Raw genomic sequence first — 123,469 nt, 5'->3', positions numbered from 1 at the left:
GGAGAGAGAGAGAGAAGAGAGGGGGGGGAGGAGAAGAGAGAGGGGGAGGGAGGGAGGAGAGAGAGAGAGGGAGGGAGGGAGAGAGAGGAGAGAGGGGGGGAGGGGGAGAGGAGTGAGAGAGAGAGAGAGAGAGAGGGGGGAGGAGAGAGAGAGAGGGGGGAGGGAGAGAGAGGGGAGGAGAGCGGGGGGAGGGAGCAGAGAGGGAGAGAGGGGGGGGGGAGGAGAGAGAGAGAGAGAGGGAGAAGAGAGAGAGGGGGGAGGAGAGAGAGAGAGGGGGGGAGGAGAGAGAGAGAGGGGGGGAGGAGAGAGAGAGAGGGGGGAGGGGAGAGAGAGAGAGAGGGTGGAGGAGAGAGAGATAGGGGGGAGGAGAGAGAGAGAGAGGGGGAGGAGTGAGAGGGAGGGGAGGAGAGAGAGAGAGGGGAGGGAGGAGAGAGAGAGAGAGGGGGGGAGGAGAGAGAGAGGAGGGGGGAGAGGAGAGAGAGAGAGGGGGGGAGGGGAGAGAGAGAGAGAGAGAGAGAGGAGAGAGAGAGAAGGAGAGGAGAGAGAGAGAGAGAGAGGGAGGGGGAGTGGGAGGAGAGGGGGAGGAGAGGGAGAGGAAGAGAGAGAGAGAGATGAGAGAGGAGAGAGAGAGAGAGGGGGGGGAGGAGAGAGAAGAGAGGGGGAGGAGAGAGAGAGAGGGGAGGAGAGAGTGAGTGGGGGAGGAGAGAGAGAGAGAGAGAGAGGGGGAGGAGAGAGAGAGAAGAGAGAGAGGGGAGGAGAGAGAGAGAGAGAGAGAGAGGGGGGAGAGGGGGGGGGAGGGGGAGAGAGAGAGAGAGGGGGGGAGAGAGAGAGAGAGAGAGAGGGGAGAGGGGAGATTTTTTTTTTGTACCTTAAAGTGCTGCAGCTGCACGGGCCGTTCACTTCTCCTATTCTCCTCGTGCAGATTAGTGGGCGGTGCTGGCGCCGCACGGGACCAGTCACAAAGAGAAAATCGAGCAGCACGGCGTTCGCTCCTCCCCTCAGGCACACAGAGGCATATAACTATTTAGTTCTGTGGCCGGAGGAGGCGGCACACGCAGCCATTGGGTAGTGCGGCGGCGGTGGCCGCCGCTGCTCAGTATTTTGCTGACACAGCAGCCAGCCAGCCAGCCAGCCAGCCAGCCAAGCTCAGAGCCAAAAGCGGCCCCAGGGGTACTAGGTGCAGACAGCCTACCGGGAATCTTCCCGGTATCCCGGTAGGCCAGTCCGGCCCTGTAACTGACCACTATACTACACTAACTGACTTTCTCTCCCCCCAGGGCCAGTAACACGACTGTCACAAGGGAGTCTCACTCACCTTCGTGTCTGGCTGGCCTGCATCAGTCTGGAGGAGGAGGAGAAGACAGTGGCGGCTCACATTTTTGCTTCTCTCCCCCGCGCTGTAGCTGCAATGTTCAGTGTCCGGCGCAGCGCCCTGTGATTGGGCGTATGGGGGTCATGTGCGGAGGCGGGACTTCAGGAGCAATCACGGAATAGCCAGCTCTACACCTCACGTGACCCCCATACGCCCAATCACAGGGCGCCGGACACTGAACATGGCGGGCCGGAGCCCGGGGACACAGGAAGTTAAAATTAGGAGGAGGCAGCCAGTGACACATACTGGCGCCCCCCTAAATGTCGCGCACAGGGCAATGGTACCTCCCATGCTACGCCATTGCTCAGGAGCTCACTCACCTGCCAACTCCCACTGACTGGCCCGCCCGCACACTTGTCCCTGGGCCTTGACTGGCCTGTCCATCACTAGTTTCTCGGAGGGGGCAATTGCCCCGTTGCCCCCCCCCTGGATCCACCCCTGCTTCACCATCCACATTGACCACTCAGAACAGCTCCTCCCCTTGGGAAACCCTTTATTAGATAAAAAGGGAGATGTGGCCCCATCTTCGTTTTAGGACCGGAGCACCTTTTGCGATTCGGCACTGCGTTGCTTTGACAATTGCATGGTCGTGCGAAGTGGCTCCCAAACAAAATTGACGTCCTTTTTCCCCACAAAATAGAACTTTCTTTTGGTGGTATTTGATCACCTCTGTGGTTTTTATTTTTTGCGCTGTAAACCAAAAAATAGCGACAATTTTGAAAAAAACGCATTATTTTTTACTTTTTGCTATAATAAGTATCCCTAAAAAATATATAAAAAAAACATTTATTTTCCTCAGTTTTGGCCGATACGTATTCTTCTACATATTTTTGGTAAAAAAATTCACAATAAGCGTATATTGATTGGTTTGCGCAAAAGTTATAGCGTCTACAAAATAGGGGATAGTTTTATGGCATTTTTATTAATAATTTTTCTTTTACTAGTAATGGCGGAGATCTGCTATTTTTTTATCGTGACTGCGACATTATGGCGGACACATCGGACACTTTTGGCACTATTTTTGGACCATTCACATTTATACATCGATCAGTGCGATTAAAAATGCATTGATTACTGTGTAAATTTGACTGCCAGTGAAGGGGTTAGCCACTAGGGGGCGCTGTAGGGGTTAAGTGTGTCCTAGGGAGTGATTCTAACTGTGAGGGGGAGGGGGCTATGTGTGACATGACACTGATCACCGCTCCCAATTACAGGGAGCTGTGATCAGTGTCCTGTCACTAGGCAGAATGGGGAGATGCTTGTTTACATCAGCATTTCCCCGTTCTTCCTCTCCGTGAGACGATCGCCGGTATCCAGAACCCGTGATCACACTCACGGAGCTTGCGGTAGCGCGCGCGTGCCCTCAAGCCGCTTCTTAAAGGGCAATGTACAGGTACACTAATATGCCTGTACGTGCCCTTCTGCTGACGTATATATGCGTGAGCCGGTCGGCAAGAGGTTAATTTATCTTAATATAGTATCTCATAAAAGTAAGTACACCCCTCAATCACATTTGTGTAAATCTTTTCTTCTATCTTTTCATGGGACAACACTGAAGAAATTACACTTTGCTACAATGTAAAGTAGTGAGTGTACAGCTTGTATAACAGTGTAAATTTGCTGTCCCCTCAAAATAACTCAACACACAGCCATTAATGTCTAAACCGCTGGCAACGAAAGTCAGTACACCCCTAAGTGAAAATCTCCAAATTGGGCCCAAAGTGTCAATATTTTGTGTTGCCACCATTATTTTCCAGCACTGCCTTAACCCTCTTGGGCATGGAGGTCACCAGAGCTTCACAGGTTGTCACTGGAGTCCTCTTTCCCTCCTCCATGATGACATCACAGAGCTGGTGGATGTTAGAGACCTTGCGCTCCTCCACCTTCCGTTTAAGGATGCCCCACAGATGATCAATAGGGTTTAGGTCTGGAGACATGCTTGGCCAGTCCATCACCTTTACCCTCAGCTTCTTTAGCAAGGCAGTGGTGGTCTTGGAGGTGTGTTTGGGGTGGCTATCATGTTGGAATACTGCCCTGCGGCCCAGTCTCTGAAGGGAGGGGATCATGCTCTGCTTCAGTATGTCACAGTACATGTTGGCATTCATGGTTCCCTCAATGATCTGTAGCTCCCCAGTGCCGGCAGCACTCATGCAGCCCCAGACCATGACACTCCCACCACCATGCTTGACTGTAGGCAAGACACACTTGTCTTTGTACTCCTCACCTGGTTTCCGCCACACACACTTGTCACTATCTGAACCAAATAAGTTTATCTTGGTCTCATCAGACCACAGGACATGGTTCCAGTAATCCATGTCCTTAGTCTGCTTGTCTTCAGCAAACTGTTTGCGGGGGTTTCTTGTGCATCATCTTTAGAAGAGGCTTCCTTCTGGGATGACAGCCATGCAGACCAATTTGATGCAGTGTGCAGTGTATGGTCTGAGCACCGACAGACTGACCCCCCACCCCTTCAACCTCTGCAGCAATGCTGGCAGCACTCATACGTCTATTTCCCAAAGACAACCTCTGGATATGACGCTGAGCACGTGACCTCAACTTCTTTGGTGGACCATGGTGAGGCCTGTTCTGAGTGGAACCTGTCTTGTTATACCTCTGTATGGTCTTGGCCACCGTGCTGCAGCTCAGTTTCAGGGTCTTGGCAATCTTCTTATAGCCTAGGCCATCTTTATGTAGAGCAACAATTTTTTTTTTCAGATCCTCAGAGTTCTTTGCCATGAGGTGCCATGTTGAACTTCCAGTGACCAGTATGAGAGAGTGAGAGCGATACAAATTTAACACACCTGCTCCCCATTCACACCTGAGACCTTGTGACACTAACGAGTCACATGACACCGTTGACGGAAAATGGCTAATTGGGCCCAATTTGGACATTTTTTACCTAGGGGTGTACTGACTTTTGTGAGATACTATATATTGTATCAGAAAACGGTTCAGCGTTTAAAATCAGGACATCCGGGACGCTGATACGTTCCATGGACCAAAACCGAAAGTGATGCACTGAAGCCAGCTGTCACTTTATTGACATTTATATTGTATTATCGCACATGTCACTTTTTTCACGGATGTCAATGAATTATCGCACAGCACAGTCACTTCATCGCACATTAAATGTTTATGGTACTTGTTTCATATTTAGAAGGTTTTATGATTTATACATTAGGAATTAATACCACACATTTATCAAAGGATTGTTTACATATTTTATTTTCATTTATTATTTTTTCTCTTTGCTCATTTGCACAATATAACGTTTGTTTTTAGAAAGCTAACATGCATTTAAAGGGATACACACCACTAAAAATAAGCAGCGCCACACCCATTTGCTTCTTATTATTCACTGCTGACTCCACCTCAGTGGTAATTTCATTGCTTAACAACACCATCTTGTAACATTGTCCGCAACGCACCATCTTCTTACATAGTTACATAGTAGGTGAGGTTGAAAAAAGACACAAGTCCATCAAGTCCAACCTATGTGTGTGATTATATGTCAGTATTACATTGTATATCCCTGTATGTTGCGGTCGTTCAGGTGCTTATCTAATAGTTTCTTGAAACTATCGATGCCCCCCGCTGAGACCACCGCCTGTGGAAGGGAATTCCACATCCTTGCCGCTCTTACAGTAAAGAACCCTCTACTTAGTTTAAGGTTAAACCTCTTTTCTTCTAATTTTAATGAGTGGCCACGAGTCTTGTTAAACTCCCTTCTGCGGAAAAGTTTTCTCCCTATTGTGGGGTCACCAGTCCGGTATTTATACATTGAAATCATATCCCCTCTCAAGCGTCTCTTCTCCAGAGAGAATAAGTTCAGTGTTCGCAACCTTTCCTCATAACTAAGATCCTCCAGACCCTTTATTAGCTTTGTTGCCCTTCTTTGTACTCGCTCCATTTCCAGTACATCCTTCCTGAGGACTGGTGCCCAGAACTGGACAGCATACTCCAGGTGCGGCCGGACCAGAGTCTTGTAGAGTGGGAGAATTATCGTTTTATCTCTGGAGTTGATCCCCTTTTTAATGCCAATATTCTGTTTGCTTTCTTAGCAGCAGCTTGGCATTGCATGCCATTGCTGAGCCTATCATCTACTAGGACCCCCAGGTCCTTTTCCATCCTAGATCCCCCCAAAGGTTCTCCCCCCAGTGTATAGATTGCATTCAGATTTTTGACACCCAAATGCATTATTTTACATTTTTCTACATTGAACCTCATTTGCCATGTAGTCGCCCACCCCATTCATTTGTTCAGATCTTTTTGCAAGGTTTCCACATCCTGTGGAGAAGTTATTGCCCTGCTTAGCTTAGTATCGTCCACAAATACAGAGATTGAACTGTTTATCCCATCCTCCAGGTCGTTTATGAACAAATTAAATAGTATTGGTCCCAGCACAGAACTCTGGGGGACCCCACTACCCACCCCTGACCATTCCGAGTACTCCCCATTTATCACCACCCTCTGAACACGCCCTTGTAGCCAGTTTTCAATCCATGTACTCACCCTATGGTCCATACCAAGGGGCCTTATTTTGTACAGTAAACGTTTATGGGGAACTGTGTCAAATGCTTTTTTAAATCCAGATACACCATGTCTACGGGCCTTCCTTTATCCAGATGGCAACTCACCTCCTCATAGAAGGTTAATAGATTGGTTTGTCAAGAACGATTCTTCATGAATCCATGCTGATTACTGCTAATGATACCGTTCTCATTACTAAAATCTTGTATATAGTCCCTTATCACCCCCTCTAAGGCTCCATTCACACTAGCGCGTTTTTTGATGCATTTTGCATTTTGCAGAAATGCACGGGAATTTTTTAACATGGGTTCCTATGGAACATGTTCACATCAATGCCTTTTTGTTTCTCTGCATTTTTGGAAAGGGTCAGGGACTTTTTTTCATGCAAAATGCAGCGTTTTGCATGTAATAGAATTCAATGGACAAGCATCAAAAATGCAAGTGCACCGTTTTTGCAGCGTTTTTGATGCGTTTTTGCCGTTTTTTTTTTTTTTTTAATTTTTTTTTTAGACTGTAAAAAAAAACTGTAAAAAAAAAAAAAAAAAACGCAAAACGCAAATCGCGGCAAAAACGCGGCAAAAACGCCGCAAAAACGCTGCTCAAAAACGTGGCAAGCATGAAAAAAAAAACTCCAAAAACGCCCAAAAGCAACATGCATAGGTGTGAATCGAGCCTTAGAGTTTACATACTATTGATGTTAGGCCAACTGGTCTGTAATTCCCAGGGATGTATTTTGGGCCCTTTTTAAATATTGGTGCTACTTTGGCTTTTCTCCAATCTGAGGGTACCATTCCATTCTGACGATACCGTTCTAACGTTGTCCATCTTCTAACATTGTCCATAGCGCACCATCTTCTATTGTTGTCCATAGTGCACCATCTTCTAACGTTGTCCATAGCGCACCATCTTCTAACGTTGTCCATAGCGCACCATCTTCTATTGTTGTCCATAGTGCACCATCTTCTAACGTTGTCCATAGCGCACCATCTTCTAACGTTGTCCATAGCGCACCATCTTCTTAAGTTGTCCACAGCGCACCATCTTCTTAAGTTGTCCACAGCGCACCATCTTATAACATTGTCCATAGTGCACCATCTTATAACGTTGTCCATAGCGCACCATCTTATAACGTTGTCCATAGCAAACCATCTTATAACGTTGTCCATAGCAAACCATCTCATAACGTTGGCCGTATCGCAGGCCGAAAGTTCCTCTTTTTGTCTGACCCTCAGCAGGACAAGTTGATTTTGTTGTCCTCTCTTATCTCCTCTCTCCAGTTGGAAATGAATTTGGAGGGACAGGCAAAGTCGTAGTTTGCAGAGGTCTATGTGTAAGGCTAGATTCATATCATAGAGGTGTGACCACACGCATGTTTCCGTGTGTCACGTGTAGTGCAGCCCGTTCATTTTCATGGGGCCATCCTCTGCACGAGGAACACGGAAAAAAAATCAACTGACCAGGGTTGTCGCTTTTTTTTCAAGCCAACCCCGAACACTTTAGCGGCGCACCACAAAAACATATTTTTTAATATCCACTGTAGGATTGTAACAGACCTGGGACACCTTTGGGCGCTCCAAAAAGAATAGTAACGCTGTGCACATAGTGCCCCCCCATCCTCCTATCAGGCCCTGTTCTGAGCCACATTCCTGTCTGAAACCCGGACACATGATTCAAAACCTGAACTGTCCGGGTGAATCCTGGACAGGTGGCAACCCTACAACTGACCCTTTTCTAAAAATTTTCCAGCTGTGCATGTTAGCAAATGCGTGAAGCCATTGGCCCCCACTGCTGTCAATCACAATCAGTGAGCCAATGAAGAGAAAGAGGGGGCGGGGCTGAGCCACGACTGTGTGTGTAAATGGACATGCAGAGCAGCGGCTCGGGAGCGAGCCTTCTTGAGTGCCCCTCATTGCAAGCTGCTTGTTCTGGGGGCGCTCGTCAGAAAGGGAGCCAGGAGCTCTGGTGGGGAATCTGAGAAGAGGAGGATCGAGGCTCTTCTGAGCAAAACTGCTGCACAGAGCAGGTAAGTATAACATCTTGTTTTTGTTTGTTTTTTTTTGTTTTTTATTGCTTTTTAATATCATTTTTAATAATGATGCTACCAAAATCTGTGTGTGCTGTAAATTGCCGTCAGCATTGCTCCTGTTGTTACTTGCTGGAGGCAGCCATTTTACTGAAACCCAGAGCCCCTGAGCAGCAGTAAATCTTTAGGCTGTCAGCAGATCGACCTCTACATTTTCAGCACAGTGCCGAAAAATAGAAAACAACTGAGCAATGTGCAGAGCAGAGCGAGAGAGTGTATCACTGGATTGTACACCGTATAGGCACTTATTTTTAATGTTTTACATACAGTAGCTACACCTGTAGATGGGGCCGGCCTGACATCATCTAGCAGGACTTAAAGTGGAACTACATACCTTTAGGGTTTCCCCTGAAAGAACAAGGTTAGGACTCAGGGATTGGAATAGGGACCACCCCCAAAGGTCAGCAGGCGTGTCCCCCAGAGGTCAAAGGTCAAGAGGTGTGGCTGACCCATCCCCACCAAAGTGTTCCGCCTACCCCAACTAAGTTGGGGCATCAGCAAGTTGGGGCATCAGCTAGATGAAAGATTGAAATGATAGTGTGCAGCGAAAAAAAAAAAGCAAAGTGAACACTCTAATGCCGCGTACACACGGTCGGACTTTGTTCGGACATTCCGACAACAAAATCCTAGGATTTTTTCAGACGGATGTTGGCTCAAACTTGTCTTGCATACACACGGTCACACAAAGTTGTCGGAAAATCCGATCATTCTGAATGCGGTGACGTAAAACACGTACGTCGGGACTGTAAACGGGGCAGTAGCCAATAGCTTTCATCTCTTTATTTATTCTGAGCATGCGTGGCACTTTGTCCATCGGATTTGTGTACACACGATCGGATTTTGTTGTCGGAAAATTTTATATCCTGCTCTCAAACTTTGTGTGTCGGAAAATCCGATGGAAATTGTGTGATGGAGCCTACACACGGTCGGAATTTCCGACAACAAGGTCCTATCACACATTTTCCGTCGGAAAATCCGATCGTGTGTAGGGGCATAAGTGTACACGTTTAATGGTCACAATATATAAGTATAAAATAGCAGCGCTAGCTAACGCAAATGGATAAAAACTTTACAATTAAAGCCGATCCACAGACCAGGGGTGACCCCTTGCTGACGAAGTCCAATCAGGACATAACGCCGCGTACGGGGGCGGAGCTTGTTCTGCGGACGTCACCCGCTGCCACCTCTATGCAGCTGGTCTGTGGATCGGCTTTTATTGCAAAGTTTTTATCCATTTGCGCTACCATTTTATAATTATATTTTGTGACCATTAAAATGAGTACACTTATGCCCCGTACACACGGTCGGACTTTGTTCGGACATTCCGACAACAAAATCCTAGGATTTTTTCCGACGGATGTTGGCTCAAACTTGTCTTGCATACACACGGTCACACAAAGTTGTCGGAAAATGCGATCGTTTTAAACGCGGTGACGTAAAACACGTACGTCGGGACTATAAACGGGGCAGTGGCCAATAGCTTTCATCTCTTTATTTATTCTGAGCATGCGTGGCACTTTGTCCGTCGGATTTGTGTACACGCGATCGGAATTTCCGACAACGGATTTTGTTGTCGGAAAATTTTATCTCCTGCTGTCCAACTTTGTGTGTCGGAAAATCCGATGGAAAATGTCCGATGGAGCCCACACACGGTCGGAATTTCCGACAACACGCTCCGATCGGACATTTTCCATTGGAAAATCCGACCCTGTGTACGGGGCATTAGAGTGTTCCCTTTGCCTTTTTTGGAGCGCTGCACACTATGATTTCATCTGCTTCTGGAGGCTATTTGGAGGTTCCCCCTGCTTGATTGGATTTCCTTCCTGGACAGGAGTTCCACTCACTGGGATTGAGGACCGCTCAAACCTGGGAGGTTTGCAACATCCCTGAGGGGGATACATGCGCTTTTGACCTTCTGTGGCAGGGAGGTCCACCATTTCTGGTAAGCGTATTTGGTGAAGGATACTGTCACTGCACATCAGAAGGACTTCTTTCCCCCTATTTTCACACAAGGGATCCTGCCATTCCTTTTGTCGGGTGATAGGAACTTCCATCTTGATTGGACTTTTCCTTTTTTTTTCTTTTATTTAGTTTTTTGCGCTGCACTTACCTTGATTTTATTGTATAGGTGACAATATTGTCCTGTGATTGAGGTGCCATTGAAAGTAACAGTATCACAAGCGTGTCCCGTGTTTTGCAGCAAATCGGGAATTGCAGTAATTCCACCCGCAAACCGGAATGCCTAGGTGTGATCGCAGCCTAAGCGTCTTCTATCAGTTGCTGGGTTCACCTTCTATAGATTCTGGGGGAACATTTTCTTCCTCAAACATTCCACACATTCGCTTCATTCTTTATTCCACCGCTAATATATTCTCCGCATTGACCTTGTATAGCGCTTTTCTCTCTGGGGACTCCAAGTATTGGAGATGGCGTTGGCAGGGAATTGAACCCGGGTCAGCTGCTGGGAAGGCAGCTATGCTCACCACTGCACCACCAACGCAAAGTAGCATGTCTTTGTAGTGTGGGAGGAAACTGGAGTACCCGGAGGAAACCCACGCAAGCACAGGGAGAACATGCAAACTCCATGCAGATAGTGTCCTGGTCAGAATCTCAAACAAGGACCCCAAGGCTAACCCCTAAGCCTCTGTGCTGCCCATATGCGGCCTCTGTTCTCTAAGGCCCGCCCCCGCTGAGCAGGGTACATCAGTTATGTCCATTTAAAGCGCCTCCAGAAGAATCCAAACTTATCTTAATCTACAATATATAACACTCCTATAATAAAACACACCCAAATAACAATAAAAGGGGTACAGTGGCCCCCAAATTAGCAACACAATGGAGCTAAGTATTCCATTCACACTTAGGTCTCATTCACACGGGGGTATAAATCCGTACCCCATGGGAGAGCTGTGTTTACCGGAATGGGGATGCACAGCATCCCGTGTAGGCATTCCCATTGCTGTCAACTGGGGTGCAGAGGCTGTACCCAATGTGACATCTGTGTGGGTGCCGGTGCACGGCCCCGAATGCACCCAGGGTGCGTCCGCGCAACATACACATAAGAAGGGCCTGAAGATCAAAACTACCAAGCGTATCCTTAAAACTCACCGTATCTGTCAGAACAAAGACATAGCGGCCACCTCCTGCTCCATGGCCGGCTCTGTGGCTTGCGCCACCAGTTCCGTCTGGCCTAGTGGCCGCTATGTCTTTTTTCTGACAGATACGGAGAGTTTTGAGGATACGCTTGGTAAGTTTGATCTTCAAGCCCTTCTTATGTGTATGTTGGTCTTGGTGATGGGTGCATGATCTCTATTTGTTATCAGATGGGACACTGTAGGTGGCCTGGGTACCACTTCTTACATCAGTTTTGGACCCTTTAGTAGTGTGAATTAGCTTAAATACATTCTATATACATGGTGAGTTTTATGTTCATGTTGTGTGCCCCTCTGAATAGTGCTGACCCTCATGGATATTCATTGAACATATTATTTATGTATCTTTTTGATACACATTTACTTTGATAACAGAAATGTTTATTTACGGTCATGCATACTTACTAAAAATTCTTTATGCAAATTTTTGGAATTATTGTTGTTGTTTGTTTTTTATTTTAAATGTATTTGTCTTTTTGTAACTACATATTGCTTTATAAGCTCCTGAAGAAGCTGAAAAGTGAAACATGTCGAGCAACAAGCATCACTCTGGTTACAGTAACTTCTTTATGTGTATATTGTACATGTGCACTGAATTGTCTTTATGAAATGTGGACAACATTTATTGTCCCCCCATTTCTTTTAAAACTTTGGACTCCAATAACGATGTTTTTATAACAAAATATATTTTTGTGTGTTTTGGCACCATTAAAGAAGATCCTGTTCCTTTAAAGCCTGTTATAGAGCACAGTGCTTGTGCTGTGTATGAAATAGCTGGCTGATCCTAGCAGTTTCTACCCTCCCCCCTCTGCGCTCACTCCCATGTATCAGGGCTGCAGAGTCCTGACACTGGAGTCCTGACAGAGGCTTCTTATCACGTGATCATCGCGTGAACCTGGAAGTGCCGGTAAACGGCATTCCTCAGTTCGTGCTGACAGGGAGAGCCAATCGGTAGCTCTCTCTGACAGAGGGGGGGGGGTCTGTGTGGGGGGTCCATCAATGCTGCCTATAAGTGCCCATCAGTACTGCATATCAGTGCCGCCTCATCAGTGCACATCAGTGAAGGAGAAAACAAAATTTTATGACAACCTAAGAAAAACGTTTTTTTTGGTCAAAAATTGGGTTCTTTTTTAGTTTGTTTAGGAAAACTAAAAAAAACCCCAGAGGTGATGAAATACCAGCAAAAGAAAGCTCTATTTGTGGGAAGAAAATGATAAAAATGTAGTTTGGGTACAGTGTTGTATGACCGCGTAATTGTCATTCAAAGTGCGACAGCGCTGAAAGCTGAACATTGTCCTGGGCAGGAAGGGGGGGGAAGTGCCGGTATTGAAGTGGTGAATCTTCAACTGCCATAATGCTGCACATGTGATCCGTTATGACACCAGCCATTGGATGGTTTGACAGTTTGGTTGAGAGCACAACCAATGTGACAGTTAGCATTCCCGACATGCCAGGAATAGAAATGTTTTTTGAAACTGTTAAATCGATGGGATTCCTTCCTTTTTAATACAAGTAGAAACCGTTTTATTTATAAATAACGCATAGGCACGAGGATGCAGATTTTTATCTGACAGAGGAGATGATATAAAGATCAGATTGTGGCTTATCAATCACTTTAATATCCCTTCTGTTCTATAATTCTATGAGAACAAATAATCAATAATTTGATTGATGAGTGTAGGCGACTTATCCAGAGTACTTTTTGTATCTATCACTATCCATAACACTTACCAATCTCAGTATCTCGGTGATGTCCATTGGCTTTACAGCCGAAACCGAAACATCCAACAACGGCTCTGAAACAGCCGCGCAGAAACCTCTTCATTTTGGGGGGCTTTTTGGTTGGGGTATCTGCAGGCTGGTCACTGATACCTTCTACCATTGCCCCTCCTCAAGTGTTGAGTCCCCACCATCCCCCGCATACCAGATAAAAGATAAAATAGAAATAAAGACAAACATTTCTTTTCATTTACAATAGAGTAAGGGGGACTATAACCCCTGTCAGGTTTTATTTGCCATCTGTGTCCCCATTGGGGGGAATTCCCTTCACTTCCTTTCCCATAGACAAAACAGGAGGTGAGAGAAATCCTCCCAAAGTGACATCATCCCTGGGTGTCACCAGAACTAGTGTCCCCATTGGAAGATTTCCCCTCTATTTCCTGTTCTGGTGACAACCCAAAATCTGGGATTTTCTTTCACTTTGTTGATAAATAAAAAAAATGTATCTCCCTAAAGGGGGCGCTGATAGCAATAAAAACCTGACAGGGGTTCTAATCCCTCTCCATGGGATTACTCATGGGGCCAGTGCTGTTTCTTGGCCTGAGCCAACACTTTGCGGGGGGCGGCAAAAAAGCCGCCCCTCCGCATGCAAAAAGCCCCCCCGTCCCGTTTTCCCAAGTTCCGGTTCCAGCGGCCGCCTCCCGCACAAATACAGCCCCGGTGGCCGCCTTTCTGTAGCACGGCACTTGTGCTCAGTATATGGAGCGTGCTTGGCCGGCGGGGAGGGGGTGGAGCAGCAGCGATGACAACTTGCACCCCCATTAGCAGCCGTGATTGGCCAGGCCGGCTGGCTGGCGGAGACGGAGCTCAATGCTCGGCCCACTCTCCTCCGCATGGCTTACTTCACTGAATCTTCTCCCCAGCCCGGGGTGATAGGAGGAGAGAAAGAGGACCATGAGGGGAATCCCCAGCCAGTGGCCAGGGTGCCGGAAAACCATCCAATCCCTGGCTTTTGTCTGAGTTTGTAGTCTTCAGTGCCGCCTCCCATTCCTCTAATGACAGTGGTGCTTCTAAGGCTTTCCAGTCATCTGTAGACAAGGCACAAAGACTACATTGGCCTAAAAAGTCTTGGATCAGTTTTCTCCATGTATTGTCTGCTAGGGGGTCTGGTTCACTAGATTTAAGGTTATAAAGTTTACTATAAAAGCATTGGAACTGCTGCGCAATATCTTCACTCTTGGAATGGGTCACACCTGACGCTTCAGTCACATGATGTACTGTGGAAGCAAGGGTGCGTTTTTGTGTAAATCAAATCAATAAAGAGCCTGCCCGGCTTATTGCCCTGTTCATAGAACAGTTTTCTAGATAAGACCTGGCGCCATCTTGCTTTTGCAAATAGTTCTTCCAACAAAAGTACTCGTGTATCTACTAATTCTTTCGCTACCTTAACAGCTAGTGAGCCTTTATGTTGTGCTTCCAACTTAGTTATCTTGTCAGAAAGTTCCTTCACAAACTTCTGGTGTTCCTTTTTCTTTCTAGCCGCTATAGCAAGTAGTTGGCCTCTCACAACATACTTATGAGCCTCCCATTGAGTCATGGGAGAAACATATGGCGTGTCATTGTTGCCGAAGTAATCACCTATCTCCCGTCTAATGGAAGCTACATCGCCCGGGTCGGTAGGAAGGGAAGCATCCTTTCTCCAAATCTTAGTAGACATTTCTCTCTGAGGGAATCGTAAAGTTAATGTAATCGGCTGATGGTCAGAGAGAACCATGTTCTCTATGGTAGCATCATGAATGTAAGACAGGTCAGATTGGTGTATGAAAAGATAATCTAACCTCAAGTAACGATTATGCGGATTGAGAGTTTGCCAAGTATCATGGAGCGTGAGAGAGGCCAATTGAAGCTTCACTTGACATAGAGCAGAGAAGGGGAGCGAGGAGGTACCTGTAGAAGTATCAAGAAGTGGACTCAAAGCCATGGCAATTTTTTTTTTTCTAGTAATGGCGGCGATCTGCGATTTTTAGCGGGACTGTGACAATGCGGTGGACAGATCGAACACTTTTGACACTTTTTTTGCTATAACATGCACTGATTACTGTGTAAATGTCACTGTCAGGAAAGGGGTTAACACTAGGGGGTGATCAAGGGGTTAAATGCGTTTCCTCATGTGTGTTTCTAACTGTGGGGGGATGGGATTGACTGAAGGAGGAAACTAATTACTAGGAACAGCAGATCTGTCTCTCCTCCCCTGCCCGAATGGGGATTTGTGTCCTTACATACACACATCCTCATTCTGGCTCTCGTGCCCGCGATCACAGATGGATAAAGGAGCCAACGTACAGGTACGGTGATTCACGGGAACGAGCCAACCTGCCGCCGTTTAATGATGGCGGGTGGTCGGCAAGTGGTTAAAGTAAAGTATTGAAAAAAAAAAGAAGGTTGAGAAAGGCTGCATCAAACTGTATCTAAAGACAGAGTGGGGAAAGAGAGGCTTCAAATCTCCATCATAAGTTTACTGCTGTCTGTGTCCCAACTTGGGAGATTCACCTTCTTTTCCAATTGTTTTTTATTAAAGTTATAAACCATACAGATATAAAACTGCACAATACAGTATAGAGTACCGATACATGTCAACTTTATTGACCTAGAGCGTTGGTCGTTAAGAAACTGGTATAACGCTATTTTGGGCTATGACTATAGTTCTGAAGAACAGGAGACGGGAAATGTTGGTGATCATTGTCACTGGGACAAAAAGGGAGAGAAATTTCACATTTTTGAGTTACCTGAACAGGAATAGAGAGGATAGTTTCCAATAAGGGCACTTTTTTCCAGTGACTGTCTAAAGCTGGTCATAGATGGATCAAAATTCGGATGGTTCAGCAGGGATCTTCCAATCAACTTCTGTTCAACTGCCCTGTCAAATAAAAGCTGCTGGATCAGCGCTGCAGGCAATAGGCTGCAGCACTGATCTATGTATTCTGACAGCGCGGGAGTCTCTCAGATTCCCATAAATACAGCAAGTGGAAAAACAAATTTCTGTTATATATGAGTGTTGAGTGCAGTGGTGACACTAGACATTCTTTCAACCGGGGCAAAGACTCAGTTCGCCCCCCCCCCCCAAAAAGGACGGTGTCAGTAGGGCATGTCATTGGCTCCCACTGCTGTCAATCAAAGCCAGTGACAAGGGAGCGGGGGGAAAGGGCACCTTTCGGGGGGGGACGCAGTGGCAGCTGGTACTCAAAATTTTTGGGTGGGCGCAAACAAAGTGAAAAATTCTGAAAAAACCCATGAAACGCAGCCACTGTGCCCATGAAACGCAGCCACTGTGCCCATCAAACACAGCCACTGTGCCCATCAATTACAGCCACTGTGCCCAACAAATAGTGCCACTGTGCCCCATCAAATAGTACCACTGTGCCCCATCAAATAGTGCCACTGTGCCCCATCAAATGCCACTGTGCCCATCAAATGCTGCCACTGTGACCCCCCCGCCTGCTCACCGCCGTCTGCCCGGCACTTACCCTTTCTTAGTGGTGGGTCAGGCATGCGGGTGATGGCGAGCGGTGGGACCTTACAGCGAGTTGGATAGCGGCTCCTGTGTCCTCCATGACTCTCCTCCCCTCTTCCTGATAGGTGTCCAATCGCAGCGCCTGTCCTTTCAGCCAGTCAGATGACGGGTAAAAAACCCACACACCTGATTAGCGGAGAGGTGGTTCAGTGTTAGGAAAGCCGCTGGGACATTCAAAAAGCGCAGCGTGCTTCAGGCATGCACAGTAGGGACACAGTAGAGAACTCCTCTTTAACTGAGTATAGTAGAATGTCATTGCACTGTACCAGTACTGTGTGTGCTTCAGCAGTATGACATCTGACTGGGTCAAGTCCTGGTATTTTCTGATGGCTCCTGTCCCCGTCCACTGTTCCGCCCACCCCGTTCCGCCCACAAGCTCCGAGTGCGCCCCTCTTTTGTCCCGACCCTGGCTGGAAGGAAGGAATCCTCAGCTGAGCTCCCTCCTCCTGTGTAGTGAAGTCGTATACCCAAACATCAGTATTTTTTCCTTGTTCTAGCTGCTTACAACTTATACATAGAACTGATGGGGGTTTTGGAGCACTTCCTGAGCACCATGCAACAAGTCTGATAGGCGGGTGGGTGGGAACAGAAGCCGGCTCTCTCTGGCTCTCTCCAGCTCTCTCCTACTCGGGGTGACAGGAGAAGTGATACCTCTGTCACTACTCCTGTCAGCAACGGCGCCCCCTCAATGCAGTGCCTGGGGCAGATTCCCCCCTGTCCCCCCCCAGTTTCAGCCCTGGTTGTATGCATGTATTATGTACATTAAATATAAATTAAAGGCTTTTTATAAGAAGTTGCCTTGTAGATTGATTCATACCAGGCTTGTCTAAAAAAAAATGCTGAAACCTGAAAGTCAGTTCCGCCTACTAAATATGTGAAAGAAGTTATAACAATAATCATGGTTTAAAGACCTCAAACTCTTGGGAATTTATCAAAGGGCCCATCTGTAACACATCACTTGTCTTTGTTTTGGAGGCCCCTCCTAGAGGGACTAGAAGGAGGATAACTGCCCTTTTCGTCTATTTATGTTGTCATAATTTTATAGACTTAAACAAGAACTCCATGTTCCAGAACATATACACAACCTCATTGTGTTGTCTGCAGACTATGATAGTGGTAGAAAAAGCTGTGTGATTTATTCTAGGTGAAGGTTTGCAATTTATGTTATTTATGAAGAAGTGATAAGAGTGATTACTTTCCCTCTCTAATTATTAACTGATGGATGACTTGCCTGTCTGTGTGCACATTGGACCCCCAGTCCCTCCCCTTGTTTATGGTGGCAGAGAGCCGAGTTTAGATCTTTCCGCTAATGAGATGAGATTGCAATTTTTCTAAAAACTCAGTGAATTGCTTAGTCATCCTGAGTGAACCCATCTAATGTATTTTCAGTTTTGTACAACTATTGTCCCAAATTGATTTTAAGAATATTAAAGCCCAATGGAACTTTCAGTTTAAATCAGCTAAATATGTTACAGACGCATTAAAACCAAAGGTGTGCAAAGTCTTATGCCGCGTACACACGGTCGGATTTTCCGACAGGAGATGTTGGATGTGAGCTTGTTGTCAGAAAGTCTGACCGTGTGTATGCTCCATCGAACATTTGCTGTCAGACTTTCCGCCAACAAATGTTTGCTAGCAGGTTCTCAAATTTCCCGCCAACAAAACTTTGTTGTCGGAAAGTCTGATCGCATGTACACAGGTCCGTCGCATGCTCGGAATCAAGCAGAAGGAGCCGCACTGGCTATTGAACTTCCTTTTTCTCAGCTCGTCGTACGTCTTGTACGTCACCGCGTTCTCACGTTCGTAATTGTTGGCCAACATTTGTGTGACCGCGTGTATGCAAGACAAGTTTGAGCCAACACCCTTTGGACAAAAATCCACGGTCTTGTTGGTGGAAAGTCTGATCGTGTGTACGGGGCATAACAGTTAATTTTTATTGGAGAACAGTCGGAGTAGAAAAGCCTATCCACTGCCACCATGCTGCAGAGCATGTGGAAACAGTATAAAACCATCAATAAAGTAGCTATAACCAGAAAACAACTTCGGTATCAGTCCCAAATTGACATAAGAGAATACCACAAGTGAGGAAATGGGGGAAACAGAGGGACTTTTTAAAACCCAGAAAACTGTTAGACCGTGGTGCCAATAAAATCAAGCATTTATTGAGATAACCATTAAAATGACTCCTGGACAAACATAATGGGAGGAAATTGAAAACATATGACATGATAGCATAAAAATACCACATATTATGAAACAGTAGATGGTAGTAAGTTGTCAAACAAAAAACGATTATGATCCTGATGGCATGCATCCAGAGTCCAACGCGTTTCGACTTATTGAGTCTTCCTCAGGGTAGTTATTAGCATATCAGAAGGATCTCTAAAAAACATACATAGTTGAGTATATACAAAAACAATGTATAATCAATGTGGCAAATCACATACTGATAAAGAACTGTTCTACTAACATGATCATATATAGTATACACATCTCACATTATGCTGGAGGTCCACATAGAAGGTGGGGATGTCATGCATCACGACACTGTGTCCCAGACACAAGGGACATATGGAAGCAGTGATCTCTCTGGAGAGGTCTGACTGCCCCCCTGCTAAATCAGAGTTTAGTGTTCTCCAATATACAATCTTACCTGCTGATTGAGCAGCACTAGCTCTGATTTTGAAGTAGTTGTGTGACAGACCTCTGCAGAAAGACCACTGCTTCCACAAAAAGCAAAGATTCATTATTTACAATGGAGTTGCATCCATTGGTGGTCTCTCCTATAGTAGACAGGAAAGTGAAGTAGAAGGTGACACCTAACCAATATAATGGGAGTGTTAAAGGAGAAGTTCAGCCTGAGCTTGCTTGGCTGGGCTTCTCCTGTGGGTCACAGGAGTGCAATTTGTTTTGCATTCCTGTTTTCAGCTGGTCTGAAGTCCGCTCTCTGCTGACATCACACAGAGCAGTCCAGGCACCACGTCATCCCGACTCTGGGAGTCTGGATCCACCAGGTGCCTGGACTGATTGCCATCTCGACCTCTTAGCGAGCCGCAGAGACGGCCGCTCCCTGCCCCTCCACAGCTCAGCGCTCCAGTGAGTGCGGAGGAGCAGAGAGGAGAGCTGCTGGTGGACAGTCAACAGCTCTTCGCTCGGGGAGCCGAGAGAACCGAGCGACCGGTGTTGTTCGATGGCTCGTTCTCAGTGCAGAGACGCCGGGGGACAGATGCAGCATTGTACCGATGCTGCATCCACCTAGGTAAGTATAAAACTGCAATAACCCCCAAGCCCATACTTCTCCTTTAACACCATTATAAAGAAAAATGGTGACTGGTTTAATACTTATTTTACCCTCTATATGTGTATATGTGTGTGTATATATATATATATATATATATATATATATATATATATATATATAGGCCTGGGGGTGTAATGCTCTCAGCGCTGGATAGCACCAGTTCTTGAACCTGAAGGCCTGAGGGTTCAGAGACCTCAGCGCTGGATGGTTCATTCACCAAATACATTTAAAGAATCTCCAGGAGTCATGGATCAGACATTACCGGCTGGGATGGTTCTGAACATGCGGAGCAGGAAACAGCTGCTAAAAGGATGCGGTAGATAGGGATGCGCCCGGACTTTTCCTGAGCCGACCAGGGAGGATTGCAGGAGTCAAGATAGGCAGGTGAGGCCTGGCACTTCTAAAATCTGAGTCCCAGGGTGTTTTTCAGAGAGGCACCTGTCGGTTCATTAAGGGAAAAGGATAGAACTACCATTACAGGAACCAAAGATTTAGAGGCAGCTCATACTTCCTGAAGATACAGACTGTACATATTGCACATTCTTTTCAGCCATGCATTAAAGGGAAAATAATAAAGTTTAATGTTCAACTGTTCTTGACTGTCTGCTGTGTCATTCGTGAAAGGGGGGGGGGGTAACGGGGCCACACTACAGAAAAGAATGAACTATTAGCAGCTCCTACAGGGGTAGTGCGCTACATATATATATATATATATATATACAGTATACTGTAAGTAGAATAATGTCCTTAAATTCATTGACCTGTCCATTCAATTTATATCCAACCAGGCCATCACACAAAGTTTTTGGTAAATCTAAACCTGCTTTACACGGTCGCACCATTCTTCTTGAAAGTATTATTAAAAACAATGATCAATCTGTCACTGAAGACAAAACATACCTGTATATCAGGATTCCTATGTGCTGCATTCAATGCCTTGTGAATTAAAAAAAAAATATGTATTATACAAAACAACATCTCTCCTTTTTGAAAAATAAAAATAGTATAGGATTAAACAACCTCAAAAAAAAGTACAGTAAAAAAAATCAGAATTTGAAAACAGTTTAGCGTAATACTGTAGTTACAAGCAATACCTAGAACGCTTTCAGATTTTTTTTTTCCATACCGAAGAGTTGTGCCTAATCTGCAATGAATAATTAAGAGGTATTTAAATTTTGAGCTTTGTAAATCATTTAATTATTGTTGCACAATCCTCTTTTTTTTCTGGTCTAAAATGTATTTTTTACAGTGTCATCATGAGACCTGAATACATCACTAGACTGAGCACTGTAGGATAGGAAGGGCTTGTGGGAACCCAGCAATGGACTTAATGAGCAATTAGTTAAATTATAAAAAAATAACAATCACTTCTGTGGACTGCAGAGTAGGGAAACTTATGCAAGAGCCGCCTACTCATACTCCAATCTAAACTGTGGGCTTCTAAACATCATAGTTAACTTTTAACTCAAGTCAAGTCCAATAGGACTGTTATGCACTGAAATGCCCTTTTCAGAGTAAAACATCCCAGGTTGGGTGGGGGGGTGACTTTTAACCTGCTGAATCACTGAGTGATATCACTGCTGCTTCCATAAGCCATGAAGAACTTATAATACGACGACACAAGGCATTCATATCAGGATACAGAGCCTAGGAGCCATCAGTCCAGCTCCAACCATGTCTCAGGCTCTAGATAAATATTGTGGGTCTGTCTTCTGGGTAAGTCTCTTCGTTGTCTGCTGTTTTATGGTTTTTATATTTTGGGTTCCTTTTTGTAATTAGTGATAATAATGATTTTTTTACTGTAAATTGTCCTTATAACATGGCCCCCACTTTGTTATTGGGATATATTATATAAGGCACCTTAATATATATGTAAAATATTCCAGAAATTGTCCAAATGTTATGGTGCTACCTTGTTATTGGAATATATTACACAAGGCACCTAAATATATTTGAAATATTCTGAAAATTGCCTTTATATTATGGTCCTACTTTGTTATTGGGACATATTACACAAGCCACCAAAAAATATATTTCAAATATTTTGCAAAATATCCTTATATTATGAAATAAAGATGTGATAAAAATGGAATTGCTTATACTTCTGGTATAATAATGACACATTTTTAAACAATATCTATATGGACAATTATGCAATGTTTCACTAATGAAGGAAATTAGGGCTTTATAGAAAGCAAAAGACCTCTATGGGGAGTGAACGTATCATGTTTCGTTCTCTTAACCAGAAACAATAAAAATGTATATTTCTGTTAATATTCACACTAACCATATAGATACAATATTTAGCAATTTTTCCTTATATTATGAAATAAAATTATGATTCCAAATTTGTTTAAAAATAACACTATACGGGCCTCCTTGGTCCCCATCAGAGCTGTTCGTACATTGCTGGGGCTATTATTGTTTTATGCTAGGAAAGCCACTGTTATTCAATGGAAGTCAGGATCTGCTCCTACCTTGGGCTTTTGGAAGGTATTGGTAAATTTTGCTATACCACTTTACAAGGAGACGTATATGTCCCGAGGCTGCCCAAAAAAATTTCACAAAGTGTGGGACATCTGGTTTGAATTAAACGCCACTATTGTAGACCAACATGACTCTGAGACTGCTACCAGTCTTCTTTAAAGACCGACCTGTGTGTGGTCCTGTATCTAAATAGCCCCCTTGCCTCTTATGGATCAATTGATCATTGTATGGTCCCATGACTCACAGTTTTTCGCTATCTCAGCCCATAGGGTAGTGGAAAGTGGATACATTCCACAGGATACATTTTTCTCTTGTTATACCGGCCCCAGAAGTCTGGGGATTCTCCTTGTGTTCTATGAGTAGCAAGGGTGAGGTTTTCTTTTTCTTTTTACTTTGGGTTTACCTGCTATTGTTTTGGTTCATGTGTGTTATTATACTACCTTGAGTCGGGGTATGCCCAGAGGCTCTGTTTTGTACCTTTACCTTATTTTCGTAAACAATAAAAAGAAGTTAAAAAATAGATAACTATATGAAAAATTATGTAATTTTTTGCATAAAAAGTAAATTGGGGATAGAAGGCAAAACGACCTGTATAGGGAGTGAATTTATCAGTCGTTACTTATTGGTAACCAGAAACAATGAAAATTTAATTTTTGGTCATATTCACAGTGTTTTCTGATTGGTGCCAGAGTCTCCTCTGCTACCTATGAATATTCTTTTGATCAGTTCAAGGAATACTTCTATTTATTACATTTACAGTGGGGACGGAAAATATTCAGACCCCCTTAAATTTTTCACTCTTTGTTATATTGCAGCCATTTGCTAAAATAATTTAAGTTAATTTTTTCCTCATTAATGTACACACAGCACCCCATAGTGACAGAAAAACACAAAATTGTTGACATTTTTGCAGATTTATTAAAAAAGAAAAACTGAAATATCACATGGACCTAGGTATTTAGACCATTTGCTGTGACACTCATATATTTAACTCAGGTGCTGTCCATTTCTTCTGATCATCCTTGAGATGGTTCTACACCTTCAATTGAGTCCAGCTGTGTTTGATTATACTGATTGGACTTGATTAGGAAAGCCACACACCTGTCTATATAAGACCTTACAGCTCACAGTGCATGTCAGAGCAAATGAGAATCATGAGGTCAAAGGAACTGCCTGAAGAGCTCAGAGACAGAATTGTGGCAAGGCACAGATCTGGCCAAGGTTACAAAAAAAATTTCTGCTGCACTTACAGTTCCTAAGAGTACAGTGGCCTCCATAACCCTTCCAAGATCTGGCCATCCGGCCAAACTGAGCTATCGGGGGAGAAGAGCCTTGGTGAGAGAGGTAAAGAAGAAACCAAAGATCACTGTGGCTGAGCTCCAGAGATTCAGTCGGGAGATGGGAGAAAGTTGTAGAAAGTCAACCATCACTGCAGCCCTCCACCAGTCGGGGCTTTATGGCAAAGTGGCCCGACGGAAGCCTCTCCTCAGTGCAAGACACATGAAAGCCCGCATGGAGTTTGCTAAAAAACACCTGAAGGACTCCAAGATGGTGAGAAATAAGATTCTCTGGTCTGATTAGACCAAGATAGAACTTTTTGGCCTTAATTCTAAGTGGTATGTGTGGAGAAAACCAGGCACTGCTCATCACCTGTCCAATACAGTCCCAACAGTGAAGCATGGTGGTGGCAGCATCATGCTGTGGGGGTGTTTTTTAGCTGCAGGGACAGGACGACTGGTTGCAATCGAGGGAAAGATGAATGCGGCCAAGTACAGGGATATCCTGGATGAAAACCTTCTCCAGAGTGCTCAGGACCTGAGACCGGGCCGAAGGTTTACCTTCCAACAAGACAATGACCCTAAGCACACAGCTAAAATAACGAAGGAGTGGCTTCACAACAACTCAGTGACTGTTCTTGAATGGCCCAGCCAGAGCCCTGACTTAAACCCAATTGAGCATCTCTGGAGAGACCTAAAAATGGCTGTCCACCAACGTTTACCATCCAACCTGACAGAACTGGAGAGGATCTGCAAGGAGGAATGGCAGAGGATCCCCAAATCCAGGTGTGAAAAACTTGTTGCATCTTTCCCCAAAAGACTCATGGCTGTATTAGATCAAAAGGGTGCTTCTACTAAATACTGAGGAAAGGGTCTGAATACTTAGGACCATGTGATATTTCAGTTTTTCTTTTTTAATAAATCTGCAAAAATGTCAACAATTCTGTGTTTTTCTGTCAATATGGGGTGCTGTGTGTACATTAATGAGGAAAAAAATGAACTTAAATGATTTTAGCAAATGGCTGCAATATAACAAAGAGTGAAAAATTTAAGGGGGTCTGAATACTAATTAGTATTAACAGGATAAAAGGCTGGGAAATAACAAATCAAACCCTTTAGACTCCTATAAAAAGTATAATTAGTGAATTGAAAATATTGGGGATTTTTGAGACAACATGTTTAAAAGTGAAAGAGGCACGTGGAAAATCTAAGCTTTTTACACTGTAGACTCAGAGGATTAGACAAAAAATTAACTTGTTACAGATGTGCTATAACATTAGAAATAAATAACTCTTTCTTCACTGAAGTCCATATAATGTTTTAATTTTTTCTTTGCATATTAACCCAATTCTCATTTTTTTGTATTAGGTCACTTTCACACTGAGGCACTTTACAGGTGCTATAGCACTAAAAATAGCGCCTGTGAAGCACCTCTCCTGTCACTCCAGTGTGAAAGCCCGAGTGTTTTCACACTGGAGCGGTGCACTTGCTGGACATTTAAAAAAATCCAGCAAGCAGCATCTTTGAGGCGCTTTAGGAGCAGTGTATACACCGCTCCTAAAACACCCCTGCCCGTTGAAATCAATGGGCAGCGCCGCCAAAACACCTGCAAAGGCCGCAGCAGCGGCACTTTTCAGGCGATTTTAAAAGCTCTCCGCTAGCGGCCGAAAAGCTCCGCTAAAACGGCGGTAAAGATAGCTAAAAAATAGTGGCGCTTTACCTCCGATGCCCCCAACGCCCCAGTGTGAAAGTGCCCTTAGTGAATGTGTGAGGATATTAACACACACAGATTTTATGTTTTTTGAAGTGCATCTGATTCAGCAAAGCATTTAAAGTGGTATTAAACTTAAAGGATATCTAAAGGCTCGTTTTAAAAGACAAAAAAAAAAAAAAAAAAAACATGTTATACTTGCCTCCTCTGTGTAGTTGGTTTTGCACAAAGTGGCCCCCATCTTCCTCTTCTGGGGTCCCTCAGCGGCGCTTCTGGCTCCTCCTCTTCTCAAATGCCCCGTTGGAGAGCCGCTCTCCCTCGGGGCACTCGTGCGGGTGCACTTCCGTGTACTGCTGCTGTGTCTTTTGACACAGACAGCAGGACTTGGCCCCGCCCCTGGCTCCCGCCTCATTGAATTTGATTGACAGCAGAGGGAGCCAATGGCTGTGCTGCTATCAATCTATCCAATCAGGACGGGAGACACCAGTAAGTAAAAGGGGGGCTCTAGGGGGGAGCTGCATCACAGGAGGTTTTTCAGGTGAAAATCCCTGAGGGTTTAAAACCTCTTTAAAAGCAAACATTTATTATATTGTAGCTTAACAAATCTTAGATGGCTTCATTAGTTTTCTTTTTATAGGCTTTCTTTCTTCTGTTTTCACCTTATGATCCAGCCAGTAAGTCTGTTGTTCTTTAACAGAACAAGCTGTTCTGACAAATCATTTACCACTGATGAGTGCTTACACTGATCAGCTTTTATTTATTTATGTAAGACTTGTATCTCAAAAGGGAAATAAATGTTGCTGGGACTGCTTTTTTCTGTCAAGACACCTGTTAAAATTATGGACGATCTCAAGGTACCCCATTCTAAAATCTAAATAACTATTCTAATAGTTTTACATAATTTAGCAACATGTAGGTCACCCAACATTATGCCCCGTACACACGGTCGGACTTTGTTCGAACATACCGACAACAAAATCCTAGGATTTTTTCCGACGGATGTTGGCTCAAACTTGTCTTGCATACACACGGTCACACAAAGTTGTCGGAAAATCCGATCATTCTGAACGCGATGACGTAAAACACGTACGTCGGGACTATAAACGAGGCAGTGGCCAATAGCTTTCATCTCTTTATTTATTCTGAGCATGCGTGGCACTTTGTGCGTCGGATTTGTGTACACACGATCGGAATTTCCGACAACGGATTTTGTTGTCGGAAAATTTTATATCCTGCTCTCAAACTTTGTGTGTCGGAAAATCCGATGGAAAATGTCCGATGGAGCCCACACACGGTCGGAATTTCCGACAACACGCTCCGATCGGACATTTTCCATCGCAAAATCCGACCGTGTGTACGGGGCATAAGAGGTGATTTTTTCTTCCAAAGCAAATACACTTTTGCACATTGGCACTGACTACTATGCCAATGTTTCTCTTCTCCCTCAATTTCTCTCCACCAGTCAGCTAATATGACCCCCCAGTGCTGAGGGAGAGAGGCAGAGGAGGGTCAAACGAGGATGCTGTGGAGGTGACAGACATCCTCCTTATCAAAGTCGTAATGGTGCATAATGAAAACCTGTGGCTTTGTACAACTAAAGACCCGTACACACAATCTGAAAATCGAAATTAAAATTTCGTCCGACGAGCGATCTGCCGATTTTCGGATCGTTAGTACGGTGCTTTCAACACCCGATTCTGGTTTTTCGTCAGACAAAAGCTAGATGTGCAGGCTATAAAATTTTTGTGGGATGTGAACGTCGGATTTTTGTTTCGTTAGTACGGTTTTCATACAAAAAAAATCGTAAGAGCAAGACTACACATGCTGAGAAACAAAAGAATACATACAAAACTTTTCAACACATTAGGTCACTTCTGACGTTGTATTCTGTCGTATGAAAATTTTCGTATGGTGAGTAACCTCTTCACTTTCGACATGAGACTAGCATCCCACAAAAAACGAACGAACGGTCATCCGAAAATCTGATCGTGTGTACGTGGCTTTAAAGACAGGCTTCATCCACCTGCTGGCTTTTATACAATTTTTTATACATTTTTAGGCATTTTGCCAAGGCAACCCTGAAGAAGCCTCAAGGCATCCTGGTTGACAAAGGCTGAGCTAGAGTTTGGCTACAATTTGTTTGTGTATTCAAGCATGCTGGTACATCTAACACTCCCCTTCCCCCAGACTGACAATGCTGCTGTCCAAAGGTGTCTCTGTTGCTCCTTCACCCAGAGTGGAGGCACTCTAATGCCCCGTACACACGTTCGGATTTTACGACAACAAATGTTGAATGTGAGCTTGTTGGCTGAAAGTCCGACCGTGTATATGCTCCATCGCACATTTGTTGTTGGACTTTCCGCCAACAAATGTTGGCTAGCAGGTTCTCAAATTTTCTGCCAACAAAACTTTGTTGTCGGAATTTCCGATCGTGTGTACACAAGTCCGAAGCATAAAAGTTCACGTATGCTCGGAATCAAGCATAAAGAGCCGCACTGGCTATTGAACTTCCCTTTTCTCGGCTCGTCGTACGTCTTGTACGTCACCGCGTTCCCAAGTTCGTAATTGTTGGCCAACATTTGTGTGACCGCGTGTATGCAAGACAAGCTTGAGCCAACAACCTTCAAACAAAATTCCACGGTTTTGTTTTCGGAAAGTCCGAACGTGTGTACGGGGCATAAGATAGGATGTGTGTTATCGGCCAGATCACCAGATTAAAAGAGAGGGGGAAAAAGCCTAAAAAAAGAAACCTAATGCAGCCACCACATCTAATGATTGGTAAGCTGCAATATATTATATTTTGGGTTTTGGGTTTAATTCCGCTTTAAAAAGGACTCTGAGCAGCTTTTTTTTTAAAGTCCTCAAAGCCCAGCTCTAGACTAAACTTTTTTCATTAAGGACGGAGGTAGGGATAGAACTCCTATCATGTATTTATTTCCATGAGTAAATCTAGAATTGAAGCGCCATGTTGTACTTATATGGTCTATATATAATTTTATTTCAATGTAAAAATCACATTAAAGGCTATACATAAAGCCATCTTGTTTTGAGGGCCAAAGCATTGCCCCCTATATCAGGGCTTGAAAGTTAGGGAATATCATTTTCGGAGGTAAAGAACGCCTTGACGACCCTCATGATCCATGAAAAAATGTCCAGTATCCTCCACGACTCCCATGCGAAATTCCACAAAGTATGGGCCCCGTGGTGGTCCTATGCATTTCCTACTCTGCACCTGACTAGTCTAGGCCTCTTATACTAACCCGACCCCATCCCCAGGCTGGGGGACCTTCCTTTTCCCACCTCCTCTTTGCCTCTCCTCTTATCCTTTCTATTTCTGGGCCTCTTGCTCGCTGCTCTGTTCTCTCCCATTGCCCCCCCCCCCCCGCCCCCCACCGTTGTGTGTGTTTATTTTTTTATTGTTTGTCCCGTGCTTATTCCCCATTATTGGGGACAGCTCCGCTCCCCTTGCCCACCTCAGTCTCTGAGTCTGCAGGCTCAGGCATTCCGCATTGACGTTTTATTTTGTGTTTTTGCGTTCTGTCTTATGTTTCATGCTTATATCCCCTGCCTGGGAATTTGTTATCTGGTTTCTCTTTATATGTCAATAAAAACATTGTACCAGAAAGTTAGGGAATAATGTATATCAACTGGGTCGGAGTGCAAGGCTTTATCTTTAGAAATGCGCTGGGTTTATTATTTCAATGTAAAATCACACGGAAGACCCTGTTGGAGAAATTTCCCATCATGTGGTGTCCTGATAGGAAGTGAAGGGAAATTTATACACTAGTATTTTTTCAAACAACATTTTTTTTTTTTAAAGCCGTGGTGTGTGAACACACTCAGACTCCATCCGGTGCAAAAAAAAGTGCACACCAAAAAAGTGAAACACAAAACGTGCACAAGGTGTACACATGGTCCTCCTTGGAAGAGAAAGGACCCTTGCCCTGATCCCCGGGGCATTATGCTCCAGACGGGGACTGGGGTACTTCACATGGTCCATCTGGCTGAAACCAGACAGACCCCGTTCTCTGGGAGGTCTGCCGAAACAGACCACCCCAAGTACTAGGTGGGGTTCCCCTGAAGGGAGACCCCATGAGAGAGAGCGAACTAAGCCAGAAGGCCATGTCCAACCCCACCCAAGGCTTTCAGGGCAGGCCCGAGTACCTACACCCTACTCATCAAGCGTGAAACAAAGTGTACATCCAACCAAAAAAAGAGAAAGTGACAGGACACGACAAACACACACATAAAAGTGGTGTGAAGGATAGTGGAGAAGTGCAATAGGTGCCTTTGTGTAAAACAATGGCTGGCCCTTTGGCCAGGAATAAAAAATTCCTCTGGTCCTAGCCAAAAGGCTTGGCCCTAGAGGAAAGCGTGGAGGAAAAGTGTGATGGTGCCATAACTCAAAGTGACCCTCACTCACAGTGAGATTACGGCACCCCTGGACTGCCACTCCAGGGGCACGTACACCACGGGCTTCTTTCAGGTCCTGGCATTCAGCCAGACCAGTGCGGCCCCATACCTACCAGGAAGGCATCAGAACTTAGAGAGCTTAGGGAGAGACCTACCTACAACTAGGGACAAGCCTTGTGCACAAGGCCAGATTCAACCCAGGAGGAAAAGGCTCCCCCACCTCTCCCAAAAAAATTGACGTCTTGACAAAGCTGGTTTATAATCTTACCAGCCTGTACTTTTGGTGAGTTTGATTTAGTGAGAGTGGTGTCGGATCACATAGGGTGTTGCACAGTGGCCTAAGAAGCACTTGGGTGAAGCCACTTCACTTTGGACAAACTATATTGGAAGATTTTGGTACTTTTATATTGGAAATCACATAGACTTTTTTGTGGTTTATTTTCAGGGTATTTCTTAAAGTGATGATACATTTGATTAATGCACTATAGCACTTTATACTCTGAGATTTTTTACGTATTATATTTTTATTGTACAGGTCTTATTTGCACTTTAGCACTTTACGAGGGGATATATTTTGCACATGAATTATTTATTTTGGTTATGAATTGTATTAACCTGTTATTTTGAACTGTAGAATATTACATTATGAAGTTTTAAGGGACACCAGTGGGTGATAGGTATAGGAAAAAGGGTGGGTCAGATCAGCGCTGCTCATATTTATTATAATTTCACTATCTTTTGATGCCTCATCAAATTTTAGGGCAGCAGTAGTCTGTTTTTAGAACTCTTCAAATGTTGTTCAAAATTTAATTTGCTTTTTACATTCAATTTTAAACTGATTGGACTTTACTGAATGAAAACCACATACACTATGTTCATTCAAGAAAAAAACTATTGCTGATTTGACCCCGCTAATGATTTGAAAATCGAGCAAAGGTTTGTGAAACAACTAAATTTGAACACTATTGTACTACTGTATAGCTAGCTTAAAGTAGAATTATAGGCAAAACTTTTTTTTTTTTAATTTTGAATAGAGTAAGGTAGGATTATAACTCCTGTCAGTTTATTTTTTGCCATCTGTGTCTTATTGGGGAGATTTACCTTCACTTCCCGTACAATAGCCAAACAGGAACTCAGAAAATATCTGCGAATTAAGGGAATTCCTTGAGACCCCCAGGTCACCAGAACAAGTGTCCCAATTGGAAGATGTTCCCTCTATTACTTTTCTGGGGACAACCCAAAATTTGGGATTTTCTTTTACTTTTACTTTTGATAATAATGATAAATAGGACAAATAGAGAGGGTGAATCTCCTTCACAAGGGCACAGACGTCAATGAAAATCTGACAGATGTTCTAATTTATCTCCACTCTTTCCAAAACTAAAAAAAATAAAAGTTTTGCCTTTAGTTATACTTTAAGTAGTCCCTATACTGTATAACAAGTGCACTGTGTTATGTATTTATCTATGTGTCCCGTGTTTCTTGTTCACAGAATTCCTCCTACTTGGAGCGGCCAGATCCAGACTTTCCATTGTGTTTTAGCCAGACTGTTTTAGTGTGGATTCCTCTGATCTTCTTCTGGCTCTTCGCTCCATGGCAGCTACTCAACTTCTGCAAACGGGGCAAAGTAAAATCCCCTAATTCTAAACTGTACCTGGCCAAGCAGGTGAGACCCAGAGGCTAAAAGTATTACTTTTTGGGTTTTAGATTTCTACTGTTCAGATTCCAATGTATGCTTCATATACAAGTGCCATCATTTTTTCAGTAAGAGAAAGTTCCTACACGAAAACTTGGAATATTCGGAAGTGCTGTGGCCAATTCAAACATTACTTGAGATGTCTGTGAAGGTTCTCATTTATCCAGGTCATGGTATAGTTAGTAGTAATTAGTTACATTTCACTGGACTTGTTCTGTAATGTTGAGGACGCTGGAGATAATTAGGCAGTTTCTTGGTTAACAAACAAAATTGCATTGAAAGGTCTTGTCCTGACTCCTGGAAATACCTGAGGGTCCACGCACACACTGGTCTTAAAAAACACTGCTTCCACAGTTTTGCAGGTTTTTTCTCCCCGTAGAAAACAGCTCAATGTTATCCAATGTTCCATGAACATTAAGAAGTTTAGAGTCATATTTCATTTAGAGAAGAGTTTTCACAAGTGCGCTTTTTGAGAGGTATTTTCAGGCAAAAAAAAAAGAATGAGCAGAGGGGAATGTTTTGGGAAAAAGAACTCTTATAAAAGCAAATGCCCATAAACTCTCCTAAACTCTTCTAAACTCTTGTGCAATACGAGCTACTATGGGTGGTTTTTATGCCGCTTTTTCTTTCAGAGGTTCTAGCATTTTGTTCTGCTCCTAGTGTGCACGGACCCTAAAGTCAGGTAGAGATGCATTGGAGATCATTCAAAATGCATTGACAAGTTTATTATGGTAGCCACCCATGCTTCGATTTTTATTCTCTCTTTGGTGCAGTGGCAACTGGTTTTTTTTTTGTTATTTTTTTTGGGGGGGGGCAAACAACCATCCCCAAAGGTTGATTGGTCGGCGACACCCCCCCTACCCCGGCATTTACCCTATTGGTTGCAGGTGGGTGGGCTCCAACAGGTGGCGGACAGCAGCCGGGTTGCGGGCTCCTATGGGTGGTGGACAGCGGCTCCTGTGTCCTCTCTGTATCACGGCGGCTTCCGCCATGCAGCTCCTCCTCCTAGGTGTCCAATAGGATTGCCTGTCCTTTCAGCCAAATGGGTGACCGGAGTCAAAACCAGCTACCTGATTGGCCGGGACGAGGATCAGTGTTACAACAGCGAATATTGATTTGCTGTTGTATCACACCTGGGTGGGCTCGGAACACACTCTCTGCAACCCAAGCCCACCCTATATTGAAGCCTATTAGAGCCTGTGGCTCTAATCGGTGCTTCAAAAAAACAGCCTCTCTGCATTGGATTCCATGCGCCGGTGTCCTGAAAGGGGCCAGACGCATGGATAGGAGAGGCGGCGATGGACAGGGGGGGGCGTCACCCGTGTGCCCTTAATGGACAGGCCGCCCCTGCTTTGGTGTGTGATTCAATCAAAGTAGCAGCCAGCTTGTGGCATTATGAACACAGGAGCAGCATAGGCACCATTCAGAGAATGCTTTGTATGTTCTTTGTGCTTTATCAACATTTGCCGGAAGAACTTTTTTGCAGCTATGACCTGGAGGTGACAAAATGTCCATTGTGCCTTAAACTAACTCAGCAGCCAGATAAGGGTAGTAGACATGTTTTAGCCACAGCAAAGAGTATACCCCGTGATTTAGGCATTGGTCAGACAATCACTACTAAATTGGGGATCAGTGTTCAGATTGGCCGATATTCAGGAAAGATCACATGACCAAATGCCTAGGCTCTTATTCACATGATTGCCATAAATAGAAAGCATGGAGTGGCGATATTCCAAAAATCAAAATATCAGAAGAAAACCTCTAACCCACCCAAGGACTATGTACAGTCTCCAGGGAACTGTGGACCTAAGTATTTGTATGTCACTCACTAGAAGATTATACCAACAAAGTCACATCATCAGATAATGTGATATTTTCAAAATATATTAAAACTTTCATTATTTGAAGGACCAGATGCCTTATCAATTTCATTAGTTTATTTCAAATGCCAGTGCTTTTTTAGGTAAATTATAGCCATTTGTAATGCTTTTAGATTTGTATGTAAGAAATCTACTAATGAATTAAAACCTTTTTTTCTATGCTTTTGTAATAATTTGCATACATGTGGCTTTTTTGAATCTCTTATCTTATTACTGGTTGACTTTCTCCAGGAATGATTGGTAGCCAGAGACCATGTAACCTGGGAAGCTAGTTTTGTAGGAGATTTATTATCTCTATAGATTAATGTAAAGTCACAATTTATAAAAACAGGTCCTCTTTTTAAGGCTTCCACCTGACCATGATTTTCTTCTTCCCTTTCTTGCAGTTCTTGACCTTGTTGCTGTTCTTCACATCCGTTGCTGAAATAGGGATCACAGTATCAGAGCACATAACGGAACAAGCTAGTGCTTACCCTGACAAAATCGTCCCCACTGTCCTATATATCAATCCTCCCCTCCACGCTGTGACATGGGTAAGGACATTCCCATAAGAAGATCCAGACCAGCCTTTCTCAACCAGGGTTCCTTCGGAGGTCACTTGAGGAGAAAGACATGGCAGACCGATCCCTGCCTGCACTGACTGGCAATTTAAGGATTCACTGCAATTTCTTTTGAAGACAGTATTATTAGTTTAATTTAACTACTTGACCTCCGGAGGTTTTTCCAAAAATTATGACTACTAAAGATCGTTTTGTCATATAGAGTGAGAGGGGTTAAGTAGACCCCATTCTTTAATTTAAAACTCTCTACAAACTACTGATCACACTTATTGCACCATGATCTTAGGTCAGTGTTCAGTGGCGGAACTACCAGGATCGCAAAGGTCACACTTGCGACCGGGCCCTGGCATTCTGCCACCTTGGGGAGTCCCCAATATGGTAGGAAGGGGGCCACTGCAGAACCATAAAAGGCCCTGGGATCAGAGGAAAGAGCCCCAGGATCGATGGAAATGACCTGAGCAGTCAGGGGGGCTCTTCATGCTTTCTTACACCGAAGCCCTGAAGGTTCTATTTATGGTTCTGGTATAATTTTTTTTAGTGGGGATTTCTTGAGACCTGAAAACTATTTCAAGGGTTCTTCCAAGGTCAAAAGGTTGAGAAAGACTGATCTAGATAGATCTTTCTGTTAAATATAATACATCTTATGTCATAAGCCAACTACCTGTCAAAACCTAAATTCTTCCTTGGAGGCCCTAAAGTCTTCTCCAGCGAGAATGATGATACTATATTACCCCAATAACAAGTTCTGGAACATCCCTGCTATTTAGGGTTCTTTCACACAAGCATCATCAGTTCCCTCATGAAAACTGAGTCTCCCACAGCTTTGTGCACATTTAATTAAAACCGGAGTGTGGTCAGTGTCTCCTCTATGTGTCCAATGTATGCTCTACGTGACACATAGAGGAGACACCAGCCACACTCCAGTTTTAAATAAATGTGCACAAAGCAGTCAGAGCCTCAAGAAATGGTGGTAGACTGGGTGTTGTGATGAAAGAGATTGGAAGGTGGAACAAGGTTCGTTAAGGAGAGGTTTGTGTAGGTTTATTGTATGAAGTGCATAGTGCTTGTCTGTGAAATTACAATCAGTATCATTTGGTGAGTGTTCTACCTTCATTGAGATAAGGAGCTAGCACTGTTGGTTTGGTGGAAGAAGTTATCTTGATTTTCATTTGAACTTTTAATGTTTATTGGACTCACAGATATACTGTACACTATGGTGTTTTGAGGACTTTAATATTGTTCGAAAAACACAAATATGTTTACATATATGGATTGATTTATATGAATTGATTTTCTTTAATTGTATATATAATTTTAGAGTGTAAGAACAGCGCTGCTAGTAACTTATCTTCATTTGTTACTTTCTTTTTTTTTTTTGTATTTGTACATTGTCTTTTCTCCTCAGATCATGGTGTTACTAATTCATCACAGTCGGCGGTACTGTGTCCGAAAGGATTCTGGAACCTTGTTCATCTTTTGGACTCTGTCCATTGTTTGTGGTGTTTTTCCCTTCCAGTCTTTAATCCGAATTGCACTTAAGGTAGGATATGATGTACATTCAACAAGTACACCCCGGGTACTAGGTGTTTTAGGATGTTATGGGGCCCCATGGAAAAAAACATTAGTGGGGCCCTCTGTCTCTCAAAGGCAACAGTTAAAGTAAAACAAAATACCAATTCATACCTCCCAACTTTTTGAGATGGGAACGAGGGACACCTATTAGCAAAAGTATGTAGGCATGTCCCCTTAAAGGAGATTTATATAAAAAAAAAGATTAGTGTTTTTTTTTTTTTGGGGGGGGGGGGGGGTTACCACTATTATTCCTTTAACACCGGGTTTTGATATTTACAAATGCAGCAATTTAGAAATTGGATGAATTGTTTAGCACAGGGAAACACTTTTTGAAAGATGAAAAAGTGCACTTTACATACAACTATAAAGATCAGACCAAAATGAGGGACAAATGAGGAGGAAAGAGGGACAGAGGGACTTTGTTTCAAATCAGGGACAGTCCCTCAAAATCAGGGACAGTTGGGATGTATGCCAATTTATTTTATAGCAATCGCATAGAGGTTCCCAAATCATATACAGATGTACTTGCCAAACAATATTATCCGTATAAATCACTGTGAGGCCAGAAAGAATTGAGCCCAACAGCAGTGTCATGGTGTGCTATGGCTTGAGTTACTGTAACAGTTCCACATTGACATGATGGCCCTTATTCATCATAGTGTCCAATAGAAGAGCCCATTCCATTGCCTAAAACAACTGACTAAATTCTCTGGGCTATATTCTACCAAGTTAATGCATCAGAGCCATCATTGTCTCTTTGTGTTTTGTTTCCAGGAGAAGATTCCTGACCTCCCTCGCTACTGCTTGTTTTTCATCTCATATAGCCTCCAAGTTATCATGATTATCATGTCATCCTTCTCAGAGGAAGATGAACTCACAAAGAAGGTATTGAACGCTTTGTGTAATTTTTATCCTTAATCTGATTTACAGTTATTCTCACAGGCTCTACTGATTAGTATGGTGTTTTCAGTCTCACAGAGGGAACATGCTCACAGGAGGAGAGAGCCAAATGACCTCATCACTGTGCTACTTCTCCCTGATTGTCCAGTGAGCAGTGCATTTTCTGCTCAGCCCTCCCGGCCCAGCCCAGTACAGCCCCTCCTCGCCCTGCAAAGTCGTGCACGTACACACTAGGTGGGGGCAAACAGGCCACACTCTGAGCTGCTGGTTGAAAGTGGTGGGCTTGTATGTAAAACCTGGAAGTCAGAGGGTCCGGCCGATAGTGGAAGGGGGTCCCATGTAAACTTTTTCATTTGACCCACAAGCTTCAAGCTACGCTCCTGCTAATAATGTTATATATTGCCCCAAACGTTCAGTACAGTCTATCTCTTGTGTAGGACAACAAAGTTTCTATGGACTTCATGTTCTCTCATTGTAGCTACATGTATCACATTTTGTGCAACAAAAATTCCATCAAAGATAATGTGGTAGAGTGTTACAGCACAATTAAAAAAGCTCCATCCTCCATTTGCCAATAGTGACATATATGCAGTATATATGGCATATGATATAGTACCATCCTTTTAGATTGCAGGCTCAGATCCAATAGTCAAACACAATATGCAAGATGGTTATTTGTATTCCATAATATTGATTCTTCTTACATTCAAAATTGGTAGAGTAGGAAACCATATGGCAGACCTTCCTTTCTTTCCTAAAAGGGAACCTACCACGTATTATTACTCAGGATTTTTATTGCAGGAACAATTTGTTTAGAGCTTTTCAAAATCAAGGGAGGCAGTACAGTCAGAATACAGTACAGGAGATTTCAGAGGACCCTGCTTGGGAGATCTTACAACCTAAAGTCAAGTTATATAAAAAGTAATGACTGTGGGGGATGAGTTGGTGGAAAAAGAAAAATTCAAGTTGATTGGTAGAAGCGAGATAAGTTTCCATAAAGAAAGTTTTCAAGGATCACCTAAAGCAGAATAGTAGGAGATAGCTGGACTGATTGGGGTAAGGACTTCAATGGGGAAGAGAGAGACTCCTGGAGACAAGCATGGGAGGTGGTGACGAAAGAGGTAGAGAGCTGGAGGTCTTGGGAGGAGCAAGAGGATGGTTTGGGTGATATTTTAGTTGAGGTTGGTGATGAAGCTGGGAGCAGATTTGCTTTTTATGTTGTTAGTATTTAGAATTTTATGCATTGGGAAAGTGGGACCCAGTGGAGGGATTGGCAGCGAGGGGTGGCGGACACTGAGCGGTTGCTCAGGTGGATGAGTCTGGCATTCTGTGTAAAGTGTGGTTTAGGCTGGGTTCACACTTGTGCGCTGTGCGACATTGCATGTGATTCGCACTGAACTGCTGTGCAAATCACATGCCCTGTCTGTGCAATGCAAATTCAGCCATACAGATTGTATGGCTGAATTTGCATCATATTCAGGCCTAAGTCATCCTTTTTTTGGTCACACCCATGCGATCCAATTCATGTCCAAATTAACAGTTCACACTGCGATATGTGAACTGATCTGGGGGTGTCATTAACTTTGTATTGACATTCCCAGCGGTTCCCATAGGGCAGTGTGAACTGTCTGCAATGAGGAAACCCACAATTGATTTGCAGGGTTCTGGCATCGCAACATTGTGAACCGAGCCTCAAACTGCCAATCTTCCATATACTGTAGATTCCAACAATAATTATAGTAGTACATTGAACAAACCAGGAAAGTGTGAATATCATATATTGGTTCTCTAGACAGAATGTTTAAGTAAGCAGTTCCAGATCTTATCAATCCACACAGTTGGGTGCAGTTGAAGTTATCTCAAGGTACAATAAACAAACATTGATGATGTTAGGGCAGTTATTGATTCTTTACAATCTACAAGCAAAGAACCCACACATGACCACATTGCAAAGTCTGCCTATGTATGGGATTACAATTAGTAGAATTTAGACTCAGAAACATGACTCCCTGCATTAGAACCTTTTCTTACCTTATCAGACAAATTGTGATAAACATGCATGCTGTATGATGAGGATAATCCCCCCCTCAATAAAGTATTCACTACAATTCCCAGCAATATCCTAGATTTCAGTTCAGGCAAAAGAAATGAACTTTTTGCGACAATTGAACAATTGCAAAAGCGTGTAAGATGTTGATTTTCAACTTCAACGAGGTGAAAAGTCAGGTGTACGGTACCCTGGTGAATGAAACAGCGATATTAACTGACATACACAATCCATTTTTACACACTTGGCAGCCCTAGCTAGCTTATTTCCGTCTAGCACAACTACCTACCTACGTGTTTTCCAGAACTGTAATCCAACACTACGAGTCAATATACCCATAGTGAACCTCTGGGACAGAGATGGCCTTCTCCTCTCTCCCCCCCTTTTTTTTTTCTTCCTCCCTCTTTTTCTTAATTTCCTCTTTTTTTTCCTTTTCCTTTTCCTTTTTTATTTTTCTTTCCTGTTCCTCTCTGCCTAAGAATTCCCTTTCTTTTTTTTTTGCCCTTGAGCAAGAGCGGTACCCTGTTTTTTAGTCCTGTGGGCGACTATACTGTTCTTGCTAGTTCAAGAACCCCTAGCGGAAAGGCCTTTTTATCAAAACAAATCACATCGCATTTACAGGCAGGGCAATGACAATTAATTATTTAATGGTATGATATTGCTTGGGACCAATGGTCCTTCATTTCTTTTTTTTTAAATCAGAGTAAAGTTTATTGAGCATAAAAAAAAAACAAGGTGTGTTTTTAAATTTGAAGTGCAACAAGCACCAAATAAAAGGATAAAGCATTTGACAGAACCACCATAAGTGTGAAATATAAAGGGTTATATTGTTTAAATAAGATCAGAATTCGATCTGGCAGGATCAAATGCGTCTAGATGTAGATTTAGTTACCGGTTGTGTGGGTGTGACGGGAGATATGACAGGGCACAGCGAGGAGAGACTTACATTCTCTTGAAGTGGGAAGGAAGTGGAGGGCAATGGCATGGGATATACCAAGGTCTGCTTATTGTGAGGTAGTTATTCCTCATCTGTACAAGTAGAGGAGTCTTCCAGCCATCGTTACCAGATTGTATTAAACTTGGCCGGGCAACCCCTATGTGAGTATAGCACTTTTTTATAAGGGAGTGTGGCATTCACTGCCCTAAGCCATTGTTGGATAGTGGGGGGTGGGATTTTGATCCACGACCGGGCTATCTGCATTCTAGCTGTGAACAAAGCTTCCTGTAGGAATATCGTTAGGTACTTTTCCTCTTCTGAGGTGGGGAAAAGGCCCAGTAGACACTGGTGGAGGCACAGCGTCAAGGGGGAGCCCATGCGGTCATGGAGAAATGTAATCACCTGCGATCTGGTCCTTCATTTCTATATCATTGTTTAATGTTACGTATCTGCAGAGAGAAACTGCTCCTGAACTTGTTCATATTTTCGCTTAGTATTTTTGGCTATGCAACCAGGGGTGGCCCGTCCATTAAGGGCGCATAGCATGAATCTATCCACGGCTGCCGCAGCCACCCCCTATTCAACCATCCGGCCCCTTTAAATGCTGCCGGGGGGCTTTAGGGTTGTGCTGGTTAAGTGCCGCAGGGGGGAGGGGGGACTGTGCCGCTGGGGGGTCAAAGTGGCTGCAATTGATGGATACAATGAGGTTGCAATTGATGTGTACAGTGGTTGCAATTGATGGACACAGTGAGGTTGCAATTGATGGGCACAGTGGTTGCAATTGATGGGCACAGTGGTTTCAATTGATGGACACAGTGAGGTTGCAATTCATGGACACAGTGAGTTTGCAATTGATGGACACAGTGAGGTTGCAATTCATGGACACAGTGAGGTTGCAATTCATGGACACAGTGAGGTTGCAATTCATGGACACAGTGAGTTTGCAATTGATGGACACAGTGAGGTTGCAATTGATGGACACAGTGGCTGCAATTGATGGGCACAGTGGTTTCAATTGATGGGCACAGTGGTTGCAATTGATGGACAGTGGCTGCAATTGATGGGCACAGTGAGGCTGCATATGATGGGCAGAGTGGCTGTAATTAATGGGCAGAGTGGCTGCAATTGATGGGCACAGTGGCTACAATTGATGGACACAGTGAGGTTGCAATTGATGGGCACAGTGGCTGCAATTGATGTTTTTTTTCAGTATTTTTCAGTTTGTTTGCGCCCCCAAAAAAATTTTGAGCACCAGCTGCCACTGTATGCAACTGTCTATTTTTTCTTGTCGTTTCTAAAAATAATAAACTTTAAGTGAAAGAAATGATGCCAGAGGAAAGGAGATCAGCAGTAGTGCCGAGATGGAAAAAAAGCTGAAAACAGTATTTTATTAAAAAAAAAATGTTTGATACACATTTTAGGAAAGTAAATGTTGAGTATTTTAATAATGAATACTGGAAGACCGTTTTTTGGGTTGTCCTTTTTATTAAGTATATCTGTACCTTGCCATATAAAAATTAATTATTTCTTCTTATATACAGAATCCAGAGGTTACAGCGTCCTTTCTAAGCAGGATCACCTTCAACTTTTATAACAGGCAAGTGCTTCTTCATTAGTGTTCGGTGTACAGTAATAGTATTTTTTGCTCGGCTTCTCTTGACAACATAACTCAGAAATAGTTGAAAGCAGTGCAAAGTGCAGCACGGCACAACACCCAATCAGATTGTACATTTTGCTATAGATTGGTGATGGCTGCTTATTGTTTGCTCGGGTTTATTGCACAGTGCTATATTAAAGTGTAGTACTGTATACACATGGGGTAATGATCTAGCAAGAGACTCAGCCTAGGTTCACACTGGTGTGCGCAAAACACTGCATGTGATTTACACAGGAATTGCACCGCATTCCTCTGCACATCACATGTGATGTCTGTGCGGTGTGATTTTGTGTGGCTCAAATCCAGTGGCATCACTAGGGGGTGGCCTTTGGGGCTATAGCCCCGAATCTGGGGCCCATAGCCCCAAGTCTCTGCAGGGGTCCCCAAGGGGAGGGGAGGCTCTCTGGGGACCCTGAACTAAGTGGGGGGCTCTCTGGGGACCCTGATGCAAGGGGAGGCTCTCAGGGGACCCTGATTTTAAGGGGGAGGCTCTCTGCGTACCCTGATTTTAAGGGGGAGGCTCTCTGGGAACCCTGATTTAAGGGGGAGGCTCTCTGGGGACCCTAATGTAAGGGGGGCTCTCTGGAAACCCTGATGTAAGAGGGGGGCTCTCTGGGGACCCTGAAGCAAGGGGGAGGCTCTCTGAAGACTCTGATGTAAGGAGGAGGCTCTCTGGGGACCCTGATGTAAGGGGGTGCTCTGTGGGGACCCTGATGTAAGGGGGGACTCCCTAGGGATCCTGATGTAAGTGGGGGGCTCTCCTGGGATATATACACACACACACACGCACATATATTACTGTATATACATGTGTATGCCCACCCAAGCATATGACTTTCTTTACCACGCTGCTATGGGCTCTAGCCCCAGATCTTTAGTTGACCTAGCAACGCCCCTGCTCAAATCGCATCCACACCAAGATTGTAAAGGACCCTTTTTCCACCGCATCTGAATCGCATCGCATAGATGTTCACACCCATGTGATGTGATTCTGGCAAACGCACTGTATTTTTGCGATCTGTTTTAGGGTGTCATTAATCTAACGTTGACACCCGCAGCAGATCGAATGGACGCTGTGGGATTGCCAAGCAGTGTGATGCAATACAGGTAAACCCAGCGAATCTTGTGCGTTTCCCGCATTGCATCAGTGTGAACCAGGGCTCAATCAAAAGAAAATACTTTTTGGACAAATCACTAGTACTAGGCTTGCCAGACATGAGACAGGAATCAGAAGATTTATCCAACTAAAACTTGTTCTGTAGAAAAATCAAAACATAAACAGGTATAATCCTTTTGGCTGAACAGACATGTTTATGCTCTGAGCATACAATCTGGTGCCAGCCTTATCGTAGGCCACATGCACACAAGGTGTTAAGCCCTAGTACATGAGGTTCCGACATTTCGGTGTGGGTGGGAGATACAGGTGCACCATCCAGCCCCTCAGCAGGCGGCCTGTAAAAGTCTATAAAAAGGCTGATGGCTGCTGCAGTTGGACATGGCTGGATGGTGCAATCTAGCAGTTCTTGCATATAGGGAAGTATGCACCCAGGGACTAATACACAGAACACAAGCAGTCTGCATTCCGGGCATTCGTCCCTGGGTGCATACTGCTCTAAATGTAAGTACCTTTCAGGTGTTTCCAGTGAAGGGTGCTGTTAATGCTACGGGATACAAAAACATTTTAGAGAATTGTGCATTTACATTTTGGAAGAAGTCTGCTTTTCTGGTTTAGCCTGCTCTAAAAAGTCATGGTCTGCTGAGTTTGGTGTGGAGGAACAGATCTCAACCCTTTTAAACACCTTTTGAATGAATTGGAACGCTAATTGTAAACAAGGTCTTCTCATTCAACATCAGTATCTGATCTCGCAAATGCTGTTTTGGTTGAATGAGCCCAAATGTCCTCAGGCACACACCAAAACCTTGTGGAAAAGCCTTACCAGAAAAGTGGTAGACTGTCAGAGCAATCAACAAAGGGGGGTTGTCAACTCAACATTAAAGGGTTTGTAAAGGCAGAAGGTTTTTTATCTTAAAAGATAAGTATGGTTTTTTTTTTTTTTTTGGCCCATTAATACTTACCTAGGTAGATGCAGCAATGGTCCGATGCTGCATCTGTCCCCGCCACCTCTGCACCAGTGGTGGTGCGTACATTAGGGGCACGCGGGTGCCGCCCCCTCTCTCCAGCCACCCCCTCTGTGTACAAAGGATAGATTCATGCATTGCGTGAGTCTATCCTCGGCCGCTGTAGCCACTCCCATTCAGGTGTCCGGCCCCTTGCCGGGCGTCTGAATTACAACGGGGGGGGGGGTGTTTTTGAAGCACCTTATTAGAGCCATAGGCGTGGTGTGTTAGGTGTGTTAGCAAAACAAATGAATATTTGCTTTGCTAACACAGAACCACCTCTCAGCCAGTCAGGAGGCCCGGATGTAATACTGGGCACCTGATTGGCTGAAGGTAGAGGCGATCCCATTGGCCGCCATGCAGAACAAGAAGAAGACATGCAGTCCTGCTACACATCCCACAACCCGCCGCCTGTCCCGCTGCCTGATCCACCATCACATAGGTGTAAGTGGGTGGGCAGCGGATGGGCGGGGGGGGGGCACAGTGGCTGCATATTATAGGCACAAAGACTGCAATTGATGGAGCACAGAGTACTTAATTTAAGGTTCTTAACTCAATCCTCCTTTTGATACATGAGCACAATTGAGGTACATTTCCATGGAGGAGCTTGACTTTTCCCCCTCCCCTCCCCCCCCCCCCCCCTTTTTTTTTTTTTTTTTTTTTGCCGTTTTGTTGTTTTGGTATAAAATGTTTTCTTTTGTATAAAATAGATTAAGACGAGTTCGAGACTACAGGATGGTTGGACAGGGGATTCTTGGTTGGAATATTTTGCTGATGAGTAGTGTCCGGGTAGCAAATTAATTTACTACATGATATGATTTTAATGTGATAATGGATGTAATATTTGCCTGATCTACTGTATATGTATATGTATTTGAACTTGTCTTATGATGGAATAAATAAAATAATTGAAAAAAAAGAACAAGAAGAAGACATGCAGTCCTGCTACACATACCACAGCCCGCCGCCTGTCCCGCTGCCTGATCCACCATCACATAGGTGTAAGTGGGTGGGCAGCGGATGGGCGGGGGGGGGGGGGCACAGTGGCTGCATATTATAGGCACAAAGACTGCAATTGATGGAGCACAGTTGGCTGCATTTGCGGGGCACAGTGGCTGCATATTATGGGCACAAAGGCTGCAATTGATGGGGCACAGTTGGCTGCATATGATGGGCACAGAGGCTGCATATGATGGGCACATTTGGCTGCATATGATGGGCACATTTGGCTGCATATGATGGGCACATTTGGCTGCATATGATGGGCACAGTTGGCTGCATATCATGGGCACAGTGGCTGAATTTGCTGGGCACAGTGGCTGCATATGATGGGCACAGTTAGCTGCATATGATGGGCACAGGTGGCTACTTTTGCTGGGCACAATGGCTGCATATGATGGGCACAGTGGCTGCATATGATGGGCAGAGTGGCTGCATATGATGGGCAGAGTGGCTGCATATGATTGGCAGAGTGGCTGCGTATGATGGGCACAGTGGCTGCAATTGATGTTTTTGTTTCAGTATTTGTCAGAATTTTTCAGTTCGTTTGTGCCCCCACCAAAAATTTTGAGCACCAGCTGCCACTGCTCTGTGAACCGAGCCATCCAACACCGCCGATGGCTCGGTTCTCACAGATCCCTGAGCGGAGAGCTGCCGACTGTCAATCAGCAGATCTCCTCTCTGCTCCTCCACTCTCACTGGAGAAAGGCATCAGTCCAGGCACCTGGCGGATCCAGACTTTATTGTCGTGATGATGTGGTGCCTGGACTGATTCCAGTGGCGTGTAAAATGGGTCACAGTGCAAAACGAATTGCACTCCTGTGACCCATACAAAGAAGCCCAGCCAAACGAGCTCAGGCTGGACTTCTGCTTTTAATGCATTCTATGCATTAGTATTAAAAACCTTCTGTGTTGAGCAGCCCCCCTCAGCCCCCCTAATACTTATCTGAGCCCATCTCGATCCAGCGATGTTGCACAAGAGGCTCGGGTGTCTGGTACTCCCTCTCCTCATTGGCTGAGACTATGGTTATGGAATGAGATGTCTAACAGACTTATAAAGGGGTGGTGGCGAGGTGTCCACAAGCCTTTGACCATATAGTGTTTTAAAAATTGATAATGCACTTTTCCATCATTTTGCATTTGTGCTTACTACTCTTTTTAATTAGAAAATGTCCTTCCATTGGGTGTAGGTTTCCTTGATGTAACATGTAAGAAGTGTACCTAGTCAATGAGAATTTGGGTGCCATGTCCACTTCTAGTCTTTTAAGGGAGAATATTCACTAATACCAGTGTTTTTTATGTTGGCTTTTTAGGATTGTTTTGACTGGATATAAGCGACCACTAGAGCTTGAAGATCTTTGGGAATTAAATAAACATGACCAGACTAAGGTCATTTATGATTCTTTTGACAAACATATGAAGAGAGAAGTCGCTAAAGCCAAGCAAGAGCTGGAGAAGCGTAGAAACAAGAGAAAGCAAAAGGGCAACAGCATTGAAATGAATGGCCTAAGCAAAGCACAAAGTCAGAATGTGCTTCTGGTGAGTTGCTCTTTTGTCACACCCTTTCTACAGGTATTGCTTAAAGGGGTCAGTCCACCCAAAAGTGTTTTTTTGGCTATCAGTGGAGCCTGCTTGACTGTGTTGCCTCCTAGATTCCTAAATGTCTTGGATACTCCAAAAAGTGAGAACAGCCTGCCATAATTTCAGACTCTGAACCTGTCCACCTGAGAGTTTTGGATGTTCCCATCTGCCTTTCCAGCATTTCCTGTTGTATTCAGTATTAAATAATTTACAAATCCAACAGCAGAATAATGGGCACAACAGGTGTGCAGATCTGAAAAGTCAGTGCAGGGAGCCCACCAGTGGAGTCCCTCAGAGATATAGGAGGTTAGGAGGTTTAACGCTAGAGAATTTATCACACTTTGAATTGCAATTTCGGGTGGACTGGCCTTCTAAATGATGCTCCTGTCTGTTTTTTCATGACTTTGGTTCATGTAGCAAAATAACTGCTTGATCAGCTCATCAATAACAGGTGTTTACTTGATCCAGAAGTAAAATCCTTGAATGATCTTCTAGTGCAGGCCAAGCTACAGAAAAGTACTCTAGAGTCAGAAGTCCATGTCAACTTTAAAATGTATCTAATGGCCAAACCCCTCTTTTTTTTAGTTTTGAATGGAGAAGTAAGAGCTTAGAACCTCTATCTGTTTCTCTGCTAAGGACATTGCCTCATTTGGGTTGAAAATGAGGTGCTCCAAGATTGGCAAATTATCAGCAATCAGAGACCAGCCTGGTGTACTTGTTCAGTGCCGGGATGAAAAGCAACAGCCTTGAGCAAGTATAACGGATGATAAATAATCAGGATTCACTGTTTTTTTGCAGGATGAAAAGAATAAAGGGAAAAAGAAGAAAGAATCTATAGATGGAACAGCTAAAGATTACCCTAAATCCTGGCTCTATAAGACCCTCATTAAGACTTTTTCCAGTGTCCTCCTTGAGTCGGCGTTCTTCAAACTTATTCACGACCTTCTCGTGTTTGTCAGCCCCCAGATCCTGAAGTAAGGCTTTGCTCTTGTTTGCATTTTCCTAAAATATGGTAAAATAAGTAGGATTCTACTGTAACCTTGATCTTGAAAGGGTTTAAAATGCTAGAGTACTGTCCTCACACTTTTTCACTCATTTTAATACCTAATGTAAAGTTAAAGAATAGGCAAACCCATCATTTTATATTCCTGATATGTGGCTGCTGTGCCATGTACTTGTATGAAAAAGTATCCTGTTCTCTTTGTATTGCTTCCTTTGTGTGAAATCCCTGGTGTTCCTGGCAGTCCCTGCTTTCCTATTAAAATTTACCACACTAAGCATGAGAACACCGCATGGTCAGTTATTTAGCTATGCTGGAAACTTACAAAGCAGAGAAGAAGGCGCTTCTAAGTGCAGTAATAAAACACTTTAGGTTGGGTTCACATTGGAGAATGCAGCGGCTCACAGCAGGTGTCCGGTGAGTCTCCATTCACCGTTTCAGGTCCGATTTCAGCCCGAATTTTGGGCTGAATTCGGACCTGAAATGGACCAAAAGACGCACAGGGCCCCTGTGCAATTCGCACTGGAGCCAATGCGGAGATATGAGAACCGTCTCCATAGAGAGCTGGTCACAATCTCCTGCTATGCGAATTGGATGCGGGGAATGTGTGTGTGTGTATGTGGGTGTGTGTGTGTGTATATATATATTTACACACATACTTACAGTTATAAACAAATCTAAAAAAATGTAAAAAAAAAAAATGTAAATTGTATTAAAACATGTACACGTGTCCGTAGAGCAGCGGACATTTCAGTAGGGCAGAGATTGGTGTAAGTAAAGCAGTGGACGGTGTCAGTAGTTTTTTATTTTGATTATTTTTTAGCATTTTATTTTTTAATTACGGTATTAAAAAAAAAAATGTAGGAGCCCCATGGGGGGCTTTGTTGAAATATTAGCAGGGGGAATAAAGGCACACCCGGCACACCCCCTGCGCACGCCTATGACTGACAGAACATGCTCATAGGAGGAGAAAGCAGAGACAGATGGACTAATCACTGTGCTGCTTCTCCTTTGCTGTTCATTTACATGCTGGAAAGGAAGGAAGGGGTTGGAGGGGTACATTAAAACCTAGGCCCAGAAGAAGTGGGTTGTATGATGCTGGCTGTCATTCAACCAAGACTGGGGATATCTAGAAATAAAGCAGGGGACAGCTCCAGACTGAAGGTGAGTATTTGGTAAAAGCATTTTTTTATCTTCTATTTTATTGGGCTATCTATTTTTTTAATATTTATGATTGTAGTTCTACTTTAAAGTAGAACTTTGCCCATAATAACTTGATAAAAAAAAAAGTTCTTTAGCAAGGAACATACATTCCACATTAATAATAATGCTACCAAAATTAGTGTGTGTAAATTGTCTCCAGCATTGCTACTGTTAATCCTTGCTGGAGGTTGCCATTTTTCTAAAGCCCAAAGCCCTAGCAGTAAATCATAAAGCGGAACTAAACCCATCAATTTACCAGTTTCAAAAAACAGTTACATTCCTGGAATGCTGGAAATGCAAACTGGCACATATGCTTGTGTCCAGTGGCAGCTGGTGGTATTTTTTTTTTTTTTTTGGGGGGGGGTGGGCTAGGACTCTAAGATGGCAGAATTATTCTAAATCTGAAAGAGAAAATGACCCACACAAGAGCAAAGGGAGATTGGCCAGCAGCAGTTGTAGTAGCAGATTAGACTGTAGCTCTGATAAAAAATGTGATTAAGTCAGGTAGGGAGAGAAATGTAGTAAGCTAACGGAGGAGATTTACTAAAACTGGTGCACACAGAATCTGGTGCAGCTGTGTATAGTAACCAATCAGTTTCTAACTTCAACTTTTTCAACTGAGCTTTGACAATAAAACCTAGACTCTCATTGGTTATTGTGTAGAGCTGCACCAGATTCTGTGTGCACTAGTTTTAGTTGATTTACTAAAATTAGAGTGTGCAAAATCTGCTGCAGCTGTACATGGTGGCCAATCAGCTTCTAACTTCAGCTTGTTCAATTAAGCTTTGACGAAAAAAAAATGCAAGCTGATTGGTTTCTATGTAGAGCTGCAACAGGTTTTGCACGCTCCAGTATTAGTAAATCAAACCCAGTGTGTCCTCATTATTATTATTAAAATTGGTTGTAGAAGAGAGCTCTTGAGATAAGAAGTGAGTAACACTCGAGGATAAAAAAACTTTTTGGGTGAAGTGCTTGTAGATGCCTGTATAACTGGAGAAAGAATGTACCAATTTTTGAAGCCCTTTATGAGTTTAAATCAAACATTAGACTATGGAGGCACCTGTGGCTATTAGCTCTGCCTATTGCATGGTAAACATGTGCATTGCTGAAAAATTTGTTCGTTTTCATTTCATTTGTTTTTTTTTTTCCGTTTTTCAGGTCATTCGTTATGATCGCAATTCGTAAATTCATAAATTCGTAAATTAGAAAATTAGAAAATAAGAAAGAAAATCTGAAAATTCAAAAGAATAATTAACTAATAATAACTAACTATTAAATTATAGGTATTGGAATTTCCGTTCAAATTTGGCTATTAGTGAACGTAACGAATACGAATTTATCCAAGATACTAATTATCCGAATTAATGAATGCCGCATCTAAACAAATAGAACAGAACAAATTAATAATTAATAATAATAATAAAAGTATTTATTATTACTATTTATTATTATTAATTCATTATGTTCCAGCATTCGTTATTTTGGAAAATGCGTAACTTGGATAAATTCGTATTTGTTACATTCACTAACAGCCAAATTTGAAAGGAAATTTCCAATATCTATAATTTAATAGTTAGTAATAGTTAAGTTATTATTTCAGATTTTTGAATTTTCGGGTTTTCAAATTTACGAATTTTCGACTTTACGAAATTTCGAATTTACAAATTTTTGAATATTATGAAAAAACTCCTTAAACAGGTTTTTGGTAATTCAGATATTTCAGAATTAACAAATTTGTTGAAATATGTTAAAAAATTTATTCGGAATGAATTGCACATATCTATTGCATGGTGCCCAGAATCTCACAGAAACCAATCACATATTAGGGTTACACCACTAAACTGATGAAAAATGAATTCTGATTGGTTGCCTTTTGCTACTGTATGTCATTGTTTGCCTTATTTTTTTCTTTAAAGGAACCCTGTGTCTCATTAAAGCCATGGAGTCAAATGTGTCTTTTGATTGTTGTCTTTTAGGGTGATGATCTCGTTCACCTCCAACCCAGCGGAATACCAGTGGAAGGGGTTTTTCTACGCCACTTTGCTCTTGGTTACCGCATTAGTTCAGTCCCTTTGTCTCCAGCAGTACTTCCAAGGCTGTTTTGTTTTGGGGATGCGGGTGCGGACAGCACTGATGGCTGCTGTATACAAGAAAGTGAGTACCATCTCAGCTCATTAAACGTGTACAAGCTCATAATTATATTTAGACTTCCACTACTTTAAATAGGTACTTCAGGAAAAAAAAAAAGAACTCTTTCCATTGACTCCCAAAGGCAAGGTCTTCAGTAACTTGCAGCCTGAAGCTCATTGGCTTTAACCAAAGGGCTGCATAAAGGGCTTTGACATAGTTTGTTAACCATGAAGAAAAAGATGAAGATGAAGAAAACACCTATGGAATATTAAAAAAACAAAGGTAGCTTTCCTATCTGCTTACCTTGCCCACTACCCAAACCTAATACCATAACCAAAATAGTTACCTTTTAGCAGATTTTACCTTTGGTTATCAAAGAGGTGATACTTTCAAGTTACTTCCTGGTCTCCGCTGCAAGACAGGATTCATGCACAGTGCCTTGAAAAAGTATTCACACCCCTTGAAATTTTCCATGTTATAACCAAAAACTTAAATGTATTTTTATTGGGATTTTATGTGATAGACCAACACAAAGTAGCACATAATTGTAAAGTGGAAGGGAAATGAGAAATGGTTTTCAAAAATTTTCACAAATAAATATCTGAAAAGTGTGGCGTGCATTTGTATTCAGCCCCCTTTACTCTGATAACCCTAACTAACATCTAGTGGAACCAATTGCCTTCGGAAGTCACCTAATTAGTAAATAGAGTCCACCTGTGTGTAATTTAATCTCAGCATAAATACAGCTGTTCTGTGAAGCCCTCAGAGGTGTGTTAGAGAACCTTAGTGAACAAACAGCATCATGAAGGCCACGGAACACACCAGACATGTCAGAGATAAAGTTATGGAGAAGTTTAAAGCAGGGTTAGGTTATAAAAAAATATCCCAAGCTTTGAACATCTCACGGAGCACTGTTCAATCCATCATCCGAAAATGGAAAGAGAATGGCTCAACTGCAAACCTACCAAGACATGGCCGTCCACCTAAACTGACCGGCCGGGCAAGAAGAGCATTAATCAGAGAAGCAGCCAAAAGGCCCATGGTAACTCTGGAGGAGCTGCAGAGATCCACAGCTCAGGTGGGAGAATCACTCAACAGGACACTTATTCGTTGTGCACTCCACAAATCTGCCTTTATAAAAGAGTGGCAAGAAGAAAGCCATTGTTGAAAGTAAGCCATAAGAAGTTCTGTTTGCAGAAGCCACGTGGGAGACACAGCAAACATGTGGAAGAAGGTGCTCTGGTCAAATTAGACCAAAATTTTAACTTTTTTGGCCTAAAAGCAAAACGCTATGTGGTGGAAAACTAACACTGCACATCACCCTGAACATACCATCCCCACCGTGAAACATGGTGGTGGTAGCATCATGTTGTGGGGATGCTTTTCTTCAGCAGGGACAGGGAAGCTGATCAGAGTTGATGGGAAGATAGATGTAGCCAAATACAGAACAATCTTAGAGGAAAACCTGTTATGCCATGTACACACGATAGGATTTTCCGATGGAAAATGTGTGAAAGGACCTTGTTGTCGGAAATTCCGACCGTGTGTGGGCTCCATCACACATTTTCCATAGGAATTTCCGACACACAAAGTTTGAGAGCTTGCTTTAAAATTTTCCGACAATGGACAAATACATTGTTGGAAATTCCGATCGCGTGTACACAAATCCGATGCACAAAGTGCCACGCATGCTCAGAATAAATTGAGAGAAAAGCTATTGGCTACTGCCCCGTTTATAGTCCCGACGTACGTGTTTTACGTCACCGCGTTCAGAACGATCGGATTTTCCGACAACTTTGTGTGGCCGTGTGTATGCAAGACAGGTTTGAGCCAACATCCGTCGGAAAAAATCCCATGGATTTTGTTGTCGGAAAATCCTATCGTGTGTACAGGGTATAAGAGTCTGCAAAAGACTTGACTGGGGCGGAGGTTCACCTTCCAGCAGGACAACGACCCAAAACATACAGCCAGAGCTACAATGGAATGGTTTAGATCAAAGCATATTCATGTGTTAGAATGGCCCAGTCAAAGTCCAGATCTAAATCCAATTGAGAGTCTGTGGTAAGACTTGAAAATTGCTGCTCACAGATGCTCTCATCCAATCTGACAGACCTTAAGCTATTTTGGGAAAAAATTTCAATCTCTAGATGTGCAAAGCTGGTAGAGACATTCCCAAAAAGACTTGCAGCTGTAATTGCAACAAAAGGTGGTTCTACAAAGTATTGACTCAGGGGGGCTGAATATAAATGCACGCCACACTTTTCACATATTTATTTGTAAAAGTTTTGAAAACCATTTATCATTTTCCTTCCACTTCACAATTATGTGCCACTTTGTGTTGGTCTATTGCATAAAATCCCAATAAGGCCCCTTTCACACCTGTGCAACTTTTCCTGCGACTTTGGACATCAGAGTCACATGACAAGTCGTACCCCATGATTCCCAATGATAACCATTCATATCTGTGTGACTTCAAGTCGTACCGATATCAAAGTAGTCCCTGCACTTCTTTGGTCTGACTTTGATGCAAGATGAGGTCCATAGACCTCAAGTTTACACAGGCATTCCCTGAAACCTTAGCAAAATTGTGTGACTTTCAATTCACAGCAGTGTGAAAGGGGCCTAAAATACATTTAAGTTTTTGGTTGTAACATGACAAAATGTGGAAAATTTCAAGGGATATGAATACTTTTTCAAGGCACTATATATTGGTGGTGCTGATTGGCTACCTTTAACTGAGAAACCAGTTAATGTCGGTGGCATTGATTCCTCGTAACTGAAGAGAACCTGAACCCGCTAATAAGTAACCAATTTAATAGTGTACACATTAGTTTTGGCAAGGGAGCATTACGTTTGTTTGAGTGTGCATGGAAGGACGTATCTAAAGTAAAATGGGCAAGGAAAGGTTACAAACCTCTGTAAATTAAGTTGACCTTATACCCAGTGACAGCCTGTCCATTAGGGGCACACAGGTGCGGCCTCTCTATCCATGCGTCCGCGTGTTTTTGAAGCACGTGATTAGAGCCAGAGGCTCTAATAAGCTCCAAAATAGGGTGGGCTCGAAGCCCACCCAGTTGTGTGAGAATAGCAAAAGAATATTCAGTATTCTCACACTAATCCATCTCCCGGCCAATCAGGAAGTGGATCGTGAGATCCATTTCACGATTGGCCGAAAGGAGAAGCGATCTCATTGGCTGAGGAGGGAAGAGACGCACGGCCGAGGACCGAGAGACTGACCCACCAGCCGCCAAATCCGATCCTCCCGCCCCCCCCATGCAGAGTGCTGTCAGCTCCTCCTGTGGCTGCAGAAGAGAGGAGCACACACTGATCGGCCCCGTGACACCCCAGACACCTCATCGATCCACATCGACATCGATCCCCCCCCACCTCATCTGGCATCCCTGGGTACGGAGGCTGCACAAAGCCCCATATTATCTCCAACACAGGGTAAGACAGCTGGCGACCGAGGAGGGGGGGGTGACCGGCGGGTGGTGGAGGGCTGGAGCGGGCTGGAGCGACGGAGGGTTGCTGTTTTCAGAATAATTGTGTGATCCTCTAAAGGGGATGATTCAATAATCAGTTTCTACCAATGCAAGTAAAAAAATTGAAGGGCAAGAATTGAACATTTTTTATTGAATGCAACAGAAATTAACACATTTTTTAAATTCCCTCCCAGCCGAGAAAAATTATAAATTGCAGTTTTCAAAGTTAACCCGGAAGTAGAATATTGGTATTGGAATGAAAACTAGTCAAATCCATGAAGGCCCCATTGAATGGTTGGATGACTGTTTTTTACACTTTAATGTCCAAACTTGCAAACAAAGTTCTACAGATATAAGGCCAGCATTAGAACCCTGGTCAGGTTTTTATTACATTCTAACAGAATGAGTAATCAGCCAAATGATCTGACAGACAGTAACAGTAACTTGCAGTTTACTAAAAAGGTGAACAATTTTAATGAAAAAAGCAATACAGGCTCAGGATGGCTAAACACATGTACACACAGCATAATAAGGAAAGCTACACAAACATTGACTCTTCACAGCAATGTTTCTGCGACTCGTTCAGGATAACATGTGGCTGCATAGCATAGCTTCTATAACTTTATAACTACAGAGAATCAAGCTAAGAATCACTAAAACAGTACAGAAAACAGCTTCCTGCAATTATCCTTATAAACAGCGTCCTTCTCAGGGAAGTCCAGGGTAGCTCTGGTAACACAGGTGAACAGCTGGAGGATTCCAAGACCCAAGAACAAAGCCTCAGCCCACTGGTACTGGAGTACTCTGGTAGCAGTTGAGTTGCTCTCAAAAGTACTTGGGTCTTCTGGAGAAGCTGCCCGCATACTGGTTTTGACAATGGAAGGCCTCTCACCTGGCTGCAGATCATATGCCCATCTAACTCTGCCTCATCAAGTGTGGCCTTTCTGGGCTGCTAAGGAATGGAAGCAGATTAACGTATCTTCCCTGGAGGTGTTCAGGAAACCAGAGAGTTGTGGGAAAAGGAGTTCAAGTGGAATTCCTGCCTACCACTATGTTTAATGTTCCCTCTATCCCCTTGTGTTACCTATGCTGCCTAACCTGTGTAAAAAAAGATGTGTATACCTATCTCTTTTTACTCCGCTGTGGTCCGGTCACATGATTCTCAGCTCCATTTCCCCTGAGTCAGTGAGCAGCAGCTGCAGGGAAGAGAAGCGCCGACAAAGGCTGGAATTTGGAAGCCTATGAAGTGAGGTCATGACTCCTGGAATTCCCAACCATTGTCGAGCGGTCCCTCTTCTCCCCTGCAGCTGCCACTGGGGATCACATGACCAGACCGGAGAGGTCCAAAAATAGGTAAGTATACACATCTTTTTTTTTACAGAGGTTAGGCAGCATAGGTAGCAATGAGGGGGGAAGGGACATTATTAAACATAGTTAGTGTTAGGCAGGAGTTCAACTCCAGAGGCACCTCTGTCTGCATCTGAGCACAGTGAGTAAATGGTAACTCTGCTACAACAGTCCATGACTTTGCTGGGGGGATATCCTCGTGACCATTGTCATTGGGACAAAAAGTAATGGGAGAATCCAAAATTCTCAGTTGTTTCCAGAACATGTGAGCGGAAATCTTCAATAGGGAAGTTATTCAAGTGACAACTGTCCTATAGGGAACTTGGAGAGATTTTTTTTTTTATTTGTTGTGTCTGGAGGGCAGAAATTGAAGGGAAGTCTCCAAAATTGGACACGACTCACAAAAAAAATTAAAAATAAAATCGCACCTTTTCTTTCCAAAATTTAAACCAATTTAAAAGAATTATATTTCACAAGAATACAGATTCAGAAGAAATTTCGGCTTGAGTCCCACTTTTTGTAACTACCTTTTGTTTTTGATTGTTACCTTTGCAGGCTTTGACAGTTTCTAATGCTATCCGGAAGGAGTCGACAGTTGGGGAAACGGTGAACCTGATGTCTGCAGATGCTCAGAAATTCATGGACCTGACAAACTTCATCCACCTCATCTGGTCATCACCAATGCAAATCGCTATATCAGTGGTCTTTTTGTGGCAAGAGCTCAAGATCGCAGTTCTGGCTGGCCTAGGGGTGATGATCCTGCTGATCCCCATCAATGCTGTGTTGGCCACCAAATCTAAAACATTTCAGGTAGGACATAATGCACTACTCTAATGCCCCGTACACTTTCCGACAACAAAACCGTGGATTTTTGTTCGAAGGTTGTTGGCTCCAACTTGTCTTGCATACACACAGTCACACAAATGTTGGCCAACAATTACGAACGTGGGAACGCGTTGACGTACAAGACGTACGACGAGCCGATAAAAAGGAAGTTCAATAGTCATGTGATATCTCCATTACGAACGCTAGTTTTACAAGACCGAGTGCTTGATTCCGAGCATGCGTGAACTTTTGTGCGACGGACTTGTGTACACACGATCGGAAAGTCCGACGACAATGTTTTGTTGGCGGAAAATTTGAGAACCTGCTAGCCAACATTTGTTGGCAGAAAGTCCAACAACAAATGTTCGATGGAGCATACACACGGTCGGACCTTCAGCCAACAAGCTCACATCCAACGTTTCCCGTCGGAAAGTCCGATCGTGTGTATGCGGCATAAGAGTGACGCCAATGTGAAGAACATAATCCAAAGTGGTCCTCAGTCCAATTTGATTCAGACCTAGTATTCTACTGTACATTATTGGCAACATTAACACTTGATTTCTGACACTCTAAACATTTAACCGGCTATCAAGCACTTTAAGCAAGCATAGGGTAATATATCACTTGTACATTTTTAAATAACACTTTGTGTTTTACAGACACAAAACATGAAGAACAAAGATAAACGTATGAAACTAATGAATGAAATTCTCAATGGCATCAAGGTAAGGGTTAAACAAAATGCATTCTTATGTTGTCAGAGCTGTTACTAATCTGCTGACTATGTTAATACTGGAAGAAATAGAAGCAAACTAGTATTTTTTTACCTGCATAGTTTTGTTATGTATGTATCATCTATAAAGTTATCCACTGTCCAGCTGTGAAGCATGGACATTTTGATTGCCGCAGTGGGGTAGTGGATTTACTACTCTATTTGCCTATTGGAGTTATCTTGGTTTTTGATACATTCCTAACAGAGTATGTGCTGAAAATTGGACACTCTTTTTTGTTTTAAACCTTTTTGTAGAGTAGCCCAAAATATTTGAAGACCTCTTTCTTTTGTGTTTTATTTGCCTGCTGGATAACTATAGATTTTTGACTGGAGGTTCCATCCATAGATCAGTATGGTTCAGATTCTATAAGCATCCAACCTGTTGTTCTCTGGATCAGCTATGGGTGTATACAAAGTAGGCTAATGCCGCGTACACACGGTCGGACTTTGCCTGGCGGACTTTTCGACGGACTTTACGACAGACTTTCTGAATGAACGGACTTGCCTACACACAATCCACCAAAGTCTGTCGAATTCGTACGTGATGACGTACGACCGGACTAAAATAAGGAAGTTCATAGCCAGTAGCCAATAGCTGCCCTAGCGTGGCTTTTTGTCCGTTGAACTAGCATACAGACGAGCGGACTTTTCGACCGGACTCGAGTTCGACGGATAGATTTAAAACATGTTCGTCCAACTTTTGAGCAAACAAAGTCCGCTGGAGCCCACACACGATCGAATTGTCAGACGAAATCCCGTCTGCCGGGCAAAGTCTGCCATAAAGTCCGCTCGTGTGTACGCGGCATAAGGGTGTGTGAAAGGGGCACAGGTGTAACTGAAATTCACCATCCTGACCTTCCACTGATGGATTTTCAAGGGCATTGCACACATTACTGAACAGCATCTAAGCCAGCCTTTCTCAAAACTTTTTACCGCACAGGAACCCTTAAAATAATTTTCAGGTCTTGGAGAACCTGTACTGAAACCAATTAATTGGGAGTCAATGGGGAAATGTCTGTTACACTGGTGGTCAGTGGGAAAAATTCAACCCTTATAGTGGTGATCAGAATGCCATCCTTACTGTCGGTTAAAAAGATAACTGGGTAATGCCACTGGTTTTGCCAAGCAGCGTTGGCACTGGAATTATGTATGCACCGTTAGACGGATGGTTAATCTGCAACAGCTTAAGAAACCCCAAGTAACCCTTGGAGTATCCCTACATGAAAATGGCTACTCTAATGGCGATTTGAACACCCTACTAAATGCCACCGTTCCCTGAAGAGGCTGTTATTCCCATGTCCTATAGTATACTACATGGCTTGTTTTAATAAGGATGACATGATATAATCTCTAAAAATTGTTCCGGAACGTAGTTATTTTAAAAGTTAATTATTCTCCATAAAAGTGAATGTCTCTGACTGCCGATGTATGTCTTAACAGTGTATTAATGCAAGTGTCCTGTAGTTCTGTAGTGTTTCCCAAATGATCACCAACACAGATCTTTACTAGGTTATCACTGAATTACCCAGCTGCAACACAACTTTTAGCTTTGCACATTCTTACTACATGGGCTTAACTAGGAACAAAGTCATATTCATTAATTTCTCATTGAGGCTTCCTCTTTCATGTCTTTTTTTGTGTATTCTTTATTTAAAGGCTTGCATCAGGTTGACAAAGGGGGTTATTTACGAAAGGCAAATTAACTTTGCACTACAAGTGCACTGCAAGTGCACTTGAAAGTGCACTTGGAAGTGCAGTCGCTGTAAATAAATGGGAAGATCTGAAATGATGGGGAAGCTCTGCTGATCTTATTATCCAATCATGTGCAAGCTAAAATGCTGTTTTTTATTTTCCTTGCATGTCCCCCTCGGATCTACAGTGACTGTACTTCCAAGTGCACTTGTAGTACAAAGTGGATTTGCCTTTCGTATATAACCCCCAGAGTCCCTTAGTGACTTTTTTATACTTTCCCAAATATACCTCTCTCGGAGCATGCCAATGTCCAATAAGTAAATGACCCTCTTCTAGATGATAAAAAAGACTATACCAGCTGATAATTCTAGTGCACTACCAAAAAAAAAAAAATCCTTCCTCTAGTGTCTGACACTAGTACCTCCTTCTAGAGCAGTGGTTCTCAACCTCAGTCACCAACAGGCCGTGTTTTCAGGTTTTCCTTTATCTTGCACAGGTGCTTTAAATCAGAGTCAATGGCTTGGTATTGGAAATTCCCAAAACACAGCCTGTTGAGGTACTTGGGGACCAAGATTGAGAACCACTGCTCTAGAGTAGTATTTAGTAGTTTTCTCAGCTGCTTAGCTCTCCATCCTAAAGCAGTGTCTTAGCAGCTCAGCTTCTCCTATTCCCTCCACCCTATCCCAATTGTGACTCAGAAGCTCAGCTCCCCCTGTTCCCCCCTCCCAGCAGTGACTCGTTAGTTGAACCTAGCTCCCCCATTCTTGCAGGGACTCTTTAACTGAGATGTCCTTGCTTCCTATCCAGCAGTGGCTCTGTAGCTCAGCTCCCTCTCCCAACAGTGATTCAATGACTTAGTTCCCCCTACCTGCAGTGACTGAGCATCTCGGCTCCCTCTCCCACATATATTTATGTCTGTGGTGCTGACACACACAAGAACATCACAGCGGTGGAACATTTGCCAAGATGTGTTGTGTTATATCATGAGCCTTCTATTGTAGATCTTGAAGCTATACGCCTGGGAAACATCATTTGAGAAGCAGGTGGAGGTTATTCGTGAGAAGGAACTGAAGAACATGTTACGTTTCGCCTACCTCTTCTCAGTTTCACTTTTCGTCTTTACGTGTGCACCTTTCCTGGTAAGTTGGGTGAATGTTACATACTGCTAAAGTACTCAGCACAAGTATGAACTGACATCTGGCTGATAGTGCTGTATTCACAATCATGGCACATATGGGACAGTGCCTAGTGTATCACAATTAAAGGGTTAACATGGGTTGGACTTGATGGACTTGTGTCTTTTTTCAACCGCACCTACTATGTAACTGTATAACTATGAAGGGGGCATCATCAAGCCTCAACACTTACAAACTGCATTTTCCTTGTGTAATTCCCCTCATCTGTCCACCTCTGGTCATTTGTAGATAAATTCAGCCAGAGAACTGCGGGAGGAAGAAGGTACAGGGGATGTTGAGAGGAGTCAAAATGCTCTTCATAGTTCATCAGGTGTGCCATGGTCAACACAATGTCTTAATGCAGGCCCGATGACTCAAATGTATTGGAGGGAACTATGAGATGATCTGTGTGTGCACACCATGATTCCTTTGTATTATGTCCACATGCCCGAAGTAACAAGGACCATGTGAGGCATCATTTCACCTTGTAGCCCCTTTGTGTAGCCCCTCTTCCTCCTCAGCATGCAATAAATGAGAAAGTCTGATCCAGAAATTTTTTTTAACTTTATCTAAAAATATATTGCTTTTTGCTGGTCTTGAGAGGTGATTGATGCATTTTGTTTTCTTCTCAAGGCTTTTTCTCCTTTATTTTATTCTGGTGATACTCTAACGATCCAGCCAGTAACACATTTCCTGTCCAATAGTAGCAATGCTCATTAAACGTACTGTGTCTTTGGAGAAGCAGAGTTGCCACTCTAAAAAAAGTGTGTTAAGACTACAGAACACCTTCTGCTCTCTTAATCTCTTTAACATAAGGGGAAGTGTTGTGTAATCAAGAGCAAAAGAGAGATGGGAACACTATAACTGATAACAGGCAGCACAGGCAGAAAGCATGGAAAGGTATAATTCGACAAGACTTGGGCCAGTTTAACTGAACCATGCCTGAGTTCGATTCTCCCCCCATCCATATGCCCGCTGGTTTGCACTCACACTGGTTTCTAAGGAAAAGTTCCCGAGAACACCTAAAAGTGTCCTGGGGGAACACTCCCCTGCTAACCAGACCAGTGATCCCTGTTTTACTACCTAGCTCTCTATGGAGAGACCTGTGCTCTGGAAAACCGCACCAGATCACAAGTAAACTGTTCCCGGGATCACCTGCTCCAAGTGGTTCTGGGTGTAGTATACTTAACTGGTTCTAGGCATGTGTAGGCAGGTTCAGTCTGTATTCCCCACTGTAGGTGGCACATGTCCTAAGCGGCAATACAGAAGAGTAAGGAAGTTGTGAGGAACTTGGCTCCTCTATGACTTCCTGGGGTCACTAGGAGTGGATGCTGGTGCCCCATGTGACCTTGGCATTAGGGTTGCCACATCATCCCTTTAACCCAGGACACACATTAATTACACAGGTTCTGTGGCTGATTAAGGTGGTAATTAAACTCACTTGGTGCCTTATCTGCATTAAATCAGCCTCAGAACCTGTGTAATTAATATGTGTCCTGGATTAAAGGGATGATGTGGCAACCCTACTTGGCATCCATTTTGGGCAGGACAGAATCTATGTGAGTGGCTAGTGTAAGGACAGGATCCCTTGTCTGGTAGGGACAGTGCCTAGTGGCAGGGAAAGGTTCCAGAGGAGTAGGGAAAGTGCGGGGACTACACTATCTCCTCGTAGGACCAGTGGACCAGTCAGGCTGCATTCCGCCCATCGCTGCAGAACCTGTCGGTCACCATCCTCTGCTGCTGTTCATAAGTGGCTATGGTCGTCTGTGCTCAACCGCCGAGCCTGATTGTATTTTTTTGGAACTCTCTCAATATATTGTTCTCTCCTACCTCGACTTGTGTATATATTCTTTGCCGCTGGTGCACCACGCGGTTTGGAGCACTCACTTTACACAAATGAACTGGCCCAAGGGGCTAAACCATGCCTGGGACCAGTTAAAAGTGGTAGTGTTAGTGCACCATGTTCATTATTAGGGTTTAGATACAGTTTGCCTCTTCATTCACTTTCTGCAGTTTAATTTTCCCACAAGTTCAAAGGGATGTGGATTGTTCTGTTTGAGCTTTCAAACTGGAGACATCCATATACATTTATAGGAAACCAATTATGAGAGAAATATCTAGGCTGTCATAGCTGACATCTCTTTGTAAATGAGTCACATACCTGGATCAAGCATGAAGCAAGTGAAGTCAGGAATTCTGATCTCCATTGGTTTCTTCTTTTGAGTGTAACAATTGAAAGAAATCAATACTTCCTACAAAGTTAGAAAACATTTTGTTTTACAAAGCCACAAATTAGCCAATGTGCATCATGTATTTTCTCCATCAAGGAAACCCCCACCCATACATACACTGCCATGGAAGCTTGATCACCTATGAGAAAACGATTTATCACTACTAATGCATGTACCCGTGAAATTCACAATTAAGAAAGAGAACCAAGTACAAGCAGCCTGATATTATGTAGATCTGTTGCCAGTTTATATCCCAAACTGGATCATACCATATGGTTACAGCATCTGAAAGTCTACTATTGCAGGGCTGAGTAATTACCTCAGGATGTTATAATTAATCTTGGTATCTCATGGTATAGCTTATAATAGTAAGTCTCATTCAACTGGAATTGTTCTGTGTTCTCGAAGATGTTTTGTAGAATCTCAAGCAACTTCAATGACTCATGAAGATATCCTAAAATTTATATCCACACGTTAAGACTTTTAATCCAATCATTATGGAATATGTAAATGTTTGTTGTCCAAAAATAGGATTGGAACTGTGAAATTTGGAAGCCCCTCTGTTCTAGTTACATCCACACATTCCATGGTGATTAGATTAATGTGTTTGAAGGCATGGATAGAAATGCTGAGGTATCTTCCCGACACACGCTTGGAGAAGCTATGAAACGTCTTCAACATTACAGAACAAGTCCAGTTGAATAAGATTATTATTGACTGTGAATATTGTTTACTAGATGCTGGTATCCTCTTCTCACAGGTGTCCGTTGCCAGTTTTGCTGTCTTTGTGGTGCAGGATCCACTTAATGTCCTAACTGCAGAAAGGGCTTTCACCTCCATTTCACTCTTCAATATTCTGCGCTTCCCTCTCGCCATGTTGCCCATGCTCATCTCCAACATGGTGCAGGTAAGTCAAGTATACCCTGTCACAGAGAAAGAGGGTCAGTAAAGGGAAGGTAATCGGATTACAAAAATGTTTGCAGCGTAGATTAGAAAATATTGTCTGACATCTGACTGAAAACTAAAGACTAATACAATTTTACCATAAGCATTCGTTTTGTTTCTTGTATTAGCTTCATATATCTTCCATTAAATCCTTTCATAGATCTCACCATAGGGACTGCATTGTGAAACATTTTATTTTTACATTTTTATTTTACATTCACTTGCATTTAAAAAACTAGCATTTAACAATTATCCAGTGACAAAAAACACACACCAGGGACCTTCTAAGGTAAAAACCCTTTAACCTAGCATTATGTGCTTGGGTTGTGCAAGGAGTCTAGAGCACCTGTGGGAAGGGTCCGGGGAGGGTTCTGGAGCACCTGTGGGAAAGGTCTGGGGAGTGCTCTGAAGCACCTGTGGGAGAAGGGTCTGGGCAGTGCTCTGAAGCACCTGTGAGAGAAGGGTCTGGGGAGGGTTCCGGAGGACCTCTGGGAAAAGGGTCTGGGGAGTGCTCTGAAGCACCTGTGGGAGAAGGGTCTGGGGAGGGATCTGAAGCACTTGTGGGAGAAGGGTCTGGGGAGGGCTCTGAAGCACCTGTGGGAGAAGGGTCTGGGGAGGGCTCTGAAGCACTTGTGGGAGAAGGGTCTGGGGAGGACTCTGAAGCACTTGTGGGAGAGGTGTCTGGAGAGGGTTTTGGAGCACCTGTGGGAAAGGTCTGAGGAAGGTTCTTGAGCATCTGTAGGAGAAGGGTCTGGGGAGGGTTCTGAAGCACCTGTGGGAATGGTCTGGGGAGGATTCTGAAGCACCTGTGGGAAAGGTCTGGGGAGGGTTCTGGAGCACCTGTGAGAGGAAGTTCTGAGGAGGGGCCTGAAGCACCTGTGGGAGAAGGGTTGGGGAGGGGGGTATTCTGGAGCACCCATGGGATGGGTTTGAAGCACCTGTGATTGGGGTGTGTGGGTGGTTCTGGAGCACCTGTGAGAGAAGACTGGAGCTCTTGGAGAAAACCTACACAATCACAGGGGAATTACTGGGTGCAGATAGTATTCATGGTGCAAACTGTGTCTAGAATCAAAAGGCATCGCTATTTACAAATTGCTTTATAAACAAAGAGGTATTAGATGGGAAATAAAACTGATTAGTGTAATGACACCGATATTTTTACAGAGTAATGTTTCCTGTGCCCGGTTGGAGAAGTACCTGGGAGGAGATGACTTGGATAACTCCACTATTCTTAATGACCCCGATCTTGGTAAGTTCTTGCTTTTTTTATATAACAGTGCTGGTCAGAATGGTTAAATTCTTATACTGTAGTCATTTCTCATCCACAGACGCAGCTGTCCGCTTCACAGATGCCACCTTTACCTGGGAGCCGGACACTCCCCCAGTGGTGAACAAGTAAGACGGCATTCATCATGTTGTCATCATGTTATATGCGTGTGAGCAGCACAGTGATTTAGTGATTGGCAATATGACCTTGTAGCACTGGGGTCATAAATCTCTATTGTCACCTATCCTACTATATAAATAGAGTTTGTTTGTTCTCCCTTGATGGTGACATTTCTGGTATGTAGATAGTGTTTTCTATGATTACAGGATGATATAATTGCTAGAATGCTCTGCTATCCATACAAATAATAAGTTCTGATTGACTGTATTGTTCTGTTTGTACAGTGTTAACCTGGACATTAAAGAAGGTCATCTAGTCGCTGTAGTCGGCAGTGTTGGCTCAGGAAAGTCATCCTTGATTTCCGCAATGCTTGGAGAAATGGACAACGTTAAAGGAAACATCAGTATCAAGGTAGCAATGACACCCTATATATTTATAAAAAAGTACCCTGCTCATGAATTGTGCAACAGGTTTTCTTTAAGAAAACACTTAAAATACACCTGCTACAAGAGAATTGTGTAGGGCGCCACTGCTGACTTTCTATTGACTTTTTAATTTGTGAAAGTTGTGATACTGATGCTTTCTGACCTGGAACAAGCATAGAGATAAGGGATTCTGGCATTTTTCTGACACTCATTTATAATATTCTTTTTTCAACTCTGTGACCTAAAAGACAAACTCCAGCTTCAACAAACAGAAAATCAGCTCTCCAAAACCTGTAGAAAGAAAAACTACAGGTTTTACTGCAATCCTCCCCTATATTCCATCACTGTCCCGCTCAGACATTCTTCTTTGGTACTCCTTCCTTGGCAGAGGATGCTAAATAATTGGTGTCAGCTGATGCCTGGGCCTAAAGGGAGATGAGATATTGCTCCTTCTGTCATGTGGCACTGTATCTTAAGGGAAGTTGACATTCTTGGAGACACTGGGAAGTTAGCTTTGGCTGCAACAAGGAAAGGAGCAGAGTAGGATTGAGGTATCAGTGGGTCTAGGGTGGCTTTACACAGAATCAGCCACTTTGCCCTAAATAGGCAAATTGAGAGTGTTCCTTTAATACAACCTTTCTTAACCTTTTTATACCTGAGGAACCCTTGAAATAATTTTCAGATGTGGGGAAACCCCTTCTAAAACAAATTCAACTGGGGAAGTGGAAAAAAATCCCCCTTTAAAGTTGAGGCCAAAATGTCCCTGCCAAGTGGCTCTGGCCCTGGAACTATGTAGACACCATTAATGGAAGTTCAATTAGCCAAAGCTCAAGGAACCCCTAACAACCTCTGGAGTATTCCTGTTTGAGAACGTCTGCTCACAAAGCAAGGCATCTGACATTTTCAAAAGGGGCCCAGCAGTGGCTGGGCTACACATACTTAAAAGCACAGGCTTGTGATGCCAGCAAGGCTCTGCTTTAGTGATATTGTTGCCCTGATAAGGAATGTGAATGCGTCTTTTAGGGCTCCCTGGCTTATGTTCCTCAACAAGCCTGGATCCAGAATGCCACCCTGAAGGACAACATCCTGTTTGGGGCACCTCTGGATGAGAATCGATATCAGCAGGTGCTGGAGGCCTGCGCACTACTGCCTGATTTGGAGATCTTGCCCGGAAAGGACCTGTCTGAAATAGGAGAAAAGGTATATATTAATAAATACATTTTTTATTTATTATCTTAAACGTTATCACAAAATTATTTATATCAGTACATATTTTCAGTTTTTGTAAGGTTTATTGAAAATACATTTTTTAAAGGTTTGTTGTGTCCTTTTATAAGATTTTATTGATTATACAGATTTGATGATTCTCTATATCGGGGGTCTCCAAAACTTTCTAAACAAAGGACTGGTTTACTGTTCATCAGACTTTAGGAGAGCCAGACTGTGAGCCAAGAACATACCTCAGTGTCAGTGGAAGTAGACAATGTCTAATGCCGCGTACACACGAGCGGACTTTACGGCAGACTTTGCCCGGTGGACTGGATTTCGTCAGACAATTCGATCGTGTGTGGGCTCCAGCGGACTTTGTTTTCTCAAAAGTTGGACGGACTTAGATTTGAAACATGTTTTAAATCAATCTGTCGAAATCGAGTCCGGTCGAAAAGTCAGCTCGTCTGTATGCTAGTTCGACGGACAAAAAGCCACGCTAGGGCAGCTATTGGCTACTGGCTATGAACTTCCTTGTTTTAGTCCGGTCGTACGTCATCACGTAAGAATTTGACGGACTTTGGTGGATTGTGTGTAGGCAAGTCCGTTCATTCAGAAAGTCTGTCGTAAAGTCTGTTGAAAAGTCCGCCGAGCAAAGTCTGCCGTAAAGTCTGCTCGTGTGTGTAAAAACATTATATAGCCCCTGTGGTCAGTAGGAGGAGGAATATTGCCCCATCATTGGTGTCAGTGGGAGGAACAGTGCCCCATCATTGGTGTCAGTGGAAGAAATGGTGCCCCATCATTGATTTCCGTGGGAGATTTAGTGCCCCAATATTGGTGTCAGCAGGAGGATCAGTGCCCCTTCGCTGTGCCAGTTGGAGGAATAGAGCCCCATCACTGGTGTCAGTGGAAGGACTAGTGCCCGATAATTGGTGTCAGTGGAAGGACTAGTGCCCGATAATTGGTGTCAGTGGAAGGAATAGGGCTCCAAATGGAAGAACTGAGCCCCATCATTTGTGTCTGTGGGAGGAATAGTGTTTTGTATCAGTGTGATGAACACTCCCCCAAAGGCAAGCAAAGAGCTCCATTTGGCCCATGGGCCACAGTTTGGAGCCAACTGCTCTCTATATGGACTCTGACTGTTTCATACAGTGCAGTCTGCATTCTTACCAAACTATAGCCATGGGAAAAACATTTTCAGGACAAGCCTGATTCATTTCAGTAGATAGCACTGTCTCTGGACTTGTCATGATATCAGAAAGCTGTAAAACAATCACTGGGGTTGATTTACTAAAGGTAAATAGACTGTGCACTTTGCAAGGGCAGTTGCTCCAGAGCTTAGTAAATGAGAAGAAGCTTCACTTTGCAAGGAATACCCAATCACATGCAAGGAAAAAAAACAATATTTTTGCTTGCACATGATTGGTAGATGGAAGTCAGCAGAGCTTCCTCACATTTACTAAGCTCTGGAGCAACTGCACTTGCTGCGCACAGTCTATTTGCTTTTAGTAAATCAACTCCATGGAGTTTCACTGCTCAGCAAAAAGCACAGCTTGCATATAATCTGCTTTTACCTCTCCCTGCACAGTAACAGCCCCATCATACCATGTTGTTTTCATAGAATACAAAAGTACCAGTTTGAAAAGTGCTGTATATATTGTAATGCAACTGGATATGTAAGCAGATAAAAAATAGTAAATAGTATAAAGTGTAAGATCACCTTTACAGAAAAGTCTGTAAGGTGAACTTACACAGGACTGTAAAGGAGGAGGGTGTGTACATTCTTAAAACACATACATTTAAACATAAGCAATGGAACAATTATCAGAACATGTTTGACTTTACAGACAATTCTACGTAAAATCCACCTGTAATACATCATAGTTAAAGTATAAGTATACAATTAGTGGACATTAAAGTAGAACTAAAGGCAAAACATTTTTTTTCATTTTGGATAGAGTAATAGAAGGTTATAACCCCTGTGAGTTTATTTTTTGCCATACGTGTCCCATTGCAGAGATTTTACTTCACTTCCTCTTCCATTACCAAACAGGAAGTGAGAGAAAATCCCTGCAAATTAAGGGAATTCCTTGTGGACCCTCTGCTCACCAGAACTAGTGTGCCCATTGGAAGATTTCCCCTCTATTACTTTTCTGGGGACAACCCAAAATTTGGGATTTTCTTTTACTTTCATTTTCAATGATAATGGTAAAAAGGACAAAGAGAGAGGGTGAATCTCCTTAACGGGGGCACAGACAGCAATAAAAAATGTCAGGAGTTCTAATCCCTATCCACTCTATCCAAAAAAAAAAAAAAAGTTTTGCCTTTTAGTTATAATTTAACTTACTGTAACTTTCTTTAACATAAATAGTTTTGTAGGTGGGAAGTCTGGAAAAACAAAAAAGAAATTTAACAAGGAGAATCCTTATCTATTTATGGACAAAAAAATAAAAAAACAAATAATGGGGGGGGGGGTGTTAAAGGGGGAAGAGATGGGAGAGGGAAAGAAAAAAGAGTTAAAAAAAAGGGGGGGGGGGGTGGTAAGTAGGAAATGAGCTTAACCTCTTCCATTCAGCTTCCCAACGGATCTCCTGTAGGAGTATTGGTCTCAGATTGGTCTAAAATAGATTTATATTCTGCAGAAATTGTAAATTTGTGCCAACAAAACCATTTCTTCAAAAAATAAATCATGTGTACCTCTATCAGAATCGATAATATCCTCCATTCTGTTTATATCCTCGACCTTAGTTAACCATATAGCAATTGATGGGGGTCGATTCTGTTTCCATAGATCCTGGTATGCAGCTTTTGGCTGCGTTAAATAGATGGGGTAGGATACATTGCTTATAAGTCTTCTGTGATATGGAATGATGGTTCAGAAGAAAACAGGCCGGGTCCAAGGGGATTTGGTGTTCTGTAATCTTTTGAGAGATTCATCTTGTTTTTAATGTTTTAATAGTTTTATAATATACCATACACAAAAACATAAAACATTAGAAAGGGAAACTCTGCCTGAACAGCCTAAAATCAAAAGCAATCAAAACCTAATTTTACTGTATAGTATCATCCATTATGTAGTAATGAAAGCTTATTGTGATCCTGTTTGGCACAGGGTATAAATCTGAGTGGAGGGCAGAAGCAGCGGGTGAGTCTGGCGCGGGCAGTCTACCAGGACACAGATATCTACATTCTGGATGACCCGCTCTCAGCTGTCGATGCCCATGTTGGGAAACACATTTTTGAGAAGGTGGTCGGTCCCAATGGATTGCTAAAAAACAAGGTGATTATAGATATGCTGAGATAAATTAATAGAAAACTGAATAGTCGACAAAGCTTTTCATGAAAGATTATAGGTTCCATTCCTTGTTTCTCACGTTTTCCAGCCATCTTTGAATTATGACTAATATAAACAAAGCAGGTCTAGTGGCTGTGTAAACGTGAGGGAGAAAAATAATTTTATTGAAGTTGTCTTGGCTTGTCTTCCCTCAGACACGTATCTTGGTGACGCACGGTGTCAGTTTTCTCAAGCACACAGATGAAATTGTGGTATTGGTGAGCGGCAATGTCACCGAAACTGGATCCTACAAAACACTACTGGCAAACAAAGGAGCCTTTGCTGACTTTCTGAAGACCTATGCAAAGCAAGACCACAACCAGGATGTAGAGCCCACAGGTACTATCCTTAAACATCATGGTAGACAATACAGCTGATATTAAATTATAGACGTGCAATTCGTTTAGTTACAAAATTGAGACGCAATTTTTGTTATTCAGATGGATCCGAATTTCCAAATCACAATGGTAACAAATTTCAACGAATCCGAAATAAATTATAACTAAACAAATTATCCAAATTTGAGTTTGAAAATGGATTCAAATTTGAATTTGAATTTGAAAATAATTTCAAATTCGAAATGAAAACATATTGCAATAAATACAATAAGGTATAAAAGTGAAACAAGATTATGATTCCTACTTAGGCTGCTTTATAGAGTAGAATAGAATAAAACAGAATAGAATAAAATATAAAATAAAAGAATAGAACAGAATATAAAATAAAAGAATAGAATAGAAAAAATAGAATAAAATAAAACTAAAATAGAACGAATCTAGCCATAACGAATATACAAAACAAATCCCGAAAACGAATCATTCTAACAATGAATATGACGAAACAAAATGATTAACTTATGGAACTAAAGAAAGTGAAACAAATGTTATCGTTGTGCACATCTCTATTAAACTATCCTTTGTTTTTTCTGACTTTTTCTAATGTCAATAGGTGTCTTTATACATCCTTTTGCCACTACAGTATTGTGTACTCTTCCACCTAAATAGCTAGATCAGTGCATCCAAAACATTGGGAAGCCATGTACCCCATCACCACTTTTGGCACGTCTAAGTTCCATTTGTCATCATGAAGTGTGGTATATCTGGTAAATATGCCAAAGAAATTTCTCCTGCCCAAAAGGCTCTCTAAAATTGCCAATGAGATGGTTTAAAGCTGAAGTTAATTCTGCTGGCTCTGACAAGTGGCATTGGCTTTGGAACTATGCAGGCACCATCCGATTGGAGGTTAATCAGCCATAGCTGAAGGAACCCCTAACAGCCTCTGGATGAACCCTAGGCTTCCACAGAAACCGTGTTGAGAATGTCTGATTTACAGGAAGGTAAACAAGTCATCTTGGAGTCATCTGCCAGATGTTAGCAGCAAGATGTCTCCACATTTCCTGGATCAATTCTTGCCCAACTCTGTCTCACTTGTTCTATAAAGGGGTATTCCTGGGTTTTTCCATCCTCTTTGTTGTACTCTTCATAATATCAATATAATTAATTAAAAGCCCACCAGGGAGAGTGGGACCTCCATGTAATTGCTGTAGGCATATTTGGATACTGAAACTTAAAAATAAGCGCAGCGCTTAAAAAGCAATTAGTATTAAATACATTTGCATGTAAACAAATATATAGTGAAAAATAAAATCAGCATCAAACGAAAAAGTCCATACACTGTGCAAAACCATAAAGAAAATGTGTACAACAGTCCACCTCAACAGATGTGTAAAAAAATATGTATAAAATGTTCCAGGTTCACACGTGGTAAATCCTCTAAAAAAAACAATTTCTCCATTAACAAGAGACGTGGCAGGAAAGCCTTCATCCAAACATGATAAAATAGTGTAGTAGGTAAGTAAACCGATTTAATGAAAGGATTAAAAATACTCACAGGGTAACAAGTTAAAACAAGTGTAATCAAGTATTCCATCAAACAAACATTCAAACTTTCTCCACGTGCTGCACACCCCTCCACTTCCGGGTCCCGGTTTACTTACCTAACAGACTATGAGTTTTTCTACCTATCTTTGACTTTTCACTGGATGCCTTTTGAGCGATACATTGAAGGTCCTTTGGAGATCTAGTGATTCCCCAGCATTAATCATATTAAGAGCATTCTTTGACCATCCATCATAGGTGGTCTTGCCATCTGGTAAGGTGGGTCTATATACACAAGTAGTGTTTGGATGAAAGCTGACACAGTCTGCTGTGATCCTCATAGTTGCATTTGCTTGTCTTCTAGTATTGCTGGCTGGGGGTGAGAATGATGACAGCGAGGATCCAGTAGAAGAAGCTACGAAGGCGACAGAGGACATTGTGAGTGTAATACTAAAGAGAGAAAACAGTCTACACAAGAAGAGACTGGGCAGGTGAGAAAGACTTGATGCTGGACCTAGCTACTGTGCCACAAGGTTATATTATTTGCCGTCATTTCGTTTATGGAATTATATTTGTCTTGTATAAGCAGTATGAACATCCCCCAATCCTGTAAGTTGTTTTGTGGCCTTATGTGCTGTTCTTAAAGTATAACTAAAGACAAAACTTTTTTCTAGTTTTGGATTGCCGTCTGTGTCCCCATTAGGGAGATTCGTCCTCTCTATTTATTCTGCTTACCATTATCGATGAAAGTAAAAGGGCATCCCAAATTTTGGGTCGTCCCCTGGAAAGTCATAGAGGGGAAATCTTCCAATGGGGGACACTAGTGACCTGGGGGTCCCCAAGAGATTCCCTTAATTTGCAGGTATTTCCTCTTACTTCCTGTTTGGCTATGGGACAGGAAGTGAAGGTAGATCTCCCCACTAGGGCAAAGATGTCAAAAATACAGTGCAGTTCCTTCTGCACTTCTGTGACCTGTTCTCAGTGGGCAGCGGGCTGAAGCCCACTGTTGGCTGACGTCACAGAGCTATTCCAGGCTCGGGAAAGATAGTGATCATATGGTCGGGATCCACCCACATGCCTGGATGGACACTCAGCTCAGCCTCTTAGCGATCTGCTGAGAGTCTGAGCTAGCCGCTCCCGCCCCCACCCCCTCCACAGCCCAACACTCCAGTGAGCATGGGAGGCAGAGCAGAGAGCCGGTGACGGACAGTCATCAGCTCTCTGCTCACGGAGCTCTGAGAACCGAGCGATTGGTGGTGTTTGATCGCTCGTCTCTCAGTCTTAGAGCCAGCAGGGGACAGATGCAGCATCGGACCTAGGTAAGTATGATTCCCCAAAAAAATTCCCATACTTCTCTTTTAGGGGGGTTATAACCCTCCCTTACTCTATCCAAAATGAAAAAAAAAAAGTTTTGCTTGTAGTTCTACTTTAAATCCAGAAACTGTTAGCAACCCAAGTGAAATCATCTTGTCCTGGTTGGACTTTGCAGAGCAAATTCTTATTTATTGCAATAGATTACCGCACCCACCAACTAGCATTCTTTATTAGATAAGGCCTTTGGTATCAAAATAAAGGTGCCTACAGCCATTAGGTGGCAGCTGTCTGTGCCGATGAATGATCCTTCTTATAAAAGATGTTTTTTTTTTAATTCTTTATTTAGTGGTCAAGGAATTTGGCAATACAGAGCACTGAGAAACATTGTCCAGAATAACTACTTATAAAAGATTTTTGAACCAACGTACATTGGCATTGAGAAGCTTTAATAAATACTTTAATGAATGGTGGCAGTTTCTGAAAATGGCTTTAATACTATCTACAGTGGAACCTTGGTTTACGAGTAACGCGGTTAACGAGCGTTTTGAAAGACGAGCAACTCTTTTTTTTTAAATTCTGACACGGTTTGCGAGTGTTGTCTTGCAAAACAAGCAGAATTCAAGCTAATGGGGTGTGCAGTACCACATTCGGCCTGAGGTGCGGAGGCGTCGGGGACACTCGGAACGGTTCGGAACCATTCGGAAATACTCAGCATCACTCGGAAATACTCGTTTCCCGAGTGTTTCCGAGCCTTTCCGAGTTCAGCCGAGCTGTCCCCGAGTATTTCTGAGGCTCTCCGGAGCCCCCCCCCCACACCTCTGGCCACATGCAATATTGCATGTAATAGAAGTCAATGCGGAACAAATTATCTTCTATGAGGAAACTCGCTTTGATATGCAAGTGCTTTGGATTACAAGCATTCTCCTGGAATGGATAATGCTCGTAATCCAAGGTTCCACTATATGTGATTTTGGAAAAGTACTGTATTATATAAGATAGGATACAGAATTCCTGACATGCGTGTTTCCCTCTCAGTATGAATGGCACATTAAGGAGATCTTTGAAGATGTCAATAAAGGAGGAGGAGGTGAAGAAAATGGCTAAAGGACAACAGCTGATTGAGAAGGAGACGGTAGAGACGGGGAAGGTAGGAAATGCCTCAATCTGTGCATCCTACATAAAGTATCACTGAAGCTGGAAAGATGCCACGAAAAGAATGACTTACTGTGCCAGCCTTTCTCAACCTTTATACAAAATTAAGAACTCTTTAAAAAACTTTCTGGTCACGGGGAATCCCTGCTAATAATTACTATATTTACAGTTCACTGAACATCCGTGTAATAGCCACTGGAAAGAATGTTTCTTATCTTTGTGGTCAGTGGCAAGAATCCCACTCTTACAGATGGCTAAAAATATCATTGTTTTCAGTGGGATCTTATCTAACAGGTGGAAATAACTTCTTGCTCAAGGAACCCAAAGCAACCTCTGGAGGAACACTGGTTGATAAAGGCTGTGCTATGCCAATAATTGTCTGGTTAAGGGGACTTCCCCAAGGCTGGAGATTATTGACTATTGAATACTGAGTAGCTGTAATGAAGGTGGTATATTGGTACTGTATATGTATTTTGTTCACTTACAGATATACTTGCCACAGAGCTGAACAGACTGCTCATATGATCAACCAATGAACAACTGGAGGTATCTTCAGTGAAAACCTCATATTAAACAATCAGTAGAACCAGAGATAGGCAAGATTTACATACATTTTCACTAAGTTGAGCTTGGTCTTGTTCCTCTCACCTCCTTAGTCATCCTATTGGACAGTGGGGCTGCTCATTAATAAGGTAAGAAATGGGGTGCCAGGAAGAGGTGGAGGCCAAACATGACTTTTCCAGAAGTCGCAACTGGCATAAGATTTTTTAATCCCTATCTCTATATCTACAGATTGTTTAAAATTGACATTTTCACCGACGATAACATCGGTTGATGCATTTTTCATCTTTGCAGTTTGAATTCCCTAGGTCTGTGAAAGAATTACTACAAGTAGAAGTCCAAACATCTGGTGCTGCTGTGGGTCATGAACTCAACACATTCTTAAGGTCATTTGACCCAAAATTGTAGCACCGTGGGTCCTGCTTTTTATATCAGGCAGCTTAGCTCATTCTGACTTTATCGCCTTAGCCTTCCCCTCATTGCCAGGCTAAACTGCAGAGTCTGGGGCTGCTCTAAAGTCGAACTAAAGGTAAAACTTTTTTAAATTTTGGATTGGGTAAGAGAGGGTTATTACCCCGTTAGATGTTCCTCCACTTCCTGTTCCATAGCCAAAACAGGATGTGGGAGCAAATCTCTCCAAAGTGAGGGAATCCCTCTTTGTTACCAGAACTAGTGTCCCTATTGGAAGACTTCTCCTCTATTACTTTTCCAGGGACAACCTAAAATTTGGGTTTTTCTTTTAATTTCACTTTCAATGATAATGGACTTAGACATGTGTTCCAATCCCTCTCCATTCTGTCCAAAACTAAAAAAAAAGTTGTGTCCTTAGTTCATGTGAACCATCAAAATGTTTATTCTTCAAATGAATACTATTAAATCCAGTTTTACATAACTTCCAGGTGAAATTCTCGGTGTATGGGAAGTACATGCGTGCCGTAGGATGGGGGTACTCAATCTGGATCTTAGTCGCCTACATCTTACAGAACGTAGCTTTTGTTGGACAGAACATTTGGCTGAGTGACTGGACTAAAGATGCTGTAACCTATTTCAACCAGACCTACTCGTCGTCACAGAGAGACATGAGGGTTGGCGTGTTCGGGGCCTTAGGAGTAGCACAAGGTAATCCAAGAAAATGGTTTACATGCATTATTCAGTCATCAAGATATATCCAGTGTAGGCTATTTGAGCCATATTTATCAGATTTTTAGTGCCCCATGGCAGGTCTGCAGCTGCTCGTCACATGCTTCTGTGTTACTAAACACCTTTCTTGTGCTGTAATGCCCTGTACACACGGGCGAACTTTTCGGCAACAAAGGTCCGAAGTCTTTCCGACGGACTTTCGATGGACTTTTGATGGACTTCCAATGGACTTTTGAACGAACGGACTTGCCTACACACGATCACACCAAAGTCCGACAGATTCATACGTGATGACGTACGACCAGACTAAAATAAGGAAGCTCATAGCCAGTAGCCAATAGATTTTCCTTACTAACTCGACGACAGCTTACGTATGGGAAATAACTAGCCACAAACAAGGGTAGGATGCAGAAAAAAGTAAGGTTTCAATCAAAACTCCAGCTAACAGAAACTATAACTCCAAAAATACAAGGATAATGGTGCTAGATTTGTCCACAGTGAGACATAAGGTATTAATAGAGGACCATGCTATCACCCTACAATTTCTTCCAATGCCCTGAGACAGGGAGCCCACGAAGTCCACACACTTCTGGATGATGATTCCTTCCCTCTTATTTTTCTAGAAAAAGTGACAAAAAATTGCCTAAATCTCTAAGGGACCTGAAGCTTGTGAGTAAGCTCAGAGTAGCCTGGCATCCAGTGAATGTAACTGCTCATCTTAAGTAATCCTGCATGTAGGGAGACCAAAAAGTGTCCCTCGTAGTCAAAGGTCCTGTTCCTGATTATTATTATTGTTATTATACATGATTTATATAGCGCTGACAGTTTACACAGCCAGTACAATTACAATACAAATCAATACAGGGGGGGATCAGAGAGCCCTGCTCGTTAGAGCTTACAATCTAGGAGGGAGGGTCAAGTTATACAAAAGGGTAATAGCTGTGGGGGATGAGCTAATGGAGAAAATAGTGCAGTTGTTAGATGGAGGCAGGATAGGCTTCTCTGAAGAGGAAGGTTTTCAGGGATCGCCTAAAAGTGGATAAATGTTGAGACAGTCTGACAGATTGGGGTAGCAAATTCCAGAGGTTGGGCGAGGCTCGGGAGAAGTCCTGGAGGCTGCTATGGGAGGAGGTGATGAGGGAGCTAGAGAGCAGGAGGTCTTGGGGAGGAACAAAGAGGGCGATTAGGTTTATATTTTGAGACTAGGCTAGTGATGTAGCTGGGGGCAGAGTTGTGGATGGCTTTGTAACTAATTGTTAGTATTTTGAATTTAGTTTGTTGCAAGTGATATCCATGAGGGACGCTGTCTTCATGAATCACTGTTCTTTTAACTGGACTGAAAGTCATCCCAATTAGAGCTGGCAAGAAGTCACAAGCAAGTAGTAAATCCACTTTGAGCGTTTTGGCTCTCTCAGATCCCCGTTAAGGAATAGGATGAGAAAGGGGTAATTTGCCCACAAGACATTGGAGAAGGCCTGGAGTGCCAAAGTCTGCACTCTAATGCTGTGTACACGGGTGGACTTTTCGACCAGACTGGTCCGACGGAACTAATCCGTCGGACAATCCGACCGTGTGTGGGCTTCATCGGACCTGCGTCGGACTTTTTTGGTCGAAAATCAGACGGACTTTAGATTTGGAACATGTTTCAAATCTTTCCGCTGGACCCAGTTACTATCGAGAAATCCGCTCGTCTGTATGCTAGTCCGACGGATGAAAACCGACGCTAGGGCAGCTATTGGCTACTGGCTATGAACTTCCTTATTTTAGTCCGGTCGTACGTCATCATGTACGAGTCCATCGGACTTTGGTTGGACTTTGGTGTGATCGTGTATAGCCAAGTCCATTTGTTCGAAAGTCCGTCGGAAGTTCTTCAAAAGTCCGTCAGAAAGACCGTCGGACCTTTGATCCCGAAAAGTCCGCCCGTGTGTGCACAGCATAAGAGAGCTGAAGTTCAGCCCAATCCAGGCTGGTCTCTAAAACATCCAGAATGTAGTAGACCCGAGGCCTGAAACAAAGCAAGAAGCAGCCATAACTGGACAGATTTCACTCAAATCCCGCTGTAAACTTAATTAGTACACCATCTTCCTGGGGTATAGATATCAGTTTAGAAAAACAGTCAATAACTGGAGGAGAGATAAACAAAGGTGAAGTATTGCACCCTGCAACAAAAGACCTCATCTGAGAGATAAAGGAATTGGGTCCATGATAATTAAGATTGAAGGAGAAAAGGGAACCAATGCCTTTTAGGCCAATAGGGAATTACTGCAAAAGTAGTAACAGTAGTCTTAAGACTCTAAACATGGCGAGGACTAGAGGGAAAGCATATGGCTTGAAACCTCTCCTGATCTGTCAGAACATTCAGTTCCAGGACTTGCTGGCTTAGACCCTTTATGAACAACTCTTGCTTCCAATTGCAAGGAGATGCGAACGGATCTAACTCCAGCATCCTATGCAGGGACAGAATCCATCTGAAGAAGTCTGGATGTTCAGATCACTCTTTGTCAAATAGGGACACAGAATATCCTCCTAGAAGTTCTAAATCCTTGGCATGTAGATTGCTGAAATTGTGCATAGAGTCCTCTCTGCCCATGTCACGATCAACTCTACCTCTCTCAGTAGACTTAGGCTGGCCATACATGATTTAGTTGTATTAAATCAGTCAGCACGCTAATCTTAAAAAACTGAACAGGTTCTCCCATCCACACAAAGGGTGTCACAATGATCAGCACCGCAACACATATATAACACATACTGTATACATATTTTTTAACTATTTTGTTTGAGTATATTTGTGTCCCAAGCATGTTTGAATCCACACAATTGACTGACCTTTTTGTTGCCCTTCTCTGGATTCATTCCATAGTCATCAATATCTTTTTAGGGTCATTCGGTTGCTGGGGAGAGCCATTGAAGTGAACACACAGCACAGCTCAAACATCACAGCCAATGTTTGGGTTGGAGGGGCACATCTAAATGCATTATAAAAAGTCACGGAGTCTGCATCCATTTAGAGGTGGAGTAACCAGGGAAATTTTTAAATAACACTCCATTACAAAATATCTTGTGTAGCAGTTATATAACGTTGTTTATGAAACTGGAGTTTTCTTTTAAGGGATGGAGTTGGACAGCCTTAAGACCGCTCTTTGATAACAACTAATTCTGTGCAGATATTAAAGTGGTGATGTCTGACCTTTGTAGGGATCTTCGTGTTTGCTGGTGCATTTCTGGTTGCTGCTGGTACAGTGCGCGCATCACGGCTCCTTCATGTACAGCTCCTCCGCAATATGCTCCACGTTCCTATGCAGTTTTTTGACACAACTCCAACTGGGCGAATTGTCAACAGGTTTGCCAAGGTCAGTCCATGTTCTCGTATTGTCATGTTTATATTTAATGGACATTTGCGCTAACTTGTTAACATTTTGCAAGTGGTAATAACATGCAGTAACCTACAGTAATCAATTGAAATGTTTATTGTTCATTCACACTTGTGCGTCTTAACAACCTGGCGACTTTCATTGGGACTTTTGAGGGTTTGCATTGAAGTCTATGGCTTTCATGTTGCATGAAAGCTGGACCAAAGTAGTACAGGAACTACTTGAAAGTCGCTGCGACTTTTTTTTTTTTTTAATCAGGCTTTATTTTCCATTTTTTTTTATATCACAACAACATATACACAAAAACAAAAACAAAGAAAAAAAAAATAACATTGCGCTCAACTCATAAATATTCATAACATCACAGGAGAAAAAAACAACAAAAAAAACAAAAAAAAAAAAAATTCCTTTCTGTCCCCCTTCCTCCCATACATGCACATTCTGGGAATCGTATCTCCTAAATCAGTCCCGTATCCATATGGTCAAGCCATGGTTTCCAGATAGTATCAAACCTCTCATGCCGCGTACACATGAGCAGACTTTTCGGCAACAAAAGTCCGACGGGCTTTCGACGGAGTTACGACGGAGTTACGACGGACTTACGACGGACTTACGACGGACTTTCGATGGACTTTCTAATGAACGGACTTGCTTACACAGGATTACACCAAGGTCCGACAGATTCGTACGTGATGACGTACGACCGGACTAAAATAAGGAAGTTAGTAGCCAATAGCTGCCCTAGCGTCGGCTTTAGTCAGTCGGACTAGCATACAGACGAGCGGATTTTTCGACCGGACTCGAGTCCGTCGGAAAGATTTGAAACATGTTCCAAATCTAAAGTCCGTCTGATTTGCAACCGAAAAAGTTCGCTGCAGGTCCGATGAAGCCCACACACGGTCGGATTGTCCGACCCAGTCCGGTCAAAAAGTCCGCCCGTGTGTACAGAGCATAAAATAGATTCCTCCTAAAAAAAGAACCATACATCTCATAGGAAATGGATCTATTCAGATCAAATATCCAATCAGATATAGTCGGAGGGTGCGGGGAGGACCACCTAATGGCAATTTGTCTTCGAGCCACAAAAAGTGCTCTTATAACAGTAAACCACCTTCCTGGTTTAGGCACTAAGACCCCTTTCACACTGGGGCGCTTTGCAGGGGCTATAACGCTAAAAATAGTGCCTGCAAAGCACTCTGAAAGAGCCGCTGCTGTGTCTCCAATGTGAAAGCCCCGAGGGCTTTCACACTGGAGCGGTGCGCTGACAGGACGCTAAAAAAAGTCCTGCCAGCAGCATCTTTGGAGCGGTGAAGGAGTGGTGTGTATACCGCTCCTTCACCACTCCTGCCCATTGAAATCAATAGGACAGTGCGGCTATACCGCCAGCATAGTGCTGCTGCAGCAGCGCTTTGCGGTGGTTTTAACCCTTTCTCGGCTGCCAGCGGGAGGGTAAAAACGCCCCGCTAGCGGCCGAACAGCGCCGCAAAATTGACGGTAAATTGCCACTAAAAATAGCGGCGTTTTACCACCGGCGCACCCACCGCCCCAGTGTGAAAGGGGTCTAAGGTATCAAGATAGCCCAGTACAGTAGACACGTTAACCACTTCTGGACCACCCACCATCGTTATACGTCGGCTGTTTGAAGAGGAGTATCGTTGTTATGGCAGCAGCTAGCTGCCATAACCTCGGTATCCTCTTCTTCAGTGAGTGGTCCTGTTTAAGATAAAAGTGGTCTCTGTGGTGGATCTGTAGCGAGATCACTTTTATCGGCGGCAGAGAGGGGGCCCCCCACTCCGGCCTCGCTTCGGTGCCCTCCGCCGCTGCCGACGGCTCCGGTAAGGCGATCGGATCCTTCTTGTGGCCTGACATGGAGATGAGTGAGGGGAAGATGGCCCCCACTTGTCTCCATATCATTGCAGGGCGGAAGCGACATCAAAACGTCACTTCCGCCCAAAGCTCTTAAAGAGCCATATTTTAATTTTTTTTTATTGCATTTTAGTGTAAATATGAGATATGAGATCTGAAAAACTGTGTAAAAATAAAAAATAAAAGGTAAAATAAATAAGAAAAAAAAACATTTTTAAACGCACCCTATCCCGACGAGCTCGCGTGCAGAAGCGAACGCATACGTGAGCAGCACCCGCATATGAAAACGGTGTTCAAACCCCACATGTGAGGTATCGCCGCGTTTGGTAGTGCGAGAGCAATAATTCTAGCCCTAGACCTCCTCTGTTACTTTAAAACAGGCAGCCTGTAGGATTTTTTAAACGTCGCCTATGGAGATTTTTAAGGGTAAAAGTTTGTTGCCATTCCACGAGCGGGCGCAATTTTGAAGCGTGACATGTTGGGTATCAATTTACTCGGCGTAACATTATGGTTCACATTATATAAAAAATTGGGCTAACTTTACTGTTGTCTTATTTTTTAATTCAAAAAAGTATAATTTTTCCCAAAAAAGTACGCTTGTAAGACCGCTGGGCAAATACGGTGTGACAGAAAGTATTGCAACGACCGCCATTTTATTCTCTAGGGTGTTAGAAAAAAAATGTATAATGTTTGGGAGTTCTAAATAATTTTCTAGCAAAAAAAAAAAAAAAAATGTTTTTAACTTGTAAACAACAAATCTCTAAAATTGTGTTAATCTAAATGAGGGTGAAAAGGATACAAGGGGAAGAGCCCGAAGAATCCTATCCCAGACATGGTCAGATATCACGCTCTCATTTTTCTCTAGAAGGACAGTGAAATTTATAAGAAGTACACTGTAATAGAGAATTCTATGTATAGGATATTAGGCCTTTAATAACAATTGCCTGAACCACTCTTTCAAAGACTGGGACCGGGGGAAACAAAACAGGAGAAGAAGAAAATTTGACATATAGGCCATGTCGCAGCTGCAAAAATTGAAAGAACCATCTAGGGTTCAAAGAAAATTCCTTTACCAACTGACCAAAAGATTTAAGTACACCCTTCTCATAAGGTTGAGAGAGGGTAAGAATCCCCGCTCGTTCCCATCGCTTAAAGCCCTGGGGGGGTCAATATTCGCTGTGACTTTATTTTGCACAGATATGAACGGAACTCGTTGGGAAACATGGGGTGCAACTTGTCATGCGACTTTGGGGTCCAAAGTAGCATGGCAAGTCGCACAAGTGTGAATGGGGCCATAGTGTGTAATTAAAAAGCTGTTATTATTCCAAATCACAAGAATATATAAAACTTATATACAGTACAAAGGCCATATTTGTAAGTCGGTTTTAATAAAAACCCGACACCATAAAGATCAATTCATAATGCTGTCTTAGCCCCATCCTGGGTTCAGCCCTTTTGCTATATGGAACTCATTTTGGTGCTGCTGTAAAACAAAAAAAGAGCTTATTTGCACTACATTAGATGCAAAAAATGACACAGATGAAACATGACAGGATATCCCAGTAACTTAAAGAAACCTGTAACATGGGGAATACATTGTCTGGCTGCCATTTAAAAATGCTAGGGATGAATCAATCAAAAATCAATCCTGGGATGAGAGCAAAGAGAGGGGGTCCTGGGATGAGAGCAAAGAGAGGGGGTCCTGGGATGAGAGCAAAGAGAGGGGTCCTGGGATGAGAGCAGAGAGGGGGCCCTGGGATGAGAGCAAAGAGAGGGGTCCTGGGATGACAGCAGAGAGGGGGCCCTGGGATGACAGCAGAGAGGGGGCCCTGGGATGACAGCAGAGAGGGGGCCCTGGGATGACAGCAGAGAGGGGGCCCTGGGATGACAGCAGAGAGGGGGTCCTGGGATGAGAGCAAAGAGAGGGGGTCCTGGGATGACAGCAGAGAGGGGGCCCTGGGATGACAGCAGAGAGGGGGCCCTGGGATGAGAGCAAAGAGAGGGGTCCTGGGATGACAGCAGAGAGGGGGCCCTGGGATGACAGCAGAGAGGGGGCCCTGGGATGACAGCAGAGAGGGGGCCCTCAGATGACAGCAGAGAGGGGGTCCTGGGATGAGAGCAAAGAGAGGGGGTCCTGGGATGACAGCAGAGAGGGGGTCCTGGAATGACAGCAGAGAGGGGGTCCTGGGATGAGAGCAAAGAGAGTGGCCCTGGGATGAAACCAGAGAGGGGATCATGGGATGAGAGCAAAGAGGGATCCTGGGATGAGAGCAAAGAGAGGGGTCCTGGGATGACAGCAGAGAGGGGGTCCTGGGATGAGAGCAAAGAGAGGGGCCCTGGGATGAAACCAGAGAGGGTGTCATGGGATGAGAGCAGAGAGGGGTCCTGGGACGACAGCAGAGAGGGGGTCCTGGGATGAAACCAGAGAGGGGCTCATGGGATGAGAGCAAAGAGGGATCCTGGGATGAGAGTAAAGAGAGGGGCCCTGGGATGAAAGAGAGGGGCCCTGGGATGAGAGCAGAGAGGGGCCCTGGGATGAGAGCAGAGAGGGGCCCTGGGATGAGAGCAGAGTGGGGCCCTGGGATGAGAGCAGAGAGGGGTCCTGGGATGAGAGCAGAGAGGGGTCCTGGGATGAGAGCAGAGAGGGGTCCTGGGATGAGAGCAGAGAGGGGTCCTGGGATGAGAGCAGAGAGGGGTCCTGGGATGAGAGCAGAGAGAGGCCCTGGGATGAGAGCAGAGAGGGGCCCTGGGATGAGAGCAGAGAGGGGCCCTGGGATGAGAGCAGAGAGGGGTCCTGGGATGAGAGCAGAGAGAGGGCCCTGGGATGAGAGCAGAGAGAGGGCCCTGGGATGAGAGCAGAGAGGGGTCCTGGGATGAGAGCAGAGAGGGGTCCTGGGATGAGAGCAGAGAGGATGAGAGCAGAGAGGGGTCCTGGGATGAGAGCAGAGAGGGGTCCTGGGATGAGAGTAGAGAGGATGAGAGCAGAGAGGGATCCTGGGATGAGAGCAGAGAGGATGAGAGCAGAGAGGGGTCCTGGGATGAGAGCAGAGAGGGGTCCTGGGATGAGAGTAGAGAGGATGAGAGCAGAGAGGGATCCTGGGATGAGAGCAGAGAGGATGAGAGCAGAGAGGGATCCTGGGATGAGAGCAGAGAGGATGAGAGCAGAGAGGGGCCCTGGGATGAGAGCAAAGAGGGGTCCTGGGATGAGAGCAGAGAGAGGGCCCTGGGATGAGAGCAGAGAGGGGTCCTGGACTGAGAGCAGAGAGGGGTCCTGGGATGAGAGCAGAGAGGGGTCCTGGGATGAGAGCAGAGAGGGGTCCTGGGATGAGAGTAGAGAGGATGAGAGCAGAGAGGGGTCCTGGGATGAGAGCAGAGAGAGGGCCCTGGGATGAGAGCAGAGAGGGGTCCTGGACTGAGAGCAGAGAGGGGTCCTGGGATGAGAGCAGAGAGGATGAGAGCAGAGAGGGGTCCTGGGATGAGAGCAGAGAGGGGTCCTGGGATGAGAGCAGAGAGGATGAGAGCAGAGAGGAGTCCTGGGATGAGAGCAGAGAGGGGCCCTGGGATGAGAGCAGAGAGGGGCCCTGGGATGAGAGCAGAGAGGGGTCCTGGGATGAGAGCAGAGAGGGGTCCTGGGATGAGAGTAGAGAGGATGAGAGCAGAGAGGGGTGCTGGGATGAGAGCAGAGAGGGGTCCTGGGATGAGAGCAGAGAGGAGTCCTGGGATGAGAGCAGAGAGGGGCCCTGGGATGAGAGCAGAGAGGGGTCCTGGGATGAGAGCAGAGAGGGGTCCTGGGATGAGAGCAGAGAGGGGTCCTGGGATGAGAGTAGAGAGGATGAGAGCAGAGAGGGGTGCTGGGATGAGAGCAGAGAGGATGAGAGCAGAGAGGGGTGCTGGGATCAGAGCAGAGAGGGGTGCTGGGATGAGAGCAGAGAGGATGAGAGCAGAGAGGGGTGCTGGGATCAGAGCAGAGAGGGGTGCTGGGATCAGAGCAGAGAGGGGTGCTGGGATGAGAGTAGAGAGGGGTCCTGGGATGAGAGCAGAGAGGGGTCCTGGGATGAGAGTAGAGAGGATGAGAGCAGAGAGGGGTGCTGGGATGAGAGCAGAGAGGATGAGAGCAGAGAGGGGTGCTGGGATCAGAGCAGAGAGGGGTGCTGGGATCAGAGCAGAGAGGGGTGCTGGGATCAGAGCAGAGAGGGGTGCTGGGATGAGAGCAGAGAGGGGTCCTGAGATGAGAGTAGAGAGGATGAGAGCAGAGAGGGGTGCTGGGATGAGAGTAGAGAGGATGAGAGCAGAGAGGGGTGCTGGGATCAGAGCAGAGAGGGGTGCTGGGATCAGAGCAGAGAGGGGTGCTGTGATGAGAGCAGAGAGGGGTCCTGGGATGAGAGCAGAGAGGGGCCCTGGGATGAGAGCAGAGAGGGGTCCTGGGATGAGAGCAGAGAGGGGTCCTGGGATGAGAGCAGAGAGGAGTCCTGGGATGAGAGCAGAGAGGGGCCCTGGGATGAGAGCAGAGAGGGGTCTTGGGATGAGAGCAGAGAGGGGTCCTGGGATGAGAGCAGAGAGGGGCCCTGGGATGAGTGACAAGCAGCATCTCTTTGATTTTGGGGATTGTAAGAGGATATGTGCTGCAGGATACTTTTGGAGGATAAGGGACTTGTGCTAATAGGGGGGTCGGATTTGAAATCTCCCCACACCACCCCACTACTCTCCAAAAGCAACCCCCACCATCAGTTCTCAATGTGTGCATCCTAACCCCTCCCCCCTTCCTGGTTACTGTGTTGGTGTGTCCCCCTCCCCTATCAATAAACTATATACACACCGCAGATGACCAGCACAGCTCTTGCAGTGGATGTCTCTCCTCCCCGGCTCCTCCACCTCCTGTCTGTATACATCGGAGCCGAGGAGAAGGATCCTCTGTGAGCTCTCTGTGTGATGTGTGCAGGCTCAGTGGGGAGAGATGCCAGTGTCAGCTGCTAGTGCTACAGCGGATCGATCGCTATGTGGGTGACCCTGGCACCCTGCAATAGATGTGGGGAAGGTGTCCTGAGTGCCCACGCTAGCGCGCCCCTGTCGGGCCAGTTACCAGAGCTCAGTGCTGGAACTTGTGCCGGCACTGGGCTCCGGGATCAACACAGAGTACTAGGAGCCTCTCATGGGGCCCCCTGCTGGCCCCAGGCCCTCGGGCAGTGCCCGAGTGCCCTAATGGTCAGTCCATCTCTGTGTGCGTGTGTTATATATATATATATATATATATATATATATATATATATATAATGTATATACAGTGGACAGTGTCAGTAGTTTTTTTTTTTTTTTTTTGCGATTTTTTTTTTTAGGAGCCCCGTTGGGGGTCTTTGGTGAAATATCAGGGGTCTAAACAGATCCCTGATGTCTCACTTTTGGGACAGAGAAAGGGACTGAGGACAGAGATTCTCCAGCCTCTTTCTCAGCAGTCTCAGCTGCACTGGACAGTGAATGAATGGGAAGTGCTCTGTGCTGAGTGGCTTCCTGTTCCTTCACAAGATGAACCAGTTTACTTTGCTTCAAATATGAATGAATACAGTGAGTGATCGGTACTGAGCCATAGCTCTGAAGGACAATTAGGACTTAGTTCAAATACCTCAGCATTGCAAGGTCATAATAGTCATTTAATTAAATGGGGAAATATGGTACAGCAAGAAAGATAAATATTAGAACCACACAAATAATCCTGTTAAGATATTGCTGTAGATTTATATAAGCGTATTTATGCTGAATGTTGATTATGAAATATATTGATGTGTAGGATATCTTCACGGTGGATGAGACCATCCCCATGTCATTCCGCAGCTGGATATCCTGCGTACTGGGAGTCATCGGCACATTGTTTGTCATCTGCTTGGCCACGCCCATCTTTGCCGCCATCATCATCCCTCTGGCCATTTTCTATTATTTTGTCCAGGTAAACTGAATAACTATTTTCTTTTAATGCAAACTATTTTCCCTTTATATAGGAACGTGAATTGTTCAGACCTAAGTAAAATTTTCTCTGAAAATGTTGCCAGGATTGTATCATCATCTTTCTTCCTTAGCTAGTTCTGGAATTTTCCCCTAAGCCAACCCCTCCTGATGTGGTGTGGGGAAAATCTTCACCACACCGTCTGGGTCTGTGTCGACAGGCTTTTGTTCACTTTAAGCGGGTTTTGCACTCCTATTCAAGTCTATGGAAATGCAACATTTGCTTAAAGTGATTGTAAATGATCACCTTGTAAAACAACCCATTCAGTTTAAAATAGAAATGCAAGGCAAAACATTTTTGTATAGATATAAAAAAACATTACGTTTAAGTGGTCACATACTCTCTGTTCTCAGCTGCGTAAGAGCTGGGGGGAGAAGCAGCATGCAGAGCTTCCCAGTGAATGACTATGCAGAAGGGGAATGTCGGGATAAGTCTGATCATTGGAGGAGAGCAGGCTGATTTCCCAACACAGCTAGAGAACTGACCACGGTCTGCTCTCCTGCTTAGTGTGGTCGGTTTTTAATGGGAAAGCACAGAGCCTGGCAGGAACACCAGGGATGTCACACAGAGGAAGCAATACAAAGAGAACAGGGTAATATTCATACAAGTACATGGTACAGCATGCACGTATCAGGAATATGAAATGTTGGGGTTACAAAACGCTTTAAAGAAAGTCAGAGGATCAATTGCAGGTCAAATGCAACTATCAATGAATTCTGAATGATCTCAGAAGCACCACAAACTAATCTCCAACTGATACCACTGACATAACCCCAAAGCCCATCAACGCAAGTCCTAAATCAGATACTGGAAAAGGGAGCCAATCACAAGACCAGACCTTAATGGGGAAGGGCCAGCATTATGGCTTTGGCTTAGAGCAGCCATTCTTAACTAGGGTTCCCCAAGAGGTTGCTGGAGGTTTTTTGAGCTGTGGCTGATGGACCTCCCAATGTGATGGTGCCCACATAGTTCTAAAGCCAACACCACTTGCCAAAAGCAGCATGATACCAATGCTCTTTTTAGTTCTTTGTAAGGGTGGCACTCTTCCTACTGACCTCCAGTGTAGTTTTTTTTTCTTATTTACCCCCATTGATTTCATTTTAGAATGGGTTACCCGAGACCTGAGAATTATTTTGGGGGTTCCTCTGGAGTAAAAAGGTCGAGAAAGACTGTCTTTAAGATTACTTTTCATGCCTCATGGGAAGAGCTACCAATAGTTCCTCAATCACATTTATCTTCTTCTGTGATCAGACAGGAGCCATGTAAGATGGACAGGCAAAACTTTGCTGCATTGATGTAGCAGTTCATAGACTAATTGCCTTATAGATTTCAAAAGGAATGGCAACTTTGGGCTCCACTCATTACAGAAATCTACACAAGCTAGGAACTGATGACAGAATGCAGTAAGGGGACCTGATGCCTGCAGGGTTTCTAGCAAGCCATAGTACAATCCATAGCTTTACAGGCATATATCCACCTAATCCAACTTCTGCTCTGGAGACCTGTTGAAAATCTTCGCCCTTTCACCCTATAAAAAAGATTCTGAAGAAATGAACATATCACACAGCAATCTTGGTCTTCTGACCAATCAACATGGGTGTGAGGGTGTAGCAGTGTTGTTATATACCTTATAATCCATACACAGAGTTTCTTGAAATTTTGATAAATAAGGTCCCTTATTCCATTTTATCGTGTGTCAGACACTTGGGCTATATGGTAAAAGTCTTTTTATTCATTGTATTTAGAGGTTTTATGTCACCACTTCACGACAACTGCGGCGGTTGGATTCTGTCACAAGATCTCCCATCTATTCCCACTTCGGGGAGACGGTGTCTGGCCTGTCGGTCATCCGTGCTTATGGACATCAGCAAAGGTTCCTCCAACATAATGAAGACACAATTGACACCAATCAGAAGAGCGTTTACTCCTGGATTGTTTCCAACAGGTATTGCACACAAGAAAATTGGTGTCACCAATTAAAGTCAGTACTATGTATTTCTTAGCCAAGCTTCTGGTATTACCAGCTTGGGTTAGTCCTATGTAGGTTCTGGCTTCACTAGCTGAGGTCACTCCTGTGTATTTCTTAGCTAAGCTTCTGGTGTCACCAGCTGAGGTCAGTAGTCTTCATTTGCTATCCGAGTTTCTGGTATCCCCAACTGAGATCAGTCCTCTGTATTTCTTAAACAAAAACAAAGAAAAATTCCCAGCTCAACTTATCAGCCAGCCTGCAACAAACCAAAACGTCTTGTTTAATAGTTCACATTAAAAACAGGGGTTTCATTTTAACACATTTGCAAATACATGCACAAGCTACAAAGGCCACATCATGGCACGCCAGTATTATCTGAAGTCCTTACTCTATACATTTTGAGAGCCTCCATAGTAGGAGCACATACAGTATATAATAATTGTTGAATTGATGACAGGTATACCTGGAGGAAGCCCACCCCTCCTTAAAGGCACAGGTACATCCAGGAAATAATACAATGGCAACGAAGGTGTCCAGTGCGCCACCACCACCACATAACCAATGGTACAAACAAACAGCAACTGCCCCAACCTATAACTGGCCACTGGACACCTTCACTGCCATTGTGCTATTTTCTGGGTGTTCATTGTGTCCCTGTATCTTCAAGGAGGAATGGGCCCCCTCCAGGCATACCTGCCCTCAATCTATCCATTATTACATATGTGCTCCTACAATGGAGGCTCTCAAAATTTATAGAGTTAGGACTGCAGTAAACTGGGATGCCATGAAGTGGCTCTGCAGCTTACGTATGTATTTGCAAATGTGTACAAACTAAACCCCTGATTTTAATGTGAACTGTTAGACAGGACAATTCGGTTTGTGTCGCCCTTCCATGTGTTTCTGGTGTCACCAGCTGAGGTCAGTCCGGTCTGGTTCTTAGCTGGGCCTCTGATGTTAACTGCTGGGGTCAGTCCTTTTTATTTTTTAAATCAGCTTTAGGTCAGTTCTGTCTGTTTCTTAGCTGGAGGTTCTGATGTCACCAGCTGAGGTCCATCCTCTGTTCTGTATTTTTTAGCTGTGTTTCTGGTGTCACCAGCTGAGGTCAGCTTTGTCTGTTTCTTAGCTACGCCTCTGGTGCCACCAGCTGGAGTCAGTCCTTTGTATTTCTTAGCTGAGCCTCTGGTGTCACAAGCTGAGTCCAGAACTCCTGTATTCCTAAGATCAGCTTTTGGTGTCACCAGCTGAGGTCAGTCTTGTTTGTTTCTTAGCTGAGTCTCTGGTGTCACAAGCTGAGTCCAGTCCTCGGTAGCTCTTAGACCAGCTTATGATGTCACCAGCTGAGGTTGGTCGTCTAGATTTCTGAGGGATCATTTTCACTAAATTTGTTGTCCTACCTTGGGCTTTGTCTTCCAGTGCTGGTGATAGTAATGGACACTGGAAATATAGTGTCCTCAACCAGAATTTTTCCCTGTTTACAGTTTTTGTTGAAGTAGAGTTGAATAGAGTTGAAGAAATTCTGGAATGTTGATTTTTTTGCAATGATCTTCACTCTGTTATTGAGACAACTGAATGGAGCTAATCAAAAGTGCATGGTGACACATTTAAATGAACATGCATACATTTTAAGAAATCCGATGAGACTGAACTCTAACCAGATTACCACCAGACAGTGCAGGGCACAGCCATGCTGTAGAATTTCACCACTTGTTTCTTATCATGAGGATAAAAGGAACATACACTTGAGGTGTATCAAGCATGACTTTTCATATAACTGTAGTAAATCCAGTTGAGGTCCTGGAGAGAAAAACCCAGTAAACTGTTGAATTTCTTAATCTCTCCACTCAAAATGGAAAACTCTATTCTGAATTATTATGAAAACTGATACATGGAAATGTGACGTATCTTCAACAGGTGGCTGGCCATTCGTCTGGAGTTCGTAGGTAACCTCACGGTTTTCTTTGCTGCCCTCTTTGCGGTGCTGGCCCGTAACACGGTGGACAGCGGGACTGTTGGATTGTCTATTTCCTCAGCCCTTAATGTAAGTCCTAATGACATGACATCGTACTAATGATTTATTATTGACTTCCAGGAAAGGTCATCTTGTTGTACACAACAGCCAATCAAATTCATCTTTTTATTTTGACACGTGCACTAGATACATGGATTGGTTGCCAAAGACCAGAACATTTCTCTGTTAAAACAAAATATTCCAAAAATGAAGTCTATTTTTCGCTCTACTATGTTAGAGGTTCTGTTTAGTTGACCATCGATTAACTACTAAACAGGGGACTAAGTAAAGTTCACATAACAATGTCTCACCTTTGTGTAGAAATGTTTGATAAAGGACTGCTTCACCCAAAATAAATTTACATTAGGTGATAGCATTAGCAATACCATTAATAACTAAATACATAAAATACCCAGCCCTGTACTGTATCAGGTCATTGTGTAGCTAGTAGTAGATTATGATTATTACATGTAGGAGAGAAGTGTTAGAATTGGCCTGGGTGGCAAGGGGTTAATTACCATAAGTAATATACAAATAATTATTATATATTGTTTTTAAGGTAATTTACTATATTTTCAAAAGCAGGTGGCTCAACAGACAAATTACTAAAGTTTGAAGTTATAACTTCCAACTAGTAATAACACAGTAAATAAATAAATAATAAATTATTATCTTATAACATATAGCATAATAATATATGATTTAGATGTACCTTTTCAGCAGCAGCAGATTCTCATTCTCCCTCTTAACTGTGTGAGAAAAACATGGGATTGTGGGTAAATCTTATACACATAAACACATTTTTTTCCTTCTAGTTAAGAGGGCTGCAAGGGAGTATTTGTCTTTTAGACACATGACCCCTTCTATGACACTACAGTGAGAGGCGTGCCTCCACTGTAGCATTTTTATTGGACAGCTGGGGCCAATGGTACTTTACCATTGGTCCAAGGCTCCAAGGTGTCCATTGAGCTCAGTGCCTCTGACGAAGTGAGGAGAGGCACCGTGAGCTCATCCTCTCAGTCTGCTGCAAACAGAGTGTGCCAGCTTGTATTTAAACTGGCCGCTCTGTATGTAGCTTCTGACAGGCTGCACAAGGAAGCCCATATCTCTGGAATCATAGGTCATAGGAGCCCCAATGGTGGGGTAGGACTTAGGCTACCTAGCCCCAAATTTGGGGTCTCTGTGACCTTAGGTTGCTGTGCTACAACCCTCAATTATTATTATTATTATTCACGATTTATATAGCACCTTATAACTGTCAGATACGCAGAAGCAGCACTGTAGTGCTAGTATCCTAGACCTCAGCTGCAAAAGATGATCGGGGGGCCCCCACAACAAGGGGAGGGGGGTGCAAATTTTGGCATCTTTGCCCAAGATATTGGACGAGCTTGTCCTGGCACTGGTGCTCCTTAATTGTTGAGTCACAGGATAGGGTAGGTCGTGCTATATTTCTTAATTGCAGTGCAGTATTACAGAGATGTCCATAACTTGTCCAGCAGAAGTTTTTGGATCACAAGTCTGGCCTAACAGAATTGCAAATCTTTTGGAGGGGAAAGCTATTCAGATCAATGCATTTTACCTATATATTTCGTAGTCTTCCTGGAGTTCAACTTTATCTTTCTAGGTAATCAGCCTGAAAATATTACTTTAGAGTGAAACTGACCTTCAATTACAAATTTCTCTAAACTGTATCTCTCCATTTATGTTACTAAATCCTCTTTTATATAAACCAGCTTGTAATTTATAAAATATCAGATTAAGTAATCCTGTGATAATCCTCTGCAGTAGAAGTTTCTTATACTGTTATGTGTATATATGACCTGTAACCTATGGACATGTCACATGGAACATCGTACTAACTCGCAGAAGGGAGTATAACAAGACTCGTGGCCACTCATAAAAATTAGAAGAAAAGAGGTTTAACCTTAAACTACGTAGAGGGTTCTTTACTGTAAGAGCGGCAAGGATGTGGAATTCCCTTCCACAGGCGGTGGTCTTAGCAGAGAGCATCGATAGTTTCAAGAAACTATTAGATAAGCACCTGAATGACCACAACATACAGGGATATACAATGTAATACTGACCTATAATCACACACATAGGTTGGACTTGATGGCCTTGTGTCTTTTTTCGACCTCACCTACTATGTATGTAACTTGTGTTTGTTTCCACTTTATAGATCACACAGACACTGAACTGGCTGGTCAGGATGACATCAGAGCTGGAGACCAATATTGTGGCTGTGGAGCGTGTGGATGAGTACATCAAAGTGGAGAACGAGGTACATTCTGAGACATGTCTTCTATAACATACAGCGAGGACTCTATGGTCATCCTTATAGTCTTATTGAAAGGACCTGTATAAAAGGGTACAAGTTCCACCTCACCTTCACAAGCCGGGAAAATGAAAATTCACATCCAACTCAGCTGTTTCCTGAGCCGGTTGTATTGAGCATTGAGCCTGATCGGGCAATCATTATCTTGTGTCTATAAGTATCTGCATGTAGTTGGTATATGTAGCTGGAAAGACTCTGCTCCAAAATATAGACCGCAGCAGGGGTACTCGACCTTTTGAAGAGGGGGGAGGGGCACTTAAGTGATTTGGTAACCAGTTGCGGGCCACAATGAAATTACATGGTTATAGCATAGTAAACATTTTCCTCCTGCAGCCGCTGAATGTGGGACAGGAGGAGAAGCCATCTTTCAGCGGTCGGAGGAGGAAAATGAAGAGAATCGGTTCCTGTATATGCCGTCCCCTCCTGTCCAAGTGTAAAACAGAATGTGACAGGGAGGCCGCTCTAACCCCCTGGAGCATAGAACGGGGTCACCATTGCAACCCCTGACGGTATTCCATTGGTTGGCTGTGTGTGGTAAAAACATGTCTCAACTATGGGGTTTTACCACCCCTCAAACTGCAAATGTAAATGAGCCCTTACTGCCCTGAGTCCTTTAGAAGGCCGCTTTTACATTGACGCACTGCAGTTTACTGGCATTACAAGTGCAGCGCAGTGCACCTGCGTTTTTCCTGAGGGTTTGCTACACTTTGCCATAGACTTTTATTATCCACCTGCTGTCCACCCCCATAGCACTTTTAGCCCTGTTTCACACTTGTGCAGTGCGAATTGAAGCTCAGGTTTCACTGGTGAGATAAAAATCTCCTGTTCAAAGGATTCATTGCGTTTTTGCTCAGGATTAGAGAGCAGGGAGAGGGGGAGGGAGGAGGGGGGGAGAGGGGGAGGTGTAGTGAGGAGAAGTAGAAATTCCTTGTTCAGAACGCAATGCATCTGCGAATCAGATGCGTTCCCATAGGAGATAATAGGCTTGTAGTTCGCACCGCAATGCCCAAAAAACGCACACGTTTTTTGTGCAATGCGCAGTGCAAATGCAACGCACATATGTGAACCAGATGCATTCATATGAATGTATTTTAAAATGTCCTGCGAATTAGATGCGGTGTAAGCCGCATCTAATTCGCATAGGTGTGAACCCGGGCTTACTGCTACAGAGTGGCTGCGCTGCACAGGATCATATACATATACGTGATGCTGGCCTTCCGGATATTGGACACGAGTGCGCGCCGCCAGCGGCTTGCTCCCGCTGTGAATCTACACAGAGGGAACTGATCAGCGGGTCCCTTGGAGCCAATGTCTGCCGGCACCCACTGATCATTCTGTACATGGGCAGATTGCCGTTCATGTAAACAAGGCAGTTTGCCATTCATGTAAACAAGGCAGATTGCCATTCATGTAAACAAGGCAGATTGCCATTCATGTAAACAAGGCAGATTGCCGTTCTGTCAGTACAGAAAGCATGGATGATGTTTTCTTGTCAAACGCAGAAACAAAGATCCATGCCCTCCAATAGTAAAAACACCTCCCCCACTACACTGAAACACCAGCTATTTAACCCTTTGATTGCCCCTGATGTTAACCCCTTTCCAGTCAGTATCATTAAATAGTAACGGTGCATATTTTTAGCACTAATCATTGTATTAGTGTCACTGATCCCAAAAAAAGTGTCAAAAGTGTCCATTAGTTTCCAGTTTGTCCACCTCAATATTGTAGCCCTGCTATAAGTTGCTGATCGCTGCTGTTACAAGTAGAAAAAATAAAATAAATACAAATTCCATAAATATATCCCACAGTTTGTAGATGATATAACTTTTGCGCAAACCAATCAATATACACTTATTGGGATTATTTTTTAACAAAAATATGTAGCAGAATACATATTGGCCTAAATCGATGAAGAAATTCGATTTTTTCACATTTTTTTATTGGATATATTTTAGAACAGAAAGTAAAAAATATTGTTTTTTTTGTTTTTTTTTTCAAAATTGCTGTTTCTTTTTTTGTTTATAGCACAAAAAATAAAAACCGCAGAGATGATCAAATACCACCAAAAGAATATTCTACATTTTATTTGGGTACAGCGCCGCACGACCGCACACTTATCAGTTAAAGTAACGCAGTGCTGTACCGTAAAAAAATGGCCTGGTCATGAGGGGGGGGGGGTAAATCTTCCAGAGCTGGAGTGGTTAAATCTTGCCAGTGTGGTTCACTTTTTGAAAGTGCACCAAAACTCATGCATTCAGGAGTTTTGGTGCGCTTTCAAATAGCACACTAAACCCGCAGGATATAATAGAAGTCTGTGGCTCAGTGCAACTAACCCGCAGGGAAGCCGAAGGTGCACTGCGCTGTAACCGCAGGTCAGTGTGAAATCAGCCTAATAGTTGTTAAGGCTTTTATAGGTGATAATATGTCCATTGCAAAAGTGCAGTGTATTTGTTCTTTAATACACTGACTTGCTTTTATTATTCCAGCGTCTGCTGGCATTGTTCTCCAGGCTGGTAGAAAGGTCCTAGGTGAAGTGCACTTGGTATCACTCTGCCTGGGACAGGAACTGACGCTACAGAGGAAGCACCGGCTTATGTGGTTCCTGCTTCCACGGCTGCTGGCGCCGGCTCAATGCACTCTAATGCTCTGGAACGGCGGGTCGGCAAGCCCAGATTGCAATGACAGGTTGCTGACCCTGGGCATGCGCTTCCCTGGTTTGAGGTCTTGGGCCACATCAGAGGGTTCCTTGGGACACATGTTGAGCACCCCTGGACTATGAGATTACACTAAGGACAGGAATAGCAAAGACATCGATCAGAGTCAACCAGCAGTAAACATGGTCTGGTCTGCACAGAACACTTACTGTAACTATTTGTCTGGTCATCATGTAGGCACTATGGGAAACAGATCAGCGGCCACCACCGAACTGGCCCGATAAGGGGGTTGTGAAGTTTGTGGACTACAAAGTGCGTTATCGGAATGAGCTGGACCTCGTCCTTCATGGCATCACATGTACTGTGAACAGTATGGAGAAGGTAACTTTGTTCTTTGTATTTCCTAACAATCAAATACAACAAAACAGGGTGGATTTGATTTAAATCTCTAGTAAAATACAATGGAACCTTGGAATACGAGCATAATCCTTTCCAGGAGAATGCTTGTAATCCAAAGCACTCGCATATCAAAGCGAGTTTCCCCATAGAAGTCAATAGAAACTAAGATAATTTGTTCCGCATTGACTTCTATTGTATGCAATACCGCATGTGGCCAGAGGTGGGGGGGGCGCCGGAGAGCCTCGGAAGTACTCGGGAACAGCTCGGCTGAACTCGGAAACCCTCGGAAGGGCTCGGAAACACTCGGGAACGGAGTATTTCTAAGTGATTCTGAGTATTTCCGAACCGTTCCGAGTGTCACCGGCGCCCCGGCACCTCTGGCCAAATGCGGTACTGCACACCGCTTGAATTCTGCTCGTTTTGTGAGACAACACTTACAAACCAAGTCAGGATTTCTTTAAGAAAAGTTGCTAGTCTTTCAAAAAGCTTGTTACCCGCGTTACTCGTTAACCAAGGTTCCACTGTAGCTTGATTTTAATCAACTTGATTTAAAACATCATTTTTAAAGAGCAACTGTCATCTCTGTTGCGCAGCGGCTCCTCCTCTGACCCGCTGTTGACTCACCGACAGTCCCATTCACTTTAATGGGAAGGCTGGTAATGCGGCAGTGAAACAACAAGGTGAGGGACATGGCGGCAGCAGGGGATTGGATGCCCGCTAACAGGCGCTGCCATGATGGATCTGAAATGACAGGTGCTCTTTAAATGTGAGGACTCGTTCTTGCTGGTTGTTAGAATCTTTAATATTTGCAAACAAAATTAAGGTTTCCTGTTTAGAATAATAAGCTGTCACAGTTTGTAGTGTACATAGATCTTTGTTGCATTGCTTGCATTTTGCACGCATACCTGCTTTACCCATAGGTAGAGGAACTTCATTAAAATATTCCCAAACTGGGTCTCTTTTACGGCCTGCTGCCATTTTGCTGCTCAAATGGAGGAAAATAAAGCACTTCAAGCTATGTGCAGAAAGATCACAAGGTTTATAAGTTGCTTAGAAGGTTTCACTTTCATTTTTACTGATGGCCTTTGTCCTCACACTAATGCCGCGTACACACGATCGGACTTTCCGCCAATAAAAACATGGATTTTTGTTCGAAGGTTGTTGGCTCAAACTTGTCTTGCACACACACGGTCACACAAATGTTGGCCAACAATTACGAACATGAGAATTCGGTGACGTACAAGACGTACGACGAACCTAGAAAAAGGAAGTTCAATAGCCAGTGCGGCTCCTTTTGCTTGATTCCGAGCATGCGTGAACTTTTGTGCGTCGGACTTGTGTACACAAGATCGGATTTTCCGACAACAAAGTTTTGTTGGCGGAAAATTTGAGAACCTGCCATCAAACATTTGCTGGAGGAAAAAAGTGCGACAGCAAATATTCAATGGAGCATACACACGGTCGGACTTTCCGACAACAAGCTCACATCCAACATTTCCCATTGGAAAATCCGACCGTGTGTATGCAGCATTAGAGGCAAGTACAGCTGCATTTCTCTTCAAACAATCATACAGTTTGTAGTGTACATACATTTTCAAAACAATGGGATAAAGGAATATTCCTGAACTTTGGTTTATCTCATGGTTACTGTGAAATTGTGTGAATGCATCAATGCAGTGCATGTTATCTCAACTTGTAGAGCTTGGATTCATTGAATAGGTTTACTAAAAATGTAAATATTGCAGAATATACAGCCTCACGCTACATAATTAATCTCCATTTAACGTTGAATAAACTAAATTATTAATTTATCTTAAATAGAAAACTATCTTTAGATAGATTTTTACTCCAAAAGCATTTTATTAAAAAAAATTGATGAAATTAAAAAAATCTATTTTACATACAAAAATAAAAAAAAAATCAGATTTAAATCAAAGAAATCCAATTTTTCTTTTCTTTTTCTTTTTTTAAATCATTGATTTATATGCACCCTGCAACAAAAGACTATTCCCAGCAAGTTCCTAAAATAACAATCGGTGCCTGGGTGTGATGATGATCCTCCTCGGCATTACTGCTCAGTAAATATTTGACATGGAATAAGCCATAATTCTGAATCTACATCCTTGTTGGAGGTGGGTGACTCTTGATTGGTATGACAGCCAGGAAAGTAGCCTTTTCAGAAAGGGGTAGGGAAAAAACAGCACAGGTGTTTTCAGGTTTCCTTTAATCTGATTGGCTGTTCAACTGAAACACAGGTTTTCTAATTTAACTCAGGCTGAAAAAAAAAAACCCAACCATATTGTTATAAGTAAATGTAATCATTTTCTTGTTATTCTTTGTATCTGCCCCCCCCCAGGTGGGAATAGTCGGAAGGACAGGCGCTGGAAAGTCTTCACTTACCAACTGCATTTTCCGGATTATTGAAGCAGCAAGTGGCCAAATCCTGATCGATGGGCAGGACATTTCCACCATCGGCCTCCATGACCTGCGCAAGAAACTGACCATCATTCCCCAGGTAAAGATCTGTGGAGGACAATATGGGGGACCTTTATCAACCGGAGCAGACAGAATCTGGAACAGCTGTGCATGGCAGCCAATCAGCTTGTATCTTCAGCTTGTTCACCTAAGCTTTTAAGTGGCTCTAAAGCCTAAACATTTTTTTTACTTCAATGTATAGGGTAAGGTAAAAAATGTTTAGGTATCAGCATCCCCCCCTCAAAGCCCCTTTTAATTATCTGAGCCTTCATTCGATCCACTGCAGCTCTTCTCTCCCCTCACTTCAGGGTCTCGCTGGCTTTGCTGGGGCAACAGGAGCCATTGGCTCCCAGTGCTGTCAATTAAAGCCAGTGACAAGGGAGCGGGGGGGGGCGGGACAAGTCCCATTGTGTCTGTCAATAGACGCAGCAGCGGGACTTGGGAGTAAGTACACACGAGTGCCCCCCATAGGAGGTGGCTTCCCATTGGGGCACTGGACAGAGAGGAGGGACCAGGAGCTCCGGCAGGGGGACCCGAGAAGAGGAGGTTCGTGGGCCGCTCTGTGCAATTCCATTGCACAGAGCAGGTAAGTATAGACATGTTTGTTATTTAAGAAAAAAAAATGTACCTTTTTAGAATCGCTTTAAGGATAGAAGCCAACTGGATGCCATGCACAACTGCTCCAGATTCTGTCTCCTCCAGTTTTGTTACATTTCTCTCTATATCCCTAAAAGGTGCATGTGCATACTATACACTGCATAGCCAAATATAGATTAGTCTACATAGACATGCTATAATAAACAGTGTATGAGAGCCCTAATGTATAAAAGCGCTGGGAAGAAGTCAAAAGCAATCCAGGTTACAAAGACAAGATCTGGTTGATGGCACAGATATTCTTCTCAGACACTTTCAACATGATAAATAATACAGTGTGTGTTAAAAAAGTTCTATAATCACACTTTCATTTTTGTAACATGAGCATTGTGATAGCAAAACAAACTATTGTTATTTTGACAATCTGTACTGTGAGTTCTGTCTGCTGGCCGTCTTTCCACAACTTCCTGGATTCCCTGCATGCTTTGCAGTTTCTCCTCTGCTTTCTGACGACTACATATCCCATGGTCCCTTGCTTCCTGCAAGCAGTAACTCCTGTACTCCTGAAACTCCTCCTCTCAGCACCTCTGTAGTTCAGAAGACAGGTGTTCCGTCAGAATCAGTGACCTGTCAGATTAGGTAACGAAAGTGACTTTTCGTCAACTGTGCATGCGTACACCGCCACCAGGTTCGCTCATCTGACAGGACACCTGCAGTCAGAAGAAAGCAGCGGACATCTTACTACACCCAGCTACTCCTTGAATTTCACAGTAATTTTAGCAATAAAGTGAGCGTATATAAATAAATATAGTATGTTGACATCTGTTATGTTGTTTGGATGTTTCATTTTGAAAGCCTAAAAGTTTAGCGCTGAGCGGTGCAGGGTGTACCAACATGGCCCCCGCCACCTTCCTACTGCTGCCGTCCAGCTTCTTTAAAAATGTTACATCAAAACAGTATCACAGATGTCAATATACTATAGTTATTTATATACGCTCACTTTATTGCTAAAATTACTATGAAATTCAAGAAGGAAATGGGTGTAGTAAGATGTCCGCTCAGATGAGCAAACCTGGTAGTGGTGGAACGCAGGTGTAGCTGACAGAACGTCACTTCCGTTACCTAATCTGACGGGTCGCTGATTCTAACGGAACACAGGCTTTGTTAAATGACACAGCAGGGCAAAGTGACTAAGTGTCACAGAGTATAAGAAAGTAAATGTGAGGGCATACCTCCCAACAGATGGGAATGAGGGACACCTACTAGCAAATGTATGTAGGCTTAGGACACGCCCCCCTGCCACACCCCCTTAAAGGAGAATTAACTAAATAAAAAAGGTTAATTAAATCCACAAGTGCTTTTTTTTACCACTACTATTCCTTTACATTGGCTTTAAAACATTACAAATGCAGCAATTTAGAATTTGGATGAAAGGTTTAGCACAGGGAAACACTTTTTGAAAGATAAAAAGTGCATTTTATATACATCTATATAGATCAGACCAAAATGAGGGATAAATGAGGAGGAAAGAGGGACAGAGGGACATTGCTCCAAATCATGTGTGAGGGGATCTTCACAATCAGTCTACAAACTTCCAGATCATTTGGATTAATAGGAGTAGACTAGAACTAATTGAAATATAATGTGCAAATTAATACATGATTTGCATTATGACTATAGATACACTTTAAAGAGGAACTGCAGTCTGCTCACATAATTTGTAATAAAACATCTTTGCCATTCTGAAGCTTCCCTCCAATCACTTAGCATATTATTTTATGTATACTGTGATTCTGTACTTGCCAAATATGCTGCAGAAATCTCCCTCTACTAAGTCTGACTGCAACCATTTTAACTGTGGGCAACTAAAGCTGCTGCCTGTTCACTTCCTGGATTTACACAGACACACCTCCAGCTCTGCAGCTCTCATTGGCCCTCTTATGACTCATCCTCCCTCCCTTCCTGGCAAACTCTCACGAGAGTGAGAAAGCGAGCTGTGCATGATGTCATAAGCCTAGGATTTTTACCAGACAAGAAACAGGAAGTGGGATGTATAAGGGATTTCACTGGCAGAAAAAAAATGCCAGGGCAGAAGATTTAATAGATGGAAATATGAAAAAATGACTAAAGTTTCGCTTTAACTCATTACATAAACATACAGATTATTAATGCGAGATATTAAGTGTGTAATTACCTATATTAAAAAAAGATTTAGTAAGAAAAGAATGACGTGTTTTTCTCTACAAAAAAATGACTTTGGATTGGCTGTATATAATGTGCACTATGGGTCTTATTAGGCTCGATTCACACCTATGCATGTTGCTTTTGGGCGTTTTTGGAGGTTTTTTTTTCATGCTTGGCACGTTTTTGAGCAGCGTTTTTGTAGCGTTTTTGCTGCGTTTTTGCCGCGTTTTTGCCGCGATTTGCGTTTTTTTTTTTTTTTTTCATTTTTTTTACAGTCTTAAAAAAAAATGACAAAAAAAAAAATAAAATAAAAAAAAAAAAAAAACGGCAAAAACGCACCAAAAACGCACCAAAAACGCTGCAAAAACGCTGCAAAAACGGTGCACTTGCGTTTTTGATGCTTGTCCATTGAAATCCATTACATGCAAAACGCTGCTTTTTGCATGAAAAAAAGTCCCCGACCCTTTCCAAAAACGCAGAGATACAAAAAAGCATTGATGTGAACATGTTCCATAGGAACCCATGTTAAAAAATTCCCATGCATTTCTGCAAAATGCAAAATGCATCAAAAAACGCGCTAGTGTGAATGGAGCCTAAGGCTCCATTCACACCTATGCATGTTGCTTTTGAGTGTTTTTGGAGGTTTTTTTTTCATGCTTGCCGCGTTTTTGAGCCGCGTTTTTGCCGCGTTTTAGCGGCGTTTTTGCAGCGATTTGCGTTTTGCGTTTTTTTTTTTTTTTTTTTTTTCATTTTTTTTTACAGTCTTAAAAAAAAATTACAAAAAAAAAAAAAAAACGGCAAAAACGCACCAAAAACGCATCAAAAACGCTGCAAAAACGCAGCACTTGCGTTTTTGATGCTTGTCCATTGAAAACCATTACATGCAAAACGCTGCTTTTTGCATGCAAAAAAGTCCCCGACCCTTTCCAAAAACGCTGAGATACAAAAAAGCATTGATGTGAACATGTTCCATAGGAACCCATGTTAAAAAATTCCCGTGCATTTCTGCAAAATGCAAAATGCATCAAAAAACGCGCTAGTGTGAATGGGGCCTAACAGAGGTAAAACTTCCACCTATATGTGCACTAGCCAATGCCAACACTAGGTGGCAGCATCTACACACTTATATTACTGTCATCATCTTCTCCTCCATCCTGAACATGGGGAGAAGTTTCTTGCCAAGGCTTCCCATGCAAAATTACATTTCACAGCCTACACAATGACTTGTGGATAAGTGATAAGAAGGATTATTATGATCACACAAACTGTTCTGAATATTTTTCAGTCCTGGCAATTTGTCAACTTTTTTCAATGAAAGAAAAAATGAAAAACAAAAACCTTTTTGTTGTCTTTTTATTTCTCAGTATATAGCATGTATTTCCCTCACTGATATACTAAAATAATACAGGGACAGCATGTAGGCATGTTGAGGCCATTTCAGTTTATTTCTTTCATTTATCATCTAATAATTAATGGTAATGTACAAAGTATTCTATTTTTCTTCTTCAAGCTCTCCAGCCTATTGGGATATGATCACAAACCTAACATCCATTTTGCTATCACTTTTAAAATAATTGGCTTTGGGCCAAGGTTACCCAAACAAGCGATTTCCTTTACTAATACATGCGCCTGCTGTTATCGTTGTATAAACTTTTTGTTTCTGTGATGTAAAAAAAAGAGACAAAGATAAATCATTTCAGAACTTTTCCATCTTTAATGAGAACTATAAACTGTACAACTCAATTGAAAAACAAACTGGAATCTTTAAAGGGAGGGGGAGTAAAATAAAAAAAATAAAATAATGTGGTTGCATAAGTGTGCACACCCTCTTATTAGGCCTGGTTCACACCTATGCATTTTTTTAGTGCGTTTTCTTTTTCGCAGAAACACACCTACATTCCATTTAACATGGTTTCCTATGGGTCACGTTCACATCTGTGCATTTTATGGAAAGGGTCAGGGACTTTTTTTTCTGGTTCCATAGACTTCATTGGAATTGTTTTTGGAAAAAATACACTTTAATGAATTAAAAAACAAAACACAATATATACAGTATAATGGGAAAGATGATGTTACGCCGAGTAAATAGATACCGAACATGTCAAGCTTTAAAAGTGCGCACGCTCGTGAAATGGCGACAAACTACGGTATTAAAAATTCCCCTAGGCGATACCTATTTCCTCTTTCCAGGTTACCTCTTTAGAGTTATAGAGGAGGTCTTGCGCCAGAATTATTTCTCTCACTCTAACGTTCGGCATCACCTCACATGTGTGGTTTGAACTCCGTTTATATATGTGTGCGCAACTTACGTATGCGTTCGCTTCTGCGCACGAGCACGGAGGGACAAGGCACTTTAAATTTTTTATTTTTATTTTTACACTGTCCCATTATTTATTTATTTTTTTCTATCACTTTTCTTCCTATTACAAGGAATGTAAACATCCCATGTAAAAAAAAAAAGATGGTGCAATTTATTGAGAGTTCTGGGGTCAAAAAGACCCCAAATCTCTCATTTACCTTTATAAAAGCAAAAGAAATGTTTTTTTTTTTAACTTTTACTTTAAAAAACAAAAATTGTTTACTATGGCCGGGGAACCCGAAGTGACGTCAGACGTTGCTCCAAACCTCCAAGGGCATAGAGATGAGTGGTGGCCATCTTGGCCTCACTTGTCTCCTTGCCCAGCTAATGGCCCCATCAGATCTTTCTTGGGCTTTACCGATATGTCAGGTAAAGCTCGGGAACCACTGGGAAGCGGTGGGAGGGGGCACCCCTCCTGCTGCGTCTAAAAGTAATCCAGTGGAAAATCTGCATACCGGGACCACTTTTATCTTACAGAGAATCGGCCATAATAAAAAAACAATATAGCTAGCTGCCATAACACTGGTATTTAACGTCAAAGTAACAACCTATTTTTACTATGAGTCGGTCGTCAAGTAATGTGGCATTTACTTTCTAGAATCCATATGCCCTTAGCTCAGACATTAATATTATTATTATTATTATTATACAGGATTTATATAGCACCAACAGTTTGCGTAGCGCTTTGCAACATGGGGGCAGACGGTACAGTTAAAATACAATTCAATACAGGAGGGATCAGAGGGCCATACATGCAGAAGGGTGTGCTTAGCTGAGGAAGCTCCTCCTCCCCTCCTGAAGACTCCTGGGATGTACTGTATGACATCATTTGCCTAGGCCCGAAACCAGGAAGCAACTGAAGAAATATAAAAACATGTAAAACAAGTAAATATGATGGTAAACCTTGTTAGCTATTTACCAATACCAGCAGCATAAGGATTACAAATATTCAATGTTGACTGGGAGAGTGAAGTTACATTTTTTAGCTTTATATTAGGCAAATAAGGCAAGTTTGCAAGTAGAATCTTTTACCTTTTTACCTTTCTCCTGCTGGTTCACCTTTCCTTCTGGTAAGGTAGTCTGTAGACATAGGACCTCTATCCCTGGTGTCCCTATTGAAAACCTTGCCTTTGGGTCACTACTGGCTGGCAGAGATAAGAAGGGAGCTCATAAATCTAAGGGTGTATCATATCCTTAATTCAGATGTGGTTTTGCAGGATCCAGTTCTGTTCTCGGGCACACTGAGGATGAATCTGGACCCGTTTGACGAATACACAGACGAGGATGTATGGAAAGCTCTGGAACTCTCCCATCTCAAGCCTTACGTGGAAGGTTTACAGGAAAAGCTCTTCTATGAAGTCAGTGAGGGAGGAGAGAACCTGAGGTAAGATAAGACTCAAGTAATATCTTCAACATCCCTGTGCTATAGTATACCCGTGTGTACGAGGCCTTATACTGCTGTGCAGAACCAGCACTACGTCCTTCACATACACATGCCCAAACAATGGTGGGAATGTCCAAAAACATAACTTGAAGCTGAAGTTTAGATATGGTCATTTTTACATAGTTACATTGGGGTCCAGCTTGGATTAATGTGATTATGCATACACCATACCTGTGTGATCCCTGTGGAAGCTGGAAATCACTGCAGTGAGCACCACTACTATAATAGCTTCTGGGTCCCGTGCCAAGCGGCTATGTTGCCTACTGCTGCTTACTGAACACAGAAGGTTGCTTGCTCAGCATGGACACCAGGTGGAGATCATGACATCACTTCCCCACCGCTCCACCTTCTCCAATCAGAGAATGCTTTGCCAAGCAAGCACTGTTCATGGTGCAGGAGGGCAGCCACTCTACTCTGGAGATCACTGTGGCAGTGGTGCCAACTACAGTGATTTCCACTGGGATCTGACAGGTATGGCACACATATACTTACTGCTTTGTGCTTTCTATCCTCCGGCCCAGCCTTTCTCAACCTTTTCAACACCGAGAAAGCCTTGAAATAACTTTCTGATCTCAGGGAACCCCTGTTAAAAAATGACTATATCTACACCTCACGATACATTAGTGTAAAGTTCAATGCAAAGAATCTTCCTTACACTTGTAATTATTGGGAAGAATTAAACTCTGGCAGATAACTAAAAAGATCAATGGTGTCACTGGAAACTTATCTGAGAGGCAGAAATTGCTCAAGGAACCCCTAGCAACCTCTGGAGGAACCCTGGTTGAGAAACCCTACTCCAGTCAGTGATGGTGGCCACGCATGCTTTGATTTCATTATCTGATCGACGTGCAATTCAAATTAAATTCTCTGAATCTGCAAATATTAGAATAGCTATAACTTCCTTTCCAATCACTTTTGATCGGTAATAAACTGAGCTGATCAGCCATGCCAGCAAATTATCGATCATTTTTCATTGCTGCACTTGCAGCACTGAGATACTGTATTCATGAATACGATTGTATTTCAGCGATCTGATTGCGAGATTACATGATGAAAACAGAGATTGATAAATTACAACTGAACTGTAAATTATGATTGTATCTTATCTCAGAGCTCCCCAACCTTTCTCAGTCACATATTTCTTTAAAAGTACGCAAACTCTGATATAAAGGTTACTTACCATCAATTGGAAACCTACGTTTGGTACAATGCATACAACCGCCTTGATGAAATTAACTTCACAGCAGAGACCCCCCCCTACTTCCTTTACCCCCGCTCATCAGATCAGCAATATCCTCCCCATCAAAGAATTTTCTAATCACACCAGAAGTCCCACCTATCCCATCAGAGTCCTCTTAACTCATCAGAGCTCTACCTTACTCCAGCAGCATGTAAGAGGGTGGAGGTGGTGCAGGTCTGGATGGAGATCCACTATGTCCTCTTCTGAATGATGGAGATAGCCTTGCATGCCACCTAGCCTAGCTGCATCAAGTGTTGCCATGGTGCAGGCAGGAGAGCATCCTGACCCTAGTGTTTCATTGTTTTATGGCAGCGGTCTCCAAACTGCAGCCCTTTGCATACCTTTATTCGACCCCTGGGGCGCTATTCCTCCCACTGACACCAACAATGGGGCACTATTTCTCCCACTGACACCAATGATGGGGCATTATTCCTCTGAATGACACCAATGATGGGGCACTATTCCTGTCACTGACACCAACAATGGGGCACTATTTCTGTCACTAACACCAATGATGGGGCAATACTCCTCCAACTGACACCATGGATGGGGCACTATCCCCCCCACCCCCCTTGGACACCAAGGGAGCACTATTCCCTCCACTGACATCAGTGGTGGAGCATTATTCCTCCCACTGACATCAACAATGGGGTACTATTTCTCCCACTGACACCAATGATGGGGCACTATTTCCCCCACTGACACCAATGATGGGGCACCATTCCTCCCACTGACACCAATGATGGGGCACCATTCCTCCCATTGACACCAATGATGAGGCACTATTCCTCCCACTGACACCAATAATGGGGCACTATTCCTCCCACTGACACCAATGATGGGGCATTATTTCTGTCACTGACACCAATGATGGGGCAATACTCCTTCAACTGACACCATGGATGGGGCACTATCCCCCCCCCCACACACACACAAACACCAACACCAAGGGGGCACTATTCCCATCCACTGACATCAATGGTGGAGCATTATTCCTCCCACTGACATTAACAATGGGGTACTATTCCTCCTACTGGCACCAATGATGGGGCACCATTCCCCCCACTGACACCAATGATGGAGCACTATTCCTCCCAATGACACCAATGATGAATCACTATTCCTCCCACTGTTTGGAGACCCCTGGTTTATGGTGTTGGTAGCCAGCTTGCATCGTGGCAACTCATTATGCTGCTCCAGGGCAAACTGTGTTGTGTGTTTCCGACACCTCGGTTGAGAAACTCTGTATTAAAGTGGAACCAAAGTCTAAAATGAAAATAAAAAACTGTGAGCAGGCAGCTCTTTATTGCAGAAGAGATATGCAATGTCTTTTCTGCAATAAGAAAGAAACCTACCTTCCTATTCAGTCTTCCATAGAATGTACACTGAGCTGTGCATGCGCAGCTACGTTTATATTCGGACACAGTGCCTGTGTGCCAGGATAACTAAACTCCTACATGGAAGTGATGCCATCCCATACTTGTCAAGTGGCCGAAACCTGTAAGAAGATGCCGGAGAGGGACCTCGGGGTGTCGGGCCATCGAAGTAGAGTATTGCAGGCTTTAGTTCTGCTTTAACTGTTAATCAAAATGGACTTCTCCACTTGGGGCATTATTGATCGAATGGGTTATTGACTATAGATCAAATATTCCTATCAAAAGAGATGGATTGGAAGACAAGTCAATCATTTAGCAAGCATCTGTGGCCACCATTAGTTATGAATATATCCCGAGTAAGAATTCTTCATGTTGTCCATAGCGTCAGATGATCTCCTTCTCGGAGACGATCCCAGGTTGTCCATTGTTATTGGCCACTAAAACAGTTTCTCCTTTGAAGACTTCAATAAACCCCAGTATTGTATCTCATACTGTATGGATAGTTCAGTAAAAAGCATACCTGTGAAATATTGACAACTGTCGTTTTGTGCAGTGTTGGTCAGCGGCAGTTGGTGTGCCTGGCTCGGGCTTTGCTTCGCAAATCCAAAATTCTGATTCTTGATGAAGCCACGGCGGCGGTGGACCTGGAGACCGATAATTTGATTCAGAAGACAATTCGCAGTGAATTTGCCGACTGTACGGTGCTGACCATCGCACATCGCCTGCACACCATCATGGACAGCAACAAGTAAGGACTTTTCCCATCTGAAAACCATTGTATTGCTTTGTATAGGGCAGTGATGGTGAACCTTGGCACCCCAGATGTTTTAGAACTACATTTCCTATGATGCTCATGCACTCTGCAGTCTCATAGTTCCAAAACATCTGGGGTGCCAAGGTTCGCCATCACTGGTATAGAGCGTGAAAGGGTTAGGAGCTCTGTTGGGTGTTATTCTGTCTGGGAAGATTTTCCTGTACTTGCTCTCATTTCACTGGGACAGGAATTAAAGAAAAACCTCTCTGCTGGGGACAAAACAGCAAAAGCCTGACTGATGCATTACATTTTTAATCCACTTTCACCAGACTGTTGGGTCAAACTGGAAAAAGAAGATGGATCAAAACTGCACCATGCTGCAGTTTCAAACGAAGATCCAGCTAAACAAATATTGTCTTAAAGGATAAGTTCACTTTTCTACAAAAGAGATTAAACAGAGCTGTGTGTATGAATGACGCGGCGATGTGGGCGGAGCCCTGCACGGCTGCGCTGTTTTCAAACTGCTGCCATGGGGAGGGGGGGAAGCAGGCACCAACTGCTGCAGCACTAGGAACATCTTACATGTTCCACCCTAAAATCAGGTGGAACATGTACCATGTTCCCAAAGGTGAACTTATCCTTTAACCACTTCAGCCCCGGAAGGTTTTACCCCCTTAATGACCAAAGCATTTTTTGCAATACGGCACTGCGTCGATTTAACCGACAATTGCGCGGTCGTGCGACGTTGTACCCAAACAAAATTGACGTTCTTTTTCTCCCACACATAGAGCTTTCTTTTGGTGGTATTTTATCACCTCTGCGGTTTTTATTTTTTGCGCTATAAACAAAAAAAGACTGACAATTTTGGAAAAAAAAAAAACTTTTTTTTACTTTCTGCTATAATACATATCCAGAAAAAAAAAAAAAAATATATATATATATATATATATATATATAAAAAAAATTATTCAGCAGTTTAGGCCGATATATTTTCTTCTACATATTTTTGGTAAAAAAAAAAAATCGCAATAGGTGTATATTAATTGGTTTGCTCAAAAGTTATCGCGTCTACAAACTACGGGATAGATTAAGGGACTTTTATTGTTTTTTGGGGGGTTTTTTACTGGTAATGGTGTCAATCTGCGATTTTTAGCGGGACTGCGACATTGTGGTGGACAAATCTGACCCCAAATTACACTTTTTGGGAACCAGTGACATTATTACATAGATCAGTGCTAAAAAAATGCACTGATCAATGTAAAAATGACACTGGCAGGGAAGGGGTTAATACTAGGGGTGATGAAGGGGTTAAGTGTGTTCCCTCAGCGTGTTCTAACTGTAGGGGGGATGGGCTTACTGAAAAATGACAGAAATCACTGTTCCCGATCACTGGGAACAGAAGATCCCTCTCATGTCACTAGGCAGAACAGGGAAATGCCATGTTTACGACAGTTCCCCGTTCTGCCTCTCCTTGCCGCAATCGTGGGCCACCAGCGGACATCAAGTCTGCGGGACCTGCCCGCTATCCTGCTTTTGCAGACTTATGTACAGGTACATCAATTTGCGCAGGAGAGCCGACCTGCCACAGTATATCTGAGTGAACAGGTTGGCAAGTGGTTAATACAAGAAGCATGTGTATTCTTACTAGAATCTCGGTGTCCTATTTGTTTGAAATTGTGCAGTAATCCAGCATAAAATAAGTTCTGCACTTTGCCTCTGTGTAGGAGCTTCCTGTAATAAAGACCGGTCACTGCTGCTCTCTCTCCTTGTGCAGGATGATCAGTCTTGTCTCCGCCCCCTCCTGTAATTTTCTGCAGGCAGCCTGTAGTGGGAGGTGTTCCTAGGCCCCTCCCACAGCTCTGCTTTCTGCACAGTGCTGATGTCACTGCTAGTCTTACAGATATCTGGGGTTTTTAAAGGAGTTTGGTGCACACAAAGTGGATTTATTGAATTTATGGCTTTTAAGGAATATAATTATATTTCCATTTTTGTCACTGGAATTTAGCACTGAGAGAAAAAACTGCAGAGGAATACAATTAGTAAATACAATGCTAATGTTCTTATGCATAGGCAAGTAGATATGCAGATGACACATGTAGACATAGTAATGTGTGTGTGTGTGTGTGTATATATTATATATTATATATATATATATATATATATACACACACACACACAGTATCTTACAAAAGTGAGTACACCCCCACATTTTTTGTAATTACTTTATTCCATCTTTTCATGTGACAACACTGAAGAAATGACACTTTGCTTCAATGTAAAGTAGTGAGTGTACAGCTTGTATAACAGTGTAAACTTGCTGTCCCCTCAAAATAATTCAACACACAGCCATTAATGTCTAAACCGCTGGCACCAAAAGTGAGTACACCCCTAAGTGAAAATGTAACTCGTAAGTGTTACAAGGTCTCAGGTGTGAATGGGGAGCAGGTGTGTTAAATTTGGTGTTATCGCTCTCACTCTCTCATACTGGTTACTGGAAGTTCAACATGGCACCTCATGGCAAAGAACTCTCTGAGGATCTGAAAAAAAGAATTGTTGCTCTACATAAAGATGGCCTAGGCTATAAGAAGATTGCCAAGACCCTGAAACTGAGCTGGAGCAAGGTGGCCAAGACCATACAGTGGTTTAACAGGACAGGTTCCACTCAGAACAGGCCTCGCCATTGTCAACCAAAGAAGTTGAGTGCACGTGCTCAGCGTCATATCCAGAGGTTGTCTTTGGGAAATAGACGTATGAGTGCTGCCAGCATTGCTGCAGAGGTTGAAGGGGTGGGAGGTCAGCCTGTCAGTGCTCAGACCATACGCCGCACACTGCTTCAAATTGGTCCGCATGGCTGTCTTCCCAGAAGGAAGCTTCTTCTAAAGAAGATGCACAAGAAAGCCAGCAAACAGTTTGCTGAAGACAAGCAGACTAAGGACATGGATTACTGGAACCATGTCCTGTGATCTGATGAGACCAAGATAAACTTATTTGGTTCAGATGGTGTCAAGCGTGTGTGGTGGCAACCAGGTGAGGAGTACAAAGACAAACGTGTCTTGCCTACAGTCAAGCATGGTGATGGAAGTGTCATAGTCTGGGGCTGCATGAGTGCTGCCGGCACTGGGGAGCTACAGTTCATTAAGGGAACCATGAATGCCAACATGTACTGTGACATACTGAAGCAGAGCATGATCCCCTCCCTTTGGAGACTGGGCCGGAGGGCAGTATTCCAACATGATAACAACCCCAAACACACCTCCAAGACAACCACTGCCTTGCTAAAGAAGCTGAGGGTAAAGGTGATGGAATGGCCAAGCATGTCTCCAGACCTAAACCCTATTGAGCATCTGTGGAGCATCCTCAAACAGAAGGTGGAGGAGCGCAAGGTCTCTAACATCCACCAGCTCTGTGATGTCGTCATGGAGGAGGGGAAGAGGACTCCAGTGACAACCTGTGAAGCTCTGGTGAACTCCATGCCCAAGAGGGTTAAGACAGTGTTAGAAAATAATGGTGGGCACACAAAATATTGACACTTTGGGCCCAATTTGGAAATTTTCACTTAGGGGTGTACTCGCTTTTGTTGCCAGCGGTTTAGACATTAATGGCTGTGTGTTGAGTTATTTTGAGGGGACAGCAAATTTACACTGTTAAACAAGCTGTACACTCACTACTTTACATTGTAGCAAAGTGTCATTTCTTCAGTGTTGTCACATGAAAAGATATAATAAAATATTTACAAAAATGTGAGGGGTGTACTCACTTTTTTGAGATACTGTGTGTGTGTGTATGTATATATATATATATATATATATATATATATTAGAAAAATTGTAGAGCTATTCCTCCTGTGAAACTGCATGTATCAGGCTATTTTTACTCCAGGTCTAATGTTCTTCATTCTTATAGAATAGAGTGATTTGGGAAAATACAGCATTATGGCCAATAGATGGAGCTGATAATCACAGGGAATGAATACTATAATAATCATTTACAATGATTGTCAGCTGTAGCTAATTGCCATAAAGCTGTAATTTCCTGATTCACTTGATTCTGTATAAATTAAAAACATTTGACCTGGAGAGAAAATAGCCTAAATAATTCACGTTTGCCCCCATAAAGAAAATACATGCTGTTGCACAGGACAGATCTATTTTTTTTTTTAATAAATACACCCGATAATGTAGCTTAGCATAATATCTAATGTTATGGCTGTGTACATTGCACCAAATGTTGTTTTCTTTCTTTTCAGGGTCATGGTGCTGGATGCAGGTAAAATCATAGAGTACGGTGAGCCGGAGGAGCTCCTACGTAACAATGGGCACTTTGCTTCTATGACCAAGGATGCTGGAATTGAAGGCATTAACAATACTACATTATGAGGACTGAACTATACAGCCCATGTGTGCTTAGATCACGCATCGGCCAACCGAGGACTGGATGGCATTAACTCAAATGAACTAAACAGAGCTGGAAATTGGAACTACTTCTAGAACATTGGGAAGAACATTGGATACCAGTATAGTGGGATGTGGACTAAGATGACACTAACGCCATGCTGTGTGTGCCATTGGATTATGGGTAGTTCCCGAGAATGTGATCCCTGACTTGGACTATACATGGTGCTTCTGTGGTTTTACCTTTAATGGGTCCTGAAGACCAAACTGAATTCTAAGGCCGCTGTATTTTCGGAAGGATATTGACAACAAATTCATCTTCCTGCAATGCAAGGAGCTTATATTTTGGCATTTTTTTATTTTTTATTTTTGCAAAAGATGGATGCTCATAATCAGTAGAAAAGTGTTTTCTGAGTAAAATGATACCACTACTACTAAAGTGAGCCCGGCGTACTGGGTTCAAAAACCGACCAAACCACCACATCCATCTAATCGCAGGCCTCCAGATACTTCTTCTGGTAACCTATCTTCCTCCTAGAGAGACTGGGGAGCCTGGGGGAGGTCTCTATTATGCAAATCCTGACTTAACAAAAAGCTTATTTTAGATATGAATGTGAATGATACTAATGTGACATTTATCAATGTGTGTTTTATTTTCTTTGTATATGCTGTAAATGAACATTTTTTTTTACATGGCTTGGCCATATCTGTTCACTACACATCCATGGTGTGTTCTCTTTAGTAGGGAGCAGAAGGACTTTACGGCTTCTCTTGTATCGGTGCAAACCAATGGGCCAGCTCAGATGACCTGGACACCAGATCATCTTTTAGTGGCTTATTGTACAGATCAGGCCCCTTTCATACTAGCGGACTGATCAGATCCACCTGTCAGTCTTTTAGGTGGGCCTGATCGAATCCTCCAGTCTCCTCAATGGAGCAGCGGGTATAAACAGACATGACTGTTTACATCCACCAACATCTGATCCTATCGGCTGAAAACAGACGGATGGGGATCTGTTATGGCAGTTTGGGTGTGAACAGACAGGCAGTCCATTGACACCCAACCGCCGATAGAGAAGAGGGGGCTGTGTTGGACCAGCCATCCTGCTCAGTGAGAATCAGTGGACAGATTCCCCGCTGAGCAGATGGACTCCAACGGGGCCCACCCCCTGTAGAAGGGCCTTAAAGAGACCATGTTGCAAAATCATTAATTTCATACAATAATCTTCCCCTAAGATTATACAGTATGTATATTCAATATATTTTATGCATGGTGCCTGTAAAATCCTCCCTTGTGTAGACATCCAAAAGCTCGGAGACTGCCGCTGGGTGCCGCCATTTTAGATCTTATGTCCGCGGACTTAAATTTGTCACTCAAGTGACACTCTATAGCCCTGGTGCCCAACCTGCGGCCCTTTGGTTTATGATGTGTGGCCCCCAGACCTCAGCAGTCTGTAGAGGGAACATTGGTTAGGGCAGGGGTGTCAAACTCAATTATATAGTGGACCACATCAGTATTACGGTTGCCCTCAAAGGGCCAGTTGTATATATGAGACTAGATGTCCGGAGCAACCTACCCCAACCCCCACCTCACATCAGATGTCAAGAGCGCTCCACCATCAGAGGTCAAGAGTCCCTTACATCACAGTGCACCCCCCACCCTCTTACCTTGTGCTTCTGCTGGGAAGAAGCTAGGGGCAGATCTGGGAAGCAGAAAGCCTAGGGTTTGGAGGAGAACCAGAGGAGGGCTGAAGTCAGCTGCCAGAGTTTGCTGAATGGTGAGAAAAGGGGGAGGCGGAGACGAGGGGGTGCTGTGGCTGCAAAGAGAAATCCAGGATCTGTAGGAGCAGTTCTATCCTCCCCTCTGCTGCTGACTGCCAAGACAAGGTGTAGGTGGAGACAAGGAGGGTTCCCCAGCTGCAGGACAGGTGAAAGGGCCACGTGAAATGGCCTGGTGGGCCGCATTCGTACTGCAGGCCTTGTGTTTGACACATGGCTTAGGGTGCAATAGCATTGATCTCTATTAGTCTCATGTAACATGTTCGCAGTTTAGTTTTGTCTCCTGCAGCATATCCCCAGCCAAAAATGTAGCATGTCCACACTCTCTGACCCTCATTTCCTCTATTATGGCTGCAGTTACTGTGTTCTCATGCATTACATATATTGAACATTATGGGGTAGATTTACTAAAACTGGAAAGTGCAAAATCTGGTGCAGCTCTGCATTTAAACCAATCAGCTTCTAACTTCGGCTTGTTCAATTAAGCTCTGACTAAAAAATAAAAAATAAAAAATCTTGGAAGCTGTATTGGTTTTTATGCAGAGCTGCACCAGATTTTGCTCTCAGTTTTAGTTAATCTCCCCCTAGGTGCGGCCCCTTTGGTAATGTGAGGGGCTGCATTTGAGGCCTACTTTAGCTAACAAGTTGACAACCACAGCTCTCCGATATTCCCCTCCACTCCCCTCCCCGGTGAAGAGATGCTGGGCCAGCACAGACAGAAATGAGAAACTCTCAGAAGAGGAGAGGGCTGTGACATACCAGGTAGAACGTTCATTTTCTGAAGCAGGCAAATTTTCTAGCAAGTGTAAAAGGCACATGCCAGTAAATATAAAACCCAAGCAAGTAAGCATTTAAAGGCTAAGTTCAGCTTAAAAAAAAAAAAAAAAAAGTACATATTTTTGCAGGTAAAAAATGTGCATTTATTAATTTTTTTTTACAGGAGCTTGCAAAAGTATTGCACCCGCGATTAATGGATGGCGGGTGCAATGCCAGGCTCCTGCAGACACTTCCTCCAGCTCCCCGTCCGTACCTCTGTATGGGCTGTCAGTTCTTTCACTTGGAGCCAGAGAAGTGAGCTGATTACAGCACTTCTAGTCCATTGAGAATCTCTGTGAATGAGTCTCGTGGTTGTGCGATGGAAAATTTAACGGTGACCGGGGGAAGCACTTGCACCACATTACATGACACCTTAAAGACGGATGTAACATGGTGCAAAAGGTGAATCAACCCTTTAAAATACTTGATTCTTGTGTGTTTTTACCTGTCATTTTTTAAGTTGGTGATGGGGTCTCTCTAACCAAACAGTTCAGCAAGAACACGAACTGCACTGTCTGTCGTAAAAACAGACAGCGGGGGTATAAAACGATGTTATTGTAGTTATAATTGAATTTTTCTTTGTGCTGTACCAAGTGATCATTCTCTTCTACAAACTATTTATGCCGTTTGATTTTGATTTGTTCTATATTTCTTACATACAGGTTTTTATATAGGTATTACTTTTTTTTCTATTATAAAGAACTGATATATTGTTTTTGAATATGAATTTATTAAGCCTATCTTTCCAACTTCATTAGTGCAATATATTTTAGGAAGTGTGATTAAAGCGGAGTTTCGACAAAAAAAAAAAAAAAAAAAAACAATTAAAAAAGTCAGCAGCTACAAATACTGCAGCTGCTGACTTAATAATCGGACACTTACCTGTCCCAGGGTCCATTGATGCGGGGGAATGGAGCCCCGCTCGTCTCCCCCTCCTCTCTTCGGCGCTGACATTGTCACTGTGAACGCCCAGTCGGACATGCAGTGCGCATGCGCGAGCCGCGCTGCGACTGGCCGGGCAATTATCTGGGACCTGTGATGTGTCCCAGATGATTGGCGAGAGGGAGGGGGGAACAGTGATCGCGGTTTCCCCCGGAAGGAAGTGGGAGCTGGAACGCTCTAAAAAGAGGGTCCCCCCCCCAAAAAAAAATGACATGCCAAATGTGGCATGTCAGGGGGTCACCTTGCCTTAAAGCGGAAGTTCCATTTTTGGGTGGAGCTCCGCTTTAAGCCAAGGTTCACATCGGTGCAATTTGATATGTCAAATCGGAACCTATTGCTGGCAACGGCACTGTCCCAATCGAGGTGATGCCGACTTTGCGGAGCCGCACTAATTTCCAAAAGTAGTTCCTGCACTACTTTTGGCGACTTCGAGGGCAATTTCTATGGACATCTGTGCATGAACCCACACAGATGTCTTTCACATCACCCCCAAAGTCGCACTGAAATGCGGGTTTGAAATCATGCGAGTTCAGTTGCAGAATGTGTCTATGAACTATGTATGTATGGCAATAAAAGTCTGGCTGCTATATGGCCATAGCGGATTACTACCTCACCATATCTTTCCTGGGCAACATGGTTCACAATTGACTGTGTTGCCAAGGGTTTCCTAAAACCAATGGAATTATGTGGCTCCCCAGGCACAGACCTCACTTAGGAGAAGGCAGCCAAGGCACACTCGGCAAAAAACAAAAAGGTATCTAAAGCCAAAGTAGGGAAAGAAAGGGTTAGAACCCCTGTCATGTTTTTAGAGGTATTTGTCCTAGTGACTACAGCCACCCAGTCTGAAATTAAGGTAAAATCCAAACTTTTGAGTTTTCACCTAAACAGGCGTAGCGGGGATATCTTTTAATTGTTCCAGTGACAAGATATGGAGTGAAAAGATATGGAGAAGATGGCTTGATATTTTAGATATATAAGTAAAGGATGGAATAGGGAGAGGGGGAGAGAGAGGAGTACGGGCATGGGAGGGGGATGGGCTGTTTGCGTTTTTTTTTTTTATGTGCTGGGGTTGTATGTTTCTTGTTGTTTTAGTTGTTGTCTGTATGTATGAAAAAAAAAAAACAACAAAAAAAAGAGTGATAAAAAAACAAAAAAAAAAAACAGGCATAGCGGGGAAAGCTTTTAATTGTTCCAGTGACAACTGTCTTAACGGGATTTCCTTTTAAGAGATTTCCTCTCGCTTCCTGTTGTGTCTCAGAGACAGGAAGCAAAGACGATTCTCCCCAATTGCACACGAGCAGCAAAAAAAAAAAAAAAGTGGAAAAACAAAATACTGTTGTATCTAATTGATGCATGTATTATGTACATTAAATATAAAATAAAGTAAAAGCTTTTTATAAGAAACTGTTTTGTGGATTATACTTTGTATCATATGTATAAAAAAAAAAAAAAAAAAGTGTTACAAAAAAAAAATAAAAAAAATGTTAAAGATCTATCAGTAAAGATTTTATTTTACAATTTTGCCCACTATGAGATAAAATACATGTAGTTTTATGTTTCATATTTCTACCGGTTTTCTATTCCTAGTAATAAGGGTCAACCTTATTCGAAATTTGGCTGTTGAAAGCACTGAACTAACGATCCGAAAATCGTCAGATCATTCGTTGGACGAAATTTTACTGTCCGTTTTTTTTTTTCCGATTTTTCGTATCATGTGTACGAGCCTTAAGACAAGCAACTGCAAGAGGAATGCAGAGGGAAGGAGGAGGAGTCAGCTTCTGCATTCTTCTTGCTGTTGCTTGCCTGTGGAAAGTGCTCATAGCCAACACAAGCTACAGTTAGAAATCAGCCATCTCCTTCACAGGTGTTGTCAGATCAGCCACAGCAGAGGGGGGTGGGGCGAGATAAAATTGCATAACTAGGGTTAGAAAGGACTTTGTGCCGTATTTCCGAGTGCTTTCTAACCCTAGTATGAGATACAACCCACCTCCTTCCCTCCTGCCATGGTCACGCTGACAGTTCTGAAGGAGATGGTTAAAGTGGTTGTTAACCCCCTTGGTGCTGTCTTAACCATCCTCTCTGTAATATTAAATAATGTTCTGCACTGCATGTGTTTTCTAAAACATCTGCCGCTAAATACCTTATTTGATAGTGTCAATTTGTGCTAATGTGTCTGGTCGTCTCTCTCCTCTCTCGAGCTGACAGGAAAGTGGGCGGAGCCACGAAACCCCCCGCTGATGTTAGTCGGGAGGACAGGCGGATTTTTTAGAAAATACATGCAGTACAGCACATCATTTAATATTTCAGAGAGGATGGTAGCAACAAATATATGTTATGATACCAGTGGGGGGGGGGGGGGGGTTGTCGGCCTTAGTACTAGCTGACAGGCAGAAAGGGGAGGGGGGGAGGAGGACACAGGACAGCAGGCTGCGGAATGACAAAGGCACGTAAACTGACCACGGTGTCATGGCTCAGCAGCCCTGACACCGAGTTTACAGAGGAGAGGGCAGAAACTGGCAGGATCAGACAGGTTTTTTTTTTTTTTTTTAGGTGTTACAGGGGGCCAAATGACACAGCACAAGCACTGCTTGTATACTGATTGCATAACATGCTTTAACCACTTGCTGACCGATATACATCAGCACAATGGCAGCAGTGGGCAAAAGGGCGTACCTGTACGTCCCCTTTAATTGGTGGGGCTAGCATGCGCCCGCCACGTACAGGGTGACCGGTGGACTTGAGGTCTGCTGTTCTCCTGGCGATCGTGTCACAGAGCCGCAGAACGGGGAAGAGCCTATGTAAACAAGGCATTTCCCGTTCTGCCTTGTGACATGACAGAGATCACCGCTCCCTGTCATCGGGAGCAGTGATCACTGTCAAGTGAGTTGAAGCCCATCCCCCCCACAGTTAGAATCACTCCCTAGGACACACTTAACCCCTTAATGGCCCCCTAGTGGTCAACCCCTTCCCGTGTCATTTACACAGTAATCAGTGCATTTTTATAGCATTGATTAGCTGTATAAATGACAATGGTCCCAAAACAGTGTCAAAAGTGTCCGATGTGTCCGCCATAATGTCGCAGTCGCGATAAAAATCGCAGATCGCCACCATTATTAGTAAAATAAAAATGCCATAAAACTATCCCCTAGTTTGTAGACGCTATAACTTTTGCGCAAACCAATCAATATACGCTTATTGCAATTTTTTTTACCAAAAAATTTGTAGAAGAATACATATCGGCTTAAACTGAGGAAAAAAATGTGTTTTTTTTTTATATATTTTTGGGGGATATTTATTAGAGCAAAAAGTAAAAAATATTGCTTTTTTTTCAAAATCGTCGCTCTTTTTTTGTTTACAGTGCAAAAAATATAAACCGCAGAGGTGATCAAATACCACCAAAAGAAAGCTCTATTTGTGGGGAAAAAAGGATGTCAATTTTGTTTGGGTGCAATGTCACACAACTGCGCAATTGTCAGTTAAAGCGACGCAGTGCCGAATCGCAAAAAGCGCTCTGGTCAAGAAGGGGGTAAAATCTTCCATGGCTGAAGCGATTAAAGGAACTGGATCCAATTTTTTTTTTTGGGGGGGTTAACAAACGCTTTAATTCATAGCTGCAGCTTGTCTTGGCTGTGAGCACATTCCTGAGACAAGCAAGGGCAAGAAGAATGCAGAGGGAGGGGAAGGTGTCAGTTTCTGCATTCTTCTTGCTGTTGCTCGTCTCGGGAATTTGCTCACAACCAAGACAAGCTGCAGCTATGAATCAGCCATCTCCTTCACAGCTGTTTTCCGATCAGCCACGGCAGGACAGCCTATGCATGACAAATGCAGCACAGTAGCTCATGAAAATTTATGAGCTTTTCACGTGAATAAGTAGATCTCTGTCTGCCACATTGAGGGTTCCATTCACAATGGACCTGCAAGCCAGTCATGCATTTTACATGCTTTGCAAATGCAAAAGAGTGCAATTTTGCACACGTTCACAGTTGTTTAGCATGAATGCAGCCTTGGGCTGGTTTCACATTTATGCAGTGCACTTTACATGTGCTTTAGATTGAACTCTATAGAACGAGCGTTTTGATAAAAGTTCATCAAAGAAGCAGTAAGCAGAATTTTTTTTAATTCTTTTTTTTTTTTTTTTTTTTTTTTTTACACACACTGCACCTAAAGTGCATGTAAAACACACGTGTGGACAAAGTCTTAGACCAGCAGGAACACACACACACACACATATATTGTGATATTTGAGGTTTATTGGTTCATCATAGCATTGCACAATAGAATCACCCTCACCGCTCCTCACTGAACCACAGCCTCTAGTACAAAGAAGCAGAATCCTGTTATTTTCTGCGGTCAGAGGAAAAAAATAAAATAAAACAACTGTATAAAAAAATACACAAAATGTATCATAAAATATTTGTTCTAGAAAACTGATCAGTAAAGAAAACTGTCTGCTCTAAAAAGGTGCCTATCAGAAAATGTGCAAAGGCTGTTTCTTTATACACCTATACAAAATGATAAAATACATCAGTGGGATTGGAAGAGAATTGAACCCGGATTATACACCCTTATTCAGTAGTCAAATCCATCCGTCTGGTCTGTCGATCCTTAGCTACAAGCCACCCCATCGGTGTGCTACAAGAATACTAGGCTTCATTTCTCAGGGGAATCGCATCCGTTACCGACCCTTCTACAATACAAGGGGGGCCACAAAGAGGACCGGTCATTATTATACAGAACTAAAGTCATGGTATTGTTCAGATGTTGGTGTTCACAAAATTATAACTTTCTCCATGATGATCAAAGTTCTAAAATATAGGTAGGGCAGAATGAATATACCAAATAACTTTAATTTTAAAGCTCACCCCCCCCCAAAAAATTATACATATATATTTTGCTAAACCTTAAAAGTGGTGGCTGCATTCGTTTTTGCTTTTTTCCCCATGAGACAATGCAAGACCCCAACAATCACAGGCATGACTCCTAGAGGCAGAGGCATGATGGGATTTGTAGTTTCACCTCAGCTGGAGGGCCGAGGTTGCCTACCCCTGCTTTAAACCTCTGAGGAGCCCAGGTGTGCTTCCTACACAGAGTCTCACTCCTCCTGCAAAGTTCTCTATAAAGAAACACAACAGGGTGAGCAACTCGGATCTGCAGCCTAAAGAACAGCGAGGATATTTCACCCCGAGGATCTGCAAGATGCCAGTGATACACCCACCTAAAGCTGAAATACCAGTGGAGATCCGCACCATAACATTGTGGTTCATTATATAGATGAGGAATAGCCTTAGAAAATAATAAATGTAAAAATAGTAATACTGCTTGGATACCTGTAATCATCACACACTGAAGAGTGATTAAATATAGGATAATCATAACCCATCTCTTCGTCTTTCATTTTCAAGGACATGTCCACTTTTGGTCACACCCTACTTCTGCATTAGCTAGGAGGCGCCCTAGTGCAGCTGCCTGCAGAAGGCAAACTGACGTATATTTGATCTGCCTAGATCAGTGATGATAAACCTTGACACCCCAGATGTTTTGGAACTACATTTCCCATGATGCTCAACTACACTGCAGTGTAGTTGAGCATCATTGGAAATGTAGTTCCAAAACATCTGGGGTGCCAAGGTTCGCCATCCCTGGTCTAGATATATAATCTTGTTCAGCCTCCAGAGGATGACCCCAAGAGGTGTCAAGCCTGGAGTCACCAAGATAAGAGATGGCTGGATAAATAGAGCACAGTGTTGTGCAAAAGTGAACAGTCCCTTTAAGGGAAAGGGTAAGACTCCATTCACACTCGTACGACTCCAAAGTTGCGCCGATTTTGGAGTGCAACTTTGATGCAACGTTGGATGGGTCCAACTTGGATACGACTTTGGCTTTGACCAGTGATAATAGACCACTGTTGCATTGTATAATATGAAGTTACTACTTTCATGCAACTTCTGAGGGCTAACATTGAAGTCTATGGCCCTCAAGTTGCATGAACTATTTTAAAGTTGCTGCAACTTTAAGTCACACATACAGTTGTGCTCATAAGTTTACATACCCTGGCAGAATTTATGATTTCTTGGCCATTTTTCAGAGAATATGAATGATAACACAAAAACTTTTCTTTCACTCATGGTTAGTGTTTGGCTGAAGCCATTTATTATCAATCAACTGTGTTTACTCTTTTTAAATCATAATCGCAACAGAAACTACCCAAATGATCCTGATCAAAAGTTTACATACCCTGGAATGTTTGGCCTTGGTACAGACACAGAAGGTGGCACACACAGGTTAAAATGGCAATTAAAGGTTAATTTCCCACGATTGTGGCTTTTTAAATCACAATTAGTGTCTGTGTATAAATAGTCAATAAGTTTGTTAGCTCTCACATGGATTCACTAAGCAGGCTAAACACTGAGCCATGAGGAGGTAGAAAAGAACAGTCAAAAGACCTGTGTAACAAGGTAATGAAACTTTACAAAGATGGAAAAGGATATAAAAAGATATCCAAAGCCTTGAATATGCCAGTCAGTACTGTTCAATCCCTTAATAAGATGTAGAAAATTTGGGGCTCTTTTGATACCAAGCCAAGGTCAGGTAGACCAAGAAAGATTGCAGCCACAACTGGCAGAAGAATTGCTCAGGATACAAAGAAAAACCCACAGGTAACCTCAGGAGAAATACAGGCTGCTCTCCAAATAGATGGTGTGGTTGTTTTTAAGGAGCACAATTCAACGAAACTTGAACAAAAAAGAGCTGCATGGTTGAGCTGCAAGAAGGAAACCTTTACTGTGCCAATGCCACAAAAAAACCCAATGAGGCATGTCAAGGTGTTGTTGGGCATATTGTAACCAGGCTTTTTTTTTGGAACTTGTATCATTCATATTCTCTGAAAATGGCCAAGGAACCATAAATTCTGCCAGGGTATGTAAACTTATGAGCACAACTGTATATGAATGGTTATCATTGGAAAAAATGGGGAACGACTTATCATGCGACTTTGATGTCCAAAGTTGAATGACAAGTCGCACAAGTGTGAATGGAGCCCTAAGTAGATCATTTGTATTTTTGGGAACGATTTTAAGGTAAAGTTAAAAAAATATATATAAACATAAGTGCTGCCTGCTCTGCTGTGTGCAAGCCAATCACAAGCTGGACGAATGGTCTTTTTGGGCGTGTTTACCACTCAGAGACATCTAACCAATCAATGCACAGCAATATGTGCTATTGGATTGGTAGGACACCCAGAACAAGGAAAAAAAAAAAAAAAACAATTTGCTTTACACACTCCTCTGCACCTTTATATCTAATGTATATGTCTAGATCAGAAATAAAAAGGATTGTTAAGTGGAACAATGTTCTACATTCGCAGTGTATTTAATACACAAAACTCCATCACAGCACAGGCCTGTGACTATTTGCTCTGCCTGAACACACAGGGGCAGACCTAATGCAACCAATCAGAACCCTTGTTTGTTCAAAAAGGCAGAACCTGATTGGCTGCCAGGAACAGCAGTTCAATTTTTGCTCCCCCCCCCCCATATTCATAAATGACCCCCATTTTTATTGATCATAAAGGAAGTGGTCTCTCCATTGCCACCAGGTTTTGGCTGGCATTCTGGGAATTATAGTCCTCCAGCTTTAAGCCACTCCCCCCCAATGTCATGTCTCTGCCTAATGAGCCTGTTCCCGACTCCGCCCCGTTTTGCTAACTTTTTGAGTCAGTACAATGCACCAAGTCTGGTTAATGCAAGCAAAATCCT

At 43.2% G+C, this 123,469-nt stretch overlaps 2 protein-coding genes across 4 annotated transcripts in view; one reads left to right on the top strand and one right to left on the bottom strand.

The window, feature by feature from the left end:
- The first annotated feature begins 21,253 nt into the window (after positions 1-21,253).
- Positions 21,254-117,119, top strand: ABCC2 (ATP binding cassette subfamily C member 2). The gene is made up of 32 exons (XM_073595767.1): positions 21,254-21,444; positions 31,109-31,282; positions 33,579-33,725; positions 35,158-35,292; positions 36,099-36,209; positions 40,750-40,805; positions 45,296-45,521; positions 46,362-46,537; positions 49,743-49,920; positions 55,281-55,535; positions 56,210-56,275; positions 59,016-59,153; positions 62,181-62,327; positions 63,530-63,614; positions 63,694-63,760; positions 64,037-64,163; positions 65,201-65,377; positions 68,496-68,663; positions 68,873-69,056; positions 70,959-71,085; positions 72,944-73,055; positions 74,521-74,740; positions 77,960-78,114; positions 85,784-85,939; positions 87,742-87,941; positions 89,877-90,003; positions 92,153-92,254; positions 95,200-95,343; positions 97,718-97,876; positions 104,191-104,357; positions 107,587-107,781; positions 112,034-117,119. The coding sequence occupies exons 1-32, from the start codon at positions 21,403-21,405 to the stop codon at positions 112,161-112,163; spliced, it is 4,653 nt and encodes a 1,550-aa protein (XP_073451868.1). The 5' UTR covers positions 21,254-21,402; the 3' UTR covers positions 112,164-117,119.
- Positions 117,120-119,945: 2,826 nt separating this feature from the next.
- DNMBP (dynamin binding protein) overlaps positions 119,946-123,469 on the bottom strand; it is a 170,110-nt gene continuing 166,586 nt past the window's right edge. For all 3 annotated transcript variants that reach the window (XM_073595765.1, XM_073595764.1, XM_073595766.1), the window contains one exon: positions 119,946-123,469. This exon is cut by the window's right edge and continues 374 nt beyond it. The gene's annotated coding sequence lies outside the window, so the exon portion shown is untranslated.

Source organism: Aquarana catesbeiana, linkage group LG08 (genome assembly GCF_042186555.1).
Source record: "Aquarana catesbeiana isolate 2022-GZ linkage group LG08, ASM4218655v1, whole genome shotgun sequence".
NCBI lineage: Eukaryota > Metazoa > Chordata > Amphibia > Anura > Ranidae > Aquarana > Aquarana catesbeiana.
This window is presented reverse-complemented; position numbering and strand designations above follow the sequence as displayed.

Bases quoted from the DNA above. Each gene is read 5' to 3' on its own strand.
- ABCC2 (XM_073595767.1), top strand. From the start codon at position 21,403: ATGTCTCAGGCTCTAGATAAATATTGTGGGTCTGTCTTCTGG. The intron at 36,210-40,749 runs GTATTGAACGCT...TCTTATATACAG, and splicing joins AAGATGAACTCACAAAGAAG to AATCCAGAGGTTACAGCGTC. The intron at 78,115-85,783 runs GTCAGTCCATGT...ATTGATGTGTAG, and splicing joins TTGTCAACAGGTTTGCCAAG to GATATCTTCACGGTGGATGA.